This window comes from Mesoplodon mirus (assembly GCF_964341445.2).
Source record: "Mesoplodon mirus genome assembly, chromosome: 15".
NCBI classification, from domain to species: domain Eukaryota; kingdom Metazoa; phylum Chordata; class Mammalia; order Artiodactyla; family Ziphiidae; genus Mesoplodon; species Mesoplodon mirus.
Genome location: NC_138991.1, coordinates 48,483,812 through 48,627,990, shown reverse-complemented (window position 1 = coordinate 48,627,990; position 144,179 = coordinate 48,483,812). Strand labels below are relative to the sequence as shown.

The 144,179-nt window shown below is 43.7% G+C and overlaps 1 protein-coding gene across 1 annotated transcript; it reads left to right on the top strand.

Annotated features, from left to right (window-relative positions):
• Positions 1-47,690: 47,690 nt before the first annotated feature.
• On the top strand, positions 47,691-136,540 carry HS3ST2 (heparan sulfate-glucosamine 3-sulfotransferase 2; the record flags this gene model as incomplete). The annotated part of the gene is made up of 2 exons (XM_082645004.1): positions 47,691-48,175; positions 135,811-136,540. 2 exons carry the CDS (start codon positions 47,691-47,693, stop codon positions 136,427-136,429), a joined length of 1,104 nt encoding a protein of 367 aa, XP_082501130.1. The 3' UTR covers positions 136,430-136,540.
• Between the last annotated feature and the right edge of the window lie 7,639 nt (positions 136,541-144,179).

Sequence of the window (144,179 nt, the reverse complement as noted above, 5' to 3'; positions counted from 1 at the left end):
GATGTGGCACATATATACAATGGAGTATTACTCAGCCATAAAAAGAAACGAAATTGAGTTGTTTGTAGTGAGGTGGATGGACCTAGAGTCTGTCATACATAGTGAAGTAAGTCAGAAAGAGAAAAACAAATACTGTATGCTAACACATATATATGGAATCTAAAAAAAAAAAGGTTCTGATGAACCTAGGGGCAGGACAGGAATAAAGATGCAGATATAGAGAATGGACTTGAGGACATGGGGAAGGGGAAGGGTAAGCTGGGATGAAGTGAGAGAGTGGCATGGACATATATACACTAACAAATGTGAAATAGATAGCTAGTAGGAAGCAGTCGCATAGCACAGGGAGATCAGCTTGGTGCTTTGTGACCACCTAGAGGGGTGGGATAGGGAGGGAGGGAGGGAGATGCAAGAGGGAGGAGATATGGATATATATATATGTATAGCTGATTCACTTTGTTATAAAGCAGAAACTAACACACCATTGTAAAGCAATTATACTACAGTAAAGATGTTAAAAAAATAAAATAAAAATAAAAGGGGGCTTGAGTGGTGTAGCACAATGTTTCCCACACATGGCCACACCATTCTTTGCAATCTGGCTGTTGCCCACCTCTCTAGTTCCTTACTGTCTACTTTTCAGGTGCCTTGTTTTTTCTTTCAGTCTCTCAAATTTGTCATCCTCCTTTCTGTCCCAGGACCTTTGCACCTGCTCTCTCCTCTGCCTGAACTGTTTTCTCTGCATTCCTGACCTCTCCTCCCACCCCTTGTTCAGACACTCCAACTCATTCTTTAGATCTCTGCTCCAGTGTTGCTTCCTCTGGGGAAATTTTCTGACCCTCCACCTAGCTTAGGATGTCTGGAATGCACTTTCAAAGCTTAGGCACCTACCAGATGCAGCCAGGAAGTGAGGGACCCACTTCCGCTTCTTTCCTTCAGGTTCCATGTGGAAATAGGCCTGAATGCCATGGTAAACTGGCTAGTTGGGGTAAGGGAGATGCTTTATATGTGGTGTGCTAATTTCCCTTAAAATTTAGCCCAGGCTTTTGGAAAATTTTGCCCTGTGTCCCTTATGCTAGGTTGGGGCTGGAGTTTAAAAGGAAAAGCAGCAAGAGCCAGAATCAGAGTGAGGGGTCTCAAATGGAAAGTGAAATTTAGGAGGATAAACTCAAGTGTCCTTGATCAGACATGCCTCTTAACCAGGGGTCCTCCTTCTTGTGTTAATCATAGAGATTCATAGTTTCATGCTATTGAATAATAACAATATAATAATAGCAGTAATGCTGCCGAGTGTTCACTATGTGACGTTATGCTTTGTATTGAATATTTACTTGCTTTATCTCACTAATCCTTATATCAGCTCTGGGAGGAGGACTATCATTTCTTTCTGTTGAAGAGACAGGTGCACAGAAGTTAACTAATTTGCCCAGAATCATACTTGTAATTAGTGACAGAGCTTGGCTTTGAAGCAGGGCTGTCTGCTGACAGAACTACCAGGCCAAAGCAGCATGCATCCGGCCCCTTTGATGTGGGAGCCTGCCCAGACCTCCCTGATGGGCTGGAGCCCCTGGGCCCAGGCCCTGGTCCTCAGCAGCTCTTCCAGACCAGCCTCTGCTGTTGGTTCTGGTTCCCCACCCCATCCCCCATTGGCCTCCCCCTCCCACCAGCCAGGCTGCTGGAGTCCCAGCATGCCTCAGGCTGCAGTCGGACTGAGTTATGACATAACTCCCCTGAAAATTCCCCTGTAAAGGGCAAGGGGCCAATCAAATGTGAATTATTCTTATTGTAAGCTCCCCAAAGCCAGAGACCTTGTATGATTTATCTTGGTATAACCCACAGCATTGGGAACAGGGCCTGGCACATAGCACAATGTTTATGGAATTGACTGGAGTTTTGGAGAGATGGGGGACTAAACACACATACACACATACACACACTCACACACCCTGACACACACATTATCCCCACACAAGTACACACATGCACATACGCTACACCTACACACCCTCCACACAGAAACACGTACCCTCTCTACGCACACAGACAGCCTACACACACACACACACACACACACAGATCTTTTTCTGTGGGTGTGAGTTTGCATCTGTGATCTTTGTCTCCCGTGACACGTTATGTGTATAACTCCATCATTCATTTTAATTATATTATTGTGGGCTCTATTTGGCCTTTGGGTATTTTTGAGACCAAATTAGAAATTTAAAACAGCCATCTTTCTTCCCAGAGAAAATTGTAACAGCCATTGCCCTGGGTGGGGGGCTTATTTTCATGGGAGTCCCTTTTGTTCTGTTTGGAATATTTTTAACCATGTGTGTATATTATCTTTTCAAAGCCTAAAAATAGAGACATTTAAATAAAGAAAATCGCCACCTAGCTTCAAAAACAACCACTGACTTACATAAAAGCTTTTATAACTGGGTTAGTTAGAGATTAAAGTTGAGGCTTGTTCTGGCCAGGTTCACAGGCCCCTGGGGACACATTGCCGCCACCCCCCAGGGAAAGGCAGCCAGCACAGCGGATGACACCTCACCGTTCTGGATGAGCCCAGATGGATATCTCCTCTCAAGCCTGCACTGAGAAGCCTTCTTAGAAGTCCTTCCGTAGAGACCCCGCACATTCATTTAGCTATTCTCTTTGCTGGGTCAGTGACAGATCTACAAGGATTAGGGGAGGTAAGCTCTGAAATCTACTCAGTAGGATGAAAATCTGTCTCTTCATTCTCAGGCTCAAGTGGAAATGATTAAATCTGAGGAGTCAGGCTCAGGGGGCAGGGGTCTGGCTGTAGCCTTTGAGTTTGAAGTTGTGTCGCATCCTTTCCTGTGATTTTAGAACCACTGGCATCTGGTCCCCAGACTCTATGGCAGCTGCTTGGAGCCTTGGAGTCAAACTCAGGGAGGATTGGGGCCTCCAAGGTGGACTGAGTATTTACAGCCAGCTAATGAGAGAGCCGGGGCTTTCTTCTGAGTCCAAGATATTCCTGGAGGGATTAATTTTTATCAAATGACTTCTTAATGAGAGTCTGCTTACCTCCAAATTTGGAGACTTTAAAGCTCCTGAAATTTAAAACTAATCAGCAAGCTGGTTCTGCTTTGAATGTGAGAAGTTCACACAATCAGAAGCTCAAAAGAAAAAAGAACAAGTTAGTAAGAGCCAGGAGCTAGCAGAGTGGAAAACATTAGCTTGAAATTCAGCAAACGGCCTTGCTCTGTATCCCTGCAAGAGGCACAAATGTGCCAGGTCAGGATCTGAAACTGGGGTCCTGTGGGCTGGCTCTGACTTGTAGATGTGTTTTGTGTAGTCCACATATAATTTTAAATTTGGGGAAATGTCATGTACACATGTGGTTTGGGGACTTTGTGAAATCAGAAACTCTGGCCTGTGTTGCAGCGGAGGGGACTGCCTGGAGGCTGCCCCTTTGTAGAGGGCTGTGTGAGCCCTTTCACCACAGTCCCCACCTTTCCCTACGGCCCTTTCAGCTTTGTGTATCATATTACCTGCCTGGCCTTTGTGGGCATTTGAGTTTGAGTTTTCTGCCCCAGATGAACCACACACATGCTTAGAAACACCCATAGGTGGACCATTTTGCAAATTTGGGGATCATTTAGTAGACAGGTGAGGCCAGGTCTACTCCACTGGGCTATGTTTGGGGAATTCCTTCATTCTAACCCACACTGCTGTTCTGGTTTGGCTGCCCCTATGACTCAAATTCAGTGACTAATGTTTCTCACATCCTGTGATAGACTCTAAGACGGTCCCAAATTATCCCCACATCCTGATACTCATGCCATTGTGTAATCTTCTCCTCTTAACGTGCAACTTACTTCTAACCAACAGAATATAGCCAAGGTGACAGGATGTCATTCCCATGACTACATTACATAAGCCTATAGCATCTGTCTTGCTAACAGACTGTCTTCCCTTGCTGGCTTTGACGGAGCAAGTGGCTGTGCTGGGGAGGCCCATATGAAAGGATCTGAAAGCGGCTGATGGCCAAAAAGCAGCTGGGAACTGAGGTGACTTCTGGTCCACAGCCGGCAAGAAATAGGCCCTGAGTCTGACAGCCCATAAGGACCCAAGTCCTGCCAATAAACTCATGGGCTTGGAGGCTGATTCTGCCCTAGCTGAGCCTTTGCCTGAAATCACAGACCCGGCTGACACCTTGATTGCAGCCTTGAGAGACCCTGAAGCAGAGGACCCAGCTAAGGCCAAACTCCTGAGCCATGGAAACTCCGAGAAACTCAGTAACTGTGAGTCGTTTAAGCTGCTAAGTTTGTGGTAGTTTTTGTTTGTTGTGTAGCAATAGAGAAGTTATGCAGGCTCCCTTTGGATATGGAGTTTCAACAATTACATTCCTTCTCAGTTTGATCCCATCTATGTCTGTAGTAATTTTACTTATTGTGTAGGACTGCTCAGTGCTGCTATTGATTCTCCTAAATCTGGATCATGTGCCAGAATAGACTTTTCTTGAGGGGGGGAAGGAGAAGTGTATGCCACATTCAGTTCACACCTCTTTTGCATCATTTGCCAACGTATCCCACAGTAAAATGTGTGTTCTTTGATGGCTGGGACTTTGTCTGGTTCATCTTGATATCAGTGGTGCTAGACATATTGAGTACATGCTCAGTAAATGGATGTTGCATGAATGGACACAGCAGAAAGGTTGGATTACCCTTTGCAGGCCCTTTTTCCTCCAGTTTCATTCTTAATGACGGATCATGTTCTTTGTTTGAAGGTACTAGAGCTTAGAGAATTGACTTCCTTTTGGCATTCACCTTGTTTCAAGATCTTTTGCTAATATAACCAATGCTTCAATTAAGCATTCTAATAGCCAAATGTTTGTGCCCATGTGTGATTACTGATGGGTCAAAATTTGTTCACGATATTACGGTTTTTAATAGTTACTGGAAAGATATTTACTGAATATTCCTAAAAATGTGGTATGTGGGAATGCTAACTTTCCTGCACACTTGCCAATACTTGATAGTATTTTTCTGGATAATCTTTGCCAATTTAATAGCTGGGAGTGGTAGGTTGTTGTTTTTATTTGTATTGATTTGCTTATGAATGAGGTAGAATATTTTAATTAGCTGTTCCTATTTATCTTATAATTTATATTTCACGTTCGTTAACTATTTCTCCATTGGAACAGTTGATCTTTATCTTATTGATTTGTCAGAGCTCTTTACATATTATTTGCAAATGATTCAAGCCAGGTTTTAAAATTTAGTCTTTTTAAAAATATGTTTGGAGGAACTTCCCTGGTGGTCCAGTGGTTAAGAATCCACCTTCCAATGCAGGGGATGCGGGTTCGGTCCCTAGTTCAGTCGGGGAACTAAGATCCCACATGCTATGGGGCAACTAAGCCCATGCACCACAACTACTGAGCATGCGAGTCACAACTGGAGAGAAGCCCACGCAACTAAGACCTGATGCAGTCAAAAATAAAATAAATACATAAGTAAATATTTTAAAAAATGTTTTGAAACATATTAATAAGCTTTTACTGGGTGAAATTTACCAGTCCTTTATTTTGTAGTTTCTATCTTTATTATCACCCTTAGAAAGTGCTTTTCTACCTTCAACATTATATATTCATCTTCCAACCTTTTTTTTCTAGGGAAGTGGGTGAACTTCAGAGGACAAACTTTTATTAAGTTTGGCAGCTGATACATAGACTTGCCCTGGATTAGTAACGTTTTGGTCAAGTATAACTGAAATCTAGTCATGTAGAATCAGACTTGGTTCTTCAGCAGAATCAGGCTTGGTCCCCCAGCAGATCCACACTGATAAATTTCTAACTAAAATCTGTTTCTCCACCCAGGACTCCAGAGATATTCTTCCTCTTGCATTGGTGGTAGCCACTTATTATCTCAAGCTAAGCCTTAGGAATAGACAGATTCCTTGGAAGACAGACTCAGCCATGGGTGTTGGGAGCCAGAATTGGGTCAGTGACATCGTTAGACATCATTGGACAACAGGCGATAGACTGAACAAGTAATCAAAGTGGAGGGTCCTACAGGAAATGGGAGGTCCTTATACATGATCAGAAACATAAAATGGGATTAGGCATTGATTGAGTACTGACTCAGTGCCAGGTACTGTGTTAAAGTCTTAACATCCACTGTGTGATTTAATTCTCTTAACTCCATGGTGTAGATAATATTATCCACATTTCGAAAATGAGGGAACTAAGATTCAGAATTTTGACTCAGGTTTGCCTGACTTTGAAACTCTTTCTACCACTCTAGACTGCCATGTCATGTTTCTCTAGATGAATATAGAAATACTCAAGGTGCAGGTTGGCTGCAGCATCAGGAACAGAAGGTCCAAGCTGTGGGGCTAGGTTTCTGGTGAGATGCTTTGTGAGCACTGATTGGCTATCAAGATGGACATAAAAAGAAAGAATCCGTGGGAGCCTCACAAACTCAGCCTATGGCAGAGATGTACAGTCAGCTGCTCTAGCTTATAACTGCTCATTGAGATTCTTGCTAGAGCTTTTTAACACTCTGCATTTTCTTATCCAGGGATGAGATTGTCCTGTGTTAACCTGAACTCCTTGTAGCAAGCTTGATTTCACCTTCCCCCTCTTTTGTCTGTAGGATTTATGTAATTTGTTTCATCCCTTGGGGATGATCCATAAATAGACCCAATATTCTCTTTAGTGTTGGGTGTTGGAAGTGCTCTGGTGTATTTTCTTGTGCTTATGAATAGGCGTTTCACTTCCCAAGACTGCAGAGGGATAAGATAAATCCACCACAAGAAATCACTGAGAGCAAATATCTCTGAAACCATATTTCATTAATTTATTCCACAAATATTTATTAAGCACTTAACTATATGCCAAGAACCATTCTAGATTCTTGGAATATATCAAGTGAATAGATGCTTTAAACATATCAAATGAACCAAACGGAGAAAGAACTTGCCCTCAAGGAGCCTACCTTCTAGCTGGGCAGGGGAGAAATAATAAAGGGGAGATGAGGTTACAAAGGTCACGGGGTGAGAAGAGCACACAGGACCTTGTACGCCATCATAAGGGCTTTGGTTTGTCCTTTGAACGACATGAAGATCCATTGTAGGGCTCAGAGCAGAGGAGTGACATGATCTGGCATATCTTTTAGTAGCATGTGATGGCTGCTTTGAGAATAGACTATAGTTAAGCAAGAATAGAGGCAGTGAGGTCAGTGAGGTCAGTAAGGAATCAAATGGGAAAATCTTGAGATGATGATAACTCAGACCAGGATGATAAGAATAAAAGTGATGAGTGATTTTGGGTGTATTCAGAAAGTAGAGCCAGTGGGGTTTTCTGATGTATTGGATGTGGGACGTAAAAGAAGGAGAGCAGTCAAGGTTGACATGAGCAGTTTAAAGGATGGAATTGCCTTTAACTAAGGTGAGGAAGGCTGTGGAGGGAGCACCTGAGGGGGAAGATAAGGAGCTTAGTTTTGGACCTTTGAAGGCTTATTTATTTATTTATTTATTTATTTATTTATTTTTTTTGCGGTACACGGGCCTCTCACTGTTCTGGCCTCTCCCATTGCGGAGCACAGGCTCCAGACGCGCAGGCTCAGCGGCCATGGCTCACAGGCCCGGCCACTCTGCGGCATGTGGGATCTTCCTGGACCTGGGCACGAACCCGTGTCCCCTGCATCGGCAGGCGGACTCTCAACCACTGCGCCACCAGGGAAGCCCTGAAGGCTTATTTCTTATGCCTCTCATAATATTCTTCAATTAGTGGCTTGAGGTGATGCGAGCTGAGATGACTTAAAAGGGAACTGGGGATGTGTGCAAAGAAAGAGATGGGCTTTGCCCGTATAATCCTTCTTAGAGAGTACTTCATGAGTAAGCTGTGAAGAATCCCATCGCACTGCTGCCATAGTGCTGATGGGTTTCATAAAGTCAGTAAGATTTCCTGAGCGTCTTAAAGCCACAACCATCTTCGTCCTCCCTCCATAGAACTCTAAGGACTCTTTGCTACTAAGCTAAGATGCGGCAAGTGTGCTACCAATGGAGCAAGTACAGACTGAATGAGATTTGGGACAAAAGACCAAGACTGAGTCTCAGGCACAGGGACTAAGACTCAGATTCAGGCTTAAAAATGGTGGTCTCCTCTTGTTGGGGAGACTTCCAGCACTCACCCTTATCTGGTCCTCCTCTTCTCCTGGGCACACCAGAGGATGGCACAGCCCTACCCCCATGAAGTTGGGCAGGGCCATGTGATTAGCTCTGAACACTGGACTGGAATGGAAGTGACGTGTCATTTTGGGGACAAGGCACTTAATTGCCATGATAAGCCTGTCCCTCTCTCCCCTGCTGTGGTGACCAAGGAGACCTCATGCTCTTGATGGTGCAAAACAAGATGTCAGAGCCTCCATCATTCTGGGTCCCTAAGTGTCTGTATGGAGCACAGCCCTCACTGACCTTGCTGCATATGTACAGTGAGAAGGAAGGAAATATAACGTGTGAAGCTACTGAGATTCCAGAGTTAATATGTTACCACAGCGAAACCTAGACTATCTTGGCTAGAACACCTTCTTTAAGACAGAAGCGAATTACACCTTACTCTATTTTCTCTTTCATCTCTTATCCTTTTAAGAAATATAAAAGTTGCTAACACTCTTCTGATGCTCCTGATAATACATAAGTATATCAGAACTCCCACCCATCCTGAGAGACTCAGCTCTGTGGAAAACCTCACCACTCTCACCCCAAGCAGGGTTAGAGGAATCTTCCTTTCAGCTCTCACAACACTCTCATCATACCTCTGTTAGAGCACTTACCACAATGTATTGAAATGATTTGTGTACATCTATCTCTCCCTCTAGACTATAAGTGTCAGAAGCTTCCTCTATTTCCCCCTTAAAAATTGGGGGAAAATACACCAAATGAAGGATAAATACAGATAAAAGCAGCTGCGCGGAGGCTCTCATCTACCTTTATCTGGCAATGTTTTAGTTAAGGCTCTTTTGATTGCAGGTAACAGAAACCTAGGCTTGCTAGTTTAAGTGAAAAAGGGAATTTGTGGGCTTCCCTGGTGGCCGATGCAGGGGACGTGGGTTCGTGCCCCGGTCCGGGAAGATCCCACATGCCGCGGAGCGGCTGGGCCCGTGAGCCATGGCTGCTGAGCCTGTGTGTCTGGAGCCTGTGCTCCGCAACGGGAGAGGCCACAGCAGTGAGAGGCCCGCGTACCGCAAAAAAAAAAAAAAAAAAAAGAGGGAATTTATTGGAAGGATATAGTAGTTCTTGGAATCCAAGGGGGAGATGAACAAGCAACTCAAGGAACAGTAGGAACGAGGGCAGCCCTGGGGACCTCAGTGCCAGAACTTAATCATGGTCCCTCTACAGCTCTGCTGTGGCCCAGCACAGCTTCCAACTCCCAGACTCGGGGTCCAGGAGAGAGAATCCACTTGGGGCAGCTTGGGTTAAGTGTCTGCTTCCCACCAATCACCAATGGCTGGGAGAAATGTCATGCAGTAGAAACATGAGCTGTGGCTTTGCAATATGGGTGATTCTCAGAGATAATGGGGCAGGTAAATCATCTAATAGATGCTCATGTCAGATGATATCTTATCTAACCTTCAGAAAGAGCATCTACTTGCCTCACAGCTCTGTAGACTCTCTCTCGACTTGACACTTCCTGATAAATTCCAACCAATCACCATTCCTGGATCCTGCCTTAAATGTCCCAAATCACCCTGAACTTCTGCAGAAATACCTGGATGCACAATCTCTTTCTAGATACCAGAATGTGCCGAGGAGTTTGGGTGATCTTAGTTGCCCTTATCTGGCTACTCTGTTGCCCCCAGTTGCTCTTCTCTTGGATGTTTCTCAACATCCAGGGCCCTGGGCTCCGCTCACGGGCTTTATCAGCCTCCGCGGAGGCTGATCACTCAGCCAAGCTTGACTGTTTAGCTGGGCCTGACAAGGAGCTTCCCCATGTGAGGCCCATAGAAAGTGTTTGTTGAATTAAACTGAAATGGATTACTCGACGCTAGATTGTGTCTCCTCTTACCAGCCTTTTCTGGAATGGAAAACCACAGGCAAACTGGAGTCCTACAGGGAAGAGGGTGTGCAGCATTAATTTTGGAAACAAATCAAACCCCTCCCCCCTCCAAATCCTGGCCATTTATTCTCATTTATTCGTTCATTCATCCATTCAACAAGGATTTTCCTATTATGTCAAGCATTTTCCTAGGTGTGGGTATATTAAAATGAAAAAGATCTTGTCTTGCCATTAACTCAGGTCTAGTGGCGGGGGGGATGCAGACATTTAAATAGCTAACTGAATTTCTTGGTGCTAAAACTGGCAGTGGGGTCTTATTAAAAGGGTGTGCACTGTGGAGAGGCCTCAGTATGAATCCTGCCTCCACTACTACTTCCTAATACATGACCTTGGACAAGTTACGTATTTGACCTTTTTGGATCTTAGTTGCTTTATGACAAAAGAAGGCAGAAATCATGTCAGCTTTTCAGTGTTGTATTAGATATACAAAGTATCTAGCATATAATAGGTTGTAATTGTAACTATTAATATCATTACGAAATCCAGGTTTTTTTTTTTCTACATACTTATGCCTTTTGCATACTTTCCAGGGTCTACAACATTGTCTGGCACATAGTAAGTCCTCAATAAATATTTTTTGAGTGAATGAACCCATTATTTCTTGTGCGCTTACTTCATATTAGGCATTTGTGCGTGTATCTGTAAAATAATTTTTAATTTAGAGAAAGACAGTACAATATAAAAGTTAAGACTGTCCTTCGTCTTTGGTATTAGAAATACTTGTGTTCTAAGCCTTGCTATGAATCTGGGTTCTGTTCCTAGAAGCAGAACCTGTGAAGGGGCTTCTTGTGCAAGTGCTGAGACTGTTCTCAGGAGAAACTTGAAAGAAAGAGAGGGAGGCAGGATAAAGCAGAGTGAGTAGCTAGACAAAGATGTGGTGGTTTCTGGAGCCTCCGTCTGGCCTCAGTGCAATCCTGTAGAGAGCTCTGGAGGCTGAGTTGCACCTGAGTCAGTACTGTCTTGAAGAAAGGGAGCTGGCTTTTGTACGCCCCACATCAGTCAGCTATTGGCTGCAGGTGGCCGTGGGGAGGACATCATAATCTCTGAAGCATCTCCAGGCAGGGTGGCTCCCACTGACTTCAAGAAGAACGTGAGTATGAGGCTGTAGCATCAAGATCAGGAGCTGGGTGCTATCGAGGAGACCTGGTGGGGAACTGAGAGCATATGCTGTAGGCTTCTATGTACCCTCATTAAAAGTGAGGCCCCTAAAAAAAATGAGGCCCCTGCAATTTATGACACAGGAGGGAACTGAGGGATCAAGAGCTTATAACTCATCTGAGATTACCTAGCTCTAAACAAAAAGTGAATCCCAACAATTACTCTGTGTTCATAAAAATAACTACCAATTATTAATTACATTACCAAATGCTAGGTAGTGAGATTAATGCTTTACATGCACTGTCTCATTTACTGCTCATAACAAACTTACAGGGTAAGTAATCTTATTATCCCCCAATTAAAATGAGGAAACACACGCTAGGAAGGGTTACGTAACTAGCCCAAATCACATTACTAGCAGTGGCATGGTCAGGATTTAAAATTAAGTGTGTCAGACTCGAAAAGCAAAGAATATTAACCACAACTCAAGGAAAACATTATGAGGTATTAATGCTTATTTCCCTTCCCACAATTTCCCTTCCCCTTCTCCCATTTCTTTCCCTCTATTCAGTCAGGGAGCAATCTGTGTGCTTTCCTCATGGGACATTTGTAGAGAAGTGGAAATCAGAAGAGAGTTTCCTTTTGGGCTTTTCCCCCTCCAAAGCCTAAGCCTTTTATTAGGGAAAAGAGATTTAAGACCACAGGCAAAGTATATTGACTTGAAGAAATGGGAAGATGTCATTTGTTCCATTAGATTTAAGGTTGGCTACCCTGGAGAAGGAAGGAGAGAACGAGCAGCAAGGTAGGGAAAGGAGAGAGAGAGAGGAAAAAAAATATTCGATCCCTGAGCAGTAGAGATGAACCTTGTTTCATGGCAGCACCACTGGGGGAGATCGCAAAATCCCAGGAAAGAAAGGCTGTGTGATGTTTCTAGGTAGATGGGACCACAGGAAGCCTAACAAAAGACTCTTATTCTCCAAGCATTACAAGGAGGCATGGAGAGGGAGTGGATGAAAAGAAGCCATGCAGACAGGGACAATGGATGTATCAATGGCCACCTGTGTAGACCCATGACTGAGAACCAAATGCAGCCACTCTTTGGATGCAAAAGACATAGATGTGACTGACCCCAGGAAGGACCAAAGTTAAGCTTTTTATATAGATCAGAGGGATGGAGAGCATGAAGTCAGATAATCAAGTTGAACTGGAAAAAAAAAAAAGAAGGAATTTTTATTGAGTTTATCTGAGTTTGAAGTTTGAAATGTATACCTATGATGAATAGAAAAAGAATTGGCCTTGGGGAATGTGGAGACAGTGGCCTGCATTATGGTGAGTGGAGAGAACTTTCCTGTACCCAAGTCAGCATGGCTGGTCATTGAAAGGCAAACCCTTACATATCTGTTTGGGTTGTTCTACCCACTGGCCCTACCAGGATGGTGGGAGGTATTGAAAATTGAGGTCTAAGTGAGTAAAGCTAGAACCCTGATAGGGTTACTGCGTCAATGAAAGGGGGGTTAGAAAAATTTTACTCATCAGCCCAGGGAAGCAAATTGGGGAATTTGTCACTAAGCAGGGCTCTGGGTTGGAAAATTACAAAATTAACTCATCCATGAGAAACTGAAATGCTGAGTCTGCACCTTATGGTGATGTTAAAAATCAAATTTACACTATTGATACCTGGATTTCTAAAGTGATAAATTCACATTAAAAACTTGTTCTCTACTAGTAAAACGTCCAGGGTTCCTTGCAGATACAAATGCAAAATTACTCTGTAATAACATTACCATAACCTTAGGTTCCATGGGATTTTTATGATATAAACAATCCCCACTAGGAATTCACTGTCATTAAAAAATTACAAATAGGGCTTCCCTGGTGGCACAGTGGTTGAGCGTCCGCCTGCCGATGCAGGGGACGTGGGTTCGTGCCCCGGTCCGGAAGGATCCCACATGCCGCAGAGCAGCTGGTCCCGTGGGCCATGGCCACTGAGCCTGCGCGTCCGGAGCCTGTGCTCCACAACGGGAGAGGCCACAACAGTGAGAGGCCTGCGTACCACAAAAAAAAAAAAAAAAAAAAAATTACAAATAGTAGGAAGAAATTGTCAACCATGAGGAAGAGTCAGCAGACACCACAAACAATAAAATTAGCAACCCCAGGAATGTCAAGTAGCAGAACAGCAATCTGAAAGACACAATACTTTCATTTAAATTTTTAAAGAGATTAACAAAATAGAAATCATCCTGAAGGAACAGGATACTATGAAAATACTAACAAGCAGATTTGAAAGAGAATCAAATAGAATGTCTGCCAATAAAAAAGTGTGGCCACAGAAAATATAAAAGCTCAATAAATACATTAGACAGCAGATTAACCACTAAAAAGAGAATTGTTGAAGTATAAGATAGAGCTAAGAATACTACCTAGAATAAAGATCACAGAAAAGAAGAGATGGACAAGATGGAAAAAGATACAGAGCACAGAATATGAGAAGAGTCCTAGAGGGAAAAAAATAGAGAGAATGAAAAGTAGGCAATATTCAATGGGAATTTTCAGAATTTAGGAAGCACAATGAGTTCTGAACAGGATAAACATATATCCATATCTGGACACATCCAGTTGAAACTGAAGAATAACAAAGGAAAGGAAAATTTTAAGACAATGAAATTATCTGCAGGAGGAAAAACAGATTGATAACAACAATAGAAGCCCAGAACAATGGAAGAGTCCCTTCAAAATTCTGAAAAGGAAAACTGTCAATCTAGAATTCCATACTCAGTTTAAATATCAATAGTGGAGATAATAAAAAAGACATCTCTAGACAGAAAAGATGAAGAGAGTTTAATGCTCCCAGGAATGTATTGCAGTAAAAATATATTGAACACAGAATGAAAGAGTAGGGTACCAGAAGCATTACTGAGCAAACAAACTGGTGATATCTGTGGGTAAAGAAAGCATTTCTCCTAAAAACAGTAACTAATACTGGGGGAGAGGGTAAAAGCAAGGTGAAAATAAAATAGACAACAAAAATGAATCAGATGAAAGGAAAGTGATGAGAGTTAAAGGTTTCTAAGGTCTTTGTATTATTTTGGAGGAGAGTAGAAATAGTGATGAACTACAGAGATGAAGTATGCATATTAAAAACTTAAGAGAAACTACTAAAAGAATAGAAATAAAATGTGTAACTTTCAAAAGAGTAGAGAGGAAAGAATATCTAATTAATTCAATGTAAAAGAAGGAAATAGAAACTATATAAAATGTAAGATAAAATCACAAAATAAGATGGTCAAAAGGAACCCAAATGTGCAATCACAATAAATGTAAACAGACCACTGTCATCAATTAACACACAAGGATTCTTGCACTGGATTAAAAAAATAATGTATCCAAATGCTATTTATTAGAGATATACCTAAAAAGTAATTTTTGAAAGTGATAGGATGAAAGAAGATATCCCAGGCAATACTAATGAAAAGAAGGCTGGTATATCAATAGCAGAATCAGATAAAATATTACTTAAAACAACAAAGCATAATTAGAGATAAAAATGACTGTTTTATAGTTACTAAAGGGAAAATTCACCAGTAAAATACAAATACCCAAACCTCTATTCAACTAATAACTTCAAAACATATAAAGAAATGTGATTACAAGAAGAATTTGACAAATAATTATAAGAAGAATTTGACAAATCCACAATCACAGAGGGAAATTTTAATAAACATTTCTCAGAAACTGATGCACAAAGGAAATGAAAAATAAGAACACTGCCATTTTGAACATCACAACTAATAAGTTTGGTCTAATGAGCATGTTTAGGATATAAAACCTAAAAATTAGAATATATTCTTGTTAAGCACCCATAGAATATTTATCAAAAATTTTCAAGGCTACAAAGCTAGTCTCAAAAAATACCAAAGAATCAACATTATGTAGACCACTTCCTTGACGATGCAATAACATTGGAAAAAAAGGGCAGAAAGGAAGTCCAAACCTCTTCCCGCTCCATTGGGAAACTATTACACTTTTAAACAATTCATGTGCCAAAGAAGAAATTTGGGGCTTCCCTGGTGGCGCAGTGGTTGAGAGTCTGCCTGCTAATGCAGGGGACGCGGGTTCCAACCCTGGTCTGGGAAGATCCCACATGCCGCAGAGCAACTAGGCCCGTGAGCCACAACTACTGAGCCTGCGCGTCTGGAGCCTGTGCTCCGCAACAAGAGAGGCCACAATAGTGAGAGGCCCGTGCAGCGTGATGAAGAGTGGTCCCCGCTCAACGCAACTAGAGAAAGCCCTCGCACAGAAACGAAGACCCAACACAGCCCAAAATAAATAAATAAATAAATAAATAAAATTTAAAAAATAAAATAAAATAAAATGCCTTATAAAAAAAAGAAATTTGATGAAAATTAGAAAATATTTAGACATTAATAGCAATGAAAAACACTTCCTATTAAAACATTGCACATACTGGGTCTAAAAATGCATATGGAAGAGTAAAAGGTCAAGTTCAATAGCAATGGGGGAAATGCAAAGAGAAATAACAATGAGATTCTTTTACATCCATCAGTGTGGCAAAACGTTTGAGAAAATGTCTGACAATGACAAGTATTGGCAAGAATGTGAGATGATGGAAAGCTGCAACACTGCTGCTGATGGTGTAAATGCTAGAGCAGTTCTGAAGCATCAGGATAAACTAGCACCTGCACACCGTCCAACTCTGTATTCTCTAGGCATACGCACCACCCATTAGTGGGCTGTGAAGTCAAAAAGCTCCCAAACAGCCTTCAAAGTAAAAGAAGAAAAAGAAAATACTAAGGTGCATTACACATAGTAAGATTAGGGCTTGGTTTTGTCAAAAAAAGTGGTGTGTGTGTTGGTGGCAATGTAAACATATGCTTTCTAGGGGTTGGTCACGGTAAAAAAAAAAAGCAGTTAACAGATGATGCCCTAAAGAAATTCACTTTTGTACACAAGGAAGTGGAGATAAGAGTGTTCACTGCAGTGTTGTTTGTCATAGTGAAAACTGAAAACAGCCTAAAGTGCAATAAAAGCAGTCATATTTACCTACTTAGTGGAATACTGTCCTGCAGTTAAAAGAACCTAGGTCTACATTTTCCAGCATTGAGAAATCTCAAAATCATAATGTTGAAGATATGGAGAGCATGGCATCATTTCTCCAAATTACTAAAGATGCTTCCATATGTAGCCAAAATCCTGAAATATTCATGGAAAGAATACATATCAGCTTCAGGATGTGTTTACATCTGAGGAAGAAGGTTGGGAGGGGACTCAGATAGCACACATGGGGGAAGGGATGTCTTTTGTTTTACCTGTGACGTTCTACATGTGAACAAATCTGAAGCAAATGTAGGAGAATGTGAATACCTGTATAATTTGGGTGCCAGGTACATTGATGTTTGTTATTTACTGTATGTCTGACACAGTTCATAAATGAAAATTTTAAAATTAAAGTGATCACAATAAAAATACCTTCAGAGCATCACTTACCCAGCAGAGACTCCCAAACCACAGGGCCAGCTGAAAGTCTGGTGTACTTGGCTGTTTGGAAGGGGATACTTGCTGGTGTTTAACTTGCAGGCAGGGAGACAGAATGTAAATTTGCATCACACACTCCGACAAAATCAATAGAGGTAATTTCCTTATTCACACCCATAGATGTGCACAAAACCACCCTGATCTACAGAGAGCTATCCATGTAGAGGGGGGGTCCGGGGGTGACTTGGGGCCTGAATTATTCAGCGTCTGTCTCACGGCTCCGTTGCTCGGGCTTCAGTTGGGGCACGATGGAGAAGCCTGAATTCGGCTGCTGGACTGGCCTCAGCTCAGATGCTCTGACAACCACAGACCATGATGAATGATAATTGTGTTTTCTCTACATCAGTGTATGGAAATCTGTTTACAGATTTGGATTACAAATTCTGGAAACTTAATATGTCTAATGATTTTTTGCCGATCTTAAAGGGCTCTGCGCTATTTCAACCATGACTGTGACTAAATTCTGAGCATTGTGGAATTAACTCTGATTTTGCCCCTCTGGAATTAACTTCTGCTATTAAGAAACACTTGAAATGTCATTTCTTTCACCCCCCAATTCCTTGTTTTATTCAGAAGAAAAGTGGGAAAGGGAAAAGGCTGGCCTTTGGTAAAAGACTATACCGAATGGCTGTTTTTTTCTCCTAGGCTTATAGGAGACCAGTAATTTCAAACTTCATAACCGAAATCCCTGCTAGGCAGAGGGTAGCCCAAAGGGTCTCATTTGTGCCTCTCTCAGACTGAAGCAACCGGTCATGAAGTTCAGTTCTAACAGGATTAAAAAATACAGCAGCAGGCGGAGGGCTACAAAATCAAAAGGTGCTGAGTGACATACACATTAGAAAAAGAAAATTGAATTAGCAGTGACATTTTTTGGCCTGAGGCCTTTTTTTGGGGGCCGTGGAAATGAAGACGAACTTTGATCTATTCTACTCAGAACCTGACGAAGACATCAAGAGCAGAATATTGCCTCTAATCTTATTTGTTATTTCCAGACTGTGTTCCTTTGGCTCCTCTGGTCCTTGAGGATGGGGCTGTGTGTATCTCCAAATGCACAGCTCATGCTTCTGTTACAGCAACCCCATAAGAGAAGTCACGCCGGGCACTCTAAAGTGGTTCCCGTGATCGTGGAGGGAGGCCGCCACTGGTCTGGCCAAGGCTCTCGATTCATGAGATTTACGTTCTTCCTCACTGTGGCAAAACCGTAACTAGTGGAAGTAAACTATAAATGAGGGCAGGGAAATAGAGGCACAAATTATAGAACTATAAAAGACAGAACAAGCAAAATCTTTCCTGTTCTTAAATGAAAAACTTCATTATGTTTTCAGGGGAGAAAAGTTAATGAAAGGAGACCTGTCACTAAACACGATCTAGAAATGTCTTTTACATTTTGAAGATAAAGAAATTATGCAGCAAGCATCCAAGCAGAAAAAAAATGATCTTCAAAAACAAACACAAACACAAAAGGCAAAGAAAACAAAATATATATTAAAGAAAGGATGCTGGGTGCTTCAGACCTTTCCGCTTCAGAAATAAATGCCATGATTGACTCAAGTGGTGCCTGTACCACTACAAGCAAAGAAGACTGTGACTCCACCTGCGTCTACACTGGTATTCACATATGAAGACAATAGAAAACATGTCACAGATCCTGGCAGAGGGAACCGTGCTGCAAAGATCTGCAAGTGAGGGCTTCCCTGGTGGCGCAGTGGTTGAGAATCTGCCTGCTAATACAGGGGACATGGGTTCGAGCCCTGGTCTGGGAAGATCCCACATGCCGCGGAGTAACTAGGCCCGTGAGCCACAACTACTGAGCCTGCGTGTCTGGAGCCTGTGCTCTGCAACAAGAGAGGCCACGACAGTGAGAGGCCCGCACACCGCGATGAAGAGTGACCCCCGCTCATCGCAACTAGAGAAAGCCCTCGCACAGAAACGAAGACCCAACACAGCAAAAAATAAAAATTAATTAATTAATTAATTAATTAAAGTACCCTTAATTATAAAAAAAAAAGATCTTCAAGTGAAAGGATCTTGGCATGTAGAGCTTTGAAGCAGGAAGGGTTTGGACTTTTTCTAAGGGTCTTGAGCAAAGGAGTGATGTGATTTGATGGATGTTTAAAAAATATTAATCCAGTGTGCTGTGTAAAGAACAGACCAGGGGGCTAAGAGCGGGGTGGGTATATGGATGGGGAGGTTTTTGCATATGCTGGGCAAGAAGTGATGAAGGCCTGGACTGGCACATGATAGTTGGGGAGAAAGAGGTGCTTGGATTTGAGGTATCTTTTATAGGAGGGTGATGTCACAGGGATTGGGGATAGGTAGCCGTAGGAGTTGGGTGGAGAAGGGGAGGACTTGAGAAAGGCTTCCAGGTTTCAGGTGTGAGCACTGGGAAGAGGGTCGCCATTTACTGAAGTGAGAAATGATGGTGGAGGCACACGTTTAGGGCTGAAATATCAGTGGACTGATTTCGAACCTGTTAAGTTTGCATGACCAAGACTTCCAAGTGCTGTGGCCAAGGAAGCAATTGGATAGGCAAGTCTGGAATCATGAAGACGTTCTCAGCCCCATATTTCTCAGCATCCCCTACACCATTCTCCCAAACCTTTCCACTGACTCTCTGGAACTCCTAAACTGTGATCACTAAATGCCCCATATCCTCAGTCTCCTCCACGCCAAGCCCCCCTGCTCCTCTCTCAGTCTGCCTCATTCCAGTCAATGGCATGTCCACACTGAACTTTTTTTTTAAACATCTTTATTGGAGTATAATTGCTTTACAATGTTGTGTTAGTTTCTGCTGTATAACAAAGTGAATCAGTTATACGTATACATATATCCCCATATCTCCTCCCTCTTGCGTCTCCCTCCCACCCTCCCTATCTCAACCCTCTAGGTGGTTACAAAGCACCGAGCTGATCTCCCTGTGCTGTGGGGCTGCTTCCCACTAGCTATCTATTTTACATCTGGTAGTGTATATATGTCCATGCCACTCTCTCACTTCGTCCCTGCTTTGTCCCAGTGTCTTCAAGTCCATTCTCTATGTCTGCATCTTTATTCCTGTCCTGCCCCTACGTTCTTCAGAACCTGTTTTGGGGTTTTTTTTTTAGATTCCATATATATGTGTTAGGATACGGTATTTGTTTTTCTCTGTCTGAATTACTTCACTCTGTATGACAGACTCTAGGTCCATCCACCTCACTACAAATAACTCAATTTTGTTTCTTTTTATGGCTGAGTAATATTCCATTGTATATATGTGCCACATCTTCTTTATCCATTCATCTGTTGATTGGCACTTAGGTTGCTTCCATGTCCTGGCTATTGTAAATAGAGCTGCAATGAACATTGTGGTACATGATTCTTTTTGAATTACAGTTTTCTCAGGGTATATGCCCTGTAGTGGGATTGCTGGGTCATATGGTATTTCTATTTTTAGTTTTTGCTCAATATCAAAAAAACAAACAACCCAATCCAAAAATGGACACAAGACCTAAATAGACATTTCTCCAAAGAAGATATACAGACTGACAACAAACACATGAAAGGATGCTCAACATCACTAATTATTAGAGAAATGCAAATCAAAACTGTAATGAGGTATCACCTCACACCAGTCAGAATGGCCACCATCAAAAAATCTACAAACAATAAATGCTGGAGAAGGTGTGGACATGCACTGTTGCATGTCCTCTTGCACTGTTGGTGGGAATGTAAATTGATACAGCCACTGTGGAGAACAGTATGGAGGTTCCTTAAAAAACTAAAAATAGAACTACCACACTGAACTCTTGATCCCTACTTCCCCCACCCCGAACTTGCTTCCTGCACAATCCTTCCCATTTCAATCAATGGCGCCCCCAAACTTTCAGCTGTTGAATTCCAAAACCTTGAAGTTATCACTGACTCTTCTGTCTCTCTAACACCCCCCATCCACCTCTTCATAAGGCTTTCCATATGACTCAGGATAAATATCAAAGATCTTATAATAACCCATAAAGTCCTGCATGATCTGGACCCTTGAATATTCTTTCTCACTACTCTCTCCCTCCCTTACTTTGTTCCAACCATACTGGCCTCCTTGCTGTTGCCTAGGACTCTGAGCACGTTCCACCTCAGGGCCTTTGCACTGGCTCTTCCTTCTGTCTGAAGCACTCTTTCGCACTTATCCACATGGCTCCCTCATTCCCTTCATGTCCTTTAAATATTACCTCATCAGTGAGGCATGCCCTGATCTGACACAAAGCAACATCCTTTCCCTTCTTAGCACCACCTGGCATACCCTCTATATTTATTTATTTACTCCTTTATTGTTTGTCCTTCTATATTAGGATTTAAGTCCCATGGGACCATTGACTTTTTGTTTTGTTCACCACGGTATCTCCACAGTCTAGAACAGGGTTCAGCCCATGGTAGCTGCTCAACCAGCTGTATGTTTTTGCTGTTGACTAGGAGTCAAATAGTCTGGAATTCAGTCTCAATTACAACCTCATTGTAACCTCCCTGAGATTCACCTTTCTTAGCTGTGAGGTGGAGACTTTAATATCTGCCCTGCCTAGCTCATGGGGCTGCCATGAAGACCCAGTGACTCACTGTATCCAATGTCTTAACCGTTAGACAGAAAGATTAGACATTTTCATAGGCCATAGTCCCATGGCCCAAAATGCAAAACAGAATATGTAGAACTCAATAAAGGAATGTTCGATAATTTCCTATATAATTCCCATAGGGAAAAAAAGAGTCAGGGCCCTAGCCTAAGAAACTAGCACGTTCTCACAGGGAATTCTTTGGCAAGTTGTGATCTTAAAATGATCAGTACATAAAGATGAAAAGACGAGCACAAAACCAAAGGTGAATACAAAAGAATGTTAAGCATGGACAAGAATGGTTTCAGGGAGGCTGTGGCCAAAAAAAAGCTAAGGTTTGCAAAAACGTTAAGGATGAGAAAAATTGATTTGGGGGCACATTTGAAGCAAGAAGATAAATGACAGGATTGTGCCAACACATGACAGATTAAAAGCAGAACTCGGGTCTTAGTTTGCTTCCAACAAAGAAAATGGTCTTTAGATTTGAAATAAGAAATCCTTAAAAATGAGACTTAAAGAGCAACAGAGATACAGAAAGAGACAGAACTCTGCTTCATTAAATGAGGTTAAGCCTCCAATGTAATTGCCAACCCAATCCCCCACTTCATTTCACGGGTCTTTTTCTACTTCCCCCCAAGCTTAGCAATCAGGTTACCCATCTAGTTCTGGGCATATACCCACCTTGTTCTACAGCTCAGTCTGATGAAAGAGACAACTAGGGAGCCATATTAGGTGGGTAGAGGAGTCTCTCCTTATCCATGACCAGACTAGAAGGGGCATGAGCAGGTAGGCACCCACGTGCTTGGTTGTATTGCATATATGTACAAGTGCATTTCTTTACTAGGGAAGTCAAGGGGGTGTCTTCTGATGACAGTGAACTAGGCTTTACTGTAGCCAAGCATCTCCTCCACCAGAGGTAGGAGAGTTTGGGGTGTATAAGGGCTATTGCTCCCCTGCTGCTAATAAGTCAAACAGAGACATACTTTTGGATTTTCCCGCTTCCCATTAAATACTCCAAGAACAGCTTATAAGACCTTACCTTCTCTCTGGGAGCCCCACAAAATGTTCCTGAGATGTAGGAAACCCTGGGAAGTTTGTTGGAGAGATGTCCCAAATAACAATGGCTGACCATATCTTTCAAAGTGATACCCTCTGCATCATTCTGGATGGATAGCAATATTCACCATCCCAGATCATAATTCTGGCCTAATACAATACAGCAAATGTAACCATTTGCTTCACATCCTAATCCTGCATCCAGATCTCCTTATGCCCTCTTCTCCCATTCTTTATATTGCCACTAATGGAGAGTATTTTTCAACACTTGATTATTGCTTTGATTAATATGCTTTAATTCACGTATAAATTCTTTCCTCTAGAATCTGCTGCCCCTCTCCCCACTGACCTGTCCCTATCATGCTCTTCTTGACCTCTCCTTTTCATAGGCCAAACTCATACTTTACCCATTGTCTCCCTGATAGACTGATCTTGACTATTGTAGTCTGGACTGACCACTGGGTTTCCATGTGGTCATCTAACCACTGGGATCCAACTCTGTCCCCCAGTATGCACCCCATTCCCAGTTCAGAGGCATGGCTTCCGTTTTGACTTCCACTCTTTGTTCTGATTCTCACAAATAGTTTATGCCTTTTATCTCCCAGAAGGACACTGTCTTCATTCCAGCTGGGGGCTGGGACCTGTCACCCACGAGGAGCCTTCTCAGATACTGCCTTTCTGTCTGCCTGGGCTTCTGAGCACTGCTCCTCTGGGGCCTCCCCCCACCATATGTCGTCACTCTTCATAGCCATTGTGTCAACCAACCACTCACTTAAACCAGGACCGCAGATAGTCATACTCCTTGGAAACCAGACCTACTGATTCAACCTGGGAGGCCGGCTTCCCCACCCTACTTTCCATGTTTTTTTCTTTCTAGGAAAATCTATTCCAGATCATAGTCTATCTAGCCGACCTACTATATTTTGCTGTGAATTCTTTCCTTCCTGACTCACTTTGAAATATAATAGTTCTAAAATACATGAAAATGGGATTCCCAAACAACTGCCAGTAACCAGTTGACTTCTTGAGGGGCAGAAACTGAGTCTCATTAATCTCTGTAACCTGGGACAGCAAGCAGCCACAGATTTCATGGGAAGAAAAACCAGAGACTAGAAAAAACGCTAATCTTTATTTCTAAAAAAAGGCAAATTTCAAGATGCAAAAGAGAGTTAAGCAGCAAAACCCTAAGTGAATCCTTACATTTTTGCTTTGTGAGCACTTGGAAAAGAATGACCTGGTCACCAAGAAAGGGGTATGAGATTGATTTAGTTTCCTGATTCTGAGGGGATCGGACTCAGGATATATATGACATAGAAGTTGTGCATCTCAATTTTTTTTACTATATAATGTTTCTTTTCTTTTTTTTTTTTGTATTGTGGTAAAATATATATAACACAGAATTTACAGTTTTAACTATTTTTATGTGTACATCTCAGTGGCATTAAGTACAATTCACATGGTAGTGCAACCACCTCTAGAAAATTTTCATCTTCCCAAACTGAAACTGTACCCAATAAACAATAACTCCCAGGTCCCCTCCTCCTCTAGCCCCTGGCAACCATCATTCTACTTTCGGTCTCTATGAATTTGACAGTTCTAGGAACCTCATGTAAGTGGAATCGTGCAACATTTGTCCTTTTGTGACTGGCTTATTTCACTTAGTGTAATGTCCTCAAGGTTCATCCATGTTGTCAAGTGTGTCAGAATTTCCTCCCTTTTTAAAGACTGAGTAATAGTGTATCTGAATTTTAACTTAAGACAAATTTTCTCCCAACATCCTGTGGATAATCGGCAGGAATGTGGGCTGAGGGATGGGATACTGGGACATTTCGGAGTCCGTGTCATGTGGGGGAAGTGCCACAGTCCTCTTGTCCAGACTGCCTGGGACAGCACTTCTAACAATGTCTTAAATGAGGACAAAGTAGGGCTGCCAAGCTAATAACATGTGAACGACACAAAATTGGGCATAACAGCTCTTCTGTTGAACGACGAATATAGATTCAAAATCTTTAGTATATTATAATGATAAACTGAAACCAAGGAGATGAAATGTAACAACAGTAAATGTAAGATACTAAAATTAGGTTAAAGGGCATATGTGCGGACACACACACACACACACAGAGCAGTACAGGATGGCGTAAACTGGCCTAAGAGCAGCATGACCAAGGTTGTGGGTTTTAATTGACCACAAGCTCAGTCTGAGTCAACAGTGGAATGTGGTTGCCAAAAAAACAACGAGTGTGATCCAAAGGTGCATTAATAGAAGCACAATGTTCAAATTGAGGCAGGAAATAGCTCCTCTGCTGGCTTTGCTGGTTAGGCCACACCTGGAATGTTGTGTTGGACTGGGTTCCGCAGTTTCTGAGGGACAGCCAAGACCAGGAGGGCATTTGGTGGAGGACAAATGGTCCGGAAAACGTGCCTTGTGAGGGGCAGGAAACAAATTGGGGAACATAGCATGTAGAGGAGAAGACTACAGGGGAACGCAGGAGGTGACTTTAAAATTTGGAAGGCTTGCCTTCATGTGGCCTTAGCAAATGGAACTGGAACTCATGGATGGAAGTTATGGGAAGGTTAAGTTCTCCTTAGAAAAATAAACAACGTCCTTATCGTTGATGTACCAGACAATAGAATGGGAGGGTGCAGGAGTGAGTTTCTCATGGTTGGAGGCAAGTAATGAGAGTTGTTTGAGAATAGTGGTTCTCAGGAGGGATTTCCCCACCAGGAGATAGAGATATTGTTGATCTATACTAATATGCTTCTAAACACCCTTCAATGCACAGAGCAAAGAATTATCCAGTCCACAATGCAAAGAGTGCTGAGCTTGAGAAACCTGCTTTAGAAGGAATTCCTACACCAAGAAGGTTAAGAACAGAGGCCCAAGCCCCCTGGCTGGATCTGGCCTACAGAGTTTTTCCTTTTTCTATCACTTGTCAATTTCACATAAAGATCTGAATTCCAATCTTCCTTTTAAAAAATCCTTACATTGGGTCTAGCTTCCGGCATGGCAACAACTGCCTGGAGCTGCTGAGTAGCTGACGGCTCTTTTGGATGAATCCAGAGCACCTCCTTACCTGTAAGATCACCGCAGTCATTTGAATTTGTGACCCCCTGGGCCTTTGATACAGTGGTTCTCAACTTTGTCTTCGTATCAGATCACCTGGGAAGCTTTAAAAAATCTCAGTGCTGAGGCTGCACCCCAGACCAATCAATCAGACCCTCTGGGGGTAGGCCCCAGGCAGTAGTGTTTCTTACAGCCCCCAAAATGGTTCCAAGTTTCCAAGGTGTAGTCAAAGGCAAGAACCACAGTTTTATAATGCAATGATAACCCGTGGGAAGAAGCTCTAAGGCAAATAAAATCATACTCAGTAGACAGAACTTTCTAGCAGTCAAAGAATTTAAACAAGCTTCAGAAGTGAGCTCCACATTTCTGGAGGTAATCAAGCAAGAGAATTTTCAAGAAGAAATCCCTACTTTGGAATACTTAAAGGGGAGGGAGACGGGACCAGAGCAGAGGTTCTTTACCCTGCGTGTGGGTAAGATTCACCTGAGGAGTTTCCCCGAGTACAGAGGTCCAGGGCTCACTCTGGAAGATTATACTCTAGTAAAGTCAGGTAAGGGCTGAGCAGGTACGGACTGAAAAACTCTCCAGATGCTACTGCTAAGCGCTCCTAGGGAAGAACCACTGAGCAAGGTGGATGACCTCTACAAGCCCCAACCTCAACCTTGACAATGACTCGGGTTCTTTAAAAAAATCTGCGTAAACCTTCAAACACACACTGAAATAGAAACATAAATAAGATGACCACCATGGGTTGGGGAGTATTTTAACACAGGAAGATGAGGTTAAATTGGAAGCTGCAAGATTCTCTGATTCAGTCTAACACTTAGACAGACCTAAAGGATTCAAGGAAGGAACTGTTTTCTAGGTTCCAGCTCTTTTTCTGACATACTTGACATGTGATGTTTGCTTACATAACCTGTCAAAAAGCAGCTTATGTGCTTGTGTCAGAGTTCTTAGCTTCAAGCAACAGATACTGACGCTGCCTGCGAAAAAGAAATCCATTGAATGGTTATTGGGACAGCGTAAGAAGGCTTTAAAATATGCCTGCCTTAATAAAGTGTGATACATCATCAATTTGATGACTTATTATACAGCCATTAGAAATTATCATACAGATTAAAATGTATTGGAGTATAAAGGTGTCCACAATATAGGACTTTGTGAGAAAATTAGGTTATAGAATAAGTCATAAGATATGACATAATTCATTTTTATAATAGCATATATTTATATTAATAGTTATATACAAAATCTGAACCTTGGCCTAACCCTCACATCTTATACAAAAATTAACTCAAAATGGATCATGGACTTAAATATAAAATGTAAACCTATGAAACTTTCAGAAAAGAAAAAAAACACAAGAGAAAACCTTTAAGATCTAAGACCAGGTAAAGAATTCTTAGACTTGACACAAAAAACACAATCTGTAAAAGGAAAGATTGATAAATTTGACCTCATCAAAATTAAAAGCTTCCGCTCTGGCAAAGAACTGTTGAAAGAATGAAAAGACAAACTGCAGACTGGGAGCAAACCACACATCTGACAAAGGACTAGTATCTAGAATATATAAAGTGCTCTCAAGACTCAACAGTAAAAAAAAATAAAATAAAATAAAATTAGAAAATGGGCAAAAGACATGAAGAGACATTTCACCAAAAAGGATATGTAGATAGGAAATAAGTACATGAAAAGATGTTCAATTATTAGCCGTCAGGGAAACATAAGTAAAACCACAATAAGGTATCACTACATACCTACCAGAATGGCTGAAATAAAAACCAGTGACAACACCAAATGCTGGTGAGGATGTACAGAAACTGGATCACTTACATACTGTAAAACAATGCAACTATTCTGGAAGATAACTTGGCAGTTTCTTACAAACTAAACACGTAATTATCATTTGATCCAGCAGTTGAGCTCTTGGGCATCTATCCCAGAGAAATGAAAACTTATGTCCACACAAAAACCTATACATGAATGTTCATAGAGGCTATATTTATAATAGGCAAAAATGGGAAAGGTCCTTTAATGGGTGAATGATGAAAGAAGCTGTGATAAAGCTGTACTATACTACTCAGAAATAAAATAAAATACTACTCAGAAATAAAAAGGAATGAACTATCAATACACAAAACAAATTGGATGGCTCTCCAGGGAATTATGCTGAGTAAAATAAGCCAGCCTCAAAAGGTTACATACTGTATGGTTCTTTTAATGTAACATCTGTGAAAAGACAAACTATCAGAAGTGAAGAACAGATTAGGGGTTAGGGGTGGAGAATGGGTTGGGGGAGAGGTGGGTGTAATTATTAAAGGACAACATGAAGGACCCATGTGATGATGGAACTGTCCTGTATGTTGACTGTGCTGGTGGATACATGAACATGTGATAATGTTGTATAGAGATAAATACACACACACGAGTACAATTAAGACTGGGGAAATCTGAACAAGATCAGTGTATTGTACCAATGTCAATATCCTCATGATGTTGTACCATAGTTTTGCTAGAGGTTACCACTGGGAGAAACTGGGTAATGAGTATGCAGTTCTCTGTATTATTCTCTGTATTATTTCTTACAAGTGCATATGAATCCATAATTATCTCAAAATTAAAAGTTTAATTTAAAAAAATGCATTGGCATGTAAAGACGTCCACAATATAGGGTTTTGTGAGAAAATTAGGTTACAAAATGGAATAAAGAATACAATAAAGAAACAATTTATTTTGATAATTTTGTGTATTTATATTAATAGTTAGGTATAAATAGGAATATATGCTGAAGTGATAATAATGAATTCTTCTGGGTGGAGGGACTATGGGTAACCTTATCTTTTATTTCTGTGTATGTTTTATTTTTTCTACTGGACACATGGATTAGTGGGGTGAAAATAAATAAACATTTAAAAAAAGAAAATAAAAGGCTGTTGGGTAAGTAGTTCACAGAATCGCTGAGATGTCTGGAGAAAGAAAAGTGGGGAAGAACCAGGAGGGGCTGGGCAGCAGGAATCTCTGGCCAGGTTCCCTCACAGGGTCTGGCTGGGGCAGCACTGTTGCTGCCCTGAGCTGCTCTGATGACATAACTTGCCCATCAGCATCACAGGCAATGGACTGGGTGCCCCCAATTTCCCTGCTACCACGTGCCTCCAGAACTTCAATCTTGCTGCAACCACTATTGCTGCAAATACACACACACACACACACACGGAGAGATGGAGACAGAAAGAAAGATCTCTCTGGTTCCTGCTTCCTGGTATCCTTTGCTCCTGACTCAAAGCCTGGAGCAGGTACTCAAGCAAATCTCATCATTTTCAGGATCCGGAGCAAGAACACAAATGGAGGTCCACATACTATATGCTTCAACATTTAAAAGTTATGAATAAAACCTACAAACTATTAAATAAAGTATATTCTATAATCCAATCCTGACAGATATACCTTCAGAGCATCCTGGAAGGCCAAGTTCAGATTTAGAATTCTGACTCCTCAGAGATCTACACTTGAACGTGATGGTATGTGGGAACCCCCACCCCACCCGGCCTGTGGGCCACCCCACTTCTCTTTCCACTCCTGGCTCTTCCTTCACACAAGCATGTAAACATCAGAGCTCCATTCATGCCATCTCTTGTAAAGAGTCATTTCTTGGCCACCCTTTGGTCTTCAGGGTGCTAATGCAGTCCACCCTCAGCAGGACAAATCTGGGGAAGAGATCTCTGTGGACTTAGAAATGAGTTGAGGCTGTTTGACCAGGTATTCCAGGATCCAGGATACTGGCAATGTGGTCTATAAGGAGGGGTGAGCACACCTCCTTAGTCCTGTGGACTCCTCACTCCATGGGAAGGGACACAGCCAGAATCTCGCTCTCCCTAGCTGCAAGGGAGTCCAGGAAAGTGAGAACTGACACTTTCAGCTTCTTAGTAGAGGACAGGTTCTGCCAGCTACCAAGACTCATAGCATGGGGAATTCCAGAAACATAGGAAAGATGCTCAGAGCTGGGCAGCCTAAAAGAAGAATAAATGTTTACCATGATGCTCTAACACTTAGATGTTATCCATTGCCATCTCAGAGATTCATACATGGTGATGATGATGATGATGATGGAGGCTAATATCTATTGAGTATTCATTTCTATCAGGCACCATGCAAATATTCTTACATACTTTATCTTAGTTCATCCTCTAAGCTGTAGCCCCTTTTGTTATTGTCACCTCCATCAGAGATAAGAAAGCTGTGATGCTAAGAGGTTAGATAACCTGGTCAAGGTCACTTGGGCAGCTAGTAGCAAAGACAGGCTTTGAACTCAAGAATGCTTGGCTCCAGGGTCTACAATCTTTACCACTACACTGGGTATCCTCTATAGAGTAGATTGGTAGAGATGATTTTGAACCTAAAAATCAAAATGTGTGCTAATAGCTATTTGCCTTGACTGTAGAAAACCTGAATAATACCCCCTACAAATGTCTGACCCTGAATGGGGACACCCATTGGGGTGAATTCACTGTAGGTGTGTCCCCTGGGGCAGGCTATCAAGCTGAGTTGAATGATATTTTACCACTGTTGCCCTGATACCCTTTCCTCTCACCAGTCTTCTTTAGGACCAAGGATTCCCAGAGGTCAAAGTTGTAGAGATAGGGCTAAAGAGTCCCAGTAGCAATGGAGAAGAAATGGCAAGTGATTGGGAGGTGAGCATGTGTCATCCTGGTGCATAGATAGTTGGCCTGGTTTAACGGAAAAATGATCCAAAATGGTGTCTGGGCAGAGAGAGGATCCCACTAGAAATAAGAAGTCAGCACGGGGCTACAGCAGTGCTTCTCTCACTGTGGGGTGTTCGTTAGCGGTGGCACCAAGATGATTTCAGGTGTCACACAGCCATCAACTCACAAAGAAAGTTATTCTTTTACAAACATCTTCCAATCCTTCTGATTACATCAAGGAGACTTCTCAGTCTGGTGCTAAAATGTCTTTAACACCTCTCTCGTTTATTCACCTTTTGAACAAGGAGACAAGTCTCAAACTCAGTGTCTTAATGAACAATATCTAAAGGATGAAATAACTCCATTTTGTCTTTATTGTATAAGTCCTTAAATGTCCCTCCAATTTGGGGAAACGATGCTGCTTTTTTACTTTTAGTAATGATCAGGCTCACTTTTAATAATGATCAGGTTCATTGTAACTGTAAAAAGTGAGATGATATAAAGAAATTTTACAGAAATAATCATAATGTTGGTAGGGCAGAAATCACGAAGGTGGCATGTAAATGACTGAAGTTTGAGAAACGCTGCCCTGGAATATCTCCAATTCCCTGCGTTCTCTCTCTTGAGAATCTGAGCATGGTGGAAAGGGCATTGAAAATTACAGAACCCCAATAAATAGTAGCCACATCTTTCCCCCTTCCATTTTATTCTCTCATTTTATACTTAGAAGGGGGATTCTAGACATGAATACATCACCTCTTTTAGTATGTTAATAAATTATCAGAAATGTGTCCTTGCAACTCACAGTATCATTACACAGGGGTTGGGATGGCTGGGAGGCAGAGACAGGGTGGAGGGGAGGATTAGGGAAGGGGCAGTCGCGGATGAAAATAAAGAAGCATTTTCAAGGTCTGCAGCTAAGCCTCAAGCCATCACTGCGTGAGCAAGGAAGTGCTAGAAAGTTGTTTGTGTGAAATGGCGTGTAAACTGCAAACGTGTTATTGAGGTGGAGGAGAAGGGAGCAGAGATTGAGGGGGTAGGGATGGAATGTGCAGACAGAAGGAGGGACCCACTTAGGAAGCATCAGCCCCCACTGCAAGTGGGAGACCGTAGGAGTTTGGCTGTCCTTATTTATACAACACCAGATAACGCTGCAGCTCACACGCCATGTGTTTGTTGCTGCATCTCCATCAACAGATGGAGGTAATAAAGAGGCTAAAAATGGAAACACGAACTGGTGTGTAGCTTTGTTGTGGCAGTTTGTCACGAACAGTCAAGATTCCCTCGCCAGTACGTGTGCTTGTCAAGGTCACCCATGACCTCTTTGGTATTAAATCTAACAGACGCTTGGTTGGCCAGGCTGTAGCAAGGCCAGGGAGGCCAGTCTCTTGGGGCATGGGGTGGGCCGCTGCCCACTTGCGATGAGCCCAGCTCAAGCAATGGTTTGGCTTCCCTGGGGCTTCTGGAGGCTGTTAGTCCCAGCTTTGGTCAATAACCTATGTAGTTAATCAACTTAAAGGGAGTGCTGTTAGCAATGGTTCTTGACCCTGGCTGCACACTAGAATCACCTAGGGAGCTTTAAAAATAATACCAGTCCTAGACCTCACCCAGGACCAATTGGTGAGCCCTCAGATATCAGCATTTTTTAAAAGCGCCCCAGTTGATTCTCATGTGCAGTCAGGGCTGAGAACCACTAGGCTAGATCATTAGGGGCCAAGTGCAGACACAGATACACAACGGCAATCTTGTTCCTTCTCTAGTATGTGACCTCCTATCTCTCCCTAGTACACTCTGCATTGGGGTGGATATAGGGGATTGGCATTGAGAGAGCAAGAGACAGTAATTTATTTAAGCAAAAACCAATTGATGCAGTTTTAAGATTGCTTCCAGGGGCTTCCCTGGTGGCGCAGTGGTTGAGAGTCTGCCTGCCGATGCAGGGGACATGGGTTCGAGCCCCGGTCCGGGAAGATCCCACATGCCATGGAGCGGCTGGGCCCGTGAGCCATGGCCACTGGGCCTGCGCGTCCGGAGCCTGTGCTCTGCAATGGGAGAGGCCACAACAGTGAGAGGCCCGCGTACCGCAAAAAAAAAAAAAAAAAGATTGCTTCCAGTTTTATATGAATAATGCTGTAACTAACCAATAACCTCATGCACAAACCTGTGTATGTGTCCATCATTTATTTTCTTGGGATAAATTTCTACCCTGAGTAAAAAGGTATGAATACTTTCTAAAGTTTGTAATGTAGATTGTCAAATTGTCTTCCAGAACAATTGTTCCAATTGATATACTCAAGGATGCATGAGGGAGCCCTTTCTCCATATATTTGATGGCCTGGAGTTTATCATTTAAAATTACTGGCCAACTTGATTGGTAATAAATTGTACTTAACATGATTTTACTTTGTACTTCTTTAATGTTCGATTTTTCCATTTGTATATTAGTCATTTGTATTTCTTTTTTTCTGAAATAGCCATTCATATAAGTTGACCATTTTTCCATTGTGGTGTTCATCTTTTCTTACTGATTTTTTAATGCTCCTTATTATACTTTTATAAAAGGCATATACTCTTTATATAAGAGGTATAAAACTCTTAATATACTTCTCTCTATATACCTCTGTATTAAGGGTATTAAAATTTGTGTCATTTACATTACAAATATTTTTCTTGGTGTCATTTGCTCTCAATTTTATTTGAGACTTTTAAGATATATAACTGTAAGTTGCTTATGTAGCCAAATTTACCAGTCTTATCCTTTATGGTATCTTCCACTGCTTTTAGATTTAAAAAGTTCTCTTTTTATCTCAAAATGTTCTTATAATTATTTTATGACCTAATTTCTAATATTGAATGCTTTGCTTCATCCGGAATTAGTTTTGGCTAACAAATTGCCTTAACTCCAATACCCAAATGCCAACTCCATCACATACCAAACATAAGAGCCTATTTGTGAGTTTTCTTTTTTGTCTCATTGATCAATGTCTGTTCTGTCTTGATCTATTAACACAGTTTTAATTACTACAACTTTATCATTTAAGATCTCACAAAGTACATCATTCTTATTTTTATTTTCAAAAGCATTCTGTCTATTCTTCATGATTCTCATTTGAATATTTTTTTGGAAATGTCTTGTAAACTTGTTACAAACTTAATGCATGTTAAGGCAATATTGTCTGAAAATTTTGACAAATAGGTCTATGGATCCAAAGAGAGAGTCCAGGAATGAGAAATGTAGTATTTTGTATCTGTGAGAAAAGAGAGGACTATTCAGTGATTGATTTTGAACAAATGCTTATTCAATTGGAAAACATTAGAATGCTACCTTAGATTATATACAAAAAGATTCCAGGAAAATTGGCGAAGTCCACAGTCAGTTTACATACAAGGAATCCTAAATGGCCAAGAAATATATAAAAAGATTTTTACCCTCAGTGATAATCGGGGAAATGCAAATAAAAACAATTAGTTACCATTTTTTTCTTCCATATGACAAGCAACATTATTTTACGCGGGCCTCTCTCTGTTGTGGCCTCTCCCGTTGCGGAGCACAGGCTCTGGACGCGCAGGCTCAGCGGCCATGGCGCAAGGGCCCAGCCGCTCCGCGGCATGTGGGATCTTCCCGAACCGGGGCACGAACCTGCGTCCCCCACATCGGCAGGCGGACTCTCAACCACTGCGCCACCAGGGAAGCCCTAAAATATACTTTCTTAATAGTAGAGTTGATGAGGTTGGGAGGAATTGCTGGGGGAGTATGGATTAGCAAAGTCACATTGGAGGGAAATTGGGGAGGATCTATTAAAATTTAAAACATTCACACCTTATAACCCAGTGAATCCATCTAGAGAGATACTATCATGTGTACACAGTAAGGGCAAGGAAAAGCCGGGCTCTACCAGTTGCTAAAATACTGAAATACTTCTCTTTGGGTTGGTAGACAGCCCCACCTCACGTCCTACAAGTGCTCTAAATCCCCACTGCCCAGGGCACTTTAACCTTTTCCCCTCAGCCTCAAACTGTCCCTACTGTCCCATGAGCCAGCAATGAATAGTTATAATGAGTTAACTGACTGGCACAGAGGGAGCTCGGACTGCCCTCCAGCCCTGGCCCAGGGACTGTTGTAGCTGGCTGGGGATATTTAACTGTGATCCCTGTGTTAAAAGATGTTCGTTGAAGCATTGTTGCAAGAACTACAGATCGGAAATAACTTGAGGCAGAAACTGCTAACAGCCTGCCAAATATCCTTGTCTCTTTCAAAACAACTGAACCAAATACCATTACTGCCTGTCAAAAGAATACATGTCCCAGGTTTCCTTGCAGCCAGGTGGCCATGTGATTAAATTCCAGCCAGTGAACAGTGAGCTGACAGTTGTATGGGACTTCTGGAAAATCTTAAAAGTTAGGATGGGCACCCTTCTTTCCTTCCTCCATGCAGTTACCTCTACTGAGGATGTGATGGTGGGAACTGCAGCACCCATTTTCAACTACAGGGAGGTGAGACACACCCAAGGTTATAGAGAGCCGGAAGCTTGGGTGCCTGTTAACTTCTTGGAGCCACCGTGTAGACACAGACTGCCTACTTCTGGACTTCCTTTAAATGAGATGAATTGATATCCTATTCGAACTGCTGTTGCTTTGGGTTTCTCAGTTATATGCAGCCAAGTTAAATCACAATGGATACAAAGCTAAATGCCTATTTACAGGGATATGGCTAAATCAACCCTGATCTATAAAAAATGTAAATTGGAAACAACTTGAGGCAGCATATATAGGGTGAAGCACTTTGCAGAGACTGAGTTAAGTCTACAGGCATTAACATGTTGAGTGAAACAAGCATGTTGCAGAATATCATAATTGTATATGTGTACTACTCCCTAAACCCCCAATAAAGAATGCTGTTTTTTTTCGCCCGATTTTTCTATACATGAAAGCGTAGAAGAAAGACTGAAAGTATACTACCTAAACTGTGATAATGTTAGTAACTTTTGGAGAGAGGACAAAAATTGCTGGGGGATGGTCAAAGGGCACCATATCTTTGGCTGCAGTATTCTACATTTTTACAAAAGGAATGATTCATGTACTACTTGTATGGTACAAATTAATTAGGTTTTCCACATACCCACCAGCTGACCTTCTTAAACTGTTTACTTGCCCGCTGCTTGCCACCTGCAGGGCCCACATTTGAGAACTGTCAGAGCTTAAGGTTCAGACCTGGAGGAGCAGCCTCTTTGGTACACAGAGATTAGCTTGAAAGCCACCACCTGAGTGCTTTCTGTTGGAGCAGTTCAAGGTTCTTTCAGAACCCCTCTGTCACACAGACTGTATTTCTTACAATACCACTAAGTCTAAAGGAATGAAATAAAAGTATTAATCTACAGGGACAAAGAAAGTGAGAGGACACAACAGCAAATGAGAAATTACAATAAAAAATTGGACACAGCACCCAGCACAGTAGAGCTGAGAAAATTACACTGAACGCCTAAAGTAGGAAATACTGCTGGAGAGAATCTTCAAAAGGCTGAGCTTTGGAGTCATTGGGTGTTGCAGAGAGCAGGAAAGAGGTACAAGTCTGAGCAGCTGCACCCTGAGCTACAGGCCATGCACACACTGGGAAATTATGCTGCCCATTCTTTAGTCACTTATTCTACAGAAAAATTGACTAAGATGACCTCAAGCAGGGAGACCTCAGACAGAGTGGTGAGAAGGGAAGGAGTGTGGGTATAAACCAAGGGGAATTGGGTTAAAGTCATCCACCTATGTGGTATTTATTTATTGGTCCCCTGACAGATTCTTCTGTTAACTTCTCATTTTTGAATGAGGCCAGTTTTGGGTCTGCTAGTTGCTTGAGAATAGTGTGGGGACAGAGTAGAAGGGAGCAATCTGGGCAGTTGGCAGTTTTATCTTAATTTTATTGTCTCAAAACAATTCTTACCAGGTTTACAAGTCTTTAGCCTCTGGGGCAGATCTTCTCTCTGGGTGAGGTCAGAAGCCACAAGGGCTTTAAACAGAAGGACCCCTCTCATTGTTGAGATGACTTTAGGAGGACCTGTTGGGGATGTATCAATCAGTGCCTGCTCATGAAAACAAAATACTCTAGGTATTTTAAACAGAAAGAATTTAATACAGGAGGTTGGTTCTAACAGTGATGGAAGGATAAGGGAAGCAAAAAGGGAAGGATAAAGTTACTTAGAAATTAGTAACTGCAGGAACTACCCCTAGGCTACAGGAGCAAAAAGGAAAATGTTGTGGCCCATGACTGCTATATCACAGTGATTGCTGGAGCATCTGCTACTGTTTCTGCTGCCTTAGGAACCACAGCCACCTCCACCTTGCAAGAAGCCAGGAGGTCACATTCCCACTAACACTGTAGGACCCTGGGGCCCCCTAACTGTCCAAGAGGTGGAGGGTCTGCTACACCCATGAGTTCTGTGCTGCTAAGGTTATAGGAATGCTCACTTCAACCTCCATACTACATGAACAAGAAATTAGAAACCTGCATTTAACCAACACTTCTGTTGCTCCTAATGCTATGTGAGACACTTCTAGAAGCAAAGCATGGTTTCTCCCTTCCATTTGTTTTCCAGTCTCCTACAAGGAACTCACATTGGGCAAACTTAACTGGAAATCAGGTGGCAAGGGATTCTGGGAAATGTAGTTTTCAGGTTTTCAGCATCTTGCAACCCAAAGGAAAGCATGGAAGAGTGGAGATAGGAATGAGAGAGAAGAAATGACTGAGTAGCTACTGCAGGAATTTAGGTGAGAATGAATGGTAGCTGGGACTAAGATGATGGCAATGGAGGTGGTGAGGGGCAGTCTAATCCACTATATATTCTGAGGGGAGAATCAATAAGATTTGCTCATGGATCAGATGTGGGGTATGAGAGAAAAAGGAATCAAGGCTAGCTCTAGATTATTCTTTTCTTAAGCAAATGGAAGATGAGAATTTCCATTTACTTAGATGACTAAGACTATGATAAAAACGAGTTTAGGTAACTAGTAAGAGTTCAGTTTGGGACATGTTTGGTTTGAGATGCCTACTAAGTGTCCAGGTGGAGATGTCTGAGTAGACAGTTTAGGGGAAAGGAGATAAGAATTTGAGATGCAGTAGTTTATAAGTGGTATATAAAGTCATGAGACTTCAGATCTCACTAAGGGAGTAAGTGTAGACACAAAAGAGATGATGTCCAAGGACGAATCCCTGGGATACCCCCAAGTTAGGGATATGGAGACAAAAAGAAACCATCAAAGGAAGCTTAGAAAGGAGAGGCAGAGAGGTGAAAAAAAATGCTAGAAGAATCTGGTGTCTTGAAATCCTGGGGAACAAAAAGTTTCGAGAAGAAAAGGGTGCCAACTGTGTCAAATGCTGCTTATAGGTCAGGTTCAGTGAAGACTAAGAATTGACTTGAGTTTAGCACTATGGATGTTGCTGGTGACCTTGAGAAGAAGTTTTAGAGGAGAGGTGGGAACATAAGCTTGACTGAAATGGGCTCCAGGGTGAGTGGATGGAGAGAATATAGAGTCAGTGAACAGAGATCTCTCTTGAGGAGTTGAGATGTAAAGAGAGGAATGAATATAAATGGTGCTCTAGCTGGAGAAGAGATGAGGTCAAGACAGGATTATGTCTCTCTTTCCTTTTTAAGATGGAAGAAGTATCAGTTTATTTGTATGATGATGGGAAGGACCCAGTGGAGAGGGAGAAGGCTGATGATGCAGGAGAAAAAGGGAAAGATTGCTGGAGTCATGTCCTTGAATAGACAAGAGTGGATTGGATATAGTACACAAGTGGAGGGGTTGGCCTTATCTAAAAAGACAGACCATGACATCATATTAACAGGAGAGTAAATAAAGTATATAAACACAGCTACAGGTAGGTGGGTAGAGGCAGTGGTAAATGTTCTCTTTTAATTGCTTCTATTCACCAGTGAAGTAAGAAGCAAGGCCATTGGCTGATGGGGGAGGGGGGGGAGATGTTAGAGGTTTAAGAAGAGGTGAGAAGGAACTAAATGGTTACATAGGGGAATGGGAAAATGGATTAGAGAAATGTAGTATGATTGCTAGGAAGTGTTAAGGATCCACTTGAGATTAGAAATGGTAAATTTTAAGTGAGATTAGTCATCGTGCTTGTGCATTTTCTGTGTTCAACTGTCCGGGTGCAGGCATTGGGCACTGAGTGGGCAGAGAATTGATTTTAACTAGGAAATATGGCACTGTGAGAGAAGGTCAAGGGAGTTGATGACATAAGCAAAAAAGTGATTACTGTGTTTATCCATGGAATTTACACTGAATAAAGAGGGAAGAGTGGGTATGAAGGAGGTGATCAATAAACAGAGAATTCAGTCCTTTAAGTTAAGTTGTCCCATATCCTCAGGGCTAAAATTATTGTCCTCCAGGCAAAGGGGTCTTGGAGGGTATTACCTATCTATTTGTATAATAAGCATTTATTGAACGCCTGCCATGAACTGTCCAGAGAGGATATCTGGTTACTTCCCTAGAAACATTTAAAATATCAAGGAGATAAGTTAGATCCAAAGCAGGAGGTGTCTTAGGTGATTAATGAGAACAGAGATTTACTTTATTGTCAATAAAACTTTTAAATAGATTGAAAGATACATACTTAATTGAAAAGTACATACCTGTATCAATCAAAATAGCTTAAGTCAAAAAGAATTTATTCATGAATGTAATTGAAAAGTTTGCAGCATAATAATGGCTAATGTTTATTGAGGGCTTATCGTTAATGAGGATCTGTTCTAAATCCACTGCATTAATAATCTTGTTTAATCTCATTAGCAGAGTCAGGATTTGAACTCAGGCAGTATGCTTCCAGACACTGCACTCCTAACCACTGTACTTTACTGTCTCTGGAAGAGATAGCTTCAGGCAAAGCTGGATCCAGGGATTCACACATTATCATCAGGATTCAGTCTTTTCCTCCCACTCTGCTCACTTCTGTGGTGAATTAATTCACATGCCTGCTAGGTTCTCTCCATTCATGGTAGCTGCAGGCTTATACCATCCTTACATCCAGCATTTCCAGAAGAAAGTTATTTTCTCTTTCTGAAAGTACTAGACCTACACAGGTCTATACTTAGTGATATGACATAGATTCACAATATCGTTAAGTTAAAAAAAAAAAAACAGCTTACAAAACAGTAGCTATGGGCTGGCCCATAAATAAACAAACAAATGCATTTATAATTGGAAGGATGTAAAAAATATTAATGACAGTTGTTTCTGAATGTTATGATTTGGGAGACTTTTTGCTTCTCAGTATTTTCATTTGTTTCTCCGTTGGAGAATGTATTATCTGTAGAATAAAAATGTTGAAAAGAAACAAAAAACTCAATATAAGCTGACAAATGTATCTCCCTAAATTGTTCTCTGTACCTAGGTAGATCTTCCACTCCTATACTACTAAAATCTATATCACAGGAAATTGATAAATTCAGGGTGACGACACCAGCAGTGACATTCTTATCTGCTTCCTTGTGGTTAAAGAGGGAGTATCAGGAGGTCAGTTCTACCATATTATTGTACAGGTGAACAGGCTTAGTATCTTCCCTGACATTACAAATAATTCACTTTGGAAAAATTCTGAAATGAAATATTAGTTCTTTTTTGGAAGCCCCGATGGGGTGATATTATTTAGTGGTCCATCAAGAAGAAGAAAGGAGATGGAGATATATGTATACATATAGCTGATTCACTTTGTTATATAGCAGAAACTAATACAACATTGTAAAGCAATTATACTCCAATAAAGATGTTTAAAAAAAGTTAACTTGTGATAGTGAAAAAAAAAAGAAGAAGAAGAAAGGAAATAAAGAAACCAAGGGAGTCCCAAAGTGAATATGCAGCCCAAATTCCAAGTAACAGGCTGAGCTGGAACTAGCTGTTTAATCCCCACCACCAAGGAGTTTACAGTCTTATTAGGAAGGCAAGATGGTAAGATAGGGTGGATATAAGACAGTGTGGGTTAAATTATGCAGGATGGGAGGTGGGGCCGTGTAACAGCACTGACCCAAAGGAACATTATGGGTAAAGCTGATCGTCAATCTCCCCATTCATGCTTTTTTGCACCAGTTTCCCCCTTCTTCACCCTGCAGTATCTGAGTGAGAACATGGACAATTCGACCTACTTGACACTGTTTCCTCATGTTTAATATAGGGATAGTAACAATCTGTGTCATGTTTATTGAGAGGATTAGATTAGTTAGTTAATGCATCTAAATGCTTTGCCCAGTGCCTGCTACTGAGTAAATGGCACAGTAAGGAGTGCCTATTATTGTTATGATTTTTGTTGCCAGTGGCAAAAATAAACCGTCATGGAGAGTGACAAAAGGCTTGGAATCTAACGAAGTACTTAAAATCAACCATGGTTCCTGGTCTTCTAGATTTGGTTCCCTTCTATAGGAAGTACCTGGTCCCTTGAACTTTTGCCCTCTGATTTTATCCAGAGAAGGGAGCATGTGTAAAATCTTCTCTCATCCTCACTCCTAACCTCTTTCTTAAATGTGGAATATTCATTCACATCCTCTCGGCTCAGATGTGAATGTTGCATCTCACACAACCTGCAGACCATGTGACTTCATTTTCCAGCCTTTTGCTTCATAAGAACCACCCTCTTTGGAACATTTTTCTCACATTTTATAAAACTCGGCACTAGGGAAATTTTTGAAAATGACACTGAAATAAAACTGAATAATAAGACTTGATTGGGTCCAAAGACTTAAGGGAAAGAAAATGTCATTTTATAATTTCAAATTCAAGGAGGTCTTACACGCAAAGTATTAGTGTGGGAAGGAAGATTCAAGATACTGCTGATGCAAAACAGAAAACAAAGACTCAGAAGGAAAAGGATGAGAAAGAAATGCGTTCTGTGGCTGCTATTCTGTTTACAAGCCCAGTTCTCCATTCTTCTTATTAAATTCATGTATTACCTGGAAGTTCTTCTTCTGTGTGAATTATTCCAAATTCTGCTTTTTGCTTATGTTAGCTGGAGTCAGTTTCTGTTGCCTGCAACTCAGTAACCCTTACTGATTTACAAATAAAGAAAAAAAGGGGAATTGTTGCAGCTGTTGGCTGAGCCATGTGGCTGACAAGGTCTTGGTGCTCCGGCCAGGTGTCAGGCCTGTGCCTCTGAGGCGGGAGAGTCAAGTTCAGGACATTGGTCCACCAGAGACCTCCCAGCTCCATGTAATATCAAACGGCAAAAGCTCTCCCAGAGATCTCCATCTCAACGCTAAGACCCAGCTCCATTCAACGACCAGCAAGCTACACTGGTCGACACCCTATGCCAAACAACTAGCAAGACAGGAACACAACCCCACCCATTAGCAGAGAGGCTGCCTAAAATCATAATAAAGTCACAGACACCCCAAAACACACCACCGGACGTGGTCCTGCCCACCAGAAAGACAAGATCCAGCCTCATCCACCAGAACACAGGCACCAGTCCCCTCCACCAGGAAGCCTACACAACCCACTGAACCAACCTTAGCCACTGGGGGCAAACACCAAAAACAATGGGAACTACGAACCTGCAGCCTGCAAAAAGGAGACCCCAAACACAGTAAGTTAAGCAAAATGAGAAGACAGAGAAACACACAGCAGATGAAGGAGCAAGGTAAAAACCCACCAGACCAAACAAATAAAGAGGAAATAGGCAGTCTACCTGAAAAAAAATTCAGAGTAATGATAGAAAAGGTGATCCAAAATCTTGGAAACAGAATGGAGAAAATACAAGAAACGTTTAACAGGGACTTAGAGGAACTAAAGAGCAAACAAACAGTGATGAACAACACAATAAATGAAATTAAAAATTCTCTAGAAGGAATCAATAGCAGAATAACTGAGGCAGAAGAACGGATAAGTGACCTGGAAGATAAAATAGTGGAAATAACTACTGCAGAGCAGAATAAAGGAAAAAGAATGTAAAGAACTGAGGACACTCTCAAAGACCTCTGGGACAAGATTAAATGCACCAACATTCAAATTATAGGGGTCCCAGAAGAAGAAGAGAAAAAAAAAGGGACTTAGAAAATATTTGAAGAGATTGTAGTTGAAAACTTCCCTAATATGGGAAAGGAAATAGTTAATCAAGTCCAGGAAGCACACAGAGTCCCATACAGGGTAAATCCAAGGAGAAACATGCCAAGACAAATATTAATCAAACTATCAAAAATTAAATACAAGGAAAAAATATCAAAAGCAGCAAGGGAAAAACAACAAATAACATACAAGGGAATCCCCATAAGGTTAACAGCTGATCTTTCAGCAGAAGCTCTGCAAGCCAGAAGGGAGTGGCAGGACATATTTAAAGTGGTGAGAGGGAAAAACCTACATCCAAGATTACTCTACCCAGCAAGGACCTCATTCAGATTTGATGGAGAAATTGAATCTTTACAGACAAGCAAAAGCTAAGAGAATTCAGCACCACCAAACCAGCTTTACAACAAATGCTGAAGGAAATTCTCTAGGCAGGAAACACAAGAGAGGGAAAAGACCTACAATAACAAACCCAAATCAGTTAAGAAAATGGTAATAGGAGCATACATATCAATGACTACCTTAAATGTAATGGATTAAATGCTCCAAACAAAAGACATAGACTGGCTGAATGGATACAAAAACAAGACCCATATATATGCTGTCTACAAGAGACCCACTTCAGACCTAGAGACACAACAGACTGAAAGTAAGGGGATATAAAAAGATGGAAATGGAAATCAAAAGAAAGCTGGAGTAGCAATTCTCATATTAGACAAAATAGATTTTAAAACAAAGACTATTGCAAGAGACAAAGAAGGACACTACATAATGATCAAGGGATCAATCCAAGAAGAAGATATAACAATTGTAAATATTTATGCACCCAACATAGGAGCACCTCAATACATAAGGTAAATGCTAAGAGCCATAAATGGGGAAATCGACAGTAACACAATCATAGTAGGGGACTTTAACACCCCATTTTCACCAATGGACAGATCATCTGAAATGAAAATTAATAAGGAAACACAAGCTTTAAATGATACATTAAACAAGATGGACTTAATTGATATTTATAGGACATTCCATCCAAAAACAACACAAAACAGTATCTTCTCAAGTGCTCATGAAACATTCTCCAGGATTCTCTCTTTAAAAAAAAAATAAATAAGAGGCAATTAAGAGTCAGAAGAAAACAAGACACAAAGAAGGCTAGAGAAGATGGAGACAGTAGTTGGGTCCTATGACTGCCCAGATTTTGAAGGATTCCAGTCGTAGTCTGTGTATTTCCTTAAAAATAAGTCCCTACCCCACCTTCACCATTTTTTTAATTAAAATGGTCCCTCTTCCCTGTAATTGAGGTGGCACCTGTTTTTTGTATTAATCAAGACTCTTTCTATTGCAAGTAACAGAAAAGTAACTAATCAGTTAGAGCAAAAAGTCCAGGGACCATGCTTCTGGCACGGCTGGATTCACATACTACCAGGAATCTGATTCTCCATCGTTCAGTCTGCTCTCCTTTGTGTTTGTTTCATTCTCCAGGGTTTGCCCTCTTGATGGTAGAGATGGCCATTTGAAGCTTCAGGCTTATTTTGTACTAGTTTATCATCTCAGAAGAAAAAGTTTCTCTTTTCAGTAGTTTCAACAAAAGTTCTGTGGTTGATGCTCACTGGAAAATGCTGAGTAGCTTTCAATCACTGAAATGTGATTGGAAAATTGTGATTGACTGGGCTTGGTCATATGCCTGCCCTTGAACTAGGCTCGACCACACACACCACATAGGAAGAGAATGAGGGGAAACGCTCTAAGAACGGTAGAGGTTATGAATTGCCCTCCATAAGTTTTTGTCAAATTCTTTCTGGGTAACAAAACACCCACCTATTAGCCAGGAATATAGCCACCCAGAATCAAGACTACATTTCAAAGGATCTCTTGAAGCTGGAAAGCCAGGCGACAATGTTCAGACCAACTGAATACAAGTGGAAGTGATGCAGGTCACTTCCTGGAAACATCCTCAAAGGGATATGTCATGATTTTCTGTCCTTTCTTCCTTACCTGTATCCAGAATGTGGACAGGATGGCTGGAGATGAATAAGTCATCTTGGACTTACATGGTGATTTCGGGATGGAGGAAACACATGGTAGAGCCTGGGTCCTTAACACTGTGGAGGCACATCAGCACTGAATCATCTTTATCTTCTTTTATGTGATGGAAAAGTAAACATATGTCTTGTTTAACTAGAAAAGTAAACATATGTCTTGTTTAACTGAGTGTTATTTGACAAACCACACAACCCAACGTAATCCTACCAGAACCCCCCAAAGGAAAATCCTGGCATTCCTGGAAAAAATAGGGGCAGGGATAATGCACAGGCATGTCCACTGTCTCACTCCCTGAAAAATTTTATCTCAGTCATGGTCATTACTCTGGTTGGAAATTTGAAGAGGTAAATCTGCCTGGCTCTGATGTATCTGACTATCCAGAAATTTCAGAGTTTATGAATTCAAAGACAAAACTAATTTTAAAGTTGAGCCAAGCACAGAATTATGAGAAATAACCATATCCATGTTTTTTTCCCTAAATAAAAAAGCACTTGTCAGAGTGGATTAATCCACATTTAACCTTGTAACTTTAACAGTGAAGTGTAGAAATAGCAGGCTCACAATGTGGAAAACTGTTGAGAATACATATTAGAACTTCTTTCAACAAATTTGTTTTGACATTTTTATTAAGAATTTGAGTGAGGAATTAATTAAATTGTAATCAAACACAGAGGTGGGATGATGCCAATAGAACGGTTCATGCCTCAAATAATGGAATCAGAATTATGCAACGTCAGAACCCCAAGAGGTTTAAGTTGGTCATAACTCCCCATTGTACAGCTGAGAAAACTGAGGCTCAGAGCTGTCAACACATTGCCCAAGGTATACCTGGAATCTAGGGTAAAGCTGTTGGCATTCCTTCTTTTTACTTTTTCTTCTTGAATAAATGAAAGCTATGTCATGATTCAAGATTCAAGTAGACATTTTTTTTAATGGAGGAGTGAGATGATGAGATAAGATACGATTTAATCAGGTCAAATGTGTAAGGACCTACGTGTTGGGTCCAAAAAAGCCCACTGTACAAGCACAGTATGGTGTAGATGTGCCTTAATCAGCAGCACTTGTAAGAAACACTTAGAGACATTACTTGGCTGAAGCTTGAGCTGTCAGCAGTGTGATGTAGCTACAAGAAAAAGATGATGGAGTCCTGGGAGGCATTACTAGAAACAGAGTTTACGGAAGGGAGGGGAGAGTCCTGTTGAAATTTTCAGTCTGTTGAGCTTTTCAGTCTACACTGGGGAATTCCTCATTCAGTCCCAGGTGTCAGACTTCAGAAGTGATATAGACAAATTAGTTCAGATCTAGGATGGAATTATGTGAGGAATGGTCAAAGGAACTTAGGAAACTGCAAAGCACTCTAACTAAGAGCTTGAATCTTGGAGTCCGACTGCCTGGGTTTCATCCCAGCTCATCCAATTACTGAGTATGTGTTCATTAAGCCTTGATCTCACTGTCTGTAAATTAGGAATTATAATAGTACCTGTCGCTGAAGATAAATGAGGTAGTGAATGCCAAGTGATTTGCATGTTACTGGCACAAAACAAGCACTCAATAAATGTTAGGATTAAGGAAGCGACGTGATGTGAGGATAATGGTAACAATCTCATAGGTTGTGGTGAATATTAAGGGAGCTAACACATGCCCAGTGCTTGAAACAAACTTCCTAGTTGTTACCATCTGCAGGAGAGGGATTAGCCTAAGGTTTCTAGGGATGGGTCTGGTTTGGGGACAGAATATTCCCTTAGCTTGGGCTAAAGTCCACAGAGCCTGACCAGATTATTCCCTGAAGAAGGACCCTGAAAAAGGATGCTCAGTTTGGGGAGAGAGAGGGGTGCAGTGAGGGCAGTGGTCACTCAGACACTTCATGGGGGTACTCACTTGGTGAACACCTGGACAGGATGACGTGGCACTGTGGAGTGACAGCCCAGCTGCGTTCTTGGCCATGGTCATTTAGGCCTGTCTGATGAACAGTTCTGATCCGCTAGTGTGGTCACGCGGGGCAGTACTGGGGTTGGTCACGCAAGTCTGTTCTGGGCACGGTCACTGATAACTGTCCTGTGGGCAGTCACTTAGGAGCCATTCGAGGAGGAACTGCTCCTGGATAAGTCCTCCGCGCCCTCTGTTTCCTCCTCCCAGTGCCACTGCGTGCAGAAGTCCTGGACCTCAGGGACGCTGTGGGACCCTGGTCAGCTCCCCGGGGAGCAGCCCACCGCTAGGGGGCGGCGGCTGAGAGGGACCCGCCCTCGGGGAGTCCGCTCCTTTGGGGCTCGCTCTTCCGCCAGGCCCAAGGAGAGGTGGAGTGACAGTGGGTGGGGATGCACGCTTCATGGGTGTGAGAGCGAGCCGCCGGGGTGTGAGTCAGCGCGCGGGGTTCCAAGGAGCTCCACGGATAGTCACGGAATCTCACTCACGCTCGGCTCCTCCGCCCATCCCGTCTAGAGCGCGTGTCCCAGTCCTGCGCCTGCGTGCGCACACCGCACGATGTCCGATTCCGGGCTCTGGGTGTCCGTTGGGTGAAACGGGGGTGGGCGGAAGAGGGAGTGTCCCTGTGGGTGTTTCTGCGCCCAGGTTAGATTTCTCTCTCCCCTCCCCATGTGGGGTCCGGGGGTGTATCCCGCTCAGGTACGCGTGTACCTGTGTTTGTGCGTGCGTTCGTGTGTCAGTGTGGTGGGACCTGTTATCAGTGCAGGGTGCTTGCGTCTGTGCCCGGGTCTCTGTCTGGGTCTGGATGTTGGCGCAATCTCGAACTCCTGGGTGTCGGGAGGCCCTGGTGGCCGGGGTATCCAGCCTCCCGGAGGAGCAAATGCCTCGACACCTTCCCCTCACCACCCCAAGCTGGCCCGGGCTCCTTAGGGAGCTGCCTATGTGGGGGAGGGCCCGGGGTGGTGTGTCCCTGGGAGGGATAGAGAGTGGGGGCCAAGGGGCTGGCCGGGTCCCCGGGCGGGGCGCGGGCTCGGGGGACCCGCGCGGCTGACGTCAGGCGACTCCTTAAATAGAGCCGGCAGCGCGCTCGGCCCCGCATTTCTCGAGGAGCCGGAACGCGGCCGGCGGCCAGCGCCACCGTCCGGTCCGCCCGCCCGCACCGCCGCGCCGCCGCCGAGCGTTCGGGGCGCCGCGGCGCGAGGATCCGGGATGGGGCTTCGGGCGCTGGGCGCGCTTCTAACCCGGCGCACGTGAGAGCCGAGGAGCGCCGGGCGCCGCCCCGCTGCCCGGAGCCCCGGAGCCCAGGACGCGGGGATGTCGGAGGCGCCGCCGCCGCCCGTTCCCCGAGGAGACGCCGCCTCCGGGATCCCCGGGCATGGTGCGCGCCCGGGCCGGCAGCTCCCGGAGAAGACGGCGCCCCCTATGGCCGACCCCTGTGGCCCGGGCCGCGCCGCTCGAGCCCTCTAGGCGGCCGCAGGGCCCCAGCCGCTCCGCCGCCGGCGCTCCCTCGGAAACCATGACCTCCGGCGCGGGCCCATGGAGCCATGGCCTATAGGGTCCTGGGCCGTGCGGGGCCACCTCAGCCGCGGAGGGCGCGCAGGCTGCTCTTCGCCTTCACGCTCTCGCTCTCCTGCACTTACCTGTGTTACAGCCTCCTGTGCTGCTGCGACGACCTCGGCCAGAGCCGCCTCCTTGGCGCGCCTCGCTGCCTCCGCGGCGCCAGCGCGGGCGGCCAGAAACTTCTCCAGAAGTCCCGGCCCTGCGATCTCCCGGGCCCGACGCCCAGCGAGCCCAGCGCTTCCAGCGCGCCCGCCGCTGCTGCGCCCGCCCTTCGCCTCTCCGGTTCCAACCACTCCGGCTCGCCAAAGCTGGGTACCAAGCGGCTGCCCCAAGCCCTCATTGTGGGCGTGAAGAAGGGGGGCACCCGCGCCGTGCTGGAGTTTATCCGCGTGCACCCGGATGTGCGGGCCTTGGGCACCGAGCCCCACTTCTTCGACAGGAACTACGGCCGCGGGCTGGACTGGTACAGGTAAGGAGGGGAGCCCCACTCAGCGCGCCCCGGCTCCAATCGGCTCCGTCCTCTGAGCCATCTCCTGCGCTTTCGCTTCCCCTTAACCCGGCTCGCTGAGTGGGCTCCGGTTGACACGTGAGGGGGTGGGGGAACTCTAGCAGAAGGATTTATCCAGAACTTCCCAGTGATTGTGCAGACGGGCCCCGGTTTCTTGAACGGCGAAGGACAGTTGGCTCTGGAATCGCCGGAAGGGAAGGGAGATCTCTGGCCTGACCTCGGGGCGAGTTGGAGGACTGGCTCCGTGTCCAGCGTCCGGGGTAAAGCCGAGTGCCCAGGGAAGGGGCAGCCAGGACAGGTGCTGCCGGAACACAGCCCTCTCCTGAGTCTCGCCAGATCTTTCCTGGCATTTGACGGACCCAGAGAAGGGAAAGTCCGAAGAGGGCCCCCTCGCGGCAGGGCTCTGCGCTTGGGCGAGGTCCCCGGAGTGCAGGCCGAAGGAGAGGGCATCCCCTGAGGTGTGGGCATGACAAAGGTCCCTTCTGGAGTCTCATTCTGAGCTCCAGGTATTTGCTGCTGTATCTGGCCTGAGACTCCCAGTCACTCTGACCCTGAATTAGTGTTTTTGAATAGTGGAAAGGACCCTGGATGTGAGTCTTGGCTCCGTCACTTAGCTTGAGCAAATTCCTAAAATTCATTGCGCCTTGATTTTCTGGTCCATCACAAGGATCAGGAAAAGTCCCTGCCCTGTGTGCCTCTCAAGGCCTTTCTAAGCGCTCTAAAAGTGTCAAAGAGACACTTCGCACTGGGCGATGCTTCTAAACCAGCAGCCAGGGTGTGGAATTTGGAATACTTGTAGGCACCTCAGATGAAGGCTGGCTAGGTGTCATAGGGGCAACCAGTCATAGGCAGACTATCCACTCCCCCACTGCACTGCCAGGGATGACAGTCGCCCAAGCTGGTGGTGTCTGGGAATAGCCTGAAGCTTCTGGAAGGTAGTAGCCTCCACCGTTCAGTGCCCATTTCCCTCCCAAGCCCTGTATGGTGCTGAAGTGTAGGACTGGCCCATGTGTGGGCTGAGCAGGGCATCCCTGGGGGTGGTGTAATGTATGTGGTCCCCATAAAACCTGGGTCACAAATTTCTCACCATTTGCCTGATCCCTTGAAGACTTGCTAGAAATGTCTGCCTAGTAATGGAACTGGGGAGGGGTAACATGGTAGCTGACACAGTAGCTGAGGCTATTCTTTAAAAATTTTATAGAAGTAAACCCTCTAGGGAGTAGAAAGTCATAAGCATGTTGGATAAAGGACAACTTCATTAGAAGGAGGACCCCACTGGGCTCATAATAAGGACCCTGGATTTGTAAGAATCGGGGCAACAGGGCCAGCTTGTCCCCTTTGCCAGGGAGCCCTGGACTGCAGTGGTCACGGCTTATGGGACCAGGGGTGGGACATGCCCCTTCCTCAGGAAGCAGACACACAGTCCATCTCCAGTGGAGTGCAACAAGGGCACAGCTGGTCTGTGGGTGGCCCCAGCACCGTTATGTTGGCTCTATGGAATAGGGAGGGTGGCACAGAATGGCAGGTCTGGTGCTTTCCAAACTGTGACCCCCAGGCATCCCATCTGGGTGTACGAAGTATTTGAGGACAGCGTCTGAGCCAGACTGTGGGGTGGGAGAGGCAAACACATCTAACAGCAGAGCACCATGTGGGTCAGCCATGGCCATACTCTAATGCATGGCAGGGTTTCCTCGATGGAAAATCTAAAGATCATTATGAAACCCTTTGCCAAAGTGAAGTGCCTTTTAAGTGCAAAATAGCAAAACTGTGAGCATTGGCTTTAATTGAGCCCTCCACTAAACACCTATTCCCTGCACCCAGCCCCTGCACTCCCTCTTCTGTGCTCAGCCACCAAACACCATACCTCAGGCTTCCTTCTCGGAGCCTGTGTCATTCAGGGATGGCTGCTTTTTATTTTTAACCTTGGCATGTGTGATTCTAAGCCAGCTTAGCTGTGAACCTTAGAGATGGGAGCCGTGCCTTTTTTTTTCTTTTTCTTTTTTTTTTTATATAGCACATTTGGATTCTGCTAAAATTCTCAACTGAGTCTTGGTAGGTTTTATTTAACATCAAGCATGCTGACAGCTCCACTTCTCTCTCTACTCCCCCCCCCCACCACCACTTCCCAGGGTCTGTCTTACCGTCCCTTTCTCCCTTTATATTTCCGAAAGAACATTTAGCCTGCAGGTCTGGTACTAACAGCCCCATCCCCATCACTTCCCCAGGAAGGCTAGGAGCCTGTAGCATCAGGAGGGGCTGTGTGATTTGTGCTTATTTGGGTTGCAAATCCACAGCCCCAGAGCCCAGGGTTTCGGGTGTGGATGGTCATTTCTGCATAAGATAATACTGCCCCATTTGGATGCTGTTTCCATAATTTCCAGAACATTTCTCTGTATGTGTTTTACTCTTTATTATCACTCAATATGCATTAGTTGCAGAAGTGATGGGGATAGATGGTTTTCTTTAAAACCCATGCTCCCACTTTATTCCTGAATTCCATGACTTAGGACGGCAGGTGGTAAGATGCTTCGCTCTCTGCCTGTTGCCCTTATCATTTCACAGATGTGAAAACTGCAACCCAAAAAGAGAGCATCTGGAATGGGACCCAAAGCAAGCTGATGAAATTTAGGCCCAAAAGTCATTGGCATGCACTGTCCCACCAAGATTTACACACACACGCTGTGTGTGTGTGTGTGTATGAGCTCATGCGTGTGTGCATTTCCAGCCAAGCACTCTAACCAGTGTTCTACACAGCTTGCCACCATAAAGCCAGTGTCCACTGGGTAGACATGGCCAAAGAGCCCTTGCACCTATTGTAGGGGACTGTGTTTTCCAAAGGTAGAGTTGCAGAGTTGCAGGCAGTAGATCTCATTATGATCTGCCCACCTTGAAGCCCCTGGGGATAACCTCCCAGGTCTGGAGGCCCCAGTCAGGTAGACAATGGAAAAATCAAAAGGAGAGACTTCTTTCTGTGAGTAAGTGGAGATAAACCAGGAGGTGACAAACGGTGCCTGAAGGCAGAATGAAACAGCCAGAGAGGCACCATTGGCCAGAGACCAGGAGACAGAATCTGCACCTTCCTTACCCACAGCCTGAATCCTCTCTTGGAACTAGCCCAGTTCAGGCCACCCTAGGAAAGCCCATCACTAAAGCTTACCTCACCTCTGCACCTGGCTAGCTTCCCCTCTCCCAATTTGCCTCATATACAGAAGGGTCCTGGCCTTAAGTTCTGCTTTCAGCAGCTGGGTGTGCGGGGTGGGGTCGGCTAGCTGCTTGGACAGGGAGGCAGAGTGAGACCATGCTACCAAGGGACCCAGGACAGGACCTGCTGTCAGAAGGCAGGAGATAGTCCCCTATGCTGGGTAATTGGAAACAGACTGATCTTCCTGAGTCCTGGCTTCCTTGTCATAGGATGGCGCCTGTGGTAACTATCACAGAAGGTTGTTTTGAAGAATGAATGAAACCCTGTATATGAAAGTGCCCTGGAAAATTCCCTGGTGTATAAAGATAAGACAGTAATGTTATCACTGTTACCACTATTACTACGACTTCACTAACACTCCTTTTACCGCCATCAGTACTATTAGTATTAAAACTATCAGTTTCTTTCCCCACTGCTGTTACTACCTGGGGCTGAGGAATTAATTAATTGCTGGAAAAGTAGTTTCATGAATGCCTGGGAAGGGTCCTGGCCTTAAGTTCTACTTTCAGCTCTGCTTTAATTGTCCTTTTTCCCCTCCCTCCCTTTCTTCTCTCCTTCCTCCTGCATTGGTAAAAAGTCATTTCTCATTTCTGGGTGTCAGTTTGCTCACCTTTAAGATGAGAATGATACCTGACAATGTATGTGAAAATGCTTCTCCCAATCTAAGATTATATTCGGGATGCATCAAAGGTTGAGTATGAGACAGTATTCAGGGCCTTCATCTTTCGTAAAGAGACATAAGTTGTGCATTGTCCAGTAGCATTTAAAGTCTTAGGGGAAGCTGAATTTTGTGTAAAGTGTCCTCCGTTTTGCTAGTTTTCAGCAACTGGGGTTTGGGGGTGGCAGTGTGAAGAGAAAGTGAATCTTCTCTAAATGCATTGAAATGCCAACAAGAGCAAGTTAATATGTGATAATTGACTCTGTGCTCTGGTGTCAAAATTGTGATAGATGAGCCTGTTCTGTAAATTTTAGACTCCATAAGTCTGGTTATTTATTTGTTCAGTGGCAGTGGTGTTCTGCGGGTGGCGTAAGGCAAAGAAGACACAGCATTTGCCCTAGAGGCAATAGTCTAAGGAGAAAGAGAATTAAAAGCACAGAATAAGGTCTATCACCCTATCCAGCTCATTTCAATCAAGAAATCAAATTTCAAGAGCGAAGCCGAACTCTAGAAAGGCAAACTTTAAGAAGAAATAAAAACAAAGGCAGAAGGCAGGAGAAGTAATGAATGTGGAAGGCTTTACCACCTTTAACGAACTGATGGACACATGGCACAGATGGACCCGTGCTTGCCGTGTGCACAGATGTGTGTGCACGCACAGCTCACACGTGGGCACCCGCACACACAATTCCAGTGTCTGTGCAGACACGTCTTCATAAGGAGTTTTCCTGCTTCTGTCCAGGAGGATGTCACACACGCTGATTAAATGGATCCGCTGAGTCCATAAATCCTCTGTCCGCCTTGTAGGTCTCTGTCAGCCTCGCAGCAGCTGGAGATATAGTAGTTAGTTTCAGCACGTGTACAGTTCTTGTCAGGCACTAAGGAACATTCAGGATGGGCAAGAAGGACTGTCATTGCTCAAGGAGGCTTTTTGAAGAACTGGCTTTGCTTCCCCCTAGAGCTGGGTGGGACAGTGGAAGAGCTCGGAATGAAGACTGGGCTTTCCCCATGGCCTTTGGTATGTGGCTATTTAGGGGGGAAAGACCCAGACCAGCCCCAGTGCTATTCAACCGGCACACATTGTTACATTTGTTTTGGATGTTAAAATATTACATAGATTCTAAGAAGCACATTTTCTTTTTCACCTTTTAACATCTCTGAAATTAGGATGTGTCTAATGATTGATGGGGTCTTAAGTCCTTGAGATACGATGCTTCCATATTGGATGGAAACTCTCTCCCCCAGAGATGCCCTCTGCTCTGGAAACTCACTGGACCTTACAAAGGGCCAGCAACTAGGTGGCAAATGCCTTGCCCAACAGGGAGCCCCTAAGACCCTGTCTGTCTCTGCAGCCAGCAGGGGTCTCTCCTGATTGGTGAAGGAGCTGTACCCATTTTAGATTTTTGATTGTTACCCATGCCATTTTCTATCCTGAAATGAGGGGAAGTGTGGGTTGACAGCCACCGGGAGACAACAAGATGCTCTGTTGGTCATGTTCTTCACGGGCTGCTGTTCTGCCCAGATATTTGGAGTCATATCCCAAGAGTCCCTAACAGGCTCAGAAAATGCTTGATGCCCAACAGGTGCTTTTATCTGCAGTGCTTGCTTCTGTTGCATGCATCTGGCGTGCAGGACTGTAGAATAGTTTTCTTCTCGTTGGTTAGACCTCCACGCATCATTCCTGAATGATTGAGAGACCGAGTGGGCGGGGCGGGGGCGGAAGCACACAGCTCCGGATTCCGATCTCCTGAAATCAGTGCCCTTGGAGGGCAAGCCCTCTCTGTGAGCGAGGGCTTGGCCGCGGGTGTGGGGCGGGTGGGTAAGCTCGCTGGCTGTGAGTCAGGCTGGAGGGCGTCTGCAAGGTCACGCAGTCTACCTAAACCTGTGGGACTCTCTCTCCCCTCCAGAACTAACCCCAGGGTGGGTTAATCCATTTATTTGTCAAACGCCTACCATCTGCCAGAATCAGTGCCAAGCTGCTGTAGACCGGCTCTGCTGCCACTTTGTTCTCCTAGTGGGCTGCACGGATGGGCTGGAGGGTTTTGTAGTCCATGGGCAGCTGGATGAGGTGGGTGAAAGCCACAGTGATGGAAATAACTTAGCATTTCAGAGGTAATTGCTGCCTGTGAAGCTCCACAGCTGGGCTGTTGGTCCGATGCTGCACTCATGGGGCTTCCTCAGAGGATAACGGCATAGAGAGAGAGGGGCAAGGGGTTACTACTGAGCTTGTGCTTCCAAGGAACTTGGGCCAGATGGACTGGTTGGGTTACCTGGGGCTTGAGCATCACATGATTTCCCGGACACAAGTCCACTAGGAGTGGCTTCCCAAGCTGTGAAGTCAGCGGCGTTAATCGTGGTTCCATTTCAGTGCTCGTGGCCACCGGCTCCCACGAGTAAGAAACCCAGGGTGTCTGCTCTGGGTGGAGGCCCAAGGACCTCTCACTGCTGTTCTCTGAGAGGCAACATCACGCCCACATCTTCGGAGGGTAGCATTTTCCAGGCTTCAGTCATTTTTGTACCACCTCATATTTGCCAAAACCTGGCATGACCTCTACTATTATTTTCTTAATAATTTGTATGTTTACGTTTACATTTTAAAATTATAATTTTTATAAAGAACTGGGTTGATTTTTCTTCAGTGTGTACATTTTAGAATAGATAATGTGTTCCCATAGTGCAGACTTCAAAAGTGACAAAGGATATTCAATGAAAACCATTCTGCTCCTTCCCACTCTGTCTCTCCACCACGCAGTTCCTCTTCCCAGAAGCAGTCACGGGATCCGTTTTTGTGTATCCTTCTAGAGATGTGCTGTGCATTTGTAAACCTAACAGCCATTATGCAAATGTAGTCAAAATACATATTTTTAGAAAACAACTTTATTTGAAAACCATCTTAAATGGAAAACCAGCATCACTTGCCATAATTAGAGAGTAATTATAAAAATAAGTAGTTTGAAAACAAACAGTGCTATTGAACTTTTGCTACTGAAAGTGGCTAGAATGTTCCAAGCCTGTAGCCTGCTCTATCTTTGTTTAAAAGAGGACGTCAGGGGATACTAAGAAGAGCAGTTAAAGAAATACTAGTATCGGACTTCCCTGGTGGCGCAGTGGTTGAGCGTCCGCCTGCCGATGCAGGGGACACGGGTTCGTGCCCCGGTCCGGGAAGATCCCACATGCCGCGGAACGGCTGGGCCTGTGAGCCATGGCCGCTGAGCCTGTGCGTCCGGAGCCTGTGCTCCGCAACGGGAGAGGCTACAACAGTGAGAGGCCCGCGTACCGCAAAAAAAAAAAGAAATACTAATATCAATGTGAAACATTTCTCCTTAATGTAATCAGAGGAATGAAAGTGAAGTGGAAAAGATAATAAATTTTCTCACCAGTAGGTCTAATGCAGTATCTAAAATTACTGAGATGAGCTATGCGCCAACATCATAGGAAACACTACTAGTCTGCAGAAAATCCAGTGTAGGTAAATCCAGTGATGTGTCTAGCGTTCAGATTCCTTTGACGTGTTAATGATTGGAAGAGACAAGCCAAAGGAAAACTCAAAACAAATATGAGCATTCAGAAAAGTATTGCTGCTTGCAATATTTACAAAGTAGTCTAGCCCTCAGAAGAACAGGATTCCCTGAATAAAGGGTGTAGCAGGTATTTAAAAGAAAAAAAAAAAACCCACAAGTTTACTGTTGGTTTCATCACTGCTTTTGCTGGTGGAAAATCAGCGGTCTCCCCCATGAATATGGTATCTCCGTAGGTCGTTACATACCTGCAGGCATCAGTGTTACAAAAGTCAAAAGTAAAGTTGTTTCCACTAGAGACTTGGCAACTTATGTGAAAGGGGCTCAAAGCTTTTTTCTGTTTTTTGTTTTTTACATTTTGAGGCTCATGTGAGAGAGGATGTCTTTTTGAAATCTCAGGATGCAAAGTCCTTTTTTTTCCCCTCTGCGATGCATGATGTGAGGCTTAAACATAACAGCAGGGCAGGGTGTCACTCTTGCTTTCTCAGACAGTTTGATCTCACTGTATAAAGAGGGGAAGACAATGTCATGTCTTTGTAAATATTTTTAGCTGCGTAACAGGAGCTCCGATGAGGAAAATTGTCCTTGGGACTTACCATATGTTGTCAACAGAACCCATTTAGAGGGTGTCTGTGATAGCAGGGCTCCACAAGCTTGCCTTCAGTTGGGTAAGTAGTCATCGACCCTGATGAGGCGGTGGCTTCCTGCTCACTCAGGGCCCCCGGGTCTTGGTGCTCACTGCGGGTAATGGAATCCCAGACCCACCCTAGGCCTGGTGGAAAAAAGAGCTGGCATTGAAGCAGTTCCTCAGGGAGCACCGGAAAGAGGGAAGGAGGGCAGCCCTGAGTTCATGGATGAGATGAACTCAAAATAGAGATCGGAAGACAGTTTCAGCACAGTGATTAAAAGCTTGGGCTCTTGAATCAGAATGAACGAGTTGGAATCTTGGTTCTACCACGGAGTGTCCGTCCACCAACAAGTGCCCCAGTTCTATCTGCACACGGGGACCTGCCCTCTTGCCTACATGTAGGACTGAATGAGTGATATCATGTAAAAGTGCTCAGAAAATTTCTAGCATGTGGAAGGTGTCCAACAAGCGTTGGCTGTCATTATCGGTGGTTGATTTCTCGTCATTCCTTTATTGAGCTAAGTGCTAGGAACCTGAAGGTGAATAAGACACAGGTCCTGCTCCTGGGTTCCTCCGAGTTTGATGGGTTATGAAATGTTCATGGGAAGTTTTTACGCAAGTCAGAGCTGATGATAGGAACCACAACAGAGGTGCAAGCAGGGCTACTGTAGCATGGGGGGGGGAGACAAAATCCGATTGGGGGAGTTTGGGAAGGCTTTCTGGAGGAGATAGTATGTTATTTGGGTCTCAGTGGGCAGATGGGATTTTTGCAGGAGGCGGGTGAGAGGGGTGGCCCTATAGGGATGCTGTTTCTAAATACATTCATTGCACAGTTTCACTTCTGATTACAGTCAAATCAGAAAATAAAGTTTTTTCGAATCACTTTAGTTCTGCATGCATTTATTGACTACCTACTGTATGCCAGGCACTGTGTTAAGTCCTAGAAAAATTAAGATACAAAAGAACCCTCCTTTAAAGAATTGAAGGCGCAGACAAGTCCAATGACAAGATATGCTGAGAGAGAAAGTGCTCTTGGCATATGGGGTCACAGGAGGGGCCCCCACTCAGGGTGGGTCAGAGAGACTTTCCAGGGAGCTGATGCCTAAGCTTTAGGACGTTTGCAGTGGCTGTTTCCTCCGCCTGAATCACTCTTCCCCCAGAGCATCCCTAGATCTGGCTGCTTCTCATCCTGCAGGTTCCAGCTCACATGTCACCTTGAAGACGCCTTCCTTAGCTACCCAGTCTAAGCTGACTCACCTTCCTCATTACCCTCTATCTCTTGTCTCCACCTTGGTTTATTTACTTTTTACTTCTTATTGCAAGTTGAAATGATCTTGTTCATTTTTCTTTTTACTCACCGTCTCCCCCACCAGACCGAAAACTCCAGGACAGCAGGGATCTTGTCTGTCTTGTGCATGGTTGCGTCCCCTGAGCTCAGAGTGGTGCCTGGCACACAGTAGGTGCTCAATATGTAGTTGTTGAGTGACTATGCTTAGGTGTACAGGATGACTAGGAATTGGTGAGTCTGTTCCAAGGCTACAGACTGGCCCCAGCCTTTCATTAGGCTTTTCACACGTGGGTCTCGGGAGGCTGGGCGAGAGAGTGCAGGGTGCGGTGCTGGTGACTCAGCCCCCCCTCAACAGATATTTCGCGAGCATCTGCTCCACGCCAGGTACTGTTATAGTCCCCGGGGAGAGAGCAGTAAAAAAAAAAAAAAAAAAAAAAAAAAAAAAGCAGACAGGGCTTCCCTGGTGGCGCAGTGGTTGAGAGTCTGCCTGCCGATGCAGGGGACACGGGTTCGTGCCCCGGCCCGGGAGGATCCCACATGCCGCGGAGCGGCTGGGCCCGTGAGCCGTGGCCGCTGAGCCTGAGCGTCCGGAGCCTGTGCTCCGCAACAGGAGAGGCCGCAACAGTGAGAGGCCCGCGTACCGCAAAAAAAAAAAAAAAAAAAGCAGACAAAAATCCCTGCTCCTGCGGTGCTTACTTTCTATGGGGTGGGAAGGAGATGGTCAATAAAGAAGTAAGTAAATTATATCAATGTCCGATGGTGACAGGTGCTGTGGGAAAGTGTAGGGAAGGTGGGTGGAGAGAGCTCGGTGGGCAGGGAGCGGGGCACTGCGATTCTAGACGGGGTGTTTACGGGAAGGCCTTACAGAGCAGGTGATGTTGGAGCAAAGACCTGAAGGAGGTGAAGGAGCAAAGCATGTGTGATCTGAGCGAAGAGCACTCTAGGCAGAGGGAAAAGAAATGCAGAGGCTCTGAGGACAGCAGGGGCTCTGGTGTGACTGAGGGAAATCTAGGGGCAAAATGGCTGGAGTGGCCGCAGCAAGGAGGTGAGTTATGGGAAGTCAATTCAGAGAGGTGGCCAGGCCCCCACTGAGATCCATGCAGGGCATTGCAAGAATTTTTTTTTATGATTTGTTTATTACTTTTTTAAAAAGTCTATGCTGTGTCATGCACCAGTGAAAACTGAGAGATCCAAAATGTTCCCCTCTCACTTTTAGAGTTGAAGAAACTGGTCTTCTCAGAGACTCAACGATTTGACCAAAGCCACCTGGCTGGGGAGCATCAGAACTGGGACTTTTGTTTGTTACAAACAAAATTAAGACCCGTAGTATAGATACATAAAGCACAATTTTCAATCCTGCATTCTCTGCCTAATAGTCCATCATTAAGATGTTCCCACACCATTAAATATTTCCAAACCTTGATTTCAGTGTCTGGGTCTCATTCTATCATGTGGTCCCGTGGAGGGCTTACCCATTCCCCTCTTCTTGGACATTTAGTTGCTGATCCCCAATTTTTTTTTCTATTTAAATAACTCTTCATTGCCTAGCTCTCTAATTCTTTCTTTAGCGTAGAGTCCTAGAAGTGAAATTACTAGGTCACAGTGAAGAACTTTTTTAAAGGCTCGAGATGCATACTGCCAAAATGGTCTCCAAAACACTGCAAGAATTTTGGCTTCTACTCTGAGCGAGTGGGGAGATATATTGGATGGTTTGGAGCTAAGCAGTTATATGATCTGACTTATATTTTAAAAGGATCTCTTGGGCTGCTTGACAGAATCAGGGAAACTGATTAGGAGGCTTTTGCAGTGGTAACGTTGGAGGTGTGAGAGGTGGGCAGGTGCTGGGTACCTTCTGAAGGTACAGTTGCAGGTTTTGCTGATGGATTCATAGGGACCAGGTACGAGAGGGGAGTCAGGGAAGATGCTGGTGTGATGATGACATCTCTTATGGGCTTGCTGTCTTTCAGACCCTTCCAAGTGGCAGCAGGCTGGGGTCTGAACCTAACATACTTCCCAATACAGCCCCTGGCTTGACGGGCCAAGCATCTACCTGTAGGTATCCTTGAACTAGCCAAAGAAAGGGACGTCATGTTCTACTGTAGCTGGAGGCTGCAGGGTCCCCCCCAAATTGGTGAGAGATGGAAGAGTCCCTCTTGCTGGAGGTCTTTGAGGCCCTTTTTATAAATGCAGTGTTCTTAGGTAACCTCTTGAGATTTTTGAAGATTGAATTAGCTTTGCTCCAACCCAGAAAAGGCACGTGTCACTCAGTGTGTGTATCACCCAGCTTCTCATTCTTGTTCCAGCCTCATAAACATGCCTGGCAAGGGAGCTGCCTTGAAGGCATGCTAGATTTAGGGGGCTTACGTGTGGTTTCTTTCAAACAGAATTGAACACCATAATGCCTTCCCCCAAGATAATCAGGATCTGAATCTCCCCACCTTCGCCAGAGCTACTGGAGCATGAGGAAATGTTCTCTGCCTTGGCAGCCTCTTTGCAGTGCATTTCTGCTTTGATGGTTTTAATGAAGGTATGAAATCATCCAACAGCTTTCATTTTGCTCAAGTGAGATGGCTTAAAGTGGAGGTAGCATTTCCCAGGATCAATCCCCATTTTTAGAAGTGGCTGGTTAAACTCTGCAGTTTATGGCCACTTCTGGCTGAAACAGTGTGGGATCTGAATTATTAATTCTGTGAGAAATGAGTTAAGTCACTGCAAAGCTCTGTGGTGACAAAATCCCTACTACTTTAAGACCTCTTTCTCATATTTTCTCTAGCACGAACATCTCTGTTAACCAGAAATTCTTGGGCAACTTGGCCAAATCTGTCTGACCGTCATTCTGTCAGGAGGGAAAGAATTTGACTTAATTCAATTGTTCTTTCCTACCGAGGATGACAAGGAGGAAATAGGCACAGAGACTCGGAGAGGCACTTATTTCAAAGCTATTTTTATAGGTACTCAAACTTGGACATGATTCACATGTCAACTGTGCAAGCAAGGTCATCTCTAAAACATGAACCTCTGAGCGCCTCTACCCAGTCCAGGTGGCTGGTGCCCAGGGAAGTGTGTAGAAGGATGGAGAGCTCTGAGCTGCTCTGATTATGGCACCGGGAGCTGGGGGTGGTGACCCAGCTGCAGAGAGCTCCTATCCCCTGGAGAAGCAGTTTGGAGCAGTGATGGCATCGCAGACTCAACATCCTATAGGGACTCTGTGGGCATGTATGTGAAGAAATGAAGTGGGCTGTGGGCCATTAAGGGGTGGGGGGACACTTGTCCCAGTAGTCAGTCCCTAACAGACTTTTTGCCATCCTATATTGCCAGATCTTTTAGGTTTTTTTAAATTTATTTTAGAAAAAGCTTGAAATATGGCATTTTAAAAAAATGTGAACTCTCGATTTATAATTGTGTTTTATTGATTCACACCTTTTATAGAACCCTTGTGGACCAAACAGAACATGTTTATGGGCTGGATGCTACCCATAAGCTGTCCTCTCATCACCCTGAGAGGGTGGGCCTTAGATGCAGGCTCTACGGCTTTCTAATCCTGCCTCTGCCACATGATAGTTGTGGGGTTAGCTGCTACCTTCTTAAGCTTTGGTTTCTCCTCTATAAGATGAGGGTTCCCCTTCCTGGATTGTGCTTGGAGGAGATATGACCATCACTAAGATGATGGGAATGCCTGGAAGACAAAAGGCATAATATGGATCTTTGTCAAGGTGAGGAAAGCTGGGGCCTTATCTGTTGGGCCAATGGGGAGGAGAAGAATCTGGAACCAGGATGACCCGAGGTTGGAGAAACCCATTTGGTTGTAGAACTGACCCCCAGGGAGGGAGCCAGCAATCCCCACTGCTTCTTATTGTCATTCTTGTACATGCTCACAGAGTCCCTGAGGATTTTGAGTTTGTGATGCCACCACTGCTCCAAACTGCTTCTCCAGGGGATAGAGATTCTCTGCAGCTTGGTCACTGTCCCCAGCTCATGGTGCCATATTCAGAACAGCTCAGAGCTCTCCATTCTTCTACACATTTCCTTTGGCTTATGCAGAGAGGCTCAGAGGTTTCATGTTTTAGAGATGACCTAGCTTGCACAGGAGGTGAGAGCCTCTCTGATTGGGTGGTTTGGTGCATATAGAAGTCCAACCTGGAGAGTGAGGTCTTGGTTGCAAGGAGAGGCTAAGGGATGGGCAGGGGTGGACCATAAAGATCATCCTGGAAAGACTTCTCTCCAGCCTAGTTGGCACCTGCAGAACGACAGGGGAACATTGGGACGGTGGTGCAGAGGAGACCGGAGGGAGACGGGTATGATGGAGAAGAGAAGACAGCCACCCCTCAGGAGGATGAACTGTGTCATTTCTGACGCAATTCCCTTTAAAGCCAAGCAGAGCTTTGATATGGAGAGAGCTCCATTGGGTTGGTTGAATGATGAGTATTGAGAGTCTGTGTGTGTGAACCATTGGTGGAAGAGCTAGGCAATCATCCAGGTTTGTCTTGCCTCTGGGATAATCTGTCAACAAGCTTCTCCAATCATACAGTCAGCAAAGTTCTGTCTAAAATCTGACACATTGTTTCCCAATCTTCAGTCGTTTGGGTGCCATCTACAAATACTTTTATAACCTTTACATGGTGTTAAAGCCCACTCATAATTTTTGCTTTAACCTATTTACTTAAACATGAAACTTTATATCACTATCTTAAATGAGAATCATCACTTGCCAGAAACAGAAAGTGGTCATAGAAACCAATGCAGTAAAAACCAAACAATGCAATTAGACTCCAGCCAGATACTGTTGCCTGTGCCACATTCTGCCTGAGGCAGCCTCTTTTTTCTGTTAAAGAGAGAGATCAAAATCTGTTAGGGAGGTGTTAACATCATAGCACCTAAGACTTTCTCCATGATGTAATCAGAAGATTTGAATAGAATGAAAAAGGAAAGATGATTATTTTGTAATGATGTGATTAGGTGTCATTTAAAGGCATGACTATGTGCCACCCAAATATTTTTTTAACCAGTAGTGTACATATCTCACACTTTGGGAAATGCTGACCTACCCACCTGGATCCTTCTTGCTTTGATGTCACTGTATTATCTTATCATACTTGGTTATCATGGTCTATCAACAGCTTGGGAGGGACTGGCTGACATTACAAAGTCTGGGTGGTTTAAAAAGCTGTGATTTCAATTTAAATTGCAAATTGATGGGGCATCATGGGAAAAGCAAATACAGACGTGAAGAACTGAAGGAAAAGATCCAGCTATGTAGTATTTTTAGATCTTTTTCTCTGGACCGATTTTGAATAATTTTTTTCTGGACTCTGGGTTTGATAAGACCAATTACCTGAGGGCTACCCAATGGACAATTCCAACCTAAATGGCCTATGTAAAATCTTTATTTACTGTTCCTTAAAAAAAGCAAACAAACAAACAAAAAAACTGTGACTTGGATGAAGCTCTAAGGCATTATGCCGAGTGAAAGAAAGGTTACGTACTGTATGGTTCCATTTACATGACGCTCTCAAACAGGCAAAACTAAAATGATGGAGAAGAAATCAGTGTTTGCCAGGGTTTAAGGCAGGGGGAGGGTGTGAATATAAAGAGGCAGACAAGGGAATTTGCGGCGGGTGCGCGGTGGGGAATGAAACCCTTCTGTGTCCTGAGTGTGGTGGTGAATCTATACCTGTGTTAAAATTCATAGTGCTTAACACTAATAAAAGTCTATTTTCCTGTGTAATACTTTTAAAGATAAAATTTAAAAGTAAAGCTTTATTTAAAAAATATCCATGATTGTAGAACTCGGCTACTGAAAGGCCATCCTATATCCCTAATTCTTTTTTTTTGCGTTACACGGGCCTCTCACTGCTGCGGCCTCTCCCGTTGCGGAGCACAGGCTCTGGACGCGCAGGCTCAGCGGCCATGGCTCACGGGCCCAGCCGCTCCGCGGCACGTGGGATCCTCCCGGACCGGGGCACGAACCGGCGACCCCCACATCAGCAGGCGGAGCCCCAACCACTGCGCCACCAGGGAAGCCCCCGAAAGTTTACATTTTTATATGTGTTCTGATTATTGACATATTTGGACTTTTTTCTATCATTTATTTTGTTCATTTTCATTGTTTCTTTTTTCCTCTTCCCCTGACTCTGCTATTTGAATTGTTGGAGCTTTCTTTATTCCTCCTTTTCTTCCCGCTACTGGGCTGGAAGTTATACAAGCTAATTCTGTGCTTAGTAGTTACCTTTATATCTGACCAAACAAAGCCTTAACAAAGAATAACTTAGAATGCCGTGACTCCCAACCTTCTCTGCCCCAATTGGCCATGTTATGGTTGCCTAGTATTTTATTCCACTTTCTTTTGTGGTTTTTAGGTTTGTCAAAGTCATATGTCTGCCTCGTCTAAACAGTTAAATGATATCATGAGGCTCATCGCAAAAACAGCAGCCTACTGCCCGTCTCCCCATGTTCTGATGTCCACTTCGTGGAGGCACCCAACGTTGATTCCTTTGGTTCCCTCTCTGTCTGTCCCTCCATGTTACTAAATAACATGTTTCTATTGCTGTGTCTTATACATCACAAAAAGATAACCTTGGGAGTTAAAACTGCACCTCTCGGGCTTCCCTGGTGGCGCAGTGGTTGAGAGTCTGCCTGCCGATGCAGGGGACATGGGTTCGTGCCCTGGTCAGGGAAGATCCCACATGCCGCAGAGCGGCTAGGCCCATGAGCCATGGCCGCTGAGCCTGTGCGTCCGGAGCCTGTACTCCGCAACGGGAGAGGCCACAACAGTGAGAGGCCCGCGTACCGCAAAAAACAAACAAACAAATAAACAAAACTGCACCTCTTAATTACTCAGGTAAGTGAAGAATTTCAAGACTGTAATTGTGCAATATGTGGAAAATAATGATCATGTGTACAATACTTGCTGAAACTAGTCAGATGTAGTCAAAGCTGTACTCCACAGCAGCCCAGCTTCTTTATTAAATGAAGAAGATGAATTGACTAAGGACTCCACCCCAAAAGTTGGAAGAATGATAAAACAAATGTAAGGAAACAAGGAAGAAATCATTGGGAAAGATAAAAACAGGAAATGAATCTAGGAAAACAGTAACATTGGTTTAAACAAAAAACCCAAGAACTGATTCTCTGAAAAAAATCAATAAAATAGACAAACATCTGTGGTATTTAATCAAGAACAAAAAAGAGCACAAATAGGCAAAATTAGGAGGAATGAGAAACAGAGTAGAGCCAGAAGGTTTAAAAATATCTGCGAAGGGCTCAAGCATCTTTATAATGCTGAAAAAGAACTAGATAAAATCGAATTCGTATTTAATCCTCGTAAAACACTTACTGCATCTTAAAGATACTTTTTCTCATGATTTTAAAAATAATTTTTAGCATGACATCATGAACTCACGTGAGTATCATTTCCCCCAAACTCTATCTGCTGATGAATCACAGAAGTGCTAGGTAAAGCATAGATAATTGATAAAAGAGTTCAAGTGTAACGGCTAAAAACAAAAAGCTTACCTGCAAACTGTAGAAAGAGACATCGCCAGGGGCCACGGAGGGTGAGAACAGAATGGTAAGTGGCAGCTGCTGTTGCTGAGGGCTTTATTTCTAAGTAATTATTATTAAATCATCTCATATAATGTATCTCAGTTCAAATATTACATTTGATATTGTCCGTAAGCTTCATTACTGTATTCACAGCATACGTCTGTGTTTACTGGTGCCAGTATTCACCTTCCTTCCTCCATTAATTTATACCTTTCTTTAGTTGTTTGTTTTTATTTATCTCTCAACCAGTTGGAGAACTTTTATCAATAACTTTTTTTTAAGTTACTCTTTTAATTTGAGCCCTTTGGTAGGTTTAAGCATATCTTTCTGTTTTTCTCACACATGAACAATAATTTGGCTGAATTAAAATTTTTAGGGCAAAACCTTTAAAAAAGAAAACAAAAACCCTTCTGAAAATAGCATTCTACTGTCCTGTGGCGTGTTTGTGTGTGCGTGCATGAGTGTGTGTGTGTGTGTGTGTGTGTGTGTGTGTGTGACAGAAGAGAAGTTTGATGTCAGCTGCTCAGTAGTGATAGCTCAGCTGTAACTTTCAAGTCCTCCAGTTTTTTAGATTGAGCTTGGTCTAGACAGAGGGTCCCATCTTAGTCTCTCAGTCCCATCTTAGTCTCTTGCTAAAAGGCACCTATCAGGCCTTTGTTTGCTCAGAATCCTTCAGACCAGGCTATCTCCTCCAGGAGGGTCCCTGAGGCCCAGCGCCAGGGCAGCCAGCCATTCCCAGGGCTCTGTGCTCCACTGTGTCCAGTCAGTGCTGACCTCGGGTGGCTGGGAGATAGCTGAGCCTTCCTAGACTAATGTCTCCAGCATGGTTCTCCCGGAGGAAGCATGTGATGCTCAGAGGTCCTGAGCCTTGAAGGAAGGAAAGCTTAGTCCAACAGTGGTGTCAGAAGAGCTCTGGTCTTGGGTTAGGAAACCCATGTTCTAGGGTTAGGAAACCCATGTTCTAGTTCCCACAAGTTCATCAACTTGCCTTTGCTCTTGGGTGGATGACTTGTATACCCTTAGTGTCAGTGTTTTCATTTGTAGAATCAGGGAGTTAGACTAGGTTTGTGTAACCTGAGTGGAGAATGTGTCATAACTAGGTGGTTTGGGTGATCCTTGAGGTGATTTGGGATGATGTATACTCATGTTACACACATCAAAGTTCATGGTGAAAACATGCCCTTTTCAATACCCATTCCTCATTCCAGTTGAGTCAGGAGAAGGTCTGCTTGGTGTTCATAGCTAACACTGCAACGCTACCTAGTTAGGGTTTAATCTTTTTTTCCTCTCTGTACTTATTTTTACGGTTACCTACCATTTGTGGCAAGAGATATGGTTTTCCATTTATGGTTCTAACAAAGTTTTTTTAAAACTAAAAAACTATGTGTTTATGTAAGCAAAAAAAAAAATGAGTGGATTTTAAGGAGAAATAGAAAGTAAACAATAGCGCAAGAATGTGGCCAGGATTGTGTGGGTTGTACCTGAATGACTGAATTTGGAGAAAGTGGGCTTAAAGCTCCTTTGTCTCACTCTAGAATCTCTTTGAGCAAAAATCCATCATGCCTTTGGGACTCAGGATGCAACATTCCATGGCCTGGGATTCTGAATGATCCATGTTAGATTCCTTTGGAAGGTGTTCCCAGCAGACCCACCAAGCACCACCCTTCAGATTCAATATCCTCTGCAACGTTGGATCAAAGAGGCTTTTTTGACAGTTGGTGGAGGCTCCTATCTCTTACAGCAGCTGCAGAATGAGTCCTTAAAAAGCATAAATAACAAATTGCCTCTTTGGTTGCTTTGACATCTTTGTTTAGTTCAATCCAGGTGTGTTGTAGCTGAATAGTTTGGGCCAGAGTCCTTGCTGGGGAGAAAATTGTTATGAAAAGCTATCGATTAGGTGTCCACGGCTGCTGAAAGCCAGCAGTGGAGGCTCCTGGAGCTGTATTTATGAAAGGGCAGGGGTCATTGAGAAGTGCAAGAATGGGATTGAGAGAGGAGACAATTTGTTGAAAGGACAACGGCGTATGCAGGATGCAGGCAGGCGACCACTGCAAATCCAGTTCTTCCTCGTTCCAGGTGGCAGGGTGGGTGGTACAGGGTCTGCTAGGGCAGCGGTCCCCTACCTTTTTGGCACCAGGGACCAGTTTCGTGGAAGACAATTTTTCCACGGATTGGGGGGCTGGGGATGGTTCAGGTGGTAATGCGAGCGATGCGGAGCGGCGGGGAGTGCCAGAGAAAGCTCCGCTCGCCTGCCTGCCACTCACCTCCTGCTGTGTGGCACGGTTCCTAACAGGCTGCGGACTAGTACTGGTCCGCAGACCGGGGGGTTGGGGACCCCTGTGCTAGGGTGTGTGCCCTACTGCCATTTGTAGCCTTGGAAAGAGTCCGGGGGATGCTTTTTCTTCCTATAAGATCCTGCCTTGGTCTCATTACCCCGGGACTCAGGTATAGCAATGCTGATCTACTGTTTTTACCACAGGGTCCCAGTGCTGCCCAGCCCCGCCCCATGGTACCCTTCGCTGCCCAGCCATGAACGCCCAGCCCACGCTTCCTTGCGCAATGCCAGCTGGCACTCTCACCCCATCTGTGAACTGCACTAAACTGTGATGATCACAGTGCATCCCTACATTGCCCTTAGCAACCCTGTGTAACACACTCCCTCACTACACTGAATGTCCTCAAACATCTGTGCATTACTGCAAAATGAAGCCCAACCTTGTCCCTGGCCATCTCCTCTGTGCCTGGAACGGTGCCTGGCACCTAATAACATTGATACCTGTTTGTTGAATGAATCAACGAGGGTTTGTAGCACCTGAGCAGGACAGGACTCAGCCTCACTCACAGGCGCCCACTGAAACCACATTGCACTGCTGACTCACAAGAGAATGAAAAGCTTCTCAGGAAATCTGGAAGGAGCTCTTGAAAAGAACAAAATTGTAAGTAACGAAGGAGGAGAGGTACAATGTTCCTTTCTGCCTATAGCTTTAGAATAGTTGTAATTGTGAATGGCCTGTCAATCACATTTGATAAGTTAAATCATACTTTAAAGCAGTATTTCTCAATGTTGTTTTCTTCTTGGCACAAAAGCTTTTGCATGGGTAACTTCTACAAGTTATGTGAAATTTTCTTTCCAGGGTGGAAGCCACTCCACTCTCTTTTTTCCAACTCAAGGTAGCATATTATATGCTTTTTTTTTTTTTAGATGACACACAGTTTTGTCCCCTTTCACCCGAAGATTCCAATATGCCCCATACCTATCCCTCCTGCTAGTTAGAATTAATGTCTTAGGCGCTTCTAACTTCATTTTGCTCATAAATGTCTCCAAGAACATGATGAAAACTATATTCCCATTCCCCTCAAATTTATAAATATGTACCTGCAACATTTTGCAGAATTCTTCTTATTGCAATGGAAACTGGCTGCCTTCAAGTCCATGCACTATGAATGTGATGCTTGCAAAAAGCATCTTTTTACCTCAGCTTTTTAATGTAAAATAAGTGGTCATTTTCTAGAAAAAAAAAAAGCTCAAAGTTGTGCAGAATAAGACAAAAAGTAGCCTTTAACTTTACTCCAAAGGAAGTTTCAATGATGCTGCCACCAGCGTTTAGCTGGTACAAGAAGCTGAGATTGTGGTGCAGTGCGCATGTCATCTCTGACATCAAATCAATTATGACTTTTGGTTTTCATGGCGATGGGCACCTGACTTACAAAGGCAAGTAGAAGCAAGTGAAATCAGAGATTCAGTGGGTTGCTTTGCCCAGTGAGAGTGGCCTGGTGTCAAGGAGCACAACATTTCCCCAAGACTCCTTAAGTTGCATTCACACCACATCATTTCCTTTGTACTCATGTCGGGGAGGTCACCTCTTGCTCAGTCTGCATATTCTTTGCTTGGCAAAGAAACTTTATTCTTTCAGAGATGTCACCTGCTTTTGCAATTACCCAAAGGAGCTCACAAAATAGGAATTCTTTGATGGTGTCAGAGTGCATATAAGAGGTGAAAACGAGCTTCTGGCCGCCCTGGGAGGGAGCAGCGATTTTGTCCACCTGCAAGTCCAGAGAGAATGGTGCAGTTATCATTCCCCTCATGACCTGCCTCATGCTATTAGGAGAGACATCAGTGGTTCTGGAGTGGGTGACAATGTCCTACCGAGGCACGTCTTACATTTCTTCCACTGCCCCACACCGTAAGCCGCACTGGCTCCTCTCCTTCAACTACTTTGGACGTTAACTGTAATACTCAGATGTTTTCAGGGGCTATTCTTATAATTTTAACTTCATAGTCTACAACCTGTCAATATTTTACCTTCTTCCCCCAAAATACAAGAACCTCAGCATACAAATCCCTATCACCAGCCCCCATCTACTGTGTTTTTGTCTAGGATTTTAGTTACACCTTGTTTTTACCAGCCCACATGCTATTATCATTATTACCTCCTTTTTTAAAAACAGGAAACTTCTCTGTAGATCTATCCAGAGGTTTCCTAATTCCTTTGGTCACCATTGCATCTTTCATCCACTTCTTCCTTATACATTCACTTGCTATCTACTCAAGTATGCCCTTCACTAGTTTTTACTAAATTCTGTCAATATCTTTTTTTTTCTGAAAATGTCTCTAGTTGCCTTCACTCTTTTTTTTTTTTTTTGGTATGCGGGCCTCTCACCGTGTGGCCTCTCCCGCTGCGGAGCACAGGCTCCGGACGCGCAGGTTCAGTGGCCATGGCTCACGGGCCCAGCCGCTCCGCGGCATGTGGTATCTTCCCAGACCGGGGCACGAACCCGTGTCCCCTGCATCAGCAGGCGGACTGTCAACCACTGCGCCACCAGGGAAGCCCCTGCCTTCACTCTTGATTAATAGTTAACTCAGTGCAGAATTCTAGGTTGGCAGTTATTCTCCATCAGATCCTGCAAGATATAATTCCAGCATCTTCTGAACTTTCGTATCATTGTTGATAAATCTGCTCTGAATCAAGTTGTGATTCCTTTATAGGCAAATATGTCTTTTATCTCTGGTTGCTTTTCACTATCTCTTTGATGTTCTGTAATTTCACTACAATGTATCTAAAGTATGGATTTGTTTTATTTTGATCCGAACATACTTTGTTTCCTAAATCTGAAGATTAATGCTTTCTATCAATTCTGGGAAATTCTCAGCCATCATCTCTGAGTATTTTCTTTCCCATTGTCTATTCTCCCTTCTTCCTCCTAGGTCCTCCTGTTAGACACATGTTGTACCTTCTAATGCATTTCTCTCATCTCTTAATATTCTCCCCTCTTTGCCTTCTTTAATCTCTCAGTGTCAAACTATAGAAAATTTCCTTTGTATTTTTTCATTTGTTGGAGAGTATTTGTTTTTAACAAGAGAAAGGCTCACTTTGGAAAGGTTAGAACTTTTACCAAAACTAAGATTTGCCTGGTTTTTCCCCCATAATGGACTACTCTTTCATTCATGTTTCTGGGGTTTTTTTAATCTCTTTAATTATGTTAAACATATTTATTTCATAATTTCTTTTAAATGGCTTTATTATCTCAAGTTCTTGGGAACACCCATTCCCTTTTTGTCATATCATCTTACTCTCCATTATGATGGATTATTTCCTGGAGTGTTTTTTAATTTTTAAGTTTCAAGCTCATCTTAGTGGGAATTGTTTCTGCCATGTGAATACTATGTGTCCTGGGTTGGAAGTGTTTCTACTGAGTGGCTTTGCATTTGCTTCTGCTGCACTGGGACAGACTTTTGTGTTAATTTCTTGCTTTGGAACTCCTGCACCATGCTCAACACAAGCTCAAGGTTTGTTTTTCAAGACTTAGTTTTTCCTCCCAGAACCCTGAATAAAGACAAAGTTCCTTACAGTTCCCCTGGGCCAGTGGGACAAATTTCTCTAGTCTTCCTTCCCAAAGATGACAACCCTTGCAAGTTTCACAGCTCTATACAGGGGTCTTGATTCCAGGTAACCACCTCCCATGAGCCTAGGGTCACAACTCTGAGGGCATAACAACTCCATCGACTAAGGCCTATATATGGTCTGTTATCTCTATGGGCCACTGTGGCATCATTCTAACTATCAAAGTTCTCTTCATGTCTGCCATTCAGGGATTTCCCTTTCTTTTTTGTGGACTCAACTATGTATTTTTACTGTAATATTTTATCTAGAATTTCTATTGATAGGAGAGTCCATGTTAACTCAGGCTACTTTGCTACAGGGCCATATGATGTCTCTTTAATTATGGCTGTATTTGCTTAGCAATACTATCAGCAACTTAGTAGGATGTTGAAGATAAGGCTTTTTGATAAAGCAAATTCAACTTTTGGTAAAGTTCCAGTCTTTTTTTTTTTTTTGATGTGGACCATTTTTAAAGTCTGTATTGAATTTGTTACAATATTGCTTCTGTTTTGGGTTTTGGGTTTTTGGCCCCGAGGCATGTGGGATCTTAGCTCTCTGACTAGGGATCAAACCTGCACCCCCTGAACCAGGAGGCGAAGTCTTAACCACTGGACCGCCAGGGAAGCCCCCTCCAGTCTTCTCAAATTGAGTTTTCTTCTCTTTAACAAAAGATTTTTATTGTCTGATTTCATTTCAGGGTGGTCACGTGTAAACTGGTCCTTCAGCTTGGTTGCTGCATTGAGCCAAGGGGTCCAGCCAGCTCTTGTTAACGTATTACCGGCGTTGGACAGTGATGTTCCCAATCTCATTGCAAACCTTTTGTCTTCCCACCTTTAATGCCTCCCATGTTATATGCTTGGTCTTACTTTGTACCCTCATGTAATCTTAGTAAGATCCTGGACCAAGTCACCTACTTGCTCCGTATCACCCACAGTGCCAAGCACGTAGTAGGCAGTTTAAAAAAAACCTGTATGCTTATATGAACTCATTTGTAATTGGAGATATTAAAATTAAAACAATTTGAGATACCATTTCACACCTATTAAACTAGCAAAAATTAGAAAAATGCTATGTGTCAGAGTAGATAAGAGGGTATGAGAACTCTTGGGCACTGCTGATGGGAAGGCAGACTGGTGTAATTCTGTACAGCGATCTGACATGACTGTCAAATTAAACATATCAAAAGCTCCAGAGTTCCACTCCTGGGCAGATAGCCCAAAGACATCCTCACAAATTTCCGTAAAAAGACGTGTAAAGGGAAAGATACTGCAGTGTAGTTATAGAGGTGGGGAGCTGGACAGTCTCCATCCCCAGGAAAGGTGGTAGACAGGGGTGGGGATGCACAGGTGGAGTCTCCTGCAGCCCTCAGCATCAGCAGATAGATGAACACGAAGCAATACAAATAGACCTTAAAAGTAGAGCGCCGAGTGAACAATGCAGGAAAAGGAATGAGATATTCAGCGTTTATGTAAATTTTTTTAAACCTACATGCCAAACAATATACATTTTACAAGAACATACTCAAGCAAAAAGATATCCAATAAATATATGAGGATGGATTGCCTGTGGGAGAGGGGAATGAAGAGAAAAGTGTGTACATTAATTAATAAATACATAAGAAAGGGGCTGTCACAGACCAATGATGATGACAAGCCACAGAGCAAGGAGTATGATTAACTCTCAACACATGGTGTTCAGAAGAATAAATAAAAAAGAAACATTTGTTCAGTTGGGAGTCTCATTTTCCCCTTGAATTCTTGCCTGATCAGGCCAGCCTTGTGTGTTTTCTAGAATCCTGTAATTATTATTTTAATATGTGTCCTTTCCTTCCAACTCAGTGATAAGCTCTTTAATTGCAGGAGTTATGTCTTATTTGTTGTTATATGGCTGCCGCAAGATGTGGTTGAAAGAGGATGGATTTGCGGGTCAGATGAGCCTCTTCCACTGTTATCTTTCTGGGCCTCAGTTTCCTCATTTGGAAAACAGGGGCGCCAAGAACTTTGAGGATTTTTACCAAGACTAAATGAGGAAATATGAACCAGTACAGTTCCCAGTACAGCACCTGTTGTGGATATTCAGTAAATCCTAGCATCCTCTCCTTGATTATATTTTCTATAGTCTCCAACATATCCTAGGTGTTCCAGCAAGATTTTTTGAACAGAAATGGACTGATGTTCACATAGACTGCAGCAGAAGATGGTGGCTTTAGGTGTAGCTAAAACAGAGCGTCTGCACAGCACTGTTTTAAAGCATCCAGATTGCTTCTGAGTGTGGTAGTGAAATATTCTCCTTTGAGCACCTTTAGAAAGGAAGTTTCTGCTTTTACACATGCCTCTGCCATCCCACTTCCCAGCCCTGTTTCAGGCTTGAGGACTCTGTGACTTCTCATTCACCTTCCTCCCCGCGGGTCTTGGGGAGAAGGACTCTTGTGTGTTCAAGCTGATTTCTCTCTCCCTTTTGTTCTCTGCTGTCTGCTAGAGAGACCATAACTTAACGCGAGGCTGGATGATTATCCCCACGCCTGCCACAGAGTCGAGAAACCCTGACACTCTACCGTGGACTGTGATGATTTTCTGAGGCCTTTAGATTGATTGCATTCATCTTAGCAGCAGGTTATACATGCTATAAAATTATCCAGCTGCTTTCTAAAATCTTGTATTCAACCTGAAAGTCTTTAAAAGCATTCACATTTTGAACATTTTAAATCCAGCAGGTTTTGGACAATGCAGCTGACTCACTGTGATTTGTGTGGGTTTTTCTTACCCCTCTATGCCTTGTTTTTCTCATCTAGGAAACGGGAATGATCTTCAGCATGGTGTATTTAAACACCCAGAGGGTCGTGAAGCAAGCAACGAGCCCTAAATAGCAGGTTTAACAGAGATACTCTCACTTGCTGGCAGTTATCACTCCCCGACTCATGTTATTTCACCACTGCCAGCCAGCAGAAGCTCACAGACATATACATTTACCTCTTTGAAATAATTGGGTCCTCTGTCTCTTTAAAATAAGCCAGCCCACTCAGATACTAAGACCATAAATTAAGAGGGGGAAAAAACCTTTTACTAAAATGTTTGATGTATGGACATGTTACAGCTCAACTTCAGTATGTGGGAATACCATCCATTTTATTGTCTAGTTCTCATTCTAACTCGATTCAGACAGACTGAATAGGCTAGGTCATGCTGCATAACAAACAACCCCAACACATCATTAAGATTAGCAGAGCAAAGGTTTGTTTCTTGCTTATGCTACATGTCCTTCAAGTGTCAGCAGGGGACCTCTTCTCCTTATGGTCACTGAGGGACCCAGTTCATGGAGACCTCATCTCAACATGGGCTTCCAAGTTCACCACAGTAGTGGAAAGGGAATGTGGCAAATAATATGCACTGGCTCTTAACATTTCTGCCTGGAAGTAGCTTCAGGAAAGGCTTGATCCAGGGCACAAACAAGGCCATTATGCTCTATCTTTTGGACCTGCTTCTTCTGGCTTATTTCTATCCTCAGGTTCTGGCAGTTCCAAGCTTCCCATCCTCACAGCACCCATTTCAGCAAAAGAGACAGGGTTCCCTCAAATAGTTCCCACACAAACCCTGCGGTCCCTCTCTCTTTGTCCTGGATTGAGTAATCACTTCATCCTGAAGTGATAACCAAGGCTAGGGCAATACAATGCATTATCAGCTTAGTGTAGTCATCTCCACTTTTAGGGCTGGGTATGGGAGTAATGTTGCTCCCATAAAATAAAATACAGGATACCCAGTTAAATTTAGATTTCAGGTAAACACAGAATTTTTTTTTAGTATAAGTAAATCCCAACTATTTCAGAAGACATACTTAAACTAAAAAATTATTCATTGTTTATCTGAAATTCAAATTTAACTGGATATCCTGTATTTTATTTGCTAAAACTGGCAACACCATATGGGAACCCCCTTCCCAAGCCAGTGGTTCCTTCAAAGCAAAGAGTGGATGCTATATTATCAGAATAAGAGACTACTTAGTGTCATAAACCACAAGTTGTTCACCATAATAACTATGCTAGGGCTGAATGGTTGTGATGCTTCTCTTAGACGTATATGTGTGATATAGCTCTGAAATAATACCTTACAATGGCATGTGTCACTTAAACCAATAACTTATTACTATCTCTCATGGTTCCATGCAATGACTGGGCTCATCGGAGAAGTTCTTACACAGCATCTCTCATGCAGTTGCGGTCAAATGTCAGCTGGGCCTGTTATCATCTGAAGGTTCTACTGGAACCTTCAGGCCCAAGCCCAGGTGAGCCCAGCCCAAGCTCAGCCTGGACCAGTGGTTCTCAGCTGAAAGTGATTTTACCCACCAGGTAACAGCTGGCAATGCCTGGAGACATTTTAGTTGTCATGACTAAGAGGAAGGCGCTATGGGCATCTAGTGGGTAGAGACCAGAGACTGCTAAACATCCTACAAATGTACAGGACAGCCCCCATGACAAAGAATTATCTGGCCCAAAGTGTTAACAGTGCTGAGGTTGAGAAACCTTGGGCTTCCAGCCTACCTGTAGACACACGAACAGCAATAAGTGATTGTTATTTGAAACCTCTGAGTTTGGGGGGAGGTTTTTAATGCAGAATTATAGGTAATAAATGGCAGATATGATGGCAAATGAGAGAAGCATGTTTTGTTATTTGTTTTTTTTTTAGTGGTACGCAGGCCTCTCACTGTTGTGGTCTCTCCCGTTGGGAAGCACAGGCTCCGGACACGCAGGCTCAGCGGCCGTGGCTCACGGGCCCAGCCGCTCCGCGGCATGTGGGATCTTCCCGGACCGGGGCACAAACCCGTGTCCCCTGCATCGGCAGGCGGACTCTCAACCACTGCGCCACCAGGGAAGCCCGAGAAGCATGTTTTATGGGGCAGGCTCATAAATGGTTCCTCTCAGCTAAGCTTTGTAAGCTCCATGCTGGCTCTGGTCTCCAGGCATTTCCTCTGGCAAAGGGCAGCCCAGCAGGTCAGCTTGGATTCTTACTTCCTGGGGAAGGAGGCACCACCTTAAGCCCCAAAGATTCCTCCCTCAAGCTTCATATCATCCTCTTTCTTGCCTCCTGAAGCCCTTAATGACTCTCTGCCTCACAAGGCCTGCCCCTTCCCCTGTCTGTCACATTCAATTTGTCTGAAGAATTTTCTCCAGCTGGTTATTAATGCTTGTTTTCTCCTGCAGAAAAGCTCGCCTTTTCTCTCGTCATTCCAGGCTAGACTCTCCAGACCCGATGACTACGTGCATTCAGTGGTGACTCGTATCCCCAAGGATCTTAATTCATTCTGCACTTTTTCAGAAAAGATGAAAAGTGTTCCTTTTGGTCCTTTATAAAATCCCCACATCCCTTAAGATGTTTTTATGTAGTCTTGGTTCTCAAACTGAGAAAAGAATCAGGTTCTGACTAATCTGCACAAAAGAAATGTGTACTATAATGGAATCACTTTGCTGTACACCTGAAACTAACACAGCATTGTTAATCAGTTATACTCCAATGTAAAATAAAAAGTTAAAAAAATTATAGAAACATTTTTACCTACTGAATATGCAGTCCCGTTTCATACCAGCTCACCTTCCTCATCCACTTAGAAGGATTTTTTTTTGTTGATTGCTGTAAAATTTACATACAGTGAAATGCACAAATCTGAAGGGTACAGCTTGATCAATTTTTACATCTGTATACACCCGTGTAACCACTACCCAGATTAAGATCTAGAACATTCCATCACCTCAGAAAGTCCCCTTGTGCCCCTTTCCAGGCAATCACTACCCCCACAGAGGTCATCCGCTATTCTGTCTTCTAACATCAAACGTTAATTTTGCCTGTTCTTGAACTTCATAGAGGTGGAATTATACAGTGTGTCATGCAGTATTTATTCATGCGTGTCTGGCTTCTTTCCATCCACATAATGTTTTGAAACTCATCCATGTGGTTGAGTGTATTATTTAGAGGATGCTAAATGGCTTCTTCCACAGGGAAGAGGAAAGATTTGGTAACATTTCTACCACTGCTATTTCAGGAGTCCATGAATGGGTAAAAGAGAGGATCAGATACTTCTTTTTTTTTTTTTTTCCTAACATCTTTATTGGAGTAAATTTCTTTACAATGGTGTGTTAGTTTCTGCTTTATAAAAAAAGTGAATCAGTTATACATATACATATGTTCCCATGTCTCTTCCCTCTTGTGTCTCCCTCCCTCCCACCCTCCCTATCCCACCCCTCTAGGTGGTCACAAAGCACCGAGCTGATCTCCCTGTGCTATGCGGCTGCTTCCCACTAGCTATCTATTCTACATTTGATAGTGTATATATGTCCATGCCACTCTCTCACTTTGTCCCAGCTTACCCTTCCCCCTCCCCATATCCTCAAGTCCATTCTCCAGTAGGTCTGTGTCTTTATTCCCGTCTTGCCCCTAGGTTCTTCATGACCTCTTTTTTCCCCCTTAGATTCCATATATATGTGTTAGCATACGGTATTTGTTTTTCTCTTTCTGACTTACTTCACTCTGTATGACAGACTCTAGGTCCATCCACCTCACTACTACAAATAACTCAATTTCATTTCTTTTTATGACTGAGTAATATTCCATTGTATATATGTGCCACATCTTTTTTATCCATTCATCTGTTGATGGACACAGGTTGCTTCCATGTCCTGGCCATTGTAAATAGAGCAGCAATAAACATTTTGGTACATGACTCTTTTTGAATTACGTTTCTCTCAGGGTATATGCCTAGTAGTGGGACTGCTGGGTCATATGGTAGTTCTATTTTTAGTTTTTAAAGGAACCTCCATACTGTTCTCCATAGTGGCTGTATCAATTCACATTCCCACCAACAGTGCAATAGGGGTTCCCTTTTCTCCACACCCTCTCCAGCATTTATTGTTTGTAGATTTTTTGATGATGTCCATTCTGGCCAGTGAGAGATGATATCTCATTGTAGTTTTGATTTGTATTTCAGGATTAGAGACTTCTGAAGAGGATGGGCATCTAAGTCTTCCTCCCCTTTCCCCTCATGCCCATGACAAGGATCAACACAATAGGAGGAAACTCTGCATTTGTTTTATCTTTTTATAATTTTTATTTTTTATTGAAGTATAGTTGATTTACAGTGTTTCAGGTGGACAGCAACATGATTCAGTTATACATATACATATCTATTCTTTTTCAAATTCTTTTCCATTATAGGTTATTACAAGATATTGAATATAGTTCCCTGTGCTACACAGTAGGTCCTTTCTGTTTATCTGTTTTATATATACTAGTCTGTATCTGTTAATCCCAATACATTAGTTTTAGATATTAAGAATAGCTTCACCTGTTTGGTAGAAACTTCAAGGATTTTCTAATCAGTTACAGATAAGGCTGGTCTGAAGGTACCTTGGAAGGCAGCCTCCCTTTCCCCATCCTGAGAGGAAGGAAGAGGGCCACGGGCAGGCAGAGATCCCTAAAGCAGAAGCCCATGTGGTGGCTGGGTTCCCTCCAAGACTGGAAGGCTGCCGTGTGCTGCAAAGCTCCATGGAAGGCATCTCCCTGGGGATAGCATCTCCCTGGGGCTAGCATCCTCCAAGGCTGCCTGTCTGGTCGAATAAGAAGCCTAGCACCTTTATTGGTCTAAGCAGCTTGACTCTTCTTGAGTCAATTTTGGTAATTTATCTTTTCCTAGAAAAACATCCATTTCATCCAACTTTTCAGTTTATAAACGCAGACACGCATGGTCTCACAATTGTATTTTGAATCAGACAGTGGTTGGCTGGAATATTACTGCAATAGAATATGGCCATTGAAACTTCTGAGCCTTCAACAGCTGAGAATAGCTTCCTTTTTGTGGCACATGGGGACAGCAGCTTGGCTGTGTGTTTAGAGACCTGGGGTTGCAGCTTCCAGAACCCCCCAGACTCGACATTGTCTTCTGTTTGATGCTGCAGAGGTGAAGTCTGAGGCAAGGCTGACTCATCCTTTACAGGTTAGCTTTTCCCCTGAATATTTGTAGCTCTTTTCCTTGAAATTAGAACTTTACCAGAATACCTAGGTTTTGGTGTCTTTTATGAATTATTTTTCCTGATATGATTTTTGCATTCTTTTGAAACAGATCTGGTTTTTCTTTCATTCAAGAAACTTTTTTTCTCATATCGAACATTGCTTCTGTTACATTTGTTTTGGCGTCTTGTTCACAGATACAAGTTTTCTTGGTGCTGCATCACGCTGCCTGTCTTTAATGTCTCCCATGTTCCACAATGTTCACCTCTGTTCTCTTCCTCTGAATCCTGGGGAACTTTTTCACACTTGCCATGTTGTCACTAAGTTGCTTTTCTGCATTGTTCATTTAGCTGTTACTGTATCAAATGCATTTTTAAATTCTTTAAATTTTATATTGGAGTATAGTTGATTCACAATGTGGTATTAGTTTCAGGTGTATAGCAAAGTGATTTAGGTATACATATTCAGATACCTATTCTTTTTCAGATTCTTTTTCCATATAGGTTATTAAAGAGTATTGAATCTAGTTCCCTGTGCTATACAGTAGGTCCTTGTTGATTATCTATTTTACATATAGTAGTGTGCACATGCCAATCCCAACCTCCTGGTTCATCCCTCCCCAGCCCCACCTTCCCCCCTTGGCAACCACATACCCAGCCTCTAAGTCTGTGAGTTTGTTTCTGTTCTGTAAACAAGTTCACCTTCATCATTTTTTTAGTTTCCACATATAAGTGATATCATATGATATTTGTCTTTCTCTGTCTGACTTACTTCACTTAGTATGATAACCTGTAGGTCCATCCATGTTGCTGCAAATGGCATTATTTCATTCTTTTTATGGCTGAGTAATATTCCATTGTATATATGTACCGCATCTTCTTTATCCATTCATCTGTCGATAGACATTTATCAAATGCATTTTCAAATGGTTTACTTTCTTTCTGCCTCTAAACCAGAATCATTTTCATCTCTTTTTCTTTTCATCTCATCTATGTTTTTGTTTCATGATGTCTGCATTTTCTTTAATTTTATTGAAAGCCTGAAGCAAATGCTACTGGAATTTACTTCTATTTCCTTCAGTAAACCATTTTCAAAAGTATAATTGTGCTCTGTCCATTTTATGATGCAATTTTGAGGCTTCATACTTTTCCTTTTTATCATTTTTAATTGATGAGAGTTGCATCCAGCTCTGGCATTTCCTCCCAAGTAGAGGGCAGTGGATTCTCCTAATAATTTTCCCTCACATGGATCCTGAGCGGGAAGATTTTGCAAGTTCCTGGATTGAGCATCCTGGGGGGCAGAGAAGGAAGGTGAGGCCACAGACAGTCCCAGCCCTGGGCTATGCCTTCTCCACAGTTGACCAGGCCAACATCACAGATTTTGAACATTCCAGGTGTCCAGACCTCTCAAAATCAGTGGGGGTTATGAGGCTCAGGACTCTTGTGTGCAAGTGACATTAAAACAAACCTAGGCTGGCTTGAGCAAGAGAGAACTTTTTATCTGATATAACTGAAAAGTTCAGGGGTCATTAGGTCCGGCTGGGTACAGGGGTATCAGAAACAACGCATCAAGTCTCTCTCTTTTCTCCGTTCTGTGTATTGACTTCATTCTCAGGCTCCCTACAGTGGCATGATGCCCACTACAGCTTCAGCCCTCATATCCTCACAACTCCAAATACACCGGAAAGAATATTTTCTTCTTTCCCAGCATTCCCAGGAAAAGTCTGGTTGTAGACTCGTTGGCTCCAATTGGATCACATGCTCATCTTTGAACCACTCATCACATCTAGGAGATGGGATATTCTGCCCAGTTTTGACATGGGTCATAGTCCTACTTCTCAAGCAGGGTTTGGAATCTACCCCATCCAAATCCTAAAAAAGAAATGTTGGGGTATTATTACTATAAAAAGCATGAATGGATGGTAGTGACACAAACAATAGATGTCCACTGTAGAAACCTTCTCCACTTAATTCTGTGAAAGCACTCCTTCCTCAGAGTGCTAAGTAGTGAGTTGGCCCAGCAGGGATGCAATGTACAGTTGGGCAGGTCGTGCACTACACAGACATGCCACATTTAAAGGGGCCCAAGTCACATCATAGACATAATAGATTTGTGTAAATTTTACAGTTTCCCAACAGATGGAAGTATCAGATGGGGCATCTTTTACTAATTGCATAAAGGTGGCTTATAGGCTGATATCAAAGGGCAGGCTTCTCGAGGTGTAGTTTACTCAGTGGTTCCTTCTGCAATCTGTAATTGCTTTCCCTAAACTGCTAGTCCTGATGCAGTTTCTTCAGCTTATTTTTGCATGTTTAAGTATGTAAATCCTCAATCCTGTGTCATTCCCCAGAAATAGAAATCCTATTGCTAATGTAGGATCATTCTTTCCTGCCTCCATGCCTATAGCCCCAAAACATGTACCTTCACTAAGAAACCAAAGCTTTCCCCATCTCTTACCTCTTAGGTTTTGAGCACTTCTGGTGGCAAAGAGTAGTAGGAAGTCCACTCTGGGGCAGGTGGATTAGGCTCTGGAAAAGCAGAAGAGCTCCATGTCTGCTTCCATTTGGTAGCTGATGTGTCATCCGTTGGTAGTGACCTTAAAGTGCCCCAGGAAGCAGCAATCCTGATTTTTCTCTGCCTCGGGCATGTCATGTCTCTCCTCTGGGCCTTTACATGAGGGAGCAGGGCTGGGTCATTTCTGAAGGTTTTTCCAGCTCTCAGCTGATGCCTGGGGATGTCATTCAAATGTAAGAATAGAAACATTTCAACTGATGCTACATAGTCTCAGTAACAACACTTTATTCAATGCTAATATATATGAGGCCCTGACCTAGGCGTTTTATACACACTGCATCATTTAACCCTTTCAACAACTCCACAGGTATATATTACTGTCACCCCCATTTTATAAGTGAGGAAAGAAAGTGAGGCTCCGGGAGGCTGAATGACACCTGTTTGTATAATAAAAATTCAGTTAGCTCTCATACGCATGACTTTATGTGAGATTTCCTGAATATAGTGACAAAAATAACATTAATTTTAATGACTCAGATCTGTACAACAAAGGCGGATGGCCTGTGACATGGATCAGACAGGGCTGCGTTCGGATTTGACCTTTGTTCTTTAATACCTCTTTGACCTCGAGCACGTATTTTCTCTTCTGTAAAGTGGAGATGATAACATTTGCCTCGTGGTCAGGAGGATGAAATGAGTCGATATGACCACTTGGCAATGATACAATCACTCAAGAAATACTCCTCCTTGATTATTTACATTTATTTACTTGTTAACTTGGGTTTCCACAGTTGTAATTTTTCACGTGAGCCACTGTGTACTCTGTTTCACAAGACGTTTCTTGCATGTTTCTGCACGTGTGTTATCCAACCACCATATTCTTTCTTCAAGCCTTTGCATGATTTCCCTTTAAGAAAGCCTTCTTGTTATTTCCACTGGAGCCTCTTGATGAGTATTTGAGATGATTTTAAAGCATAAACAGTGGAAAATGCATTAATATCGTTTCCTTTCCAGCCCCACTTCAAAATGAAAGGAAAATGTGTTTGGGGAAAAATTCACTGACAACTTTGGCCAGAAGCCCAAACTCTCAAAAGAGCCTGACAAACAGAGAAAAGTTTAACTCCCTCGAAATAAAATCCCCATGTCTCTGATTCTGCGCTGGGGAAAGCTCTTACAGCGACCCATTTGCTAATGAGAGCCTGGAAATCAATAATGGAATGTGAAAGACAATCTTCTAATCAATTTTTTTTTTCTGCTGGTTTAGATTAAAACACAGAAAATGCCCAAATGCTCCATCTGCTTCCTCTAAGATTTCTGGTGGGCTGGAGCTCAATTATGGCTGCCTTATCCATTTTTAATAATCTACTTATGATTATGCAAACACAGGGTGTGCTTATACCCACATCAGCTTCTGTTTCAGAGCCTCCATTTCCATCCATAATTAATAAGCCACTCAGTGCATCGGAGGGGAGCTGAAGGAGAGATGTGAGGGATTCTTAAGTAGGATAGCTTTTTCCATTGTTGTTCATTCATTCATTTTACAAACCTTTCCAGACATCTACAGCGTGCCGGGTGCAGTGCTAGACACAAAAGGTAAAAGAATAACATGTGCTGAGGCCCTCTTGAGCAGCACATGGGCTGTCAAGGAGGATGTGTAAGCACTTGCATTTGTGGTGTGAATTGTACTTGTTTTTATTTTATTTTATTTTATTTTATTTTATTTATTTATTTTATTAGTTTCTGCTTTATAACAAAGTGAATCAGTTATACATATACATCTGTTCCCATACCCCTTCCCTCTTGAGTCTCCCTCCCTCCCACACTCCCTATCCCACCCCTCCAGGCGGTCACAAAGCACCGAGCTGATCTCCCTGTGCTATGCGGCTGCTTCCCACTAGCTATCTACCTTACGTTTGGTAGTGTATATATGTCCATGGCATGCCTCTCTCTCGCTTTGTCACAGCTTACCCTTCCCCCTCCCCATATCCTCAAGTCCATTCTCAAGTAGGTCTGTGTCTTTATTCCTGTTTTACCCCTAGGTTCTTCATGACATTTTTTTCCTTAAATTCCATATATATATGTGTTAGCATATGGTATTTGTCTTTCTCTTTCTGACTTACTTCACTCTGTATGACAGACTCTAGGTCTATCCACCTCATTACAAATAGCTCAATTTCGTTTCTTTTTATGGCTGAGTAATATTCCATTGTGTATATGTGCCACATCTTCTTTATCCATTCATCCGATGATGGACACTTAGGTTGTTTCCATCTCCGGGCTATTGTAAATAGAGCTGCAATGAACATTTTGGTACTGTACTTGTTTTTAAACCAGAAAACTCACCCGCTGAGACAACAGAATTCTCTATGTCCTCAAATTAGGAAGTATAGGATAAGTAGATTACTATATTATTACAAATATAATTCTAGGAAGACCTATTTTGGAATCAATTTCTTCTGTTGGATGGGGAGTGAGCTATTCTGGGGAAGTAGTCAATTTAATAAGGAGGCTAGAGTAGTAAGAGCTTTAAAGATACAGTCAGACAGCCTGGGTTCAAGTCCTTGCTTTGTACTGTATGACCTTAGACAAGTCCTTTCCCTTCTTTGAGCCTTTTTCTGCATTGCAAAATGAGGGAAATGCCTCGCTTGCTGGGCGTCTCTGTGATGATGTACATGAATTCATTGGATATATTGCAAAGTGCTATATAATATAATATATACATATTATATATATAATAAAGAAACCCCCAAATCTTGCTGACCAGAAATATGATAAAACCACTCTGGCCTTGTTTTTTGATCTTGCCTCCCCACCCAATGATCCCAGTCAAATGTTACCCACACTCAGGAAAGACCCACGCCTCCACACTCGAGACCAGCACGAAGTATTTTGCCACACTCACGGTACACATTCTTGTTCGTGTTTGCAAACAATGCAAACGGCCTCTGATAATTCTTGGCACAAAGGGGATATTTGGGGAAAGACAGTGGGGACTCACAATTTGAGGAAGGCTGGATAACTGCATTTAGTACCTATTCTGTGATTCTTTGCTGAGAATGTAATTGAGTCAGTAATTTACTACTCTGTCTCGTGGTCGGTATTCCAACTGTCAGGCCTCCTGAGAGCCTTTCTGAGCTGTGCCTGCCCTCCTGTCTCAAAAGACTTCCTTGATGGGCCAGAGTGGTCCGCTCCTGTCAGAGTTGGCTTCTTAACCCAACTTAGAGGAAGTCTGTACCTCCCTTCAAAATTCCCACTGGCAGTCTTGATGGAAAATTCCAGCAATCTGTAACCTGTGATTTATAGCTGAATTAAACCTATAAATATTAATCTCTGGCAGCAACTGAGCAGTCCCAAATGAGGTGGCAGGACACAAATGCCTGATTTCTGAGGAGGGAGACTCACTTTCAACTGGTCAGAAGGTTTCTTGGGGGAGGGGGTGGTTGAATTAAGACTCCATGGAGGGCTGCCCTGGTGGCGCAGTGGTTGAGAGTCCGCCTGCCGATGCAGGGGATGCGGGTTCGTGCCCCGGTCCGGGAAGATCCCACATGCCGCGGAGTGGCTGGGCCCGTGAGCCATGGCCGCTGAGCCTGCGCGTCCGGAGCCTGTGCTCCGCAGCGGGAGAGGCCACAACAGTGAGAGGCCCGCGTACCAAAAAAAAAAGACTCCATGGAGAGGTAGGATTGGGCAGGTGGAGAGTGAGCCTCCAGGTGGCTGCAGACTGGGAGAGTTCTGACTGATGTGTGAGCCCCAGCTCCATCCAGCCTCCTCTGCATCCTGACGGCCAGCCACAGGGCTCATCCTTAAACATCAAGCACACCTGCCTCAAGGCCTTCACACTTGCTCTTTGCACTGGAATTCTCTTCCCTGGATAACCACGTGACTTGCTCCCGTTTCGCTCAAATCTCTGCTTCAGTGTGAGTGAGACTCACCCTAAACATTATTTAAAATGACAACATCCCCCATACACACCAGAACTCCCCATCGTACTTCTGTGCCTTTTCTTCATAGCAAGTATCACTTTATATAATTTACTTTTGGGGAGTCTCTCTCCCCCTCTAGGCAGGAATTATCATCATTTTGTTCACTGCTGCAATCCCCATCACCTAGAACTATTCCTGGCACACTGTAGACCCCCAATAAATATTTGTGGAAGGAACAGATGAAACAGCCATAGTTTTGTCATGGCCTTTGGATGTGTACGTTGCTTCTCTGGCCCCCAGAACTCCAGCCCACTCTGGGGGTCCATCAGGGACATGAGGCTTGCAGGCACCCTTCTCCTCACCCTTGTCTCTGACTGTGGCCTGGGGGCAGCTGCCTCAGCTGATCTGCACTGAGCCGAACCCAGTTGGCTTCTGGTGCAGAGCGTGTTGACACCCTGTACCTGCTGGGAAGGTGGTTCTTATTTCAGAGGGGCCTGGACATGGGGCTATGCTCTGGAATGTCACAGGGGAGCTGGAGGAGATGAGATCCTCAGACCAGCCTTGGTCCTCTTTCTTAGGCAGACATCTGCACCATTATCTGAATACGAATTAAGTTTTAGTCCAGAGCTGTGGAGGGGGCCTCCTTGCAGGAGTCATGGGTCAATGGAACTTAAAATAATAAAATACAGACCTCCTACCACGGCCTCCAAGATCTTGGCTACTGCCGACCTCTGTGGCCCCTGGCTCACTGCCCTCACTAGAGTCACAGGGGTCCTCTCTGTTTCCTGAACCCACTGAGCTACTTTTCTGCCTCAGGGCCTTTGCACTTGATTCCTAGAGAGAGCACTCTGCTCCCCAGTCCTGGCTCCCTCCCATCCTTCAAATGTGAGCCCAGTATATCCACTGCAGTGACCTTCCTTGTCTAAAGTAGCCTCTCCCATCCTGTGTATTTTCTTCATGACGTATTTCACTTACTTGTTTAATGTCCACTGCTTGTCTCTCCACCCCACCTTGGGAATGTGAGCTCTGTGGGATGGTGGGGATCAGGGGGGTTCATTTACCAATGCCTAGCACAGCATCCTGCACTTAATAAATACTCAATAAACGTTTGTCAAATGAATACGTGAGTGAACGCACCAAAAGGCCTACTAGGCATTCTTGTTTTAGGATCTAAAGGCAACTGGTGTGGCTGTGTGTCTCACTTGTGAGGCAGGATTCTCCTCAGTTTCTTTGAAGGGAGTCAGCAGCACCAGTTGCAAACTGGTGGAATGTGGAGCTAGATGCAGCCTGTGGATTTGTTGAAGTGGTTTCATTGGCCTCCCACAGTGTTTTAAAGGCAAACTAACCAGGCACCTGTTATTCTTGCAATCCCAGCTGTTTAGCATCACTTGTCTTACACTTCCCATCTCACACATCTCTGTTACCTGCCTGGCTCTGGCAGCATTTGAGCTTACCTACCCTAGACCGTTGGATCATTTTGGACTCAGATTGCTCAGACACCTTCTGTGGCTTCTACTGCTCCCAGCATGGATCAGAGTCCGTTCTCAGGAAGCTGCCTGGGGAACCAGTCATCTCACGTGTCTCTGATGTTCCCAGGCTCAGGGTGCGTAGCAAGCTATGCCTGCTGGCTTTCATCTTTCCAAAGGAGCTGAGCAAGGTTGACAGCCGAGAGGAAAAGAGTAAAGGTTTGGAACATCCCCTACGGGGATGGAGGAGGCAGCCCATGAGAGCAGGAAACAGGTTTGTTTTGGTCAATGCTAATATCCTCTGCACCGGCACAGCTTGGAAAATAGTGGATGCTGAGGAAACACTTGAGTACAATTTTTTAAATAGCCCTGGCTAAAATGACCGTGCTTGCTTTTGAATTTACAGCATCCCCATTTAGTTAGGTTTTATTACTTTCCCCATCAGCCTGGTAGGAAGAGCAGAGAAAGCAGATAATGGTGATTTTGGTGTCCTGGGATGCCTTTAAAGATGCAGTGGGGCAAAAGTAATAGAGTGTGTGGGTAGCCCAATAAAAAATGCAACATACCGGCCAATGCCAGCATATCCTAAGAATTCCCTGGCACAAGCTTCCTACTGCCATCAACTTGAACTTGACAGGTAACAACTCACTTGGAGCAGAAGGCCCTTTGGTCCTCAAGATAAAGGTGTGTTGTCAAGCCTTCTGCCATGTATTAACCACCCATGCCCACCACTGGAATCCCAAGATCTCTGCACTGCCATTCAGCTTTGCCAACCACAGGTGCACTGTTTGCTTCTCTGCCCCTGCATCCACTTCCAAGTCTCACATCTCCTTGAATGCCCAGCCCCCTTGGCTGTGGTGATTGGTTCACGGTATGAGCTGAACCATAGTGTCTGCGGCAGGACTCTCCTGCCAGAGTCATCAGGGCAACTTCATTTTTCTACTGAAGTTACTAGGCTGATAGGATGCCTGCCCCTGGCATGTGGATAAAGCAGTGAGGGCGTTGGGACTGGGAGAGGCAGAGAGAGGCCAAGCTCTGGGGACATCCTCTGAACCCCTGGATCCAGTGGGGTCTGCATGCTTCCATTTTGTGGCAAAAATTCTCTCTCCATTTAAACCCTTTTTGTTTTGGTGTCTGTTTGCAACTCAAAGACTCCTTCCAACCTCTTAATAGTCAAGGGTCCACCAGCTCCTGCAAATGGTTTTTTCTGCCCTGAGATCTTGCCTGCTTGCCACTGAAGCTCTGCTTGGCACTCACGAGTGGCTCTCTGCCTCCTGACCTAGAACATTCTTGTGAATGTCCTCTCTCATGGACATTCTGTGAATAGACACACTGGCCATGGGTGCTCTCAGGGGAAGCCACAAGTACAGTGTATTAGTTTCTTAAGGCTGCTGTAACAAATTACCACAAAGTCCCTGACTTAAAACAATGAGAGTTTATTCTCTCACATAGTGGAGGCCAGGGTCCAAAATCAGTAGCACCAAAATCAGGGCCAAAATCAAGGTGTTAGCAGGACCGTGCTCCTTCTAGAAGCTCTTGGGGAGGATCTGGTCCTGGCCTCTTCCAGCTTCTGGTGGCTGCCAGCATTCCTTGGCTAGTGGCCACATCACTCCAATCTTTAAACCTCTCTCTGCTCTTTTAAATTAGGCATTGCTAGAAGTCAGTGGTCATTTCTGAAAACAAAATACTAAATTAGGACTAGTGGATAGTCTTTTTATTTATCTGAGTAGCTTCCTACATTATGTTTAAGTGGCATTTAAAGCCCAGAACAACACCATTATGACTGCAGTTATTCAGTATTGTTCTGGAAGGTATAGCCAATGCAACAAGACAAGAAAAAGGTGAAACTAGACACAGATTCTGAAAAGAAGTCACCCTTTTTCTTGATTAGCAGATGAGGATATTGTCTGCCCACAAAACCAGAGAATCAAATGACAGTTTAGGAACTAATAAAAGAGTTTAGCAGAGCTCAGCAGAGGGAAAAATACCTACACACACACACAGACACACACAGACACACACACACTAATCAGTTAAGAATATTGTGTATTGTTACACACAATACACAGGGAGGAGAGCTGTTTATGACAGAAATAAAATGCTAAATACTTAAATAAATGCCTAGAAAGAATGTGTATGAACTATAAAACTTTACTAGATAATGTAAACAAAGGCCTGAATGAGTGGAGGGCATGGCATGTACCTGGATGTCAACTCTCCTCAAATTAATCTATTTCTTTCATTCACTTAAATGGAAACACCAATGAAAAGAGAAATCTTGACTTTTAAGGTTCATCTGGAGATCAGTGAGAACACTGGAGAAGATTTTGAATTTGGAGAATATGATTATATTAAAACATAATGTAAGTTTATAATAATTAAAAGTATAGTACTGCTATAAGAAAGTTCAGTGGAGTAGAATAGAAAATTCATAAAATATTTGAGTTTGTTATATGATAATATGGCACTTGAATCAGTGGGAAAGACTTATTTAAGAAATGGTATTGGGACAACTGGGTAGCCATTTGGAAAATAATTCTTCCCTCACATATATCAAAATGTCTCAACATGCTTGTTAAAAATAAAACCACTTTATAGCTATGGAATGGTCAAAATTTTCTAAGCATGACACCAAGACAGAAAACATATAGGAAAAGACTAAGAAATTGGACTACATAAAAATGTAAAAGCATTTTTACACCAAAAAAATTATAAAGGTGAAGCAGAAGTTAAAAATGGATAATGGTATATGCAACACAGACAGTCAAGCATTAACTATCCTTAACTTGTAAAGATTTATAACATATAAATAAGAAAGAGACAGACACCCTAATAACAAATTGGGCAATGAGTGTGAAAAAGCAATGTGTGAAGCAGAAATTCAAGTGGACAATCTACAAATGAAAGAAAAGTGCTCAACTCAGTAGTCATGAAAAAAATGAAGTAAAATAATGGCAGCATTTTCTCACTTATGAAATTGGAAAATGTGAAAATACCCTCTTGTAGTGGTATTATAAATGTCAATTGGTATAACTGTTCTGGAAGGAAATTCGACTGTTTGTTGGAAAGCCTTAGACTCAGTCACATTCAGACACTCTGCTTTTTAGAAAACAAATTCAAGAAAACAAGGGGTAGATGTATATTTAACTTCAAGGATGTTTAATATAGTTTCATTTGAATATTTTAAAATGCAAACAAACAAATATCAAATATAAGAGATTGGTATGGAATACTATACAACTGTTTAAAGCGATGAAGTACATAGTGTAAACTATTAACATGGAATATTATCCACTGTATATTAACAAGTTTTAGAAAGTTACAGAACATCACGTTCATTTAGTGTGATTCTGTTTAGTTTTTGAAAATACACGCACAAAATCATATAAATAGAAACATAAAAAGTCTGAAGAATATACAACACACTGTTAATAATGTTTATTTGTATATGGTGGGATTATACAGGATCTTCGTTTTTTCCTTTTTACTTATTTGATATGTTATTTCCATGTAAATCAGCCAGAGAATGCAAAGTCAGGAAATATTTTAAAGTCAGCAGCAGTTAACTTTCAGATCCATTTCTGAGGGTGGGCCGTACCCAGGACTGTTGTTAATCTAAAGATGAATTCGTCCACAACTGTGCTCCATTTTATAATCCCCGGCATTGATTTGTTTCTTTTTGGAGTTAATTTTGCTGCTGCAGCATTCTGAGGTCTCCTGAGCTGGGGGTGCCTGTTTAGCTAGCAGTCCTTTGTGTCCCTTGCTAGATTTATTCAGCAGTTTATCTGGTGCTTTTCCTAATTGAATAAAACCCATAATTTCATTTTTAAAATACACGAGTCCATTAGTGTCAGTAATTAGACATTAACAAATATGAAGATGGCCCATTAATGAAGCAGCAGCTTTAGGAGGCTCCACGGGTACAGTCTACGGGGGGAATCACTTATAAATGCTGTTGTCCCCTGAGGACTTTTGATGGACCTGTTTGTGATCATCTGAACAGCGGTGGGACCTACAATGAAATTAGCATTTTCCGGACAGGTATTCAACAGCGAGACATGCTGCTGCGATTTATGTTGTTGGAAGAGCAGAGGGAAGCCCAGTGAAGCTGGAGAAGGGGTTCTCTGTAAAACTAGCCCTCCGAGGCAGGGCTGATTCTGACTTTGCCTTCTGTTAGAGACCTCCCTCATCAGCCTTGCTGGACAAATCTTTGAGGAGAAGGTCTTCCATCACATTCGGGAAGCAGCATGGTGTTGTAAAGATATGGGTTAGCACCAGACAGCTGGGGGTTCAAACCCAGCCCTGCCATTTTCTAGCTCTGCAGTCTTGGGCAGGTTATTGCAAATTACTCAGCCTAACCAAGACTCGGTTTCCTGATTCAAGATTACAGAGCAGGCCTAAGCTAAAACCTCAAGATCTTCAACCTTCTTAAAATTTAAGCCAGGGGAAAAAAAGAAGCCCTTTTATACCAGATGTGGTCCAGCTCAGGTTGAAGGCAAAGACTTAGAGTCTCAACCTTATTTGGGTTACTGACACTTTGAAAAAATTGGATAAAAATAGCTAACGTATATTGAATATTTACTATGAAGTGTTTTACAAATACAGTCTTCAATTCTTAAAACACATAAGGTAGGCACAGTTATTAATATCCCTGAGTTTACAGGTGAGTATACTAGGGTTTAAAAGCTTGTGTAGGGTTACAGAGAGAGTAAGGCGCTCACGTGGAATTTGAGCTCAGGCCATTTGACTGCAGAGGGCAGTTTATAATCCCTGGGATGTACTGTCATGGACTGACCCTCCCATATATATACAATACACAAAACAGCATTTTGCAGACAATTTCAGGGGATCCATGGGCCCGAGCGAAGCCCACCAGCAATGCCCAATAAGCTTGTGGTGGCAGTAATAATCAAGAATTAGGGGATTTGAGCAGTCTGCCCACTTCTTACCCTCTCTCGCCAAGCCACCATCATCTCTTTTGTGAATGACTGTCAATAGCCTCCTAACTGATCCTTGCTTCTGCCCTTTGCTTTCTTCTGTCCGTCTCCAGCACTGCAGCCTGTGGGATCTGCTAAAACATAAATGGATTAGATTACTCCTCTGCCTCTTATTTCATTCAGAATAAACGTCGAAGTCCTTCTATGACCTCCCAATGTCCCACACCCCAGCCTTTTCTGCTTTGTCCCTCTGACCTCCTCTCCTGCTATTCTGTTCCAGCAGCACGGCTTCCTCAGTCTCCCTAGCATACACCAGGCACAGTGCCACCTCGGGGTTCGTGCACCTGTGTTTGTACCACCTGGAATGCTTTCTCCTCCAAGAGCCTCGTGCCCCCTCCCTTACTTGCTATAAAACTCTGCCCAAGCAACTCTTCTGAGTAAAGCCTTCCCCAGACACTCTTTGTAAAACTTTAATCCCCTTACTTTTCATCATCCCTGTCCCTGCTTGGTTTTTTTCTCCTTAGCACTTATGTTCTCTAATATGCTATCTATTTTGCTTATTCATCTTGTTTATTGTCCATCTCCCCACAACACAATCTCCATGAAGGCAGGGGCTTTTGTCTCTTTTGTTCAGTCTACCTTTGGACTCTGGAACAGTGCCTCACACATAGTAGGTGCTCAATAAACACTTGATGAATGAATGAACCAGGTCCAATATCCTTCCACCCACAGGGGCCTGGGATTTGGAGGCAAAGTCTCCCAAGGAAACCAGCAAGTCTCCTACATTGGGAGCAGCCACTATCAGCAACACCTCATGGGCTAGAAACCTGTGTAGCTCAGACTCCGATGTTGGCAGGGAAAAGGATTCATTTTCAGAGCCAGGGTAGGCTCACCTGGGAGGTACAGACAATCCTGGAATAGGCCTGTGGGAACTGACCAGGCATATAAACATTTCGCTGGGTGCCAGTAGAACGATTACAGATGGTGCCTCTTCTTCTCCAGACTGGGTGTTTATTGTTGATGGAAACAAGATCTGTGGACTGTTGTAGATACCCAACGAGTCAGTAGCACAGCAGACTCTCTGAGATGAAAATGTCAGAATTTGGCTTGTAAATCTTCTCCCTGCACAGAACGGGGACAGTCGTGTGATTTGTCAACTGAGTATTAGGATGTCAAATGGCAGCCCTGGAGATAAACCCAAGTGAAAGACTATCTAATAATCCACCCTTCACTTCTCTTATCGACCCTAAAGATGATTATTCCAGACTTATTTTCTAGGAGATAAATTCCCCCTTAAATTCATTCTGATTTTTATTGTCATTTACCCCGAGTTTTTTTTTTTTTTTAATTCTGTAAGGCTTTTCTTTTTTTTTTTAATTTTTTTTTTAACCCCACATTTGTTTATTTATTTATTTTTGGCTGTGTTGGGTCTTCGTTTCTGTGCGAGGGCTTTCTCTAGTTGTGGCAAGCGGGGGCCACTCTTCATCGCGGTGCGCGGGCCTCTCACTGTCGCGGCTTCTCTTGTTGCAGAGCACAGGCTCCAGACGCGCAGGCTCAGTAGTTGTGGCTCACGGGCCTAGTTGCTCCGTGGCATGTGGGATCTTCCCAGACCAGGGCTCGAACCCGTGTCCCCTGCATTAGCAGGCAGATTCTCAACCACTGCGCCACCAGGGAAGCCCTACCCCGAGTTTTATCTCCTCTGCCAAATATAGCAAATGCTGCTCTTGGGCAATATTTGGCTCAAAGAAGTTTTGTTTGGCTCACGTGGTATTTTGAGAAAAAAAAATTTTTATTGGATGCCAACTTAAAAATAAAAACACACGAAAAAATTAAATTTCTGGCTTGCCTTGAAAAATGGGAAAATTGGGCAACAGTGGACCCATATTCCTGCCTGCTAACAATCAGATGGAAAGAAATAATTTCCTCTTTCGATGAAGTGTGTAGCCAAGGATTCCCCAGCAGCCCCACCCAGCCCATTGCATTCACCAGTTACCTGCCTGATCCATGCAAGTGCCTAAACTGGCAACTCCAGCACCGTCCACTAGGTGGTGGGCTGCTCCACTGAGGACAAAGAAGGGGGCAGCTCTGGACCCCAAAATATAAGATTCTCCCAAACTTCATCCCAGAGAATCCAAAACATGGGCTTGTCAGGCAATCTGCTTCCCTGCCTGGGGCCCTAGTATTGGTTTCTAAACAGCAAAATGAGAAGGAGGCGGTTGTATAATGACTTCCAGGCTTTCAGCCACGAATACTGAACAATCTGGCTAAAATGAGCCCTTGAGGCACAAGGCCTGGTGTCAAATCGACCACTCATCAGATGTGTGACCATGCACACGTTTCTTAAGCTGTCCAGGCCTCAGTTTCCTCATCTATTCCGTGATGGTAACAACAGTTCCTACCCCACTGGGTTAGAGTTGAGGATTAAATTATTTACGTAAAGCACTCAGAAAAGGACCTGGCACATAAGTAGCGGTCAACAAGAGTTTGCTGGAATAGGGATCCTGTGGTAACATGAAAACACCTGAAGTTGGAATTAGCAGAGCAGATTTCAAACCCTGGTTCCTCCACTCCCGGGGAAAACAACGCCTCTCTTCTGAGCCTGGGCTTCAGAACCTGCGGAAGCACAATCTATCTCGTAGGTTAAGCGGGGGCAAAGGAAACCGAGAATGTTTAAAACACCAAGTTCAGGGCTTCCCTGGTGGCGCAGTGGTTGAGAGTCCGCCTGCCGATGCAGGGGACACGGGTTCGTGCCCCAGTCCGGGAAGATCCCACATGCCGTGGAGCGGCTGGGCCTGTGAGCCATGGCCACTGGGCCTGAGCGTCTGGAGCCTGTGCTCCGCAACGGGAGAGGCCACAACAGTGAGAGGCCCGCGTACTGCAAAAAAAAAACCAAAAAACAAAAAAAACACCAAGTTCAAAGCCTGGCACATGGTAGGCATTTAAATGTCCATTAAGTCTTATCTTACTTTAACGGCAAGTTTCTTGGACCATTTTCCCTTATTTCAACTTATATCCGCCTAAAACTTTTGGGGGACAGATAAACTAGCCTGGGAAGGGAGGAAGCATCGGGAGATGGCTTTTTCTTTCTGATACAGGTCACTTTGAATTCATAATCACTCCCTTTGTTCTTTAAATCTCTGTAAACTGCCATCCTGGGATGTTCTAAACAGACATGTCAGAGTCTAGCTGGATTAAGCTGTGTCTATTCTGGCGATCTCTGACAACACAAAATCCACGTGTTTCCTTTTACTTTGTTGCGTAACAAAGTACTCCAAAACGTCGTGACTTAGCAGCCATTTATTAAGTTCAACAACTCTGCAGTTTGGCAATTTGGCCTGATCTCACCTGAACATTTCTTCTGGTCTGGGCCAGGCTCACCTGAACTTGACTGGACTCCCTCGTACATCTGTGGCCAGCTAGTGGCTGGGCTGCCTGGTAGACAGTGTCTTGGTCCAGGATGCCTGACACACAGTCTCTCATCCCCCAGCAGGTGAGCCTGGGAGCTCTCAGTGGTGGCCACAGGGTTCCAGGAGCATCAAGAGGGCAAGCCTTGATGCAACAGCGATTTTCAAGTTTCTGCATGTTTCACATTTGCTGCTATCCTATTGGCCAAAGGAAGTCATGTGGCCAAGTTTAAAGTCATTGTGGGAGGGCTCTACCAAAGGGAGTTCATACAGGAAGGGGAGTTGTTACCATTTTTGCAAACCGTCCATCCTACCATGACTGTAAGCCTACTTGGAAAACTACTCCCTTGACTTCTAACAAGTGGAAAATCTAGAAAGGGAGTATTCCTCCCTTACTTCCAGTTTCCACATTCTTGGACTTGCGGGGAGTGTGTTCCTTGGCGGATGCACCAACCAGCCTTCCAGCAGGGCCGGTACCCTGCTCCCCTCAAGCCTGGTTCACGGTGATACTCATTCAAGTCCCCCAACCCCTGCTGCCCTGCGTGGCCTGACTTGGCCAGAGTAGCTTGGGCAGCGGGCCCATTCGACCGTGAGTTTGTGCCTTTTGACTACCAAACTCTGCCAAAGCCATATGCTGTCTGGGAAAAGGCATTATTCACTGTGAACATCACTGTGCTGAGAACTGGCAGAGGCAGCTGCTGGGGCTGGAACCTGTCACAGTCGGGATGAGCACTGGGACCTGCTGTACCCACAGGCCCCAGGAAGCTGAAACAGCTGGACTAATGACAGCTCTCCTGGTTCTCCTCAGATCTCTGGGTCCTACATCCTTAGGCCACTAGAACTAAAGGGGACTAGTGTTCTGAGTCCCTCAGGTACTTAGAAGATACTCACCAGGGTTTACACCCCAGAACTTTGCCTGTATCTGGACAATCTGGGACCTGCCTGATCCTTGTACCCTGTGGGGAGTCAACATGGGCTACATCCCCCTGTGGGGCTCCCCTAGGGCTGGATGGATACAGTGGGCAGGACTCTTACCTGTGGCTAAAGTAGGAGGGTCAATACCAGCCATGAACAAGAAAGGGTGTCGGAGGCCAAGGCTGCAGAAATATGCCTTATTGGGACCATCATAACAGCAGCCTACATTGACAGAGCATTTGCTATGTGCCAGGCACCATACTGAGCATGTACCCTGCAGGTCGTATTATTGTTATCACTATTTAAATAAGGGCAAACTGAGACCCCAGGAGATGCCGTCACTGTACTGGCCCAGCCAGTGGTAAGTGGAAAGGATAATGGTCAGGCCCTAGCCTGTCTGTCTGACCCTGGGGCCCATGCCCTTAACTGGCTACCCCTGGATGCCAAAGACGGGGAGGAGGAGGTGGCCATGAGTGGCTGGAATTGTGGGCTCAGAGGATGAAAGCAGAAAAGGGGGATGAGTGAACCCAGAAGGGTGGGCTCTTACCGTGGCAGGGTTCTCACACAAATCAGATCCCTTTGAAGGAACTTGGACTCTGGGGCCTTGGCATGAGTGTAGGTGTATGTTGGGGGTAAAATACATCCTCTGTGGGGCACTTAGTCTTCCAAGAGCACCCTAGTTGGGTCTTGACTATAGATTCCCTGACAACTCAAGCCCAGGTGCTCTGCCTGAGCCTGTGACTTCTGGCTTCTATAGACTTCCAAGACTTTATACCCTGTTGAAAGTTGAGGCGGGGAGGAGGGCTACACGTGAGATTGCATTCCTCACTTCCCTTCCCAAGCTCAGAACCAGTTGAGTCCAGAGTCAGACAAACGGCAATCAAAAGGTCAGCTCTGGGCTTCCCTGGTGGCGCAGTGGTTGGGAGTCCGCCTGCCGATGCAGGGGACACGGGTTCATGCCCCGGTCCGGGAAGATCCCACATGTCACGGAGCAGCTGGGCCCGTGAGCCATGGCCGCTGAGCCTGCGCATCCGGAGCCTGTGCTCCACAACGGGAGAGGCCACAACAGTGAGAGGCCCGTGTACCGCAAAAAAAAGAAAAAAAAAAAAAGGTCAGCTCTGTCACTGATGAAGGTGCCTGAGAATGTGGTCCAAAGAGGCTGCCGATGGCCCTGCTGAGTTAGACTCACACCTGGTCACAGCAGAGCTGGGACTTTGGGCATCCCCCAGCGCTGTCCCTCAGCGTCGATGGACCAGAGGCGTGGGCACTGCCTTTTTGGGGGATAACTGCTTCTGGCAGGGCTCTGGGAGGGTTGCTGACCACAGCATGGTTTGTTACTTCTTCCAAACTCACCAGCTAATCAGGGCAATGTGAGGAGTGACTGAAGGGTAGCGAGAGAGACCAGGAGTGTTATTCTAGCTGAAGACTTTCCACATGGTTCTAAGTGGGCAGGGAAATGGAGGTCCTTCTGACATACCCAGTTGGCCAGGTGACTCAGTGTACAGGGGAGGATGCATGTCCCTTTGTGCTGGGCTGGGAGAGTCTCACTTGGATAGAGGAGAGGAATCTGAGGGAACCCTAAGGTCCTGACTTACCCTGAGGAGGGTGCAGGCCAGGATCAGCTTGGATTTCATTCTAGTCTCATCCCTGACCCCAAAGTGCCAGGCAATCAGATTGTCCTGCAGTGTCCATGAGATACAGTGTTTCACTCCACAGTTATTGAGCATCTGATGTGTGCGAGCCACTCCACACAGTAGATACAAGAGGCATAGGGCAGTCTCTGCTCTCAAGGAACCGTTGTCTAAACAAGTGCCGTGTAATTCGTGCAACAATACAGGTATAAACACAGTAGACAGGCAGCAGAGAGAAGCGAAGGATGAATTCTGTCTTGCATAGAGAGATTGCAAGGGGCTTCTCAGAGGTGGTGATGGTGACACTGATTTCTGATGCATAAGCAGGGTTTCTCCCAGAAGATAATGCTGGGGTGCCCATTCTGGGCACAGATGTGGGAAACTGCAAAAAGTGCCAGGGGAATCGTAAATCCTCCTGTATTTCCAGAGTCAAGGTGCATGAGGAGAGTATCTAAGAGACTGCACCAAGTGCCAGGTTGTGAAAGGCTGAGTGCACAGTTGAAGGATATTTTGAATCTGTTGTATACATAACGATTTCTTAAACTTGTGTCATTTGTGTAGCCCCTTCATGATTTTCTTCGTATCAGGTACTTGGGCTTTCTACTTAAATTATTTAGAAAGTAAACTTTTTATCACTGGTAAATGAAAAACTGGTATTTTTTGTCAAATAAATAAATACAACAAACACAGAATGATATTCTTCAATTCTGATTAGACACTGTCGCCTGCTGAAAGCTCAGAGCCTGAGAACTGATCTCTCTGTTAAAAATGGAGAATAACACGTTACAGACACGCTAACACCGACTGAGACTTTGTCCTTGACTAGGCAGGAGAGAGTGGAAAGGTTAAATTTTTTGGTCTATGATTCAATGTTAATAAATGCTGAGCCCAAGGACCAACCAAATCACCCACCCTTATGGGAGACCCGTAAGACATGGAGAATCGCTGAAAGATATTAAGCAGGGGCATAACATGATCCAAACAACAGAAATAAGTAGATGATAGAGTATATTAGGAAATGGTAAGTGAGGCAGAGAAAAATAAATCAAGACATGAGGGCAAGGAGTGCTGGGGGAGGGGTGTTGCAACTTTAAGTAGGGTGGTCAGGGATGTCTTCCTCCAGAAGGCGCATTGAGTACAGACTTGAAAAAGGTGAGGGAGGCGTAGAGCTCTGAGGGAAGAGCTTTCCACGCAGAGAACAGCACGTGCAAAGGCCCTCAGGTGGGAGTGTGGCTGGCGTGTTCAACTGCAAAATGGCCAGTGAAGCTGGACTGGAGTGAGAAGGGGGGAAGTGGTGGGTGATGAAGTCACAGAAGGAAGGGGGAGGGTGCAGAAGGTCTCCTGGCATTTACCCTAAGCCCTATCTATATATTCCTGCCACAGTCTTTGGGGGGAATATGTGAAAAATTCGGTCAGCCATTTTGTGCTCTGTTTTCACGAGCTGAGCCCCAGCCTGCATCACCCAGTTCCAGGACCATCTATGCAGGTTACCTGGGCTCTGGCTACACACTCGGACTCTGCTTTCTGAGCAAATAACCAGTTTGACTGATTATTTCTTTGGATTCCTACAGAATCCACCAAGAGGTTCAGCATCTCATAGACTTAGGAGGCTTCCTGTGACTAATCCCCTGCAGGGTGGGACTGTGACATGGAGGGTTCTGTCCTCGGAACTGTTACTGAGCTCCCCACGGGCAGGTAATTGAGCTCCTCGCACGGAGGATGTTCCTGCCAGGCATCCTACGTGTCCCGCACCGTGTCCTTGGAAGGATGAAGGCAGATGGTGGATGGAGGTGGGGGGTGGGGGCGGTTTGAGCACCCTCTGCAGTGTTGGTAGCCCAGCTGGGTATCCACGCCAGGGATCTGCCATTGAGTGCACATGGCCCTAGGAGCGGGCCCCATTTTACATGAGATTAACTGTGTCCAAGGTGTGGCGAGGAAGGAGAGGACCTCGGAGCTAATGAGCTGAGCTTGTGGCGGCATTAATGTGATTGCACACCCAGCAGGCATCACCATCCATCAGTCTGTCAGCCTCTCTGGGGGCCACTGGAGTGTAAATTAATCTGGAGGTAGCAACTCCACTGCCGAATCCTTTCTGCAAATATGTTGGAGTCTGAAATCTTTTCCTGGGCTCCCAGAGTGGGTAAGGCAGCCACTTTCTTCTTCTGCCACAAACGCCTGGGAATCTTCCATGGCCAAGCATCCCAGGCAGGGGTCAGGGGCCGTTGGTCTGGGAGAGAGCCCCTGATTGCCAGCCATGGACTGGATGGGTCAGGGTGAGAGAGAACAAAGAACACCCTAGCCCCACAAAGCTCCAGATGGCGTAGAGCCCAAAATTATTTAAGGACATTCTGCCAACCTAGATATTAAAGAGTAATCAAATGAATGAAGAAAGACTCAAATTTACTGTCTCCTATCCTATCTTGATTTGCCTTCTTTCCAATAAAGGTGTGGGGAAAGTTTTGATATCAGAAAGTGTAGACGACATCTACTGGTTTTGCTCCCCCAGCATCCATCCCCCTCTTTGGCTGGTACTAGACCTTGATTTCACCTTGGGGAACCTCCTTTGTGCCATGTGGCCCTGGATGAGGAGTATATAGACTGCACCCTGTCCTAGGGCACATGACCTAGGCTGGCCAATCAGGGAACTCTATCCCTTGGCCATTGTGATTTGTTCAGGGATGGCATGTGACTCAAACTGAGCCAGTCAAAACTTCCCTAAGATACGATATATGGACTCCAGTAGAAATAAGTCTCTCTTTCTCTGGGACCTCAAGCTGTGCCAATGGAATCTTTGCTAGTCACATGGAAGGAACGGTCTGCAACATGAAGCCAGCATCCCAAGGACAGCAGAGCCAAGTGATGGAGACAGAGAGCCCCAGTGACACATTTGAGCCCCTAGATCTGGATGCACCTGAGACTAGATGAATCACTGGAGTTCCAAAGTGTGTGCGGCAATAAATTCTCTTATTGTTTGAGCTGAGTTTCTGTCACTTGCAACCAAGGGATAGACCTCTGTTCAAATCCTAGCTCTGCCATCTACTAATTCTGTGATCTTGGGAAAGAATTTACCTCATCTACATTCACTTTACTTATCTGCAAGGTAGGAATAATAAAGCATGTCCCTTGTAGGGCTGTTGGGAGGGGCAAACGTGAGTGCTCCTGATTATTTCGTGGCATGAACAGGTGCTCAGTGCAGTTCTGGTTCCCTTCCTTCCCTGATGCTCTACCTCTTGGTGGGCAGTACAGACAGCAGTGCTGTCAGGAGGAGATACGGCAGGATCCACATGAACACTACAGGCTCTAAGGGCTGCTCTCAGGCACTGCTCTTGCACTATCTCTACCCCTTTCCTCTGTGTCCCTCAGTTACCAGCCCCCTCCATGCTCTAAAGAGGGTACCAGAATGCATGTCCAGCCATATCAGAATGGAAAGTATCAAATCAAACCAAGTTGAAAGAAAGCAGAGCTTTCAGGAAGCCCACAGGAGTAGAAACAAAGGTTTACATAGGGGCAGCTGACTTCCATGGCAGAATCCTCACTGCTCACCAAAATGAGGACAGGAAGGTTCCAGTGACCTTGGGAAGCTGGAGAAGACACGTCATAGCGTCTCAGAAAGTGATGCCTTAGGTTCTTGCCTTAATTTACTTATTTGCAAGACATGCAATAGTAAGAACTCTGGGTCCTTTGCTTGCTTCTCTTCTCCCCACATCATCTCAAGTTCTTGGCATTTAATTGGTCTTTAATAAACATCTGGTAAAAGCAAGAACATGCCAGTGGCCTAAGGCACACAGGTTGCAAACTGGCAGCCAGTAGGCTGTAGTGTCAGGGAACATATTTGATTTGGACCTAATCATGTTTTTAGTGGCTGTTGATGTGGTTTAAAAACACTCGCCAAAATTTTGTAATTGAGAACTTTCATATGAAAATCTTCATTTCTCATTTCACTTAAAAAATAGCATATGTGGGATTTCCAAGGAGAGTCTTGGGGATCAGAAAGGGAGGTGAACTCAGCTACGTTAAGATTCCCAGACCATAGCAACAATCCTGCCAACCATATGCTCCATTTGGGGCAAATTCAGATCACTTTATAGCACTTGCAGAATATTATAAACTGCAAACAGATGCCAATTTCCAAACATGTTGACCATTTGTGCTTCCTTCTCTGAGAGTCACAGGATGAGAGAAAGTGACAGAAGAAGCCCAGGGAATGCTCTCCAGGCTCACTGTGTCAGGCAAGTGCTGCCCAGATCATCAGCCCAGCAATGCAGAGGGTTTTTCATACCCTTTAAGAGGGAGCCAGATACATCGGAGAGGCCAGAGGAAACAAAAAAAACCTGGTCCAATGGGCAAGAGTTGAAGTAAAAGGAGCAGTTTTGCCAGGACCAGAGAGTTCTAAGATAGAAGTATTTGAAAAGCTGTTCCATAGAAGAGCCGTTAATGGAAGGCCTGCCTGTGCTGTGGATGATGGATGGGAAGTTCAAGGCATCATAATTAGCACAATCAAAAAAAAAAATGAAGTGAGCTATCTTGAGAAGTCACTAGAATGGCTGGAATAACCACTTAACTGGGTTTTTCCTTTTTTTGGCTTAAGGATAAAATATTAGATGGTAGTTGAACTGTATACTTCCCTTCTGTTGAGGTTTGAGGTTAGCAATTAATCACACCCCTCTTCACTTCCTGATTCTAAACGAAATTTTAAAAATAGATGTAGGTGGAAATGAAGCTAGATTGGAGAATGCATCTTGAACACGAGACCAAAAGCAGGCATTCCACAAGTTCCCACCACCCTCTGAACCTGACTTTGGACCAGCCTGCAGGAAAAGTTGGGGCACCCCGCCAGCCAGTCACAGAGAGGTTCTAGGTCTGCCTCACCCTCTTTTGAGAAAAGCCAGAGGGTGGTTTCCAGACCTGTCTCCTGAAACCAGAACAGGTAGGACCTGCCCCAGGTGGGATAAGGGCTCCATTTCTAGGCAAGTCACAGAGACAGAGGAAGAGGGAGAAACACAGGGTCAGGAAAGAAGCTGAGCCTTGCTTGGCCCAAATATCACCCTGTAATTAATTAATTCTGATATCTAACACTTATAAAGTGCTTATTACATGTCAGGGACCATTCTAAGGGCTTCACATGATCTATCTCGTATTATCTCATTTAATCCTTGCAACAACAATCCTCTGAAGTATTACTATTATTGTCTCCATTTTATAGATGACAAACCTGAGGAACAGAGGAGTTTCCTTGCCTGAGAACATTCTAGTAAAAGGTTGAGCTGAGCTTCAAATCCAGGTTAATCTGACTCCAAATTGGAGCTCTTGCCAAGATAGAAGGAAATGCAGAAGCTTCATTCATGATGCTTCTTGGAGAGGATACAAGTGTTGGCAGGAGTCTCCCTGGCCCATTGGCCCAGGACTCTGTAATAGAAGGGGCTTCATATCTTGTATCTCCTCCCTGGATGCCAGGTCCTGCAGTTTCACCCTCCAGGGCAGGCGCTGGGTCAGACAGAGCTGAGTTCAAACCTCCACCACTTTCTAGCTGGATGACCTTGGGTAACTTCCCTAACCTCAGTTTTTCCATCTGTAAAATGGAGGGGGAAAAATATCTACTGTCAGCTTTATCCCCTGTGAAAAATTAGGCAGGATCTGATTCCATCTAGACATCTACGTTTATTGTTATTCCTTTTTGCCAGATACATCTTCAGACCTAGACCATCGTGTTCTTCACTCTTATATGAAAACACACAACCACAGTACCAACCCCCTTCCCCCATTTTTGCCTCTTTAACTTAAGGATCTGTGAGAGGTAGCTTGGAGGAAGAAAGCCTTCCCACCCTTGTTTTCCTAAACCTCAAATACAGGAGAATCCTTCAGAGGCCAACCCAGTCCACAGTCTCTGAAGAGGGAATTGAGAGAAGCCAAGAAAACCCCAGAAAGAACAGAACATTTGAACTTGGGGCTCTTGCCCTCAAATGTCACTTCCTACCAGAGTGGCCTCATTGTATGTCCCTGTAGATTCCATTTTGTTCTAGATTTTTACCGGAGATGCTCCTCTACTGGGGATATAGTGGGGACCCTTCCCTAGAAGAACAGCACTGACCTAACCATGGTGTATCTGGAAGAAATGAGGTCTTGGGTACAACACCAAGCGGAAGGTCTGGCCCACAGTTTTGAGGTCAATACTGTCTGGTTGCCAAAAGCAAGGGACTCAGAGATTTCAATAGACTACCTCTGGCCCAGCCTGGCTCTCTCCCAGGGTCAGGTCATCAGAAATCAGCTGTTCTCTCGTGTGGGGCTCCAGGCTCCCTCACACCCAAGACCGAGAGCTACATTTGCATCAATTACAGGGGTGCAGTTAACACATGATTATATTCTAAGTAAAGTAACCCTGGAGGTTCACTTGCTTCTCTGTCGAAAATCTTTCCAGACCACCACGGATCCCAGTTTATAGCTTGAGTTATTTACACAATTAAACCCAAAGCAGCCCAGTTTATGAATATGAGATGCCAAGTTTCCCTGCAAAACATAGCAAAGTAACAGATGCTTTAGAGCAATAAACAAACTGAAATATAGCTCTTCTCTCTCTCCTTCTCTCATACTAATGGGGAAAACACAACTTGGGGAGGGGAGCTGTAAGTTAAGGGTAGGTTCACATCACTCCCTTGGACATGGGGCCGGGATGGCCCGCCTTTGAGGAGCCACATTTGCCCCGAAAATTGATAAAGAGGACTCCTTGTATGAAGCCCAGGGTCACCACCAGCCTCCTGCAAAATAGACAAAGTCATCACTACCAGTAAACCAGCTGCATGGGAGAAACTTAGTAAACGTGATGGCGACTGGGTTCTACCCCATTTCTCCCTCAGCTGGAATACCCTGGGGCAGGAGACAATTTGTAAAACTTTAGGTCGTGGACCTGATGCAGGCAATTTTATGCTGCCCAGAAAGTGACCTCTGCTTCATAGATTTTTTTTTTTCTTTTTTTGCCGTACATGGGCCTCTCACTGTTGTGGCCTCTCCCGTTGCAGAGCATAGGCTCCAGATGCGCAGACTCAGCGGCCATGGCTCACGGGCCCAGCCGCTCCGCGGCATGTGGGATCTTCCTGGACCGGGGCACGAACCCGTGTCCCCTGCATCGGCAGGCGGCCTCTCCACCACTGCGCCACCAGGGAAGCCCCATAGATTTTTTAAAAAAAATCAAAAAAACAAATTTGAGAAGCCAAGGAGACATTTGCTCCACTCTCCTTCGCTGGATTACACCTCACATTTGAAAGATGTTACTATGGCCTTGATGCTACTGTTGAATTATGGATCCTACACTTCATCAGAGCCCCAAGCACTTCTGAGTGATTTGTGTGTGAGCCTTGAGGCCCCCTCTGTCCACCCCTCAGTGGCCGCCTCAGACCTTTCGTTCTGTGTTCAGTCTTCCGCTCGCTCTTCCCAGCCCTGCAGCCTGTAACCTTGCTTCCTCAAATCCTCCCACTGATCACGTGTGGGGAACTGTGCTACCACGTTATATACGCTTTCTTTAGCCCTCACAGGAGCTCTGTGAGAGACTGTATCAGCCAGGGTTCTCCAGAGAAACAGAACCAATAAGACATATATAGATTATATATAAAAGGAGATTTATTATAGGAATTGTCTCACGTGGTTACAGAGTCTGAGAAGTCCCACCATCTGCTGTCTGCAAGCTGGAGGACAGAAGAGGTGGTGGAATTCAGTCCAAGTCTGAAGGCCTAAGAACGAGGGGAGCCAATGGTGTAAATCCCAGCCTGAGGCCAAAGGTCTGAGAACCAGAAGCCCTGAAGTCCAAGGGCAGGAAAAGATGGGCGTCCAGCTCCAGAAGAGACTGAATTCGCCGTTCCTCGCCGTTTTGTTCCAGCCGGGCCCTCAGTGGATGGGATGATGCCGTCCTACGCTGAGAGTAAAGAGAGGGCCACTCTCTCTGCTTTGTCTACTGATTCAAATGCTAATCTCCTCCAGAAACAAGCTCCCAGACACATCAAGAAATCATGTTTTACCAGCTCTCGGGGCATCTCTTAGCCCAGTCAAGTTGACACTCCTAACATTAGTGTTATACTTGAAATTCTCCATTGTAGAAATGTATCACTTTCTCCCTTTCATATGTGTAGAAAGTGACTCAGAGTTGAAGTGACTTGTTCAATGTAAGTGGTGGAGACTGGATCAGAACTCAGGCCGGAGCTTTCACTGCACTGAAATCATTTCCTTGTGGAGTCATGCTTGACACATTCACCACAACTAGGAGGTGGGATAATACCTGAGATTTGGGGTATTACCTATAACATTTTTCTGGGATATAATGGACTTTTGACAAAAATATTTCTTTAAAAATAAAAATAAAACAGACTAAAGAGCTGCCTTTGGAGAAATGGCTATTCTTTTTTTTTTTAACGTCTTTATTGGAGTATAATTGCTTTACAATGGTGTGTTAGTTTCTGCTTTATAACAAAGTGAATCAGTTATACATATACATATGTCACCATATCTCTTCCCTCTTGCGTCTCCCTCCCTCCCACCCTCCCTACCCCACCCCTCTAGGTGGTCACAAAGCACCGAGCTGATCTTCCTGTGCTATGCGGCTGCTTCCCACTAGCTATCCATTTCACGTTTGGTAGTGTATATATGTCCATGCCACTCTCTCACTTTGTCCCAGCTTACCCTTCCCCCTCCCCATATCTTCAAGTCCATTCTCTAGTAGGTCTGTGTCTTTATTTCCATCTTGCCCCTAGGTTCTTTATGATCTCTTTTTTTTCTTCTTAGATTCCATATATATGTGTTAGCATACGGTAGTTGTTTTTCTCTTTCTGACTTACTTAACTTTGTATGACAGACTCTAGGTCCATCCACCTCTCTACAAATAACTCAATTTCATTTCTTTTTAAGGCTGAGTAATATTCCATTGTATATATGTGCCACATCTTCTTTATCCATTCATCTGTTGATGGACACATAGGTTGCTTCTATGTCCTGGCTACTGTACATAGAGCTGCAATGAACATTTTGGTACATGACTCTTTTTGAATTATGGTTTTCTCAGGGTATATGCCCAGTAGTGGGATTGCTGGGTCGTATGGTAGTTCTATTTTTAGTTTTTAAGGAACCTCCACACTGTTCTCCATAGTGGCTGTATCAATTTACATTCCCACCAACAGTGCAAGGGTTCCCTTTTCTTCACACCCTCTCCAGCATTTATTGTTTGTAGATTTTTTGATGATGGCCATTCTGACATGTGTGAGATGATATCTCATTGTAGCTTTGATTTGCATTTCTCTAATGATTAATGCTGTTGAGCATTCTTTCATGTGTTTCTTGGCAATCTGTGTATCTTCTTTGGAGAAATGTCTATTTAGGTCTTCTGCCCATTTTTGGATTGGGTTATTTGTTTTTTTGATATGGAGCTGCATGAGCTGCTTGTAAATTTTGGAGATTGATACTTTGTCAGTTGCTTCATTTGCAAATATTTTCTCCCATTCTGAGGGTTGCTTTTGGTCTTGTTTATGGTTTCCTTTGCTGTGCAAAAGCTTTGAAGTTTCATTAGGTCCCATTTGTTTATATTTGGTTTTATTTCCATTTCTCTAGGAGGTGGGTTAAAAAGGATCTTGCTGTGATTTATGTCATAGAGTGTTCTGCCTATGTTTTCTTCTAAGAATTTGATGGTGTCTGGCCTTACATTTAGGTCTTTAATCCATTTTGAGTTTATTTTTGTGTATGGTGTTACGGAGTGTTCTAATTTCATTCTTTTACATGTAGCTGTCCAGTTTTCCTAGCACCACTTATTGAAGAGGCTGTCTTTTCTCCACTGTATATTCTTGCCTCCTTTATCAAAGATAAGGTGACCATATGTGCGTGGGTTTATCTCTGGACTTTCTATCCTGTTCCATTGATCTATATTTCTGTTTTTGTGCCAGTACCATACGGTCTTATTACTGTAGCTTTTTAGTATATTCTGAAGTCAGGGAGCCTGATTCCTCCAGCTCCGTTTTTCTTTCTCAAGATTGCTCTGGCTATTCGGGGTCTTTTGCGTTTCCATACAAATTGTGAAATTTTTTGTTCTAGTTCTGTGAAAAATGCCAGTGGTAGTTTGATAGGGATTGCATTGAATCTGTAGATTGCTTTGGGTAGTAGAGTCATTTTCACAATGTTGATTCTTCCAATCCAAGAATATGGTATATCTCTCCATCTATTTGTACCATCTTTAATTTCTTTCATCAGTGTCTTATAGTTTTCTGCATACAGGTCTTTTGTCTCCTTAGATAGGTTTATTCCTAGATATTTTATTCTTTTTGTTGCAATGGTAAATGCGAGCGTTTTCTTAATTTCAATTTCAGATTTTTCATCATTAGTGTATAGGAATGCAAGAGATTTCTGTGCATTAATTTCATATCCTGCTACTTTACCAAATTCATTGATTAACTCTAGTAGTTTTCTGGTAGCGTCTTTAGGATTCTCTATGTATAGTATCATGTCATCTGCAGTGACAGCTTTACTTCTTCTTTTCCGATTTGGATTCCTTTGATTTCTTTTTCTTCTCTGATGGCTGTGGCTAAAACTTCCAAGACTATGTTGAATAATAGTGGTGAGAGTGGGCAACCTTGTCTTGTTCCTGATCTTAGTGGAAATGGTTTCAGTTTTTCACCTTTGAGGATGATGTTGGCTGTGGGTTTGTCATATATGGCCTTTATTATGTTGATGAAAGTTCTCTCTATGCCTACTTTCTGGAGTGTTTTTATCATAAATGGGTGTTGAATTTTGTTGAAAGCTTTCTCTGCAACTATTGAGATGATCATAAAGTTTTTCTCCTTCAATTTGTTAATACGGTATATCACGTTGATTGATTTGCGTATATTGAAGAATCCTTGCATTCCTGGGATAAACCCCACTTGATCATAATGTATGATCCTTTCAATGTGCTGTTGGATTCTGTTTACTAGTATTTTGTTGAGGATTTTTGCATCTATGTTCATCAGTGATATTGGCCTATAGTTTTCTTTCTTTGACATCTTTGTCTGGTTTTGGTATCAGGGTGATGGTGGCCTCGTAGAATGAGTTTGGGAGTGTTCCTTCCTCTGCTATATTTTGGAAGAGTTTGAGAAGGATAGGTGTTAGCTCTTCTCTAAATGTTTGGTAGAATATGCCTGTGAAGCCATCTGGTCCTGGGCTTTTGTTTGTTGGAAGACTTTTAATCACAGTCTCAATTTCTGTGCTTGTGATTGGTCTGTTCGTATTTTCTATTTCTTCCTGGTTCAGTCTCGGAAGGTTGTGCATTTCTAAGAATTTGTCCATTTCTTCCAGGTTGTCCATTTTATTGGCATAGAGTTGTTTATAGTAGTCTCTCATGATCCTTTGTATTTCTGCAGTGTCAGTTGTTACTTCTCCTTTTTCATTTATAATTCTATTGATTTGAGTCTTTTCCCTTTTTTTCTTGATTAGTCTGGCTAATGGTTTATCAATTTTGTTTATCTTCTCAAAGAACCAGCTTTTAGCTTTATTGATCTTTGCTATCGCTTCCTTCATTTTTTTTCATTTATTTCTGATCTGATCTTTATGATTTCTTTCCTTCTGCTAACTTTGGGTATTTTTTGTCTTCTTACTCTAATTGCTTTAGGTGTAAGGTTAGGTTTTTTATTTGAGATGTTTCTTGTTTCTTGAGGTAGGATTGTATTGCTGTAAACTTCCCTCTTAGAACTGCTTCTGCTGCATCCCATAGGTTTTGGGTCATCGTGTTTTCATTGTCATTTGTTTCTACGTATTTTTTGATTTCCTCTTTGATTCCTTCAGTGATCTCTTGGTTATTAAGTAGTGTATTGTTTAGCCTCCATGTGTTAGTATTTTTTACAGATTTTTTTCCTGTAATTGATATCTAGTCTCCTAGCATTGTGGTTAGAAAAGATACTTGATACGATTTCAATTTTCTTAAATATGCCAAGGCTTGATTTGTGACCCAAGATATGATCTATCCTAGAGAATGTTCCATGAGCACTTGAGAAGAAACTGTTTTGTGTTGTTTTTGGATGGAATGGCCTATAAATATCAATTAAGTCCATCTTGTTTAATGTATCATTTAAAGCTTGTGTTTCCTTATTTATTATCATTTTGGATGATCTGTCCATTGGTGAAAGTGGGGTGTTAAAGTCCCCTACTATGATTGTGTTACTGTCAATTTCCCCATTTATGGCTGTTAGCATTTGCCTTATGTATTGAGGTGCTCCTATGTTGGGTAGATAAATATTTACAATTGTTAAATCTTCTTCTTGGATTGATCCCTTGATCATTATGTAGTGTCCTTCTTTGTCTCTTGTACTAGTCTTTATTTTAAAGTCTATTTTGTCTAATATGAGCTACTCCAGCTTTCTTTTGATTTCCATTTCCATTGCTACTCCAGCTTTCTTTTGATTTCCATTTCCATCTTTTTCCATCCCCTACTTTCAGTCTGTTGTGTCTCTAGGTCTGAAGTGGGTCTCTTGTAGACAGCATATATAGGGGTCTTGTTTTTGTATCCATTCAGCCAGTCTATGTCTTTTGTTTGGAGCATTTAATACATTACATTTAAGGTAGTCATTGATATGTATGCTCCTATTACCATTTTCTTAACTGATTTGGGTTTGTTATTGTAGGTCTTTTCCCTCTATTGTGTTTCCTGCCTAGAGAAGTTCCTTTAGCATTTGTTGTAAAGCTGGTTTGGTGGTGCTGAATTCTCTTAACTTTTGCTTGTCTGTAAAGGTTTTAATCTCTCCGTCAAATCTGAATGAGATCCTTGCTGGGTAGAGTAATCTTGCTTATAGGTTTTTCTCCTTTATCACTTTAAGTATGTCCTGCCACTCCCTCCTGGCTTGCAGAGTTTCTGCTGAAAGATCAGCTGTTGACCTTATGGGGATTCCCTTGTGTGTTATTTGTTGTTTTTCCCTTGCTGCTTTTAATTTTTTTTTCTTTGTATTTAATTTTTGATAGTTTGATTAATATGTCTTGGCATGTTTCTCCTTGGATTTTTCCTGTATGGGACTCTCCGTTTTTCCTGGACTTGATTAACTATTTCCTTTCCCATATTAGGGAAGTTTTCAACTATAATCTCTTGAAATATTTTCTCATTCCCTTTCTTTTTCTCTTTTTTTCTGGGACCCCTATAATTCGAATGTTGGTGCATTTAATGTTGTCCCCGAGGTCTCTGAGAGTGTCCTCAATTCTTTTCATTCTTTTTTCTTTATTCTGCTCTGAGGTAGTTATTTCCACTATTTTATCTTCCAGGTCACTTATCCGTTCTTCTGCCTCAGTTATTCTGCTATTGATCCCTTCTAAAGAATTTTTAATTTCATTCATTGTGTTGTTCATCATTGTTTGTTTGCTCTTTAGTTCTTCTAGGTCCTTGTTGAACGTTTCTTGTATTTTGTCTATTCTATTTCCAAGATTTTGGATCATCTTTACTATCATTATTCTGAATTCTTTTTCAGGTAGACTGCCTATTTCCTCTTCATTTGTTTGGTCTGATGGGTTTTTACTTGCTCCTTCATCTGCTGTGTATTTCTCTGTCTTCTCATTTTGCTTAACTTACTGTGTTTGGGGTCTCCTTTTCACAGGCTGCAGGTTCGTAGTTCCCATTGTGTTTGATGTCTGTCCCCAGTGGCTAAGGTTGGTTCAGTGGGTCGTGTAGGCTTCCTGGTGGAGGGGACTAGTGTCTGTGTTCTGGTGGATGATGCTGGATCTTGTCTTTCTGATGGCAGGTCCACATCTGGTGGTGTGTTTTGGGGTGTCTGTGGCCTTTTTATGATTTTAGGCAGCCTCTCTGTTAATGGGTGGGGTTGTGTTCCTGTCTTGCTAGTTGTTGGCATAGGGTGTCCAGCACTGTAGCTTGCTGGTCGTTGAGTGGAGCTGGGTCTTGGCATTGAGATGGAGATCTCTGGGAGATTTTCGCCTTTTGATATTACGTGGAGCTGGGAGGTCTCTTGTGGACCAGTGTCCTGAACTTAGCTCTCCCACCTCAGAGGCACAGCCCTGATGCCTGGCTGGAGCAACAAGAGCCTGTCATCCACATGGCTGGCCCGCGGTCCCCAGGACTGTTGTGACTTCAGCTGCTGAGGCCCGTCCAGAGCTGGCAACCTCAGTGAGGCCACCCTCCCCTTGGGCTCCGGGGCAGTTCAGTGACGGTGGAGGGAAGAGACCCTGAGCCAGGAGTTCCAGCTCTGTGGAAACGTGGGCTCCATTCTGGGCGCAGGGGGTGGGACCGCCACAATGGCTATTCTTAGATTTGATTCAAGATATAGCATTTAAATGGTGACTACCTTCTTCCATGTCAAGATTCTTGTTATAATAAGGACAAATCCACGTCTCCTCCACAACAATCTTGTATAATCAGAAAGAGAAAAAAAAATTCTGACATCTCTCCTTTGACCACCTTGCTAATCAGAAAATTACTTTTCACATAAGTGGTTGGAATTAAATAATAATTAGTTACATTTACATGACATCCCACCCCTTGAAAAATGTTGACATATGAGAGATACAATTAGATAATCACAGTAATAACCAGATTTTGGGGTTTTCTCAAAGGATTTTCTTCTTAAAGGAACATTGCCTTTTTTTTTTTTTCTTTGAAAACCAATGAAATGTTTTTGACCATGATGCAATCATACTTTTAAACAGTTTTCCTCACATTTTCCTTTTTAGGATACTTGATAAGCAAATTATTTATAAACTTAACACAGAGGACAATGTGCATGTTCTTTGTGACTGCTTTTTCTGGTCATTACAGGGTTCCTTAAAGAGAGCTCAGCTACATACATCTTTCTGCAGTAGGTGACTTCCCCATTGCCTGCATGAGGACATGATCCTTCCCTGGAATCTTCTAATGCAAAAACACATATATCTTTGTTTTGTTATCATTTTTTGAGGCCTTGCCTAGCACCAGACATTGTGCAAAATACCTTTAATGCTCATCCATCTGCACCCTTAATTATTACAAGAATCCTATGAGGTAGGCACCATAATTGGCCCCATTTAACAGATGGAAAAAACTGAGGTTTACAGAGGTTAAATAACTTACCCATGATTTGTCAGTTAAGAGGTGATCAAGCAGAATTAAAAGCCATGTCAGACCAACTCCAGGGACAGTAGGTTTAACCACTAAGATATTGTGCCTTCCTAAAGTTGAGGAGCTATCAAACTGACCTACTGCATGAGAAATGCCGTACAGTGGGTTAAATGAAGGTTTGACTTTGCAGGTCAACTCCCCCTGCAGTCAGCATCTTGCTGGAACCACTGGTGGGGAGAAGAAATTGCCTGTGTTTAACAGAAAAGGGCCAGGGTTTGCTGACATGTTTAGTTAATCCACATGGAGATGGCTGATGAGGATTCTGGTTAATTAGTTATGGAATTTTAAAAAATGAGCAGATGCACCATGGTAAAATGCATTTTACTTCCTGAACCCTGGGGGAAAGCACTGGGTATGTTCTGTGGATGTGTGTACTTACATATCTTGATTGAACATTCAACAGCATGTTTTGCAAGGTTCAGGTATCCTGGCTTTGTTCCAACATGGATAATTACATTCTGCTTCAGCTCTGCCTACAGTCTCAGGCAGGTACAAGATTAATCATAATAACCACAGCTAACAAGCGCCTACTATGCACCAGCCAACACATGGGGAAATTTCCATGCGTCACCTCCAATCCTTTCCACAATCCTGCAGAGTAAGGTTTATTTTCTACCCTTTATTGGGGAAACTGAGGCTCAGAGAGAGGACAGTTACTTGCCCAAAGCTGTACACAAATAAGTGGCAAAACAGAGACTCAAACTTAGACATGTCTGGCTCCAATGCTTGTATTTTTTCCCCTTCTGCATTCTTCATTTGAAGAAAAAATGCACTTGACAAAAAAGCCAAAGGATACACAAAGGATGTGTAATGAAAATGGAGTTTCCTCCCAGCCCTTAGTCTCCTGGTTTCCCTTCCCAGAGGCCCACTCTACCATGCTCTTACGTAGCATCCAATATAACTATGCATGTACACCTCATTTTTTTCTTTGAAGTTGTGGTTATAAGTTGTTTGGCTGAAATGGACCATATCTCTGCACTGAAGTTTCCTATTTAGAATTTATAAATGCTTTGGGAGCAAAACTGGGAAGGATTTTGTATAAATATCAAATGAAGAACAGTCTGTTCTATCTACACATCTTTCAGGAAAAGTCATCAAGAACAGCAGGTCGTATATTTTTATACATAGTTGGGAGAAGTAGAGGAGACCAGAATATCCAGGGGCATCTATGTCCTCACTTTTGATATCAAAACACACACACACACACACACACACACACACACAGAAGACCAGTTATCATGTGTAATATGGTATTTTCTAACTTCTTTTTTTCAACCTACCAGTTTAATACCAGCATTTTCCCGTGTCTTAAACATTTTCTGAAAAGTTATTTATAATCACAGCTTAGCATTTCTCAAAATGCATATACATACCATCATTTAATCATTATAGTATTGTGCGTATTTAGGTTGTTTCTGTTAGTTCACCACTTTAAATAAAGAATACTGTGTTGAGCACCCTTATAACACATCTTTATACAAATAGTTTAATATTTCAACAGGCTAAATTCTAATGAGAACCTTCCTTTAAATTATTTTTTGAAGTGTAGTTGATTTACAATGTTGTGTTAATTTCTGCTGTACAGCAAAGTGACTCAGTTATACACATATATACATTCTTTTTTATTTTCTTTTCCATTATGGTTTATCCCAGGATACTGAATACAGTTCCCTGTGCTATACAGTAGGACCTTGTTGGTTATCTATTCTATATGTAATAGTTTGCATCTACTACTTTCAACTTATTTGCAAACCTAGCATTGTATAAGAGTGCATATTTCTATGCACCATGGATAACACTAAACTTTGTGATAGGTCAAAATGCTATCTTATTTGGATTGAATTTGTATTTCTTTGATATCTTATGAAGTTTAATATTTTGCCAGTTTTATATCTTCTTTCAGGGATCATTTATATCTTTTCCTCAGTTTTCTGTTGGGGTGTCTTTCTTATTGATTTATAAAAACTCTAGTAAAGATACTAAATATTTGTCTATCATATATGGAACATCATTTGCTTTTTTGCATTTATTTTCCCTTATGGTTACTTTTTTTGTCTTCTAAAACTTTAACTTTTTTTTTTTTTGGCCTCACCTCACGGCTTGTGGGATATTAGTTCCCCAACCAGGGATCAGACCTGGGGCCCCAGCAGTGAGAGCCCTGAGTCCTAACCACTGGACCATCAGGGAATTCCCCAAAACTTTAACTTTTAACTTCTTTCTTTCTTTCTTCTTTGATATCATGGTTATAAAGCCTTCCCAATTCTCAAGAATATATACATATTTACTAATATTTTAATATCTTACTCCATTGTTTTCTTTTTAACATTGAAATATTTCATTCATTTTGAATTAATATTGGTATAGATGTAAATGAGGAAATCTGAGTACATTTTTCCCAGCTTAATCACCTAATTGTCCCAACAAAGTCCCAATAATGTATAATTTCCCAACTGACTTGAAATACTACCTTTATCATGTGTTTTTTATGTAGCTGTGCTTATTTCTGATTTTGTATTCTGTTCTATAAATCCATTTGCCTGTTTCTGAGCCAGAACCACACTGTTTTAATTACTACAGCTTTATAATATATATTGTGTGACACTGTAGCTTCCTTCCCATGATTCTTCCTTCTAACACAATGCATTGGCTCTTATTTTTAATTTATTCATCCAAAAGAAACTTTATAATTGTAATGTCAAATTCAATTTTTAAAAACCTCTTGGGATTTGGATTGGTATTACATTTGATTTATAGATTAATTTGAGAAGTATGGATGTCTTTCTAATATCACGATTTCCCATCTCTCCATTTATTAAAGTTTTAATTGAACTGTCTATACAATATGGAACAATCTTAAATATCAGTTGTGTTAGCAGGCATCTTTGTCTTGCCTGACTTAATGAGACTCATAGCCTTCAGGTTACAGCACATACAACTAGAACCAAAACCCTTGGCTTTACATCCTGGCTTCACCAATTAGTACCTTGGGTCTTTGGCAGATTATTCCTCTGCATCAAATTTCCTTATGTGAATAACAAGGTTAATACAAATACCTACCTAGTGATATTGTGGTGAGATTTAAATGAGATAATAGATATGAAAATACTTAGAACCATGCCTGCCACGTGGCTCTCAATAAAAGTAAGCTATTGGGCTTCCCTGGTGGCGCAGTGGTTGGGAGTCCGCCTGCCGATGCAGGGGACACGGGTTCGTGCCCCAGTCCGGGAAGATCCCACATGCCGCGGGGCAGCTGGGCCCGTGAGCCATGGCCGCTGAGCCTGCACGTCCGGAGCCTGTGCTCCGCAACGGGAGAGGCCACAACAGTGAGAGGCCCGCGTACTGCAAAAAAAAAAAAAGTAAGCTACTGAAGAGAACAGACTTGTGGTTGCCAAGGGGGAAGAGAATGGGGGAGGGAAGGATTGGGAGTTTGGGATTAGCAGATGCAAACTATTATATATAGGATGGATAAGCAGCAAGGTCCTATTGCATAGCACAGGGAAGTATATTCAATATCCTCTGATAAGCCATAATGGAAAAGAATATGAAAAAGAATACATATATGTATGTGTGTATAACTGAGTCACTTTGCAGAAATTAACACAACATTGTAAATCAACTATACTTCAATAAGAACTTTTTTTTTAAGTTAGCTATTGGCCCTATTTCATCCTTCAATATACAAGTCCCTGTGGGCTTGAGATGGATATTCTTTTTCATGTTAAAGATGCAGCCTTCCTGGTTTCTTAAGGTAATTTTTTTCTTAATTAGTGATGGATGTTGAATTTACTAAGTGCCTTTTCAGAATCAGTTGAGAGGATCATTTTTCCTTTTGACCTATTTCTGCACTGAGTTATGATTCTGTATTACATGTAATGATATGGATCTCAATGGGATGTGGCAGCTTTTCTCTTAATAAATTGTGCTTTGGTAGATATTACTTGAAATCTTGACTGGTCAGTTTCTCTCAAGAGGGATCTTTCACTTGTCAGCTTGAGGTAGATAAGCTGCCTGCCAGCATTCTGGCAGGTGTCTCGCCCCCCTGTTCACCTTGGCCAGTGTCTGGGGACTGCTTGTTTTAATAGCGCCACAAGATAATCTCCCCATCTCTGCCCTACTAGGAAAGTGGCTCCAGCCTGGCTGTAGGGCTGAGGGAAGCTCTGTAGGTCCAGCTGCTCATTCTAGAGACCTCTAACGCCGAGTGTGCTTCTGCCCTCTCACACCAGCAGGGTCCCTGGTGCCTCCAATTCCAGAGCTATTGGAAGATTCCACTTTCTTCTCAATAGTGACACCCCCTCCTCTCTGCAGCCACTTAAGTTTCAGCTTTCTTTTCCAAGACCAATACCCCTCGTAAGTCAGCCTCCCTTCTTCCAAAAGTAAGTCTCTCTTCCTTGTGTGCCACCAACGCTTCACCCATCCTCTTGATATTTTGACTTAATACCTTTTATCCATTCATTATCAACTTAGTGGTGACCAGAGAAGGAAGAGAGATGAACACTGTGATTCCCCCAAGTGATATGAACGCACTACCATGAATTGGGCCCTTTATCAATATTAAATGATGCTCTTTGTCTCATTTAATGTCTTTTGCACTGGATTCTACTTTTTCTGGTGTTAATAATGTGACTCTAGCTTTCTTTAGACTGGCATTTTCCTGCTGCATCTGAACCCCTCCATTTTCATATAAAATGTTTCCATCCCTGTGTTCTGGGTGGTCTTATAAACACAAATATGACTGACTAGGTTTTATGTGAGAATGAGAAATCTTTATTGTTGTCATTTTTTTAAATTATGGGGTTTAGCCTATTTCCAGTGATTTTTAATATTAACACAATCAATCCTACTTCTGCACTTCTGTCATCTTGCTCTACAGTTTTGGCTGTTTTTTCCTTGCTTTCCTTTCCTGTCTCTTTTGTTATATGAGCTGCATTTACTTTGCTTTTCTATTTTCCAGTGTTTTGAAGGATGTATGTCCTGTTTTGGGGTTGTTGTTTTTTTTTTTTTTTTTGCGGTACGTGGGCCTCTCACTGTTGTGGCCTCTCCCGTTGCGGAGCACAGGCTCGGGACGCACAGGCTCAGCGGCCACGGCTCACGGGCCCAGCCACTCTGCGGCATGTGGGATCTTCCTGGACCGGGGCATGAACCCGCGTCCCCTGCATCAGCAGGCGGACTCTCAACCACTGCGCCACTAGGGAAGCCCTGTCCTGTTTTTAATTTCTTCATTGTGTTTTCCTCTAATAGAGCAAGTGAGCAGGAGGGACCTTCTGGTAAAAGATCTCCTGGGCTTTCCCTCTGCCCTTCCCTCCCCCTCTTCCTCTATTGCCAATTTCTCAGTCTGTGTTAATTTAACCTGGGATTTTGAATTTGATTGATGAAATTATTAATTTTTGCAACTGTGTTGGGGTATAACTTATTACTTTTTACATCTAATTTTTAAAGAAAACTATTGATATTAAGAGTTAAATGTATTAATTCTTTAGACTCTGTGTTGTGTTCAATCCCAGTCACTATCCTTTTATATTCAACTTCCCTTTCCCCAGTTCCTTCACACCATCACTCAGGTCACTGCTTTTATCTTCAGAAAACTTTTCGAAGAATGAGGTGGAATGCTTTTCAAGCTTATCTTATAGTGCTTTTCTTTTGCCTTCACAGGCAAATTGTCTAACTACTAAGTATTGGAAGTAACAATTTTTTTTTTCTGCAAAACTCTATGAATGATGATTTGTGTTTTCTAGCATTTACTGCTGCTACAAAGTCCTTGTCTGGCTTGAATTTGTAGAAAAACTGTTTTGTTTGCTTTATCCATCCTGGGTATATATAATACTTATAAAATGTTTGCATTTTACATATAATGTTAAATGTTTGACCTGACGCATGTTTGTATAGATAGATGATGGATGGATGGATGGATGGATGGGTTCACTGATGTAAGTTTTGTTTTGTTTGGACTACTCTGGCCTTTTGATCTGCCCACATTGCCATCTTTTATCTCTGGAAGTGTCTATTAATGAAATCTTTGCCAATAGCTCTGTCCAATTTGTTTCAGGTTTCCTCTTCAGTAACATTGCAAACTATTCGTTGCCTATGACTACTCTGTCTTCCATGTCATCTTCTCTCCCAACAGTTCAATCTTGTGGATCTTTACTTGAGAAGCCCAAGATCAGGTTCAAGTTTGTTCTGATTTTTATTTTCTACGTTGCTAGTTCTACTCTTGATTTCTGTCAGTGTAGTTTGCTAGTGCATTTTTAGATTCTCTACAGTACCGCCTCATCCATACCTGTTTTGTCTTATCCTATTGTTTTTCTCATTTCATCATATGGTCTTTTCATCCAAGCCAGTACTCATCTCCTGAACTTCTGCTCAAATGTCTACTCTGGGGTTTCTTCGACCCCTCAATTCCCTCTTTACACTTGCTCTTCTTTTCTTCCACCCCAAATTGTAATTATATATTTGACTATTTTTTGTTCATTATGTCCTCCACCAGACCAGAAGCTCCATGAGGGCAAGTGCTACATCTGTTTTACTTAGACCCATGGCCTCGGCACCAGCAATGGCTGGCAAACAGTAGGTACTTAATAATTATCTGTTGAATGAGTCTATGTCTACATTACTCTGACTTGGATTTCCTTTGGCCAACTAACATTGTTTTGAGCCAGAGGTTCCCAAACTTAAGTCATTATAAGGATCACCTTTTTTCCGTATTCATGTACCATTTGTACTATTTACTTAGTATTTGTCTTTAGATCAAGTCACATTTTCTATGCTCACTGCATATTTAAGCCTCATCCTAAGCAGTAAAATCTGTTAAATATAGATGATCTTCTAGTTCTAATTTTCTAAAATGCATTAAAATAAACACAAAACTGTTTTAAAAAAATGTAACTTTCATCCATGAATCACTTGCAGACCAGAGATTATATGTGACTGCACTTTGGGAAACTCTTTCTAAAGAGCTCAGGCTGCTGCATTTTCTCAATGCGCCCAGATCTTCTTGCCTTTAGGCTTTGATTCTTCTCCTGTTATTCATTTGACCAGCATGAGTCATATGCTTTTTTGACTGCCTGTGGTGGTGTGGCCCAGTGACAAAGACTGAGACTCCACACTCAGCAAGGAAGACAGCATCCCTTCCTGATGGGGTTTGCAGACTAACTGGGGGAAAGGCAATAGATAAACAAACAGATATGCAAGAGATTTACAGGTTGTGCTCAATGCGAGGAGGGAAATAAACCGTGGGGTTTAGAGAGTGACATTTGAGAGTGGTGACATTTGAACAGAGACCTGAGGATGAGAAGGACTGAGCCATGGAAGAGTCAGGGGAGAGTGTTCTAGGCAGAAAGAGCAGAAAAGCCCTGGAGGCAGGAAAGGGCAGGACTGAAGGATTTGAGTGTTTGCTACCTCATCTTGCAAGGTGTCCTGAATGCCTTCCAGAACTGAAATGCAGAGCTGGACCATTCTACACCACAGCCTGGACAAGAATCCAGATTTGCACAGTTTGGGTGAGACCTGGACCCCGTAGAAGTGCTGTTGACCCAGTAACCGTACATGCAGCTTTGGCCTGGATGATATCTGAGCAGCTGGCTCCCCAGTGCTTTGCTCAACAGCACTACTCTTCTGACTCCCTGCATGATCAGAAAGCCAAGCCCTGCTCACCTTTGCAACCACTGGGCTTCGTGTATTCTGATACACCTGCCTCTTCGGGAGACAAAATGGAAAGAACTGATGGTGGCTAACGTCTCCCAGGGAAGCGGCGGAATTGTGGAGGACCAGGCAGGAGGTGTTGCCGCCACCAGCTGCAGTTGGATTACCTCCCACTAGGGGGCACTGTTATGCTGCAGGAAGTGGGGGCAGGCTTGTGGAGCTCAACCTTGCAAAATTTAGTAGCCATAGGGACTCTGGAGTGTGCAATTGTAAAGCTTGGTGTTAAAAAATAAGATGAACTCACTGATTCATCCAGTCTTTGGCTGGGGTATTTGCAGATACCTGGGATGCATTCAGATCTGGTGCGGACTGACAGGTCCTTAGCATGGATCCAGGCACAGGTGGAAGGTGGGCCTCCGTGGACACTGCAGGCAGGGAACACTGGGAGGTGAAGGGAGGTGGAGACGCACAGGCCTGGGGGACTAGCATCCGAAGGCCACTGGGTTGACCATCTCCATCCTCGGCTGGTCAGTGTGGAAAAATTTATGTGTTTGGCAGCAGGATAATGAAGATGTTTCATGCTAACAGTTTCTCTATTCTCCACGGTGCGAGCTCATCTGCTGAGAGGGACAGAAAAGGGCTGGCTTTGATCATTTGCAGAGAATGGAAAAGGTCTGAGATAGTCATTGTGCAGAATGGGAGAGCGAGTTGGCCAGAGGAACATGGTGGAATTTGCTGGCTGTGCTGAGGCCCGCTTTGTATCAAGAATAAGGTATTTGTAATGCAGCCATCCTGCCAGTTTCAGACGTTCTCCAGCAGCACTTTCCCTTCTTCCCCTCCATCTGTTTTCACTTAGATTGACTTCTGGAGATTGCAAGGAGGATGAAGGTCCCCTAAGCCACCCCTTGGTACCACCCCTGGTAGCCTTGGGGCCACTTGGTGGAGCAAGCTGGCTCCGAATGGATGCTGGCCAGCAGAGTCTACCTAGAGAAAGATGCTGAGCTGCTCCTTGAGCTCTGACCATGAACGAGGATGCTGTGATGGGTCCTAAGCTGGCAGGGACCAATGTCAGAAGAGACTGGGTGAGAGGTTACCAGTGGATTTGGTTATAGATTAGATGTGAGTGTTGCTGGGGCAACTAGTGGATGGTGGGGCCATTAAGTGAGACATAAAGAGATAAGTGGTAAGTGTGGGAAAAATAACTGAAATATGTATGGAGAAGGACTGGTAAGAGGGGTAAAAAGGAAACCAAGACCTTGGTTCTCAAAGCCAAGAAAGAACATATTCCTCAAGAAGCAGGGAGTGGGCTAATGCCTCAGATGCCACAGAAAGTTAAAACAAGGCCAGGACAAAATGACACCGCCATTTATGGGTGTGCTCAGAGAGAGCTGCTTTAAGGGGGTGAGGAGGAAGGAGGCAGATGTGACAAGTTGAGGATGAATGTGAGGTGAGAAAGTAGAACCACTGAGCTTTTTTGGGCCTCTCACTGTTGTGGCCTCTCCCATTGCGGAGCATAGGCTCCGGACGCGCAGGCTCAGCGGCCATGGCTCACGGGTCCAGCAGCTCCGCGGCACGTGGGATCCTCCCAGACCGGGGCACGAACCCGTGTCCCCTGCATCGGCAGGCGGACTCTCAACCACTGCGCCACCAGGGAAGCGCAGAACCATTGAGCTTTATTTCATGAACTTTGGGAAGAAAAGGAGATATATAGGGCTGTAGCAGGAAAGCATGAAGGAACAGATGATTGGCTTTTTGAAAATGAGAAAGACAAACACTACGGCACAGTAACTATAGTTACTGATACTCTAGAGCATATTTGGAAGTTGCTAAGAGAGTAGCTCTAACAAGCTACTAGCTCTTCATCATGAGGAAAAAAGGTAACTGTGTGTAAGTCTGTGTGGTGATGGATGCTCACTAGACTTATAATGGTGATGATTTCACAATATATATGTATGTTGAATCATTACATTGTACACCTGAAAGTAATATAATGTTATATGTCTTTTATATCTCAATTTTTAAAAATAACTGAATAAATGAAAGAACAACAAAAAAAGAAAAGACTTAAATGAAAGGGGGAAAATTAAGTAGAGAAAGAGGAATCCATTGACGGCTGGGTACAGTGCTTTATGGTTTACATGGGCCCCTCATGTGTTCATCCAGCTTAGACCTCACACCAGCCAGGGGAAGCCCACCTTCTCATCATCCACCTGTTGCTCTGAGGAAACTACTATGAAAGTCACAAGGCCAGGAAATGGAAAAGCTGGGCCTCCAATCTGGGTTTTCTGAATTCACATCATCTACAGTTTGTCATCCAATATCCATTAGCCAATTCCATTTAGTGCATAAACATTCACTGACTATGCAATTCATGCCAGGCTGGCCAGGACCTGGCTATTCAACCTGTGGGCCATGGACCAGCCTGTCAGCCTCACTGCAGAGCCTGTTAGAAATGCAGAATCTCGGCCCCCTCCCTAGACTTATAGAATCAGAATCTGCCTTTCCACAAGACCCCCAGGTGATACAAATGTGCCTCCAAGCGTGAGAAGGGCTGACTTAAGGGACCCATTCCCAGGGAAAAGGGAGGGTAGGCTTAGTGTGGGGAAGGAGCTAAGCCCAGACAGTGAGAGAAGGTGAGAGACCCAGAGTTACCAACAGAAGGCGCCCTGCTAGTGTCCCCATGGTCAGGCCAGACTAGCCCGATGGCACCTGAGAAATTGAGGTCCAGTTGCCTGGAAACTTATCAGAACTGTACGTGCAGCAGCAAAATCCATTCATTCAGCACCCACGGTCACCCTTCCTCCTTTCCGAGCCAAGATTCCGGAGAGCAGAGCTGTGCATTTCCGGCCTTCCATATCTTTGCTTCTCACCCACACCCCAGCTCCTCCAGACACACTTCCTCCCCCTCACTCCTCAAAACTGTTTCCATGCAGGCTATCTTCTTCCTAAACAATATCAATGGAGATTTTTTAACATACCTTTTTTTTTTTTTTTTTTTTTTTGCGGTACGCGGACCTCTCACTGTTGTGGCCTCTCCCATTGTGGAGCACAGGCTCCGTACGCGCAGGCTCAGCAGCCATGGCTCATGGGCCCAGCCGCTCCGCGGCATGTGGGATCTTCCCAGACGGGGGCACGAACCCGTGTCTCCTGCATCGGCAGGCGGACTCTCAACCACTGCGCCACCAGGGAAGCCCTAACATACCTTTTTATTAGCTAGTTTTTTTAACTACAAATGATGCATGCTCATGGCAAAGGAAAAGAAATCCAATGAGTGCAGAAAGATAAAGGTGAAAAAGAAGTCCACTCTATACCACGGGCCATCCAGGTCCCCCAAGGTGATCACTGCTAACAGTTTACTGTGTATCTTTTTAGAGGTGGTATATGCATATCCATACTGGCATCTGTGTGTATATTTTGTATGTAAATAGGTGCATATTGAACTCGCTGTTCTGCATCTTGCTTTTTTTTCACGTAAGAATACATCTTGGACTCCTTTTTGTGTCAATATCTATAGAACCAGCTTATTTTTTTAACAGCCATAAAATAAGCTATTGTCTGGCTTTATTTAACCAGCTTCGTACCAATTGACATGTAGGTTGTTCTGGTCTCTTTCTGCTACAAACAGTGTTTCAGTCATTAGGTCAATGCCAGCTGCTGTAACAAACAAACGCCAAGAGAAAAGTGTATGTCTTGCTCATAGTAGTCCAAGGGGGTTGTTTTCCCAATTATAAGGGGTCTTCATGCCCCTTCTACCTTTTGGACCTTCTAGGGCCTCAGAGTTCTCTGCATTTAGCTAGTAGATGGAAAAGAAAATGAAAAGGACACACCTACTTTGTAAGTACCTGGGTCTGGAGGTAACACACATAGAACCAGCCACAAGGCCCCACCTGGATACAGGGGGTGCTGGGAAATGTAGTCCGTGGCTGGGCCACTACCCTCTAGAGACAGAGCTACACTATGGAGTGAGGGGCAGGGATCTTTGGTGGACACCTCCCCATCTCTGCCACAAATGCTGCAACAAACATTCTTGCACACAGGTCTTTACACTCTTGCACAACTAAATTTCCAGAAGTGGAATTGCTGGGTTAGAGGGTGTGTGCATTTTACATTTGGGTAGATAATATCTAATTGTCCTCCTAAAGATGCATTGATTTTCACTCCCTCCAATATTGGCAAGTACTTAGTTCTACACGCTCTTGCCAGCAATAACAGTTATAATTTTTTAAAGTATATTTTCCAGTCTTATAGGTGAACAATATGATCTCATCTTAGGTTTAATTTGCATTTCTTTAATTTTAAGAGAGACGGAGTATCTTTTCATGTATTTATTTCCCATAGGTAGCTCTTTTGCTATTAACTTTTCACAGCCTGTGTTCCTTTATTCAACCAGCTGGCTCTTTTTCTTATTAATTTGCAAGAATTTTGAAAAAATATATAAAACATACAAACACATATATAGATAGTAAAAATATATGAAATCATCCTTTGTTTCCCTATCTTATATGCTGCAAATATTTTTCCAGTGAGTCATTTCCCTTTATTTTATTTATGGTATTTTTCCATCCCAGAGACTTCCATTTTTTATGTATCTAACTTTTCAGTCTTTTCCTCCATGAGTTTTGTCTCATGCTTAGAAAGGCTGCCCTCGTGCCAAGGTTAATTTTATATTCTCATGTTTTCTTCTAGTGCTAGAGTCACACTTGCTTGAATCCAGATTTTGCAACTTGCTGCATCGCTTTTGTGACTGACTTTAGTTCCCTGTGTCCCAGATTCCTCAGCCCATAAACAGGAATAGTGAGAGTGCCGGCCTCGGGGAGTTAATGTGAAGGCTGAGGGTGGTGGTTCATACACAGAGCTGAGAACCACATCTGGCCCTCGGTCACTGCGCAAGAAATGTTAGCTGTGAGCTTGTTTACATCGAAGGCATCAATGACCCCGGCTCAATCAGCTCCGGCTGCTATAACAAAAATGCCATAGACCACGGAGCTTAAATGACAGAAAGCTATTTCTCACAGCCTGGAGGTTGGAAGTCCAAGATCAAGGTGCCAGCCGATTTGGTTCCCAGTGAGGACTCACTTCCTGGTTTATGGACGGATGCCTTCTTACTGTGTCCTCACGTGGCAGAGAGGGAGAGATCATCTCTCCCGTGTCTCTTCTTATAAGGGCACTAAGGCCTCCACGTCAGGTCCTAATTACTCCCACAGGCCCCACCTCCAAATACCATCACACTGGGAGTTAGGGCATCAGCGTATGAATTTGGGATGGGGATGGGGGAACACATTCAGTCTGCAGCAGACTATGTGTATGGCTGATGTATGCTGTGTGTATGCACCATAATGATTTGATATATGTTTACATTGTGAAATGATTTTCACAGTCAGGTTAATTAACATATCTATCACCTCACATAGTCACCATTTTTGTACGTGTGTGGTGAGAACACTTTAGACCTACCCTCGTAACAGATTTCAAGTATACAACACAGTATTGTTAACTGTAGTCACCAGGCTATGCATTAGATCCCCAGAACTTATTCATCTTATAACTGAAAGTTTGTACCCTTTTTCTAACGTCTCCCCATTTCCCCACCCCACATCCCAGCCCCTGGCAACCACCATTCTACTCTCTGGTTCTATGAGTTCGACATACAGATTCCACCTGTAAGTGAAATCATGTAGTATTGATATCTGTCTTTCTGTGCTTGGCTTATTTCACTCAGCCATAAAAAAGGAAGGATCGCCTGCCATTTGTGACAACGTGGATGAACCCACATGACATTATGCGAAGTGAAGTAAGCCGTGTGCCCATTTCTTCTGATTAGCAAGTGGGAGAACTCTAACTCAGGTCTCTTTGATTCCAACTCCTATACTCACAACCAGCTGCTAAAGTAGCCCACTGCCCTCCGAACAGCTCTAGGATATATCAGGCAAGGAGGATCCCTTTCTTGTCTCCACTGGTCACGTGGCGGGACTCAAGACAAATTCCATAATGCACAAAGAATGGGTGAAAGAATAGGTGTCACTGGGGGGACTTCCCTGCTGGTCCAGTGATAAAGAATCCGCCTTACAATACAGGGGATGCGGGTTCAACCCCTGGTCAGGGAACTACGATCCCATATGCTGCAGGGCAACTAAGCCCATGCACCACAACTACTGAACTCGTGCCCTTCAACTAGAGAGCCTGCGTGCCACAAACTACAGAGCCTGCATGCCACAACTAGAGAAGAGAAAACCCGCACGCCACAACTAGAGAGAAACTCGAGCAAGGCAATGAAGAGCCCACGTGCCACAACAAAAGATCCTGCATGCCTCAATGAAGATCCCGCATGCCGCAACTAAGACCCGATACAGCGAAAAATAAAATATAATAAATAAATAATAAATCTTAAAAAAAAAATGAATAAGCGTCACTGGCGAAACTTGCACTAGAAGAGGCAGGCAAGGTGTTACTCTGTCTTCTCACCATCACCCTGAGGGACATACCAGAGCCTGGACCAGCTGTGGGTTTACGCTCCAGGGAAGGGACTCTGCCCCGACACCTACATCAACTTCCCTTCTTATAGGGCAGGGGTGAGAACAGCCTTGTCAGCTGGGGGGGACAATCAAACTACGAGGACACCAGGTAGGCTGGGCTGAGGTGCCAGCTGTATACAGAAGTTATTAGGGAAAGCCAGCTGTCCAACCCCTGGGGGCCTTGATGACTGTCAGAGACTGGGTTCAGGCATGGCCCCTCCTGGCAGAGGAGGAAGCCACCAGCCCTAGTGGGAAGCCAAGTTCAGTGCAGCCCCTCACACTGAGAAAAGGGAACCACCTTACCCCTGGGGTTTACAAGACTGTTAACTCCTTGAGGACAGAGACTACACCATGCCTGTCTTTGTATCCTGGCATACAGCAGGTGCTCAATAAATCCTTGTCCAATGAATACATGAATGCATACCAAGCACAGGACAGGCCTTGTTGATAGAGATGTGACAGTGGTGATCCCTGCCTTCCGTGACCTAACACTCTAGGGTGATGACAGATGCAGATAATGTGTAAAAAATGGGATGTGTCTGTAGTGACTGCCATGGAATCACAAGGGTAACAAATTGCCTAACTCCTGGGAAGGGGGAAATAATAAGGGCACAGTCAGGGAAGTCTCCCTGGTGGAGGTGATGAGGAACTAAGAGCTGAGAGATGAAGAAGTTCTGCCTGATAGGCTACAGAGCCTTCCCCCAGAGGGCAAAACATGTCAGAGGTCCCTTAGCATGAAAAATGCAGTGTCGGGGGAGAACCCTGAATAGTCCAATCTGACCAGAGCCCAGAGTGGCTGTGGGCTGGATCAAGATAAGCCACATAAATCCTGTTTAGGCCTTTATCCTGTGAGCAGTGAAGAATTATTGATGGGGTTCAGGCTGGGACTCAGCAGTTTCCTCCTGGGTCACATCAATGTAAGGATTTGGGGCTGTGGCTTGGAAGGAGGAGTTGCCACGATGCTAGAGGGGCCTCATTTCTACGCTCATAGGTGCTGTGCCTGCGCTCAGCCATGTAGTGGGTGAGCAGGCTTAGCAGGTTTAGTTTAGTTTAGTTTGGTTTTGTTTTAACATCTTTATTGGAGTGTAATTGCTTTACAATGGTGTGTTAGTTTCTGCTGTATAACAAAGTGAATCAGCTATACATATACATATATCCCCATATCCCCTCCCTCTTGCGTCTCCCTCCCACCCTCCCTATCCCACCCCTCTAGGTTTAGTTTTAAGAACGAGTTTCTTGCAAGAAAACCTTTTCCCTCCTCTTCCGCTCCTAATTATCCCTCTGGAGGCTGCAATTATTTTTTTCAAGGAGCCTGGTTGCCCAGCTAGGAGCTAATAAATCACTGAAGTCCCCCAGGCAGCCAGGCCTTTTAGAACACATACACAGAATGTACAGATTTAGCAGGAAATGAAATCTTCCAGAGAACCCTATCAGTGATAATCAGGGGTGTGCCGGCCCTGCTCAGAGGCCCCGCACAGCACGTCCCTCTGTGGACAGTGGGGCCACAGGAGCTGTCTCTGTCCCACTGGGTGGGTCAGAAAATGCCATTTCCAGAGAGCCTCAAGCTGACAAGTGAGTGTTTGGATTTTGTGTGTGTGTGTGTGTGTGTGTGTGTGTGTGTGTGTCTTTTTCGGTAAGGGCTGCAGAAGTCTGTGATTTCTCCCTTAGGGAGAAGGTAAAATACAGACTTTTGTGCACACATCTCCACCGGCACACACAAATATGCTTTTTCCTCGTTGTTCCTAGACTTGGGAACCAAAACCTTGCCTTTCTATTTTTTCTCTTCAGCAAATATTGACTACGCCCCTACTAAGTGCCAGCCATCTCCTAGGTGCTGAGAGCACAGCCATGAACAAGACAGACACCAACACTCTTCTTTTGGAACTTCCAGTCTATGGTTGGGGGCAGGGGTGGGCAGAGACATCCATCAAATAAACATATAACATCTTAGGTAGTAATGAGCGCCATCGTGTTACTTATGAGGGTGCTTTTTATTAAGGCTGTGCTTCCCAAGCTTCTCTGAATATGAGTCCTGAGGCAGGGGGTTTGTTAAAAATGTAGGCTCCTGGGCTGCACCCCAAACCCACTGAAGCTGAATGTACTGGGACTCTTTAAGGCGCACCCCCAGGTGATACTTCTGAGCTACCATATTGAAGGCTATGCGGCTAAAGGAACATGCAGTCCTCAACCATGGTTCTTAGCCCTGGGGGGTCCACTGGGATCATCTGAAGAGTTTTAAAGTTGCAGGTACCAAGGCCTCTGTGCCCACCCAGAGATTCTTAATTAATTAGTCTGATGTGGGGTTATTTACATGTTTCCAAAGCCCTCCAGGTGGTCCCAGAGTCCAGCTTGACTTCCTCAACTCCTCCTCTCCCAGCCACACTATAGGTGACCGCAGCCCTGTCCTCTTTCAACATTAGAGGGAGCCTTGGGCAAAGGACAGAGTGCAGATGGCAGAACAGAAATGGCACAAGATGTGTTCCTTTCAATCTCATTTTACCTTCGTATATTGGGAGGTTTTTTTCTGTTTTTTTTTTTTTTTTTTTAGTGGTACGCGGGCCTCTCACTGTTGTGGCCTCTCCCGTTTTGGAGCATAGGCTCCGGACGCGCAGGCTCAGTGGCCATGGCTCATGGGCCCAGCCGCTCCGCGGCATGTGGGATCTTCCCGGACCAGGGCACGAACCCGTGTTCCCTGCATCGGCAGGCAGACTCTCAACCACTGCGCCACCAGGGAAGCCCTATTGGGAGGTTTTGATTGAAGCAGAGCTTGGATTCCCCTCAGCCTGTGAGCCTGAGCATGTGTGGCCATGATGAAATTTTTTAAATGGCACAGCGATCCCCTCGCCCCAGGACTATCTGCTGGAACCTTCCTCTGCCCAAGACCAGAATGCCAAGAAAAGGCCAAGCTTCATAAAGTAAACACTGGTAACTTCTGAGGACTCGAGGTAACCTCTGAATAGGCACCTACCTTTGACACTGGATCTTTGATCAATTTATTGAGTACCTATGTCATGCCAGGTATTGTGCTAGGAAGGCAAAAAAGAACGAGAAACACACCCAAGATGCTGATGATCTGTGGAAATAAATGGATGCATACCTAGTAAGTTCTACACAATGGGGTGAGGTCTTAGTAGTCGGATGCAGGAAGTGCCAAGAAATTACAAGGAAGGGTTCACAGAGTATATGACTTTTCCTTTGGACTTGGAAAGATGAGTAGACATTCACCAGGGTGAAAGAGACAAGAGAGATGATCAAGAGTCTTAAAAAAAAAAAAAAACTCAGCAAGTGCAAAACATATGAAAGAGCAGGATGTGTTTGGAGAGTGGATTTTGTGTCCGGCATAGTATAAGCATCAGATTGCCAGGAGGTGGCAAGAGATAAATTCTGGAAAGGTAGGCAGCAGCCTTGAGTACCAGGTCAAGGAATGTGGGCTTTCTTCAAAAGAATAACTGATGGTTGACAAGATTGGATTTGCTTGAGAAGGAGTTCCCTGGTGGACACAGACTGCAGAATAAATTGAAAGGGAGAAGAGAGTAGAAGCATGGAGGTTAGAGAAAAATCTGTTGTCAGAGGAACAGAGAGCCTGAAGTGTATGAGTGCTGGGGGAGGGGAGGGGGAGGGGGAAACTTGAGAACTTACAAGAACGACAGAATTAGATGTGAGAAGGAGTCAAGAATGACTCTGACGTTTTTCTGCTTTGTGAGTGGATTCGCAGTGATATCACCTACACAAACAGGCAAAAGAGAGAAGTGAGCTTGGAAGGAAAATAGTGAGTTCAGTTGTTGAGATGAGGTGTCCACTCCACAGACAGTTGGACGTTCCAGTCCATAGTGTGGGAAAGCTGGAGCTGCAGTTACAGGCTTCTGAGGAGTCGACAGCTCCTGGGCAGTGCTAATGGCTGAGGAAGGAATGAGGTCATCCAGGAAGGTCATGTAGAATAAGAGAAGTGGGAGATAGACTCCTGGGAAGGTTCCCAGTGGTTTGGAGAGAGTTGAGAATGTGAAAAGGGATGAGGGCTTCATTGCATAACTCGATTAGGTTGTTGGCTGCATGTAACCTCAGAAATATTGATGGAGACTTTACTTGTGCCATGGCTGTGGTAGACTTTGCAGCTGTAGATGCAAATAAGGTACACCTGCCCTCCCTCATGGAGTTTATAATCCAGTAGGGGTGAGTGTAGCTTCCACAGAGAGGAAGCTAAGTTGTGTAAGACACGTTGGAGTTCTTGGGTTGCAAACAACAGAAACAGACTCTACTTTAAAGTAGTCCAGAAACAAACAAACAAATTAGAAGGATGTGCAGTAACTCACAGAATACAGAGGAGAGTGGGAAAACCAGGTCTCAGAAAGGGCAAGAACGCAGAGAGCTGAAGGAATTTGGTAAAAGAAACTGATAGGGAGGCTCTTCCATGCTCCTGTGTCTGGTTGGAAGATTCAGTCCACTTTCAGTCTTTATGATACATTTTTGTCTTTATGACACAATTGGCACTAATTAGCCTAACTTCAGTCATGCACCCTCCCCTTGGCCTGCTAAGATTTTATCTAAAGAAGGAGTGGTGGTTCCTTAAAAAAATCTGGGAGCTGCTACCAGATGTGGTGGAAATTGTTGCTTAGCAGGTTAAAATAACAGATGGGAGGTAAGTCCAAACGATGAGTGTTAGAACATTCTTTCAGTAATTTTTGCAGAGCTACACAGAAAAGAAAGGACGCTGAAGCTTAAAAGGGTTACAGGGTGAGAGAAAAGTTCAGCTGTTTGTTAGCAGCTGGAAACAAATCAGCAAAATTTGAACAATGACATGAGGAGGAAAAATGAGCCTTAAGGAAAAGCCTAATGCCCCCTTCCCACCATAGAGCAGGGAGGTGTGTGTCCATATGGTCTCCTTGTACAGTATCATCCCACAGGTCTCCTGTACTCTATTCCAGTGACCGAATGAGAAATAAATATATAGGGGTGTCCTTTGGTGGGATAGAGAAAATTTGGAGTACGCATTTGACTCACGACGTGATGACCTTGGTGTGATGTTATTTACAGCCTGGTGTTTGTATCTTCCTTAGTATCTGTAATTTGGTTTTGTAGCTGATATGCCTATTAGGAATTAGAAGGGTGGAACTTCACTTCAGTGCACAGCTGGGGGAATGATGTGACACTCTGAAGATCCCTGGAATTGGTCAGAATTTCCCAAACTGGTAACAGAAAGAGGTGTCAATTGGTGCTCCTGGCAAAAGTTCACAGTTCCTTGGCCACATAAGCTTTGGAAATGCTGCACCTTCAATTCCTCTCTTGGATGTTCTTTAGCGTATTAAAGGATGTTGCAAAGAGAGACTTCCTTGATGGTCCAGTGGTAAAGAATCTGCCTGCCTTACAATTCAGGGCACTTGGGTTTGACCTCTGGTCAGGGAACTAAGATCCCACATGCCATGGGGCAACTAAGCCTGTGTGCCACAACTACAGAGCCCATGCGCCCTGTGCACCACAACTAGAGAGAAGCCCGCGTGCCACAACTAGAGAGAAGCCTGCGCACCGCAACAAAAGATCCCGCATGCCTCAGTGAAGATCCCACATGCTGCAACTAAGACCTGACGCGGCCAAAAATAAATTAAATAAATAAATAAATAATAAATAAACCTTTTTAAAAAAAGGGTATTGTGAAGAAATCTGTTTAATGGCTTATCAGGTCAACTTTTTGTGTGCTGATATCAATAACCCCCATGAAGTTTGGAAAGTCCTTAAGTTTAAATGCACTGTCACATATATGTAATTTCATCTACTCTTGTCATAAAGGCCAAAACCTCATTACAATGTATGCCAAGGTCATAAAATATTACAGGAAGATGTCTAAGAAAATCCAGCCAAAGAATTCTATTCAAGTACACCTGTGATTATTTGCCAAGAATGATATCCAACTTAAAAAATGGCCTTCTCAGTATTAATAAATACTATAAAGTTTCAACCCATAAGGGTGCATGATAGACTCTGGGCCTAGAAGCAAAATATCAGTCGTATCAGCTTATCAGCTGCAAAGAGAATTTGAAGATTCAAGGGGATAATGGGTAGATTTGCAGGGAAGGCAGCAGGGGAAGGGATCTGACAGCACAGGTGGGCAGGTGAGCCCTTGCCTACCTTGTCTTCTGAGATTAGTGGGAGGGGTTCAGGATGGATAATGGTCACTTTCAAGGTGAAGGAGAGGAAGACTGAAGGAGTGGAGGGGTGGCAGCTTATCCTTTTCTAGAGTAGTGGGAGACTAGTTGTGTGTTAGGGTGGTTGAGTATGGTTGAGAGTTTATGGTGAGAATTTGGAACACTTACTATGAGGAATGATGGGGGCGCTGTAAAGACAAACATAAAAGATTATTGAGCAGTGTTGAGGGCTCAATTTAAGCTAGAAGTAATAAATACATAAAGGAGAAGCAATCCTCTGTCAGGATCAGCAATTTTCTCTACTGCTGTTTGGCAACACAAAGACAGAATTAGAAAGGATGAAAAGTTGGCAAGATGCATTATTAGAGATTGGAAGAGCAAGCACTACAAAGAAATTAATGATGATGAGGATGATGATGGCAATGGTGATTAGGGTTAGGGTTAGGGTTAGGGTTAGATGTGAAGATGATGCTATTGAAATGATTGCTCACTGGGTCCAGAGAAGGTTTAGAAGAAAGTGAAATCAAGAATATCACAGATGAATCTGAAGATCGGGTATCAATACAATGAATTTGAAACCGTGGTAAAGGTAGAAAGAAAGAAGGTTGTAGTCTGTGTTTGTATCCTGTGGCCGCCATAACAAATGACCACAAAATGGATGTCTTAAAACAATGGAGATTTATTCTTTCACAGTTTTAGAGGCCAGAATTTTGAAACCAAATTGTCATCAGGGTTGATTCCTCCTGGAGGCTCTGAGGAAGAATCTGCTCCATGCTTCTCTCCTGGCTTCTGGTGGCTGCCAACAATGCTTATCATTTCTTGGCTTGTAGACGTGTCACTACGTGCTGTCTTCATCATCACATTGCCTCCTTCTCTGTGTATCTCTTCTCTCCTTCTCTTCTTTTCTAAGGATATTCCTTACAAGGAACCCTAATCCAGGATAACCTCATCTTGAGATCCTTAACTTACTTCCATCTGCAAAGACTCTTTTTCCAAATAAGGTCACATTCATAGGTTCTGGGTGGAGGTGTCTTTTGGAGGATCACCATTCAACCCACAACATAGTCCTAGAGTGGAATTTCAGTGTGAACTTTTTCAGAATTAGGGCAATTCCAAGGATAAGACCTAAGGTATGGCCATGAGAAAGAGTTGCTAAAAGGAAGAGAAAAAGGAGATATTTGGTCAAAGAACTGTAAGGCCAGGTTACTGAAGAGAGATGACAATAGGGGCTGGGATGAAGAAGACCAGGTACCAGGTGCCTCTATTCCAGAGGGCTGTGAAGATGCATTCTGTGGGTGTTGGGAAGCCGTAGTGTTAAGAGTGGGGGAAGGATGCTGTGTTGGTGGTTCTCACCCCTACCTTCACATTGGAATCATCTGAGGAGCTTCAGAAAGGAACCCACCCCCAAATGTTTTTAATCAGTTGGTCTAGGATGGGGCTCAAACATTTGTGGGTTTTTTTTTTTTAACTTTCTTGGGTGATCTAATGAACAGCCAGGATTAAGAAAAACTGGTTAAGTGTAAAACACAACCTTCAGAAAGAAGTAGCAGACTTCCCTGGTGGCACAGTGGTTAAGAATCCACCTGCCAATGCAGGGGACGCGGGTTTGATCCCTGGTTTGGGAAGATCCCACATGCCACAGAACAACTAAGCCCGCACGCCACAACTACTGAGCCTGTGCTCTAAGCCTGCACTCTAGAGCCTGCAAGCCACAACTACTGAAGCCCGTGCACCTAGAGCCCGTGCTCTGCAACAAGAGAAACCACCGCAATCAGAAGCCCGTGCACTGCAACCAGACAAAGCCCACTCCCAGCAACGAAGACCCAACGCAGCCAAAAATAAAAACAAAATTTTTATTTTATTTAAGAAAAATGTAGCGACTGGGAGCCAGAGGTGTTCCCCTTCACAAGGGCCTGAAAGAGACACACCTGAGAAGGAGACATCAGCGTGTCCCACCATCCTCCCTTAAACCTTAAGCAGAACCAGGAAATTTAAAAGTAAGGGAGCAAGAGGTTGCATTAGGGCTTCCGACTGAGGTCCCAACCAGCCGGCAGTTCTGTGCTTCTTCAGTCTTATACCAAGGAGGAAAAGACATCAGAACTCATTTCTAAAACACATGTTATTCCTACAAAGCATGCCTTTCCTCCCCTCAAAAGATTTTCTTAATATATTTAGAGAAGTATCTTTTGCCAGAACAATATTCGGTGGCTTCCTTTGTATTTTTTGAATATGTAATAAACACAATAAAAATTTCAAGCAGCGTAAAAGATTACACAATAAAAAGTAATTCTCATTTATCCCTGACCTCCTGGCTTTGCTCCCACTCAAGCCCCCTCCCCAGAAGCAATTACTTTTATTGGTTTCTTGGTATCTTTCCTGAGATAAACAAGTTGTATCTTGCTTTTTTTCATTTAAGCACTAAATCTTGGAAATCATTCCATAACAGTACACGCAGATCTACCTAACTCTATTAATTGGCTATTCCATCATTTATTTATTTCACACTGATGGACATTTAGGTTGGTTCTTGTCTTAAAGCAAACTGGTAAAGACCTAAAAAAAAAAGTCAACAAGAGTTAAAGTGGGTTCTTCATCAGATGAGAGCAGGTGAGCCTCAGATGGCCCGTTGGTGAGGGGGCGGGTGCTTCACTAGGGAGCTGGGTGGAGGGAAGTGATCTCCAAGCCCCCAACAGAGCCCTGGCTGATCATGTGCGTTTCTGCCCCGCAGGAGCCTGATGCCCCGGACCCTCGAGAGCCAGATCACACTGGAGAAGACCCCCAGCTATTTCGTCACTCAAGAGGCCCCTCGCCGGATCTTCAACATGTCCCGAGACACCAAGCTGATAGTGGTCGTGCGGAACCCCGTGACCCGCGCCATCTCCGATTACACGCAGACGCTCTCCAAGAAGCCCGACATCCCTACCTTCGAGGGCCTCTCCTTCCGCAACCGCACGCTGGGCCTGGTGGATGTATCCTGGAACGCCATCCGCATAGGCATGTACGCGCTGCACCTGGAGAGCTGGCTGCGCTACTTCCCGCTGGCCCAGATCCACTTTGTCAGCGGCGAGCGGCTCATCACTGACCCAGCCGGCGAGATGGGGCGGGTCCAGGACTTCCTGGGCATTAAGAGGCTCATCACGGACAAGCACTTCTACTTCAACAAGACCAAAGGATTCCCTTGCTTGAAAAAAACAGAATCGAGCCTCCTGCCTCGATGCCTGGGCAAATCAAAAGGCAGAACTCATGTACAGATCGATCCGGAAGTGATAGACCAGCTCCGGGAATTTTATAGACCTTATAATATTAAATTTTATGAAACTGTTGGCCAGGACTTCAGGTGGGAATGAGCCATCGAGATGCAAGGGCTCTTCCACTTGTCTCTTCTGCGAGGTTTGCCCTGAGAGCCCTTGACCCTCTTCCCCCAGGGAACCCAGGCTCCAACCCCTGTTCCCATCTCGGATTTCATCATCCTGGAACCCGGGAGCCCAGCTAAGGCCAAGAGACCAGGGGGGTCCCTGACACTAGCCCTCCCAGTCTGTCCACTCAAAGCTGATCTGCTTCTGGCATGTCCGGTCAATTCTGAATGGTTTCCCTTCAGCCCTTAAGAGGCCTTGGGAAATTGCTTTAGGAAGAGTGGGAGTACGTCTTCCAATTATGGTACATATTATAAGGGATGATGGTCTGTTGCTATGATCACAGCAGTCTGTCCCTGTCACTGTCCACCCCAGAGTGGGTTTGTTAATTTTGAGCGGCATGTACCTCCCCTCTCAGCTTAAGTCTCCAAGCCACCCTGGGTGATGGATGGGGGACCAGCCTCGTCCTCCTGACCTTAGCAGCTCGTGGCGAGATTACAGAGCTGGAAGTCTCCCCCGGCCCTTCCTAGGAGACAGACCCTTTGCTGATGAAATAAACCAGTGATTTCAAAGCCTGTGGTCTCAACTCTGCTTGAACTGTCTTTGAAAACCACTCTGTGACACTCCCTGCTCCCTGTGGACAAAGGCACATAATTCTGCTGTTACGGGTACTTTCTTCACGCGAGCTTTCATGTTCAGCATGCGACAGAATCACGCTTGTCCATGTGAAATAAATATGGCTCTCTCGTGTCCTCATGGCTGGGCTTTCTCTGTCAGGCCTGGAGCACGGTGCATTCATCCAGCTCCTCCAGGCAAGATGGGGCTGCACTGGGGATGGTCTGGGAGGGTGGTGAGGGAAGAAGCAAGGGGGTGGAGGAGGGAGAAGAAGAGGTTCTTGCTGGCAAAGGCTGGGGAGGTCAGTGGGGACATCCTCTTTCTGAAACATAGTCTGACAGTGTCAGCTCTCTGTTTAAGCTTTACATCTGAAGTGAAGCCAAACTAGAGGCTGATAGGACATCAGACATGTTTTTGCTTGGCCAGCATGATGTTTTGAAATAATTTCCAACATTTAAAACTTGGGAGTGTTCATATAAAAATATGTATTTCCAGCTTCTATTTTTTAAATTTTTATCAGAGTATAGTTGATTTACATTGTTGTGTTAGTTTCTGCTGTACAGTAAAGTGAATCAGTTATACGTATACATATAGCCACTCTTTTTTACATTCTTTTCCCATATAGGCCATTACAGAGTATTGAGTAGAGTTCCCTGGGCTATACAGTAGGTCCTTATTAGTTAATTTATTTTACACACAGTAGTGTGTATATGTAAATCCCAATCTCCCAATTTATTGCTCCTCCCCTCCCCCCTGCTAACCATAAGTCTGTTTTCTACATCTGTGACTCTATTCCTGTTTTGTAAAAACGTTCATTTGTACTAGTTTTTTAGATTCCATATATAAGCGATACCATATGATATCTGTCTTTCTCTGTCTGACTTACTTCAGTCAGTATGACATAGAGACTTGGCCACACTGAGCCTGTGCTCCAGCACGGCGACAATGGCTGTCACCTTTGGATGGGACCTGCACTCCTCGGTTTTTCAGTTCCCACCTGGCCCCCCCTCATCATCTGCCTGACCCCGTAGGCATTTGCATTTGCAGCCCTGCCTTGAGTGTGTACCATGGCCTCAGAATAAAGCCCGAATCCTCCAGCATGGTGCCCAAAACAACCCCAATGTCAGTTTGGGGATTATCCACTTCTCCTCCTTCACCCAGCCTTACAGAACTACGTGTCTTTTCTTGATCCTTTTCTGTCTCCATGCCTTGCTTGGAATGCTTCCCCCCATGTGTCTCCAGCTAATGGAAATCCCTGCTCCCATAAGACTTCACTCAGTGGTCACTGACTTGATATTTGTGAAACCTTCCCCAACCAAGCCGAGTTATCTGCTCACTCTTCTGCACTTGGTAGTTTGTATGCATCTCAGTTCCAGCTTTTATCACACTAGAGTATCATTTGTGTAAATGCCTGTCTTGACCATAGACCGTGAACTCCCTAAGAGTCAAGATTGTATCTTGCTGACATGTAGTAGGCACACAGCAAGTGTTTGATGGATGAATGTGTGGGTATGTGGATGGATGTTGGAGGTCTGGTGGCATGGACAGGAATGTCCCATGGAACTGCACTTCTGGAACTCTTCCCAGATAGCTCCATAGGACACACAGGTAGCTGGGAAGGATTGCTGAACCTCGAGGGGCCACTTTACCTTTGTCTGCTCTGTCAGGCATCATGGAAGCTTCCTGAAAATAAGAGTCTGACTTTCAAGACTTACAAACATAAGATATTAGCTCTGTGTCTTAGCCCATCTTTCCACCCCAAGCATCTTAGGAGATCAAATAACTGAGAACATGGTACCAAGAATCCAGTTCTGGGAGCCTGCCCCCTCTGTGCATCCCCCATGGGCATGGAGAAGGGACACAGAGGCCAATGGGAGCTGCTACCATTTCTAACTTACTTCACTTTGCATGACAGACTCTAGGTCCATCCACCTCACTACAAATAACTCAATTTTATTTCTTTTTATGGCTGAGTAATATTCCATTGTATATATGTGTCAAAGCCACACCCTTGATTGCTGCGGTATGGACACTGTCCTGGAGTAACTCACACAAGAGAGATGTGAGCAAATAAGTCCCAGGCAATAATTGGAGCGAATGCAGGGGGGAGGGTGGTGTAAAGGAGGAAACATAACACAATCAGAGAGGACTTCATGAAAAAGGACGGGGAGCTCCTTCCACTTATAACAAATCTCACCACCTATTGCATAAAAGCTCAACTTGTTTATTAGACACTGCAGGTGCAATGATATTACATCTCCCAGGAATGAGAAGGAAGTTATGAGGTCTGGTCCTCAAATTTGGTGAAGAAACTACTAGATGAAATACAAGAAATATAGGAATCAACGGGATTTCATTCGTTCTGCATATATTTACTGAACAATTTAGGCTGACTAGCCGGACACGGAGGATACACAATTGTGTGAACCTTTGTTCCTGTTCCCCTCACAGAGCTCCCAGACTAATGAGAATGAGAGTCACATAAACAAACAATTACTCTATAATGTAATAAACTGAAACTTGGTGATGAGGGGTACAGGGAAGAGAACAGGAACTTTCCTGGAAGAAGTGACAATGGAGCCATGTCTTAAAGGATGAGGAGGAATTCATCCTTTGGAGAAGAGTGTTATATGCCAGCCTGAAATGCCCAGGAATGTGTTTTTCTAGGTTGGGGCAACTGGGAACAAGGATTAAGGTCACTGGGCTAAATTCTGTTCACTAGATTAGACCCTGGGCCCATCTACACCACATCCCAGTTCAAGGGCTACTCTCAGTTTTCCCACAAATTCAGAGTGTACCCCACACCTGCCTACCCAATACTAAGGGCAGAAATGGATGTCCACTCTTTTTCCAGGATAAGATGGGCCACTAGTCAGCTTGGATGTCTTCTATGGGAGACATACGTAATCTCTTCCTCTCCCCCCACCTCCCATTGCCCAGCACTGGAGAGCTGAAGAACGAATTCAGGTGGATAAACAGATGCCCCAAGAGGCCCCTCCCACTTCAACAATGAACTTGGCTCTTGATAAAATTGTCTTCCTGATAAATAAATAAGGAGAACACGTTGCTTATATCATTTTGGAGAAAGAAAGAAAGAAAGAAAGAAAGAAAGAAAGAAAGAAAGAACGGAAGGAAGGAAGGAAGGAAGAAAGAAAGAAAGGGAGAGAGAGAGAGGGAGGGAGGGAGGGAGGGAGGGAGGAAGAAAGAAGGAAACATATATACCTCAGCCTCCAAAACAACTTAGAACAAAATTTATTCCATCTTTCTAGTATGAAATGGAAATATGACTGTGCCTTTTAGGAACTATATTCCTAACTGCTTTATTCCCTCAAATTAAAGAAGTCTGGACTTGGACAGTCCAGGGCTGGTACAGCAGCTCCACTATGTTAACAGGGACTCAGGCACCTTCTGTCTTTCTGCTACAGCATCCTTAGTCCATTGGCTTTCAGCCTCATGGTCCAAGATGGGTGCTGGTGCTCTGGCCACCACATCTCTGTTTCAGTTAGAAGAAAGAAAAAAAGAAAGTCAGAAAAACACTCCTCCTAACCAAGCCTAAACGAGTCAGATTGCATTTCATCTGATAATGAGAGGGAGTCATGTCAGACAAGCATTTAATTCACCTAAATTCAATTATATTCTGTCAGAGAGGTGATTCAAACAGTGTGAGCAGTGCTATCTGCCATTTTGCTTCATGACCGTGACCATGAGAAGACCCTGGGGTCTTCTGTCCCCTCCATCCTTGCATGCCCATCACCATGTGAGCATTTTGCCTCGCTGATTGTGAGGTTAATGTATATTTTTACTTATTTTTCACCCTCCATAGCCCCTAAATGCAAGCCAGTTACTTTCTCAAATGCCTAACTGGATAAATAAACACCTCCGTAGCAGTGATGGAAGATGGAAGTGGCAGTGTCAGATTGGGGGAATTTCTCCAGGCGGTTTGGCTTCTGTGGCCTGTTGGCTTTAGAACCCGCTCTCTGAGTTAAGAGGCAACTCCCTTTGCTTGCCTCCCACCCCTTGGCATCCCCCACTCTGGGCACACACACACACACACACACACACACACACACACACACACACGACACTCAGACTGCAGGGGAAGGGACCAGACCATGAATGAAAGGGGGCAAGAGAAAAGCAGGGGAGGATGGAAGAGTTTTCTACATCCACATTCTCCTGCTGGAGCCACGTGGTTGGTGTCCATTCCTCACTCAGGGTTTGGCAGAAATGCACCCAGTGAGCATGTGTGTGACTGACGCTTATTTTACTCCCATGCACCTTGAAGGACTGGAGATGAGTCTGTGTGACTGACACGTGTCAGGCTGATCCACGTCTAACCAGAACATGATTGATGACACATGGCTAATTGGATCATGGCTGGCTGACACATGCTTCGTGGGCATAGCCTGCCCAGCACACCTCAGCCGGGAGCTTGTCTGAGGAATACCAGGTTGACTCATGCTCAGCCCTGCAGTAGAGCTGGCATCTTGCCTGCAGTCCTGCCCTCAGGCTTCTGGGAAGGGGCTCTGTGCCCCCCTAAGCCTGGAGCAAAGGATGCATTTGTAGCTTGGCTGCTGCAGCTCTCAGCCCCTGACCTGGCTGTCCTTCCACGCTGAGCATCTAGCTCTATCAGAGCCCAGTATGAGCCCTGCAGTTCACACTATCCAGATGAACCTGGTCCTAATGGGGTTTGTTCTGGGCTCCTCAAAGTGGCTTTTCAAGGCACCTCATGCCACTTTCAGAGTTCTGAACCCTCTCTCCAGAGGCTGCAGCCACTCAGAGCCCTTGGGCAGAGGTACAGTAAGGTAACTCTGGGTAATATGGAGACACAAAGATAAAAGGGCAGAGGCAAAATATCCAGGGAAACAAAGATATTTATACAGGACTTCAGTCTCTCCTGCTTTTAAATAATATTAACCTGATTGTAAACTTGTTTAAGAGCATAAAGTCCTTTCATATACTTTACATAATTTTCTCTTTATAATAACTAAGATCTGTATTCCCACTTTGCAGAGGGAAGAAACTGAGACCCAAAGGTTTTTTTTTTTTTTAAGCTACTTGCCTAGGGTCACACAGCCAGGACTCAAATCTGTAACTTCTCACTCCAGATTCCTTCTTTATGAGAAAGAGACTTGGGCTGCAGCACAAATATTTAAGTTGTCTTTTAGGAAGAACTTGACATCAACAAATGTTGTTAGACCTGGGAATGAAGAAACGATATGTGTTGTCTTTTAGGTAGCATTCTTTAAGTACAGGAAAATAATATTTGAGAAGTGAAGAAAATAAGAAATTGGGCACAAGTCTGGGTGTTTTGTCTGTGGCAACAAAGGCAAGCAGAGACAGGTGGGGATTTGACCCAAGCCTTCCCTTGGAAATTAAACTAACTTTGGAGAGAAGAGTTGCTGCAGGGATCAAGATAAAATTCCAGATCAAAAGTCAAATTATCAAGAGGAAGATAGAATCATATCAAGAAATGTATGTGATATATATTCATTATTTTTCAGATTCTTTTCCCATATAGGTTATTACAGAATATTGAGTAGAGTTCCCTTTGCTATACAGTAGATTCTTGTTGGTTATCTATTTTATATATAGCAGTGTGCATATGTTAATCCCAAACTCCTAATTTATCCCTCCCCCGGGAATTTTATTACTTTATTATTTTTGCATAGCAGTATATTAATGTGCCCCATTGTGGTAATAATTTTTGATAATATCTTCTTATATATCTAAGAGTTTTAACTTTGAATGCTATGTTGTTTGATTTATAATATTTGTAACTTTATGTGGACTATGCCTTTTATTAATATAAATATTCATATTATCTCATAAAAAAAAAGAAATGTATGTGATAAACGTTCCATGTTGAATGAACTCAAGCGTGGCTCTGAGTTTCCAAAGAGTCAAGGCAAAGAGGACAACTGATGGGTGATGTGCTTCCTACGACCTAATGTGAGCTCAAAGGAGAAAGAATCAATTTCCTGAGGGTTATCTTTACATGAGAGCTGGAGGTCAACATAATGTATCCTTGATAATTCCTTTTACAGGAACTCCTGGAGTATCCACATATTGGTCTTTCTTACATAAAGTGATGATAAACACGAAATAGTAAGAATGATGAGTCTATTAAGGGGATTCTATGGGAGATCAAGGTGATATTGTGCAGAATGGCAGATGATGGCTGGTCCCAATGGATAGAGGGATAAATAAAGGCTGGAGAATTCTGAGAAGGAATAACTGTGATCTTATCCTTCCTAGAGCATCAGCCACCTGATTTTGGCATTAGTTGTAGGCAAATGATTCACCACTGATGTCACTAGTGAGCACATGAAATAAGTATTCCATGACTTCATGTGAAAGTAGACCTTCTAATAAAGAAATTGGGCAAATAGTGAACAAAAATGATAATTTATAATGAAAACAACTAAAATCTTGATTATTCTAAAAAGAGGAGGGTTATTGGAGTAACTACTGACAAAGCCAACAGTTTGTCTCCCCAAATGGTCCTCCGTTAATTAAAAATTCAACAAATCTGCTAAATATCATCATGACCCTAACTTTGAAGATTCCACAGTTAGAAAATTCCAATGTTCCACTTTCACTTTGAAGTGTACACACCTGCACATAAGGTGACCCCACAGCTAGGGTGACCCATCATTTTCCCAATAATATCTTTTTGTGTGTATTGCCAACCTGAATTTATGAAGTTGAACCATGTGAAATTGCCAACATTCAGCTGTTTTAACCTGCAAAAATGGCAATCTCATATGGTTCAACCTAATATAAACTTTTAGAAATTTAAAGGGAATAGTTATCTACTTGTAGTGTCTCATTTATTGTAGATCCTCAGATGAATTTAAAATCACATTATCTGGACAATTATAAGGATTTAAAATACTGCTTTGTTCCCCTTCTTGCATCTTCATGAAATGATATTATTTAAATTCTTGTCATTAATCTTTGGCATCAGGACCTTGTTTGAGTTAATCTAACAGTTCTCTACAATGGCAGTCTTCCAGTTCCATGTATCCATTCCCAGGGCACATGAAGCCATGAGCCCGTCAACATAATCACTTAACATCTCATTTAAGATGACTTTCCAATGGCTTGTTTATGTCCAAACTTGCAC